The sequence below is a fragment of the Castor canadensis genome, chromosome 11 (genome assembly GCF_047511655.1).
Source record: "Castor canadensis chromosome 11, mCasCan1.hap1v2, whole genome shotgun sequence".
Lineage (NCBI taxonomy): Eukaryota > Metazoa > Chordata > Mammalia > Rodentia > Castoridae > Castor > Castor canadensis.
The window spans coordinates 23,537,173-23,681,351 of NC_133396.1; the positions used below are offsets into that span (position 1 = coordinate 23,537,173).

The 144,179-nt window shown below is 40.1% G+C and overlaps 3 protein-coding genes and 2 non-coding genes across 18 annotated transcripts in view; 3 read left to right on the forward strand and 2 right to left on the reverse strand.

Moving 5' to 3' along the window:
* Nucleotides 1-2,446: 2,446 nt before the first annotated feature.
* Cdk12 (cyclin dependent kinase 12) lies at nucleotides 2,447-82,229 on the reverse strand. 9 transcript variants are annotated; one of them, XR_012438577.1, is made up of 19 exons: nucleotides 80,595-82,228; nucleotides 73,309-74,190; nucleotides 66,707-66,883; nucleotides 65,190-65,329; nucleotides 63,851-64,021; nucleotides 58,473-58,662; nucleotides 50,426-50,482; nucleotides 49,697-49,798; nucleotides 44,454-44,531; nucleotides 42,121-42,237; nucleotides 41,414-41,545; nucleotides 38,907-39,118; nucleotides 37,173-37,625; nucleotides 32,837-33,254; nucleotides 20,662-20,771; nucleotides 16,010-16,112; nucleotides 15,076-15,171; nucleotides 10,406-10,878; nucleotides 2,447-3,371 (listed from the first exon to the last, which is right to left on the reverse strand). XR_012438577.1 is itself a non-coding variant. In XM_074045873.1 (15 exons), exons 2-15 carry the CDS (start codon nucleotides 81,635-81,637, stop codon nucleotides 32,545-32,547), a joined length of 4,464 nt encoding a protein of 1,487 aa, XP_073901974.1. In that variant the 5' UTR covers nucleotides 81,638-81,652; nucleotides 82,033-82,229; the 3' UTR covers nucleotides 30,303-32,544. The 9 variants fall into 9 exon arrangements, 4 of the variants coding, with proteins under 4 accessions (XP_073901974.1, XP_073901975.1, XP_073901972.1 ...); XR_012438578.1 differs by lacking the exon at nucleotides 2,447-3,371 and having other exon boundaries at nucleotides 7,253-10,878; nucleotides 16,018-16,112; XR_012438575.1 differs by lacking the exon at nucleotides 2,447-3,371 and having other exon boundaries at nucleotides 7,253-10,878.
* On the forward strand, nucleotides 75,801-75,907 carry LOC141414245 (U6 spliceosomal RNA). Its single transcript, XR_012439307.1, has one exon. It is a non-coding gene; the product is annotated as a U6 spliceosomal RNA (small nuclear RNA).
* A 6,822-nt stretch (nucleotides 82,230-89,051) lies between the features above and the next one.
* On the forward strand, nucleotides 89,052-117,993 carry Med1 (mediator complex subunit 1). 5 transcript variants are annotated; one of them, XM_074045876.1, is made up of 18 exons: nucleotides 89,052-89,187; nucleotides 92,422-92,528; nucleotides 96,608-96,686; nucleotides 98,028-98,082; nucleotides 98,187-98,319; nucleotides 98,990-99,018; nucleotides 101,307-101,378; nucleotides 102,134-102,208; nucleotides 103,255-103,328; nucleotides 103,787-103,876; nucleotides 104,066-104,177; nucleotides 104,807-104,931; nucleotides 105,227-105,345; nucleotides 106,333-106,534; nucleotides 109,633-109,728; nucleotides 109,839-109,944; nucleotides 111,640-111,780; nucleotides 117,100-117,993. In XM_074045876.1, exons 1-18 carry the CDS (start codon nucleotides 89,163-89,165, stop codon nucleotides 117,311-117,313), a joined length of 1,854 nt encoding a protein of 617 aa, XP_073901977.1. In that variant the 5' UTR covers nucleotides 89,052-89,162; the 3' UTR covers nucleotides 117,314-117,993. The 5 variants fall into 5 exon arrangements, with proteins under 5 accessions (XP_073901977.1, XP_020033638.1, XP_073901978.1 ...); XM_020178049.2 differs by having other exon boundaries at nucleotides 116,999-117,242; XM_074045877.1 differs by lacking the exon at nucleotides 117,100-117,993 and adding an exon at nucleotides 111,975-112,235.
* Nucleotides 117,994-119,043: 1,050 nt separating this feature from the next.
* Nucleotides 119,044-144,179, forward strand: part of Fbxl20 (F-box and leucine rich repeat protein 20) — an 89,802-nt gene continuing 64,666 nt past the window's right edge. Inside the window, exon 1 of one of the 2 annotated variants that reach the window (XM_074045878.1) lies at nucleotides 119,044-119,419. In XM_074045878.1, coding sequence (XP_073901979.1) covers nucleotides 119,372-119,419 — 48 coding nt within the window. In that variant the 5' untranslated portion in view covers nucleotides 119,044-119,371. Of the gene's footprint in view, nucleotides 119,420-119,941; nucleotides 120,256-144,179 lie in introns of those variants that run through there. The other variant, XM_074045879.1, reaches the window with a different exon arrangement.
* LOC141414390 (U7 small nuclear RNA) lies at nucleotides 130,161-130,219 on the reverse strand. Its single transcript, XR_012439429.1, has one exon. It is a non-coding gene; the product is annotated as a U7 small nuclear RNA (small nuclear RNA).

Genomic DNA, 144,179 nt, shown 5'->3' on the forward strand with positions numbered 1-144,179 from the left:
ACCAGATCAGGGCTTTTCCCTTGTGCCTGTCTTGCCCTCTCCCTGTAGGGTTATCTTCTTGGAGGGGACAGATGTTGTCTTTGATGAGGACACAAGGACTTGGCCTGCAGCCTGAATTGTCCTGCTTTATTAGGAGCCCAGAGAACAGGTGGGGTCAGAGAGAGCAACATTGTCCAGAATGGCTTCCAAATCCATGGGTGCTGAGGGGTACAATCAAGAGGACTGGGTGAGAAGTTGCTGAAAGAACTGAGAGATACTCTGGACTGGAACTTAGCTATGTCTGTGTGCTTGTACAAGTTTAGGAATGGGGAGTGGCCAGGGAGAACAAGGAGCTACTAGGCCTGGTTTAACCTCATTAACTCCCAGCAGACTTGACAATGTTGTTTGAGGTCAGACAGCAAAGGCAGTCAAAGGAATCAGATAAAACCCTGGGCTGAAGGTTGAACACCTTCTTTTTGTATAACCCCAATGGGCTTGCTGTCTTGGTGTTCCTGGATCCTGTGGTTCTTCTGCTCCAATAGCCCAGTTGGGGTTCAGCACTCAGCTCCCCAGACATTTCAAGGAGGAAGCAGCCTGTCCTGCTTCTGGTAAACTGTCTATCCTTCCTACTTGATTTAACCATCTCCTTCCCTGAATCCAAGGAAAAGAGAACAGAAGCAAACAGAGGGGTGGCAGCAGATGGTCTCTGAAGTCTCAGCAAAGGCAGAAAAGAGGGATTTTCTTCACGGCACCCATTTCTGATGGAACTTCCTTCCCTTTGAGCTCACCTGAGAGATTTCAGGCCTATACATGGGGAGAAATTACTGGGACTTTGAATTCTCTCAGACCCTGGAGAAGAAAATATCAGATAAGCAGGGTTAGGCTCTGACAGAGCAGGACCACATATCCTGGCAATAGGGTTGGTCTTATTCAGATGGCTTTTTTCACCATGAGTGAACCATGAATGAAGGTACCTGAACTCTTAGGTACCTTGTTTCTTAGTTCGCACATTGGAGTGAATCAGCTCTGGGGTGAGGGAATAGCTGAGAAGCTAAGTTTAGGTCAGAGATATGTCCCTTTATCATTTATTTACTCATTCAATAAATATTTATTAAACAACTGTTTGTTAGTCACTGTGCTGGCACTGGGAACACACTGGTGAACACAGATCAATGTGTTCACTGCCTTCATGGAACTTTCTATTCAAGTGAACAAGGGTTCACTTGTTTGGCTGCCCAAACAAGTGTGAAATAACTATGCTAAGCTCAAAAAGCAGGATATATAGTGCCATGACAGTGTGTAATTGAGGGACCTAATGAGTCTAAGGAGTAGAGTGATCTTACAAAGGAGACTGAGAAGGAGCAGCCTGAAGGTGGAAGAATTGGCAGTGCCATCAGTGCCAGAATCAAAGGGGAGGTGGTCAACTGGGCCATGATGCTCCTGAGACACTCATTTGCCCTGCCTCCTCCCCTGTTAATTGTGAGTACAGGTATGGAAAGGTTCTGGCATTGTGCCTGGCTCACAGTTGGTGCTCTGTAACGTTAACTCCCTTTCCTTTCCCCAAGCTGAGCCTCTCTCCAGGGACCTCAGGTGTCTGAACAAAGAAGCTGCACAGGCTTAGCCTCCTCTGTGAACCCAGGCCCCCAAATCCTAGCCATCTAGTCCTTAGTGAAAGGCCCCAGGCCCCTCCACATTAGTCCCATCACATGGAGCTCAACCATTTCCTAACCTACTTCCCCTCTTTGCACTGGCCTTCCATGAGGAGGGGAGGGGTTCTGAGTCTTAGAAAAAGATGCCATCTGGCTCTATTCTGGGATTGGGCCTGAGAAGAGGAGAGTTGGAATCCTCAGCAGCTCCCAGGGCTTCCTGGGGTTAATCTGAGTGTCTTAGGTAGGGAGAGGGAGTAGTGGGGATATGGGGAGGGGGGCTGCCCACCCAAGGCAGAGTAGAGCCCAGAGCCTTTTCCATTGCAGACACCCCATCTGTCTCCCACAGAAGGCTCGGGTTGGAAGAGGTTCGGAGAAGGGGGGTATGGTGGGTGGAATTGTACGACTGTGAGCTAGCATGATGGCAGTGAAGGCAATGGCCAAGGAAAGGGGTAAAAAGCCAGCTGCTGGTGGCTCACCCCTATAATCCTAGCTACTCAGGAAGCAGAGATCAGGAGGATCTTGGTTCGAAGTCAGCCCAGGCAAATAGTTCATGAGACCCTATCTCAAAAATACCCAACACAAAAAGGGCTGGCAGAGTGGCTCAAGGTGAAGGCCCTGAGCTCAAGCCCCAGTACCACAAAACAAAACAAAAAAAGAATGAAAGAAAGAAAGAGGTATAAAGAATTGGTGTGTGTGGGGGGGGGGGGTTGCCAGCGAGGCTGTTATCTTGGTCACTAAGAATTAGAGGTCTCAGGTTGGGGCTGTAGACGAGGAGAAAGACAAGGACATCACCAGATAACTCTCCTGATAGCTTCAATTTTTATTTGGATTTATAACTCCCAGCCCTATGGACCAGAGGGCAAAGAGGCATAACCCAACTGCCAACAAATAATGCAATGGAAGTTCAACAGTGGGGAGGGCTGTGGAAAAGGCTGTTTTTAAGCTGGGCTGAAGTCACAACACCTCCCTCTCCCCAGCAACCAGATCTTTTGCAGTCATTAAAAAATAATTGAGTTAAGTTGACAGTTTTCAGAGTGTTTTATTTCACATATTATTTTAATAGATCTTGCTAAAGTCCAACAAGGTAAACATTATTGCTATATTTGCTCTACAGATTCAGCAACAAGGAGTTTAGAATATTAAGTAGTTAATAACACAGAATACAGGAGTAAGAAGGGGAGAACCCAAATCCAGATCTCTGACTCTGCTAACATAGACCTTCCTTGCTCTTCACTTTTGGTGATATTGTACAGCTACCACTGCCAGATCAGTTGGGGAATTTCTGGTGGAGAGCTTGGAAGAACTCCTTCCTAGTGACCAAAAACCTTTGGGAGATACTGAGACCTTGGGGACTTCCTTCAGCATAGCCTCCCCCCATCCCCCCACCACACCAACATCTAGACACTAGGAAACTGGAGCTCTGATGGGCCTCCATCTGATGGACTGGAAGTAGTCAGGAAGTAGCATCAGGGAGGCGTGGGAAGTGGAAAGTACCAGCTTTGGAGGCAACTGTTCAGGTCCATCCACTCCAGGTCCTGGTGCTGACCCTAAGAATCCCTGTGGACACCTCCTCCCCAAATTCCATGTTTTACCACACCTTTCCCCTCTGTAACTATGCTGAAGAGAATATGGTTCTACAGATTCCCTAGATCTCCTAGTTATTCCAGTCTTCTTTCACTCTTCCCTGTTCAGAAGTTCTTCTTCAGGTGTAACCTTCTTTCGGCAGGCTGCAGCTTAATCCCTCTAAAGCAGGTGCCAAGAGAACCCAAGACAGGGCTTCAGTTATTAAATATAAATAGACAGGGGAGGGGAACTGAATATAGAGACAGATATTATATCTCTGAGTCCCTGTGAGTTATTAGGAAGAAGGCACTAGTGGTTGCTAAGCAACAGGTCTCCTCAGAGGACAAGGCACCAGAGGAAAAAGCCTCCTCTGACTGGATATTGGAGTGGAAGGCTAGGGAAAGTGGGGGTCAAAGGGCTCTGGACTGGTGGAGTGGGCTGTGGGGAATGATTTGTTCTCTAAGACCAGCACTACCCCAGGCTTTATCAAGCTCTGCCTGTACAACCTTCAGGATTGGTGGAAGGAGGAAGGCCTCAGGGCTCCTTCTTTCCTGTCAACAGGGTGTGTTGTGTGTTCCGGCGCGCGCGCAAACCTGGTTTCCATAGCAACCCAGAAACAAACCTGGCCTCGTTTTGCTTATGACTTCTTTGTAACCCCCTCTTGGAGCACCAAATATCATAGACTCCTTTCCCCGACTCCCCAATTTCAGACTGAGGGGAAGGGCTCATGGAAAGGTTAGGAAAGGGGATGCCACAGAGCTGGTCCCACTTGCTCCTAATTCGACTTATTAAGACTCCCAAGGAGGGGAGAAGTGACTTTTAGGGGAAAAAAAGAAAAAAAACAAAAAAAACTTCCAGGTGTCTTCTGACCTCTGAACCCCTTAAGGACCTACAAACCCAAATGGTGATATCAGCTGCAAATTGGACGCAGGCTTGTTTTCTACATGGCGAGAAGACTGGGGTTGAAGGTCAGAAGAGAATGAAAGGACAGGTTCTTTTGTGCCCCTTGGCCACCCAGGTTCCATCTTTCTCCACCCCAAGTCCACTATCATTAAGACTGGAGAATGGAGATATAGAACATTAACGTATGTCAAGTATAAGTGAGTGGCACCGAGGGGCATAATCTGTTTTTCTAATATGACCACAAGCAGAGTGTTAGAAGAATTAGGCCGACAGCTGCTGGTTTTTCCCCCCTTTCTCTCCCCCCTCCTCCCTTCTCCCTCTCCCTTCCTCCTCGGCGTTTGCACACACCAATGGCAGCCGAGCCCTGCTCGCGATTTCTCTTAATCTTCCTCCGCCATCCTGCGCTCTTTCCGCAGGCGGTGCTGCGAAGCCGGCACAGCTCCGCGTCACACCTTACTGCTCTCTGAGATTGCTCCACAGAGAGCTCAAGGAGATGGCAATTCAGAGCTGATGCCGGCTGGCAGCAGTTGGGAGAAAGGAAGGAGAAGAGAGGGAGGAGGGGAAGGGGGGAAAAAGTTGGCACGGATACCAAGTTTTTCCCTAGAGAGACTGGGGTGGGGGGAGAGAGAAAAAGAGAAAATGACATAGAAAAAAGGAAACAAGAAGAGAGAGAGAGAGAGAGAGAGAGAGAGAGAGAGAAAAGAAAAGGAGAAAGAAGACAGGAGGATGAAGTTCTCTCAGACATCCACATGTGGGTATGCCTAGCCCACCAGACTCATGGCCCTCTAAAGATCACACCACCCAGTCAGGGTTCCTACCTATCCACTATCTGACACACACACACACACAGAGGAAGCCAACCCTGGAAGTCAAGAGCAGCCCAAGTTATGTTGTGTGTATTGGTGTGTGTGTGTGTGTGTGTGTATGCCTGTATGTTTCTGTTTTGGATCGCAGTAGAATGCAGTATGTAAATGAGATGGTTATTACCGCAATGTTCATCAAGCTGAGCCGAGAAGACATTAATAGCCTGATGAATATGCATGTGAATTTGTTAATTAAGTTAATTATTCTGCTGAAAATGCATTCGTCTTCCAAGGACATTTTCCCAATGATTTTTACATGCTCCAGCCATTAGTCATGCTATATTTTATCAGGGAAATGAGTTTGCTTAAGTTGTAAAAGAAAAAAAAAAAAAGAATAGAAAAGAAAGAAAAATGAAAGAAAAAGGAAGATAAAAATGAGAGGAAAATGTGCTGAAGTTGAGAAGGGGAGGCATCTGAAGCTGGCCTGAAGTTGGAGGCCCAGCTGGGCTTTTGAAGCCTGCCCTCGATTTTTATGGGTACCTCACTCTACAATTTTTTGCCCTTTTTTTGATGACAAACTTTTTTTTTCCAGTGCCAAATTTCCAACACATTAATTAATTGTTGTAGCCAATTAACTGTAGTTGTGCAAATGAGTTTAGCACTAATTACCATGCAGTGCCTGTAATCACATAAAAAACTTGCTGAGAGAGAGAGAGAAGAGAAAAGAGGAATGGGAAGGGAGTGGTGCCAGGAGAGGAACAGACCTGGACTAGAAGAGCAACTAAGGAGAGAGAAGAAGAGGGGTCTTGAGATCTCCCAGTTAGGCACCATGCTGGCTCCATAGGAAGGGACTGTCTTCCTAGCCACATTCAGGACTTCAGGAAATCTGTGTGAGAAGGAGGGGGAGAAGCCAGTAGAGACTGGTCTCCCTTTGTCTAAGAACTTCCAACCAAAAGATAAAGGCTCAGAACAGATAGCTCTAGTTATTTCAGGGATGCAGTGTTGTCCCTATATATAATCCCTACAATCTCCATCCCAGGTCTCAGCCTCAATGTTTCTCTCCTCCGTGGCTGGAATGACTAGATAGGGATAAGATATGCTGTTCCCAATAAGTCAAAGGAGATATGGAAGAGTGATATGTAAACTCAGCATGATTCTGGAGCTGTAAGTAGAGAAAACTGTTATGGGTCCACAGCTACTGGAATAGGTTAAGGGAACAATGAATGGTAACATCAACTATAAAAGAGCCACCTCCAGTAGGAAGTGAGAGGTGGCAGACTTTGGCCAGACACAGCTCTCAGGAGAGAAGCCAAACCTCTCTTGTAAGTGGCATCTGCCAGCTTCAACCAGTGCCCAGAGGCTGAGGAACAGATCAAACCATTTCTTCAGCTTCTTTGAACCTAGCTGTCCATGACGTTAGTTTGGAGGGAAAGAGTAGAGGTAAAGTCAAAACTAAACATGGGTCTGGCATTTTGCTTCCATTATTTGTTCTTTCTCCACCATGACCCAGATATTGAGCCTACCCAAGGTGTAAGTGAAAATAACAAAGTGTTGTATCTCCCTTACTCCTCCAGAGTAGGGATCTCACTTGTTTTGGGCCTCCATTTCTTCAGACCTCAGAGAAACATTCAATTTCACATTTCCAAGGGGGACCTTGATTACTCATTCTGACAGACATCCAAATGCTAGATCCTCCCTTCCTCATTCTAGGTCTCAGGCCTGTGGAGAGATTATTCAAGGGCTATAATCACTTCAACCCTGTTCTTCTTTGTCAAAGGGGAAACAACTTCAGGGGCCCATGCCATGGTGTCCCTGGATTCATGACATTGCTGCTCTTTTAATCTATGAGCCAAAGTTGGCTGTGAGGACCTGAGTTGACCCAGGTTGCTCCAATGTTGTCCTTGCCTCTAACATCTCTTTGCTAATTCTGCCCCCTACACTCTTTCCAGTCAAGTACAGAAAGGCCTCCTCTAAGAAAGTCTGGTGTGGTAGAAGAGTGATTCAAGTTCTTCTTTGTCAACTAACAGCATGTGATCTTGAGAAAATGACTTATTTTGAGCCTCAATTTTCCTCATCTACAAAATGGAGATAAAAGTAATGCCATGTCCAAAGGGTTAGGAAGTTTAATAATTGTGAATATAAAACACTCAGCAAACCAAATGAAATGCACTATTTCATTCATTGCTAGTTAGTACAAAGTGAGAGGACTCTGGTGATGAGTAGGAGTAAGTCAGGACTAAACACAGGTCTGGGATTTTGCTTCCACATGTTTGTTTTTTCTCCACCATGACCCAAATACATTTAACATTATCAAGTTAATGTTAAAAAACATTTATGTGCACACAGAAATCTGTACATGACTGTTAATAGTAATTTTATTTGTAATGGCCCAAAATTAGAATCAGCCCAGATGTTCTTCAGCAGGTGAATGGTTAAACAAACTGTGACATATCCATACCATGGAACAAAATGAATGAACTATTGATGTGTACAAGAACTGAATGGATCTCCAGGAAATTACGCTGCATGAAAAAAGCCAATCTTAAAAGTTACATATTACATATTCCATTTTTGAAATGATAAAATTTTAGAAGAAGAGGACAGATTGGTGGTACTAAGTGTTAAGGAGGGGATAAGTTAGGTGGGGGGAGATAAGTGTGATTATAAAAAAATGAGGAATTCTTGTAGTGTTACAACTGTTCAGCATCTTGACTATAGTGGTAGATATACAAATTTACACAGGTAATAAAATTGTGTAACACTTAATAAGCACATACTCCTGCACAAGAATAAGTAAGCTAGAGAAAACTTTACAAGACTGGTAAATTGTATCAATGTCAGTATTCTAGTTATCATTTTTTGTGGGTGGTACTAGGGTTTTGAACTCTGGGCCTTGGGCTTTCTAGGCAGGCACTTGAGCTAGCCCTTCTTTTCTTTTTTCTTCTTTCCCTTCCTCTTTTCTGCCTTCCCTACCTCCCTTCCTTCCTTCCTTTCTATCTTCCTCTCTCTTTCTCTCTCTCTCTCTCTCTGTGGCACTGGGGTCTGAACTCAGGACCTCACACTTGCTAGGCAGGTGCTCTAATGGCTTGAGCCACTCCGCCAACTCTTTTTTTGTAATAGTTTTTTTTTGAGATAGGGTCTTGCATACTATTTTCCATGGCTGGCTTCGAACCACAATCCTCCTGATCTCTGCCTCCTGAAAAGCTAGGATTATAGGTGTGAGCCATGAGTACTCAGTTTTTAGTTATTTTTTAATTAAAGTCTTGTGTTTTTGTTTAGGCTGGCCTGTACCTTCATCTTCTTACTTATGCTTCCTGAATAACTGGCACCACCACACCCAGCTTTATTATAACACCCAGATTTTTTTTTTTTTTTTGGCAGAACTGGGGCTACTCTGGCAGTACTCAGGGTCTCACATTTGCTAGGCAGGAACTCTACCATTTGAGCCACTCTGCCAGTGCTTTTTTGTGTTGAGATAGGGTCTCATGAACTATTTGCCTGGCCTGGCTTGTTGGAATGGCAATCCTCATGCTCTCTGCCTCCTGAGTACCTAGGATTACAGGTGTGAGCCACTGGTGCCCAGCTCACACCCAATTTTATTAATGAGATGGGGGTCTCACTAACTCTTTATCCAGGCTGGCCTTGAACTGAGATCCTCCTGATCTCTGCCTCTAGAGTAGCTGGGATTACAGGAGTGAACTACCTCATCTGGCCTCTGTATTATTTCTTAAACCTGCATGTAAATCTACAATTATCTCACTTTTTTTTGACAGTATCAGGGGTTGAAATTAGAGTCTTGTATTTGCTAGGCAAGTGCTCTACTACTTTAGCCATGCCCACAGTCCAATTATCTCAATTAAAAAAAAAGAAAAGAAAAAAAAATATGGCCAGGCACCAGTGGCTCATGCCTGTAATCCTAGCTACTCAGGAGGCAGAGATCAGGAGGATTGTGGTTTGAAGCCAGCCTAGGAAAATAGTTCAAGAGACCCTAACTCAAAAAAAATCCATCACAAAAAAGGGCTGGTGGAGTGGCTCAGAGTGTAGGCCCTGAGTTTGAACCCCAGTACTACAAAAAAAAAAAAGTCAACTATGATAAAATACTAATGTCTCTACTGGGTATGAAGGAGAAGGGGCTACTCTTGTGTTTCCATTATAGAATTCCAAAGAATGAGATTAATAAATATTATTTTCATTAGGGTACATCAATAAAATGATCATAACCATGGGGGGTATTTGTATCTGTTGATCCAGTAATTCCACACCTCAAAATTTACTATAAAAATATAAGAGGCAGGTCTGGGATGGGCTCAAGTAGTAAAGCACCTGCCTAGCAAGCATGAAGCCCTGATTTCAATCCCTAGTAGCACACACACACACACACACACACACACACAAAAGGAAGAATGAATTCCCAGGCCTAGCCAAGTACCAGTGGCTCATGCCTGCAATTCTAGCTACTTGTGAAACTAAGATCAGGAGGGTCGAGGTTTAAACTCAGGCTCCAACTCCAAAATAACCAGAGCAAAAAGGACTGGAAGTATGGCTCAAGTGGTAGAATGCTTGATTTGCAAGTGCAAAGCCCTGAATTCAAACCCCAGTCGTACCAAAACAATAAGCAAACAAAAAAAACCCCCCAAACAAGGAGATGGTGTGGCTCAAGCAGTAGAGCACCTGCCTAGCAAGTACAAAAGCCCTGAGTTTAAAGCCCAGTACTGAAAAAAAAAAAAGCATGAAGTTTTATGTATTTGGATATTCATTGTGGTTTATTTATAACAGCAAAAATACCTAAATGATTAAAAATAGGGGGTGAGCCTTATAAATCACAGCACGTCTAGGTGACAAAATACTCTGTAAACTTTAAACATACTTAAAAAATATACCCAGTACAATGCCTGGTATGTAGTAGGCACTTGATAAGTGGAGTTCTTTTTTCTTTCCAGAGTTGTTCAGGGTTTCAAAAGAACTAATTCAGGCAAATGTACTTGAAGAACTGTAAAGTGCCTGGCAAATGCTAGTGGTTGCTATATTTCTAATGGCTGTTTTCCCCAGTTTGATCCTGGATAAAGCTATACTTGCAGGCAGAACAGTGGCTTAAGATGTTGTTTGGGACAGTGGCTTCTCTTCTGGCTAGAGAGATGTGGGAATGGGGGAACTGATTTCCTAGGAAGTCTGAGTTAAGAGATTAGGGCTACTTCCTTTCCAGGAAGTATTCTTCCCACATCGTGAAGAATAGTATTCTCCCCACATCGTGAAGAATAGTATTCTCCCCAGCATATGCACACACACATTTGGCAATAATCTCAGGGGAATCATGGAGTCTTTGAAGCAATGTTAGCTCTGTTGGCTCCATAAAAACAAGTATTCTACTGCATCAAGCACTGCTGAACTGAGACCCACTGAGGATCAAGCTTGACATACATTATTTCATAAAATTCTCACAGTGATAAGGGGCAGTTTATCTATTTCACAGACAAGGGAACTAGGGCTCAAAGAAGTTAAGTGACTTACCAAAGTAGCTGGTAAGTGGCAGAGCTGGTTCTGGAACGCGGGGCTGTCTGCCTCTGAAACTTACGCTCTAACCACCACACATACTACATTTCAAAGGATGAAGGATGGGTGCACTGTGTGGAAATTGTGCTGAAGCTGCCTGGAGAAAGCTTAGAAAAGTAACCATGTTCTTCCAATGTTCTTTGGGTTGACACATATTTAAATTCATTGCCAACCGAACAGTTTCTGAAAAGAAGTAGGCCCATTCTGAAGTTTTCCATCCCATGAGCAAGTTTTTCCATTTGTTTAACCTCTATCCTTTCTGGTAAAATCTAATCTCATTTCTTCTCTTCTGTTTCCACGAAGATGGTGAATAGATGACATGATACTCTTCCATAAAAGATCCCAGGTCAGAAGGGGATAAGGGGGCTTCTCTCTCCCCAGCTCTGTGAAGACCATAACTAGGATGCTCCAGTCTCTTCAGTCTCTTGGATCTGCCCCAAGATATCAAACCAAAAGTCATGCAGGAGAAAATGAACCAGGTAGAATAAGCAGAAAGCAGTAGCTCACAAAGACCAAAAAGGCCAGCTTGGAGAATGGACAGAGTCTCTCAGAACCTTAGCTGGGCTCAGGATGAAGTTAAGGTGGGCAATTTTTCCCACAGGCTAGCAGCAGGCTTCATATTTGACATATGCTCAGCTGCAGAGGTCTGGCCAGCATCTCTCATGTCAGAGCCTCTTGTTTCAGTATAACATCTCTACAGCTACATTTCTCTCAGATGGAAAGGAGGGTCAGGGGATCCTGCCACTCTGTATTTCCCTCCCATTTTAATTCTACCTCACTGTATTTGCTTAGGTCCACATAACCCAACTGGGGGCACAAAGATGCCCATAGAATAGAACAGTTTTGTCAGAAGGATGCCAGAATCCCAAGGCTAGGTCCAAAGGAGCTCCTCTGGGATCTCAAAGCCAAATCCAAAGCTCTTTCCTCTTTTCTCTCCACATGACAGCCAGGAGGGCAACTAGAGCCTGAGACTGGACACGGGTGTGTCTCATTTCTTCCTCTCTCTTCCACACATTATTCTATCATGCCAGGGTCCAAGCATGCCCACTGCTCACTTTGGCTTCCCTCAGCCCACCTATCCTATGGATAGGAGAGGGTTAAAGGCATGGTATGGGCAAGCTATAAATTTCCCATCAGTGTAGGAAGAACAGGATTGTTGGCATGGAGGGGGCTGGGTTGGAGGGGGAGGGGGAGCTGGGAAAAAGCCAGGAGGTTGTCTCTAGGTAACAATAAACACTGCAAGCAAGGAGCAGCTGTTACACTTACTCTCTCTGCATCACAATGCTGAAATAACACTAATAAACCAGTGTGCCCAATGCACAGGCATATATGCATTTAGGGCCAAGGCCCCAGTGCAGCTCTAAGGCTGCCCTCTGCTCCAGGACAGGAACCTTGATGCTAGTAGACAAATCAGTTTTGGCCTGGGTATACTTGTGGGAAGGATGAGTCCTTCCCACTCCAAAGGCATTCACAGCCTAGGAATCCTAGGTTAAGATCCTGGTGGCATTCACTGGTAGAAAGAATTCAAATGCAGTTAGCTCTCAGCTAGGAACTGGGAAGAGAGTAAGAGATTGTGAGAGAGAAAAATGCAGGGAATAAACTACTACTTTCCATGTCCTCCCAGATTAGAGGAGATGAGGTAGCCAGGAGTGGAGATGGCTAATGGAAGGTAAAAGAAAAGAGAGCAGAGAAAGGAATTTGAAGAAGAGGAGGATCAGGAGCATGTGGTATAGAGGAGTGATTCTTATTTCTCTCCTGGGGCTTAACTCCCACACCTGTCTATCCCACCGGGTGCACCCGGGTTCCCCCTTACAGTACCATTTTTATATCCAGTTCAGGTAATGCTTTGGTTTGATTTAGAACTGAACTTTAGTATGGGGTCTCTGGGCTTCTTATGCTGCCAGAGAGATGGGGGAGTCCCACCTCCCTGCATGAAGAACAGTTGGTCTGTCTCTTTCTCCAAAAAAACCATCTCTGGATCATCAGGAGTAGATAGGCAAATGAGAACTCATGATCTATCAAAGACCCTCCCCCTTAGTCCACCCTTCCTTGAGGTCAGGGTCAGGATGTTTGTTATTATGTGTCCAGACACACTGGCACCCAAGATCCCTAGCTGTTTCCCTTTGCCAGTTCTAGTTGTAGGTCCCTGAGACTATGGTCTTAGGCGTGGATGATTTTCCTGGTCTATTTTCTGGTCTCCTTTTCCTAATACAATCTCCAACACAGCATCCTATCCTCCTCTGATTCAGTAAGGCTAGAGAAGACGTATCCTGCCCATCTGGCCTGTGAAGGAGGACAGCATCAGCACTTTTGAAGATCTATGGTTCTGCACCCACTTCCCAGACTATACCAATAGCCTGTTTAGCCAACCTAAGCACCCCTAGTGTTCCTCTCTGATCCAAAGTGTCTGTTTCTAGGAGGGAGAGTAATGAGAGCAGGTGATATCCTTTCCAGTTCTGGTCTTTTAGTAGTGGATTTTGTTGGGGTTTTTTATTTATTTTGTTTTTTTAAAAGTCATTTATAGTGCCAGGTGCTGTGGTTTCATGCCTGTAATCCCAACACTCAGGAGGCTGAGGCAGAAGAATAGAATTTGATGCCAGCCTAAGGTAGAAAGGCTAGCAAGACACATCTCAAAAGAAAAAAAAAATCAATCAATCAATCAATCAATCACTCTAGCCGGGAGCCAGGTGGCTCACATTTGTAATCCTAGCTACTCAGGAGGCAGAGATTAGGAGGATCATGGTTTGAAGCCAGCCTGGGCAAATAGTTCTCAAGACCCTATCTTGAAAAATATCCATTACAAAAAAAGGTGGGTGGAGTGGCTCAAAGTGTAGGCCCTGAGTATGAACCCCAGTACCTCCAAAATAAATAAATAAATAAATACAAAATCTAAAAAGTTGAAATTTTAGGCAGGCAAGTGAGGGACTAGTTGTGTTCACCTGGAAAGCCCTTCTGGAAGAAGCCCAGGGCTCCTGGGCTGCCCAGAACATGTAGATACCCAGGAATCTCTGGGCAGCCTGTAGAGATAGTAGCCAAAGAATACCTGGCCTCTCCCACTCTTTCCTCATAGAAAATCTCTCCTGTTCTCTTCTCTCCAGTTTCCCTCTCTCTTCATAGCTGGGACTTCCACTAATCTAGGTCAGAGTCCATAGAGCACAAAGTGGGCAGAACTGGAGTAAAGAGAGCTCTAACAAGTCCTGGACCCCCTTCCCTCTGTTGTTTTCATGAGCCGCCTCCATTGCTGTGAGTCACCAGAAACTCAGGCTTTGCTGAGCTGCCAGCAGCCTTCGCCCTCCCCCTCTTCCAGCCAGGCAAATATGTACCCAATGGGCCTTAGAATCTACCACCTTCCTACCCATAGGGCCACAGCACCCTCCTTCAACCCTTGGAATCTGCAACACAGACATATTGAGATGAGTAAGTAAAGGAATGTGAAGACCCCAGCATGTGCTCTGTGCTGTGGCAGAGAGCTGGATGCCTGCACGGTGAAGCAGGATGAGAGATGGCACATTTGGGCACATATCAGCTTGTGAGAGAAGGCAAGAGAGGGTAGGGATGCTATTTCAGGGGCAGGCATCTCCACCTGGCTTCCTCCCTGGCCAGTTTCTTTTCTTTGGGTGAAAAAGAATTAATTTCTCTATGAATGTCCTTCCCTACAGTGATGTGATGGAACCATAGCACTGCTATCTCTGTCTACCCCTTTCTCTACTTTCCTTCCCCTCCTCCGTGGCTTTGGGAGCTACAGGGAGCAAAACTGAGTAATAGTCTTCCAGGTTTCAAGGTAAGATATTCAGATTTTCAGATATCCCCCCAAAACAGTGGGAAAAACTGAGGGGGAGAAGAAGGAAAAAGGTTCCATTAAAGTAAAAGCTAAACCCTAGTCCAATGCTGAGTATCTTGACTAATCCCTTTTTTCTAGAAGGTAGGGAATTCTGCAATTTGCTATCTTTACCTTCCATGTACTTCAAGCCCTCTCCCCACCAAAGGCTCTGGGTTTTTTCTGGACTCCAGAGCAGGGATGAGGCTCGGACTCCAAGCTATAGATCTGACACCCTTGTCTAAACCTTGGGAATGTGAAGCAGGCCTGGTCAGATTAGAGGGTGGGGTCTCTGTTCCTCAGTGAAACACCAGAATCCATATGCTGATCCTAAAACAGCATGCTTTAAGGGCCTTTCAGCTCCCTTTCCAATATGCCCCCAATATGTTGGAGCAGGGAAGAAACAGTAACAAAAAGTGAAAGGTTGCAGGCTTTTTAATAGAAGGTCCAGCCTCTCTCCTTCTTTGCTGTATACTCTTCTCCACTGCTCTGCATTTTAGAGTAGAAACAGCAGCTCTGTAAACAGCAGCCCCTTAGCAAATCCCTCTCAAAATACTCACCATGAATGTGTCCTGCCCTACATTCAGCAGTCAGCTCCACTGGTGGGACCACAGGTCTCAGCTCTAAAATTTCACCTCTATTTTCTCCTTGCTTGTAGGGTTCTTCCTTATCTCCCCAACAGAAGAACCTTCCTTTCCAATCCCTGGCATAGCTCCCCACTCACCAACAGTCCTGATGCCCATGGAAGCAGGCAGGGGTCCTAGAAGGATTATTTCCAGACTGACCTGGGAAGCTGTGAGGGCCTTCTCACCTTGTCTGAATGGAGAAGGCAGACAATCAGCCAGCCAAGGTCTAGGCTTCGAGGGTCTATTCTGAATAAAAGTAGATCCTATTCTTCTCCAGGGACCTGGAAGTAAAATGGGGTACTAAAATAAAGGAGAAGACAATTCTGGTATGGGGGAAAGCTGTGGGGGGCCTGGAGAATTTGACAAAATTTCCAAGGGCACTTTCTTCTAAGATCTGTGGCCCATCCTTGCCCTTATCCCAACCTAGCCTCATGAAGCACAGAACAAAGGATGTTGAATATTTTGATGAAATAGAAGGATGCCAAGAAATATCATCTTTGGCAACCAGGTGGGAAAGTCCTCTTTCCCTTCATCTTTCCCTCCTTAACTCTAGCATATGGACAGTGAAGGAAGCAAGGTGGTGGGGACAGGGATGGCTAGAAACTTACATTTTTTTCCATAATACACCAACACTGTAAGAGCCACAAGGGACCTAAGAACTCTAGGGCCAGGGCACCACACGAATTCAGGGGCATTTGTAATTTAGCTTTTAGGGCTTTGAATTTATATTCTGTCTCTGTTCTAGCCATGGAACAAGAGGCATAAGGTCACATCCCACTATATTTTTGACGTAACTTTCACTAGTGGCATATATTGCTTCAGGGAAACCTGTGATAAGATTTCAAAAAAAAAAAGTTCAACATTTAGTCATGACTGGTTAAAGAGTTGGGATAACTGGAGCATTTCCTTCTCTGTAGACCTTAGAAGTCATGGCAAAATCCCATGGGGTGGAGCTGTAGAAAATCTGTCTGCTTTGAGGCAGCACAAAGGTTAGGTCCCTCTAATAATGCCCCATAGATTACCTGACTCCCCTAAATTACTTCTAAGACTCAGGGGACAGAGATGTGAGACTTTAGGCAATAGAGGTATCCTCTTCATTTGACTTTCCTCCCTCCTTACCTACTTACTCTTCTTTTCCCTGTGATTCCAGGAACTCTCCAAATCCAGAAACACAAAGCAATTCCAGGACAGTATTCCCTTCTTTGGGGCTTGGTTTTCACATCTGTAAAATGAAGGAGTCAGGCACAATGAGCTACAAGTTCCCTTCCTTGAAAGAGTAAGGTCTATGATTCAGACCTCATTTCCATGCCATTTTGCATGTAACCTCCATAACAGCTTATTTCACATCAAAATGTACAGAAATATCTCTGAACTCTGCCCTTCTCTTCTCTCTTACCAGTCTCTGGTTCCATGATCTCTAGTTCTTATCTTCTTTCTTCATGGACCTCAAAGCTCTGTCCCTATCCTCTTTTTATAATTTTACAATACTCTGGGATAAGCCCAGCTAGACAAAATCCCAGGAGCAAGAAAACAGCTTTACCTACTATTTTGGCCATAATTGTGGGCCACAGACCTGAGTCAAACAGCATAGTTCCATCCCTTTTGTAGGTCCTGGCAGTTGGGGTGAAATCCTGGCACCTCTCCCCTGCCTCCCCCCGCCTCCTCCACCTCACTATTACCCATGCCAGTACGCAAAGTGGCCACTGATTGATGGGCCCCGGTTCCTGGTAACCGCACCCAGTGGCCCAATCCTCCTCCCTTATCCAATCCCTCCCCTGTCCCTATTCAGAGATCAGATTGTCTCATTTTGGTCCCTGAGGTCCCATTAATTAAAAATACATCCAATTAAATGGCAGGTGAAAACGTGCTATTGGAGCTCTACACCCCCCCGCCCCAGCTTGGTCCCTCCACCTCCCCCCGCCCCTTTAAGGCTCAGCTGTGCTTTGAGCTGAGAAAAAATGGGGGGGGGGTGAGAGAAAGAGGGAGAGAGTAGAGGAAGACATAGGGGTGGGGGTATGATGGGGGTGCTATTTGATCCTTTGCCAGGGTAGCATGTGCCAGCCTGGGAGGGTGGCACTGAGCCCTGGTGTCTAATTTCTGGAGGTGTGAGTAGGTTCAGTCAGCTGGGTACCCACCTCTTCTTCCCTTAAAGGGGCAGAGGGCAGTCGAGGGCATGGTTAGCTGTGCTGCCTGCTTCTGGGCTTGGTTGGTGAGGGGCAGAAATGTAAATGGCAGACAGCCTTAGAAGGGGGTGTGATATTCAGGGGTGGGGAGGGTCTGAGTTGAGACCTCAATTCTTGGCATATTTCTGCTCTTCCCCAAACTAGGAAGATAATGAGGAGCCGGCTGGGACCCAGGTGGCAGGGCATGGCAATGCTCCCAAGCCTGGCTGTGCCTACCCTGCCCACAGGAAAACTGAGAGGATAGAGAGGTAGAGGAAGGAAGGAGTCATGATTTGGATGGAAGCAGATGGGTCAGATAAGATAAATATAGAGATGAATGCTCATGTGGGCACCACGTCCCTGAGTACCTTATAGAAAGAAGGCTTAGAGGAATCTGTTCTGTTTGCCCTTTCTCCAGGCAAAAAGCAGCAGCAGTAGTGTGAAGTCATCTTGGCCTTCCTGCCTGGTAGGCTGTGTACAAGGCATCTCCCTTAATGAGCACTGACTGCTCTTACTCTCCTCCATACTTTAAGAGTCCCCAGAATTTTCCAGGTAAGGCACCTGACCCCAGTCCAAGCCCTCTGGTCCCAAGTGATACAAGGCTAATGAGCTTCGCTGTTGGAAAGGAGCTAGCAAAGATAGGGTGACTAAGGGTGGCACTCAGAATCAGATAGGAATGGGGGGCTGACCCAGGACCCCCCCTGGCCTCCTTGGCAGCCTTAGCACCTCCTCACTTCACTTTAACGCTAATTGGAGATTTTAATCTGCGCTGCTGCTCTGCTCAGGGTGCTAGGGGGAGCGCCAGCTGTGCAGTAATTCCAGCAGCACCGACTGTTTAATCAAGCTGTCCTCCTGGGGAGGGGCCCTCAGGCATGGGGGGAGGAGGACCTCTGTCATCTCTCTGAGCCTGTTCAGCCTGGAAGGGATTCATGGAGACTGAGGGTCAATTGTGGGTTCCTCAGGCTCACAGGGGTCATGTGGCCACTTGGTATCCCCACCAGAGCCTTAACACAGCATAGGGTGGGTATGAAGCTCACAGGACAAAACAGCGCTCCCCTCATCCTGCTTTCTGACACCTTTTTTTGGTTCAGAGTCCAGAGGTGTCCTGGTTGTACTCTAGCCACTTGAACTGCAAACATCCACTAGACTGTCTTGAGTTCCATAGGTTTGTGCTGGGGTAGATGATGGGGTAATTCACTTTCCTAGTCTTTAGTTCCCCTACTTTCTCACTAACACAGACACTTCTTAGAACACTTGTAAGAGGTTTTTTTCCTCTGAAAACCACAGACACTCATCCTCTGGGCTGCAAAGCAACTGTCATTGGAGGCAAGGAGACAGTGGGATGGACAGCTAGAGCTTGCCAAACCCTCAGGAAGACAGCATCTGTGCAAGGTGTTCAGTGCTTGGAGCTGGAGCTTCCAAACTCAGCTGGGAGTTCAATGATACAGCAGGACCCAAGGGCCAAATGTGTAGGGTCTCCAGCCATTTGTAAAGGAAGAACAAGTGGTACCAGTTATCCTAATGGCTTCTGTGCCTGGGCCTGCTATCTAGGAGTGTTTCTGACCCTTGTCCTCTGGAAAAGGTACCCTCAACCAAACTCAGCTAAGGGGCTTGAGTTTTAATTGGCCAGTAGTGCCCTCGTGTGGCAGGAACCAGGACTGCAGGTTCCCCAATGGTCAGGCTGATTTGAGAAAATTAGCCAACCTGGCTGGTTGACAGCCTGATGTTGGTGCTATTTGTGCTATCAAGAAACCCCATGCCTAGCACTACTTGACTACTTCCAGGGACAGTTTCTGCTTTATAACATCTGTTTTATCTTTCTTAACTTACTCTATCCCACCTGCTGCACTCCTAAACTCAAGGCATCTGCCTACCAGGGGAGCAAGCACCTTACTCAGAGAAGGCACTTACTTGGGCCTGCTGTTTGTGCTGTCTGGAATGCAACAGAGACACTGCTGAGAGAGGAGGCAAAGGTGATGGGTAAGGTGATGGTCACCTCCAGCACCCAGGAGGAAGGAAGATTCTCTGACTCCCTTTTCCCCCTAACTCTCCACAGGCCTCAGAGGAGAGCTGAGTGCTGAACTTAAGAAGAATAACATGCTAGGTATCAGTGGCTCATGTCTGTAATCCTAGCTACTCAGGCGGAAGAGATCAGGAGGATTGTGGTTTGAAGCCAGACCGGGCAAATAGTTCGTGAGACCGTATCTTGAAAAATACCTAACACAACAAGGGCTGGTGGAGTGGCTCAAGGTATGGGCCCTGAGTTCAAGCCCCAGTACCGAAATAAATAAATAAATAAATAAATAAGAAGAGTAACACCTAGTGGCTGGTTCTGCCCTACAACCAATCCTTTTCAACATCCTGGGGGAATCCGGGATCAAGTAGGGACAGACTCTCAGAGCCTAATATCCTGGTCCCAGGAAATGGATACTAGATAAAACACCTTTCTTTCAAAAGATCCCAGTAGTAAGGTGGGGATGCAGCTCAGTGGTTAAGTGTTTGGCTAGTGTGCACGAGGCCCTGGTTCAATCCACAGTACCAAAAAAAAAAAAAAAAGATCCAGGTACTCTCTTCCCAGGGTACACAAATGGGCCTTTAGACTTCCAGCTCCCAAGAGAGGGGCTGACTGTCATTAGACCCTTCCTCACCGGTATCAAAGAACATGTGTTTACTGGTCCTTTCCCATACCCATTAAATGTCTAACCTACAGAAAAAGGGATGGACATTTGACACTAGGAGAGGTTGTCTAAAGATTAGGACTTGGAAGTTACCAAGACAAAGAGGTAGTCACCAATGCCTTTCCTTTGTTGGAGATTCTGAACAACAGAAATATTCTCAGAGAAGCTGGACAGAGGCAGGTGCCCATAGTCCCAGCTACTTGGGAAATGATACAGGCAGGGTCACTTGAGCCCAGGGGTTCAGGGTCAGCCTGTGCAACATAGAAAGACCTGGTATCTAAAAAAGAAAAATAAATACTCCCAGAGAAAATATGGCCCTATATGGGACAAGGAGAGAAGCACACCTCTCCTTGGAAAGTGGGGGTGCTGGCTCTGGGTATTGGGGATGGAGGAAGCAGGCTTCAGGTCTCTACTTTTGGTGTGTCACATAGTGTTTGGACAGGTGGATCACCCACTGAACCCAGAAAGGAGGTGGGGAAGCTGATTAGAGGCAATGAGAAGAGACAGCACTGCCCTATCTTGAATTGAAGAAAGGGATAGAAAGTAGCTTTTTGGAAAATAAGTGCTTTGTGTATGAGGGGGTGGTGGGCAAGTGGGGCAGCCATCCTAGAATAGCTGAAAGTAACTGAGTAGCCATTGAGTAACCATATCAGCATCCCATTGTGGGTGAATATCCAATAACAAAGCCACCAAGAGAAAAGAATAGGAATGACTGCTAGTGCCAAGACAAGAGCTTATCCACTCTAGTTGGAAGGGAAACCTGTGAACCAGAAGGCAGGATACCAAATAAAGAATCAAATAAAAAGAAAAGGATACTTCCTGGAGATCTCTGGGGATAAGAAACTTCCCTGAGACCACGGGAGGGGTGGAGATGGGTGATTACCCCATATCAAAGCAGGCCAGTGGCCTCTGATTGGGCTTAAGTCCCTACCTGGCTTCAAGTTCTGTGGAAGAGAGTGTATTTGCCAGGCTCTAGATGCAAGATGACTGATGGACATCACCCAGTTCTTCAAGGGCCATTCCTATTGCTGCTGCTGCCACCTGCAAAGGAAAATGACAGGCTACATGAGACATGAGACAAGGGACTAGATACCAAAGAGGGTTTTTGGTCTTAACCAGAAGCACAGTGTTGGCAGGTAACAGTAATGATGGTTGCTTCTCCTCCAATTCCATCAAACCTGAATTCCTCAGAAAGTTTCAAGTGAACCGTAAGTATGTTCCCAGTTATGACTGTTTTAGATTTCTACGTTCAAGACACTAGCTCCCAGCTGGTAAATCCAAAAGCATAGTCCCTATATTTAGAGACAAATTAGGAAATTCAATAGAAGTGTGAAACCCCAAATTATAAAGGGTAACAAAGGTTATTAATAAGAGATTAATGCAAGTACTTGAAAGAGACCAACTAATTTTAAATCAGATTATGAGATTGGATTTAAGGTTCTATTGTCCATCACAGCTTCTTCAAGAAGGTCTCTGAGGCAGAAAAGGGTCCTAAATATGACACAGAAAGTTTTGCAGAACAGCAGACTTGACACAATTTGGGCAAGTAGATCTATTATACATTCTCCAGGCAGTGCTGAATTTGCATGGGGACCAACTCCACATTCCCCCTATGCTATCAATTAGGATGTGATGGACTAAATGTAAAGGATATGTACTGGTACCTATTTCTTTGACATCCACAGACAATGTTCATTTTTCAGATCCACTGCCCCCGACATAGACCTATAACTATTTCCAAGCTGTCCAGTGGTATTTTTCCCTTCAGCATTCCCCTCTCTGCTTATCACTGGCTCTCAATTTCATATGCTCAGAGAAAGCAAGAATTGGAAGAATTGGATACAGTGGGAGACCAAAGCAGGTAAGGTAGTCTCAGCAGCAGAGTAAGATGATTGACAGAACCTGTCCTGCAGGTTAGCCAATTGAGCACACTTTTGGGTTCAGGTCACTGTGGAATATTACCTTCTTTCTGCCTGGTTAAAGAGCAGCAAAACAACTCAAGAGTTTAAAAAAAAAAAGGAAAGGGGTAGAGCCCCCTCCTCTCATCATTTCTGTAATCTCAGAGAGCAATTTATTTTGCTTTGAATTCTATAATTCTATCTCTCATTCAGAGACCTCCTCTTACCTCAGCTTTCTAGCAGATGAGATGTATTTTCTTTCTCTATTACTTTTGATCCTTTTCAATAGAGCTTTATGGTAATGTAAAGGAGCCTGAATTGAGATTCAAGGTGAATTCCTCAGTTGCCTCTGAGGATCTTTTCCTGCTACCCAGCTTTCAGAGACAGTGGCTAAGTGCTTTTAGAAATTTGGAGTAAATCTGAAGGCTTCAGGATCTTTGGTTGTGGTTGCCACTTGCTTCCCAATGAAGCAGAAAAGTTTTCTATCTAAATAAAAATTATTTTTACAATTTATATGTCATCAAGATATTATTCTTAAGGGTAAAAATACACACAAAGGGTGTTTTCCTACTAATGACTTTCAAATCTACCTTTTCCCCTCAACCTCTGTCCCTCCCCTCTCAAAATCTCTCACCACTTCCTGCCTTTCGTAGGTAGCTCAGGGCTCTCAAGAATGGGTGATCTTAAAGTTGGGGGCTGTATTCATGTAGGTTAACATTCTGGCCTCTTGAATGTAGTCCTAGCTGGCTACATTAACTTGCTGAGACTATGGGTGAGGTACTTCTTTTCCCTAAGCCTCCGTTTCCTGCTTTGTAAATTGAGAGGCTAGATTACAGGACCTCTTTTCTAGCTCTTGTAGTCTATGATTCTTTAAGGGAGAGACAAAGTTAAGTGTTCTTCCATCAGGACACAATTTATTCCTGCCCTTCACCCCTCTCCAGAGCACTACAGAGAGCAGCTCTCCTCTCTTTTTCATGCAGTTTTAACTAAATGGACAAATGAGTACCTAGAGGAGGCCTTCCTTTAAGTTCCAAACCCTTCCTCTTAAGGGGAAAAGAAATTAATGCTGTATCTTGATAAAGCAGATAGGGAACTGAAGACATGTACAGGACAGGAAGGACTATGACAGGCATGTTCCCCCCTCCACCCCGCCCCACAGACTGAGCACATACTTGGCTTTGCTGTAGGGACCCCCATATTGGTGGTGGTTGGTAATCCAACACACCTGTATGTAGATGGGAAGGATGCATAAATACACCCACACTATCCACATAAATGTCCAATCAATGCCCACACACTCACTCCTGTTTTCTCCTACTTTAGGCTCATTCTTGCTCTGTGAGAAGTCCTGGTGAGAAGGGACACAGTATCCCAGCCTCCCTCCTCCCCAACCTCAGAAAGGAAGAGACAGTGAGACAGGACCTACTTGGCTTCCTATAAATTGTTTTGTCCTTCCTCACAGCTGCAATCAGAAGCTAAGGGCTCCCGCAGGCCTTGTTCTGATCTGCTGCAGGCGATGGAGGGTTTTTGAAACTGAGAGGACTTGGCTGCGGCCCCGTTTCAGCTGCTGTTGGGGCTGGCTAATGGGCTCATTCGGGAAGACCCCTGCCTGCCATACTAAAGAGTCCCCCGCCGACCCCCTCCCAGTCCCAACCCAATTAATAAATGGGGGCTCCCACTTTATGGCTCTGGGAGCAGGAACCAGAGATACAAATGACCCCCAGGGAGGGACAGAAAAAGGCCTTCCAAGAATCAAGTCAGAGAATTGTGCATTCACAGGCTCATGCTGCCACAGGCATATCCCAATTTCAAAGCATTAAAGGGGAAGAAACTGGAAAAACAATTTTTTAAAAGCTGTATTTTCTTTCCTAGATTCAGAGTGGGTTAGCATTCTTGAAGTTTACCACACACCCTAGCAAGACTCTTGCCTGGTTCTCCAACCTGAAAAAGGCAGGGTGCAAGTTACCATCTGGATGGAGGTAGAACCCCCTCCTAGACTCTGCAACACTGAACACAAACACTGCATTGACTGGTTAATAAACACTTCCTCCTTAAAAACAAAGCAGCAGCCACTTCTTACCAAACTTTCATCACCATAAGCAGCACAAATGTGTCCTGGAATCATCATATGGAGGACACCTTTTATTCCCTCCTCTCATGTACCAGCTGTGAGCAAGCCTAATTCCTATGGACCCCTTTCTTTTCTCTGATTCCCCTTATCCTGCTCTAGTGCAGACCCTTCACTGCCTCCTGTCTGGGCAAGAATAATAATATCCTAGAGAACTTCTCTGCTTCCTTGACACCGTACAGTTGTAGAAGTCCTCAGCATCATGTTCAGCTCTTCATACTCTGCTGTTACTGCTTACCAAAACAAATTCCAGTTCCTTATTCAGGCCAACAAGATTGTTTCAACTTCATATCCTAATATTCCTTTCCTGTATCATCCTAGTCAGCCAATTCCCAGCCCTTTGCATAAAACACAGTCCTCTTTCATGAGCCTCCCTCCTGTTAACCTTCCTCTCCTCTGTTCTGTGTACCTCTCCACCCCTCTTTACTTTCAAAGATTCATTTCTAATTGACTCCACCTCTTCTGCTTATCTCTTTGCTTTGGCTTCTTTTTTGTTATGGTAGTTTTATTTTATAACTTGTCCAAATGTGCTGACTTACAAATACCTACTCTCAAGTCAGGCACGGTGATTTGCACCTGTAATCTCAGCACTCAGGGGTTGAGACAAGAGGATTGTGAGTTTGAGGCCAGCCTGGGCTACGTAACAAGACCTTGTTGGAAACAAAACTACAGAAACCCCAACTTTCCCCCAGTTATAAGACTCATCTAACACAGAATGTTCCTTAAAAGTGGGACCCTCACTTAATCCTCTGCAATCCCCTCTGCTAGCAGTATTCCTGCTCCCACTGAAGCAGTCCTCATGGTATAACTCTGGGTTGTGTTCCTCAACCATGAGGAACACAATCTTAGTTCTGTCCATTATCAGATTGCCACCTGTCCCAAATTTGACACTGAGTCTTTCCAAAATCACAAATTCAGTTTCATGACTTTGAAGTGTTATCAAACAAAACTAAAACTAAAAAATTAGCAGTCACCAAAGGAATTAATTCAATTCATAATACATAAACATCATTTTCTTTAAAGACACCTTAGGATGAGAGGCCTCGTTTTGTTACCTACTTCCAAGATTACTCCTATATTCCTGGGTTATGACCTGATTTTCCAGAATGAAAATCAATCTCAGTGCCAAAAGTAATCTTGCTCCATACCAGATCTACTGCTGTTTAGGACTATAGAAAAGGAGAAGTTATTGGCCTCTTGCAACTGTCTGGTGAATACTTCTTCCCTAGATTAACCTCACTCTCAAATGCTGTTTCTTCACTTCCTCTAGGTTAGTCCTATGTGGTTAGAGAGGAAAAAAAATGGTCTACCATTCCCATTTATTTCCTACATATTGCTCAGGATAATTAAAGGGATTTGCCTTTTATTCTTTCCAACAGCCTCAAACTGCCTAAGAATCAAGATATTAAAAGTAGAACACTTAGCATAATGACTGACACACAGTACTTAACAAGGTTAGCTCCCCTTTTCTTTTCTTTCTCACATTCACATAGGTTTCTCCACCTTCGTGGTCCTATTTTTTCGCTGACCAAAGATGGCACTGAACTATACAAATGTCCTTTTGTAGCTAAAGCATTCTGCAACTCTACTTCACATATTCTGGTTTGTTTGCTCTTCTATGCACTGCCCTCATTTGGACCTAAAACAAGGGAAAGAGGAATAAAACTAGCTTCCAGGCTGATCTAAAATACACAAAATCCCTTGTAGGAGAATTTTAGAACCTGAAAAATAAATTTTTTTAAACACAATGTCACTTTTCTCTTATTCCTGAGTTACTCTTGAACTGTGTAGAAAGCACTGCTAAGCAAATTTTCATATAACTTATTTGCTTCAAATGTTGTAGAAATTAGCATCAATAAATTTTAAGATTAAGGATGTTGCATTTTGTGTTTTTAAAAATTGTAATAGAGCCAGGTGCTGGTGGCTCACAACTGTAATCCTAGCTACTCAGGAGGCAGAGATCAGGGGGGCTGTGGTTTGAAGCCAGCCAGGGCAACTAGTTTGAGACTCTGTCTTGAAAAAACCCATCACAAAAGTAGGGCTGGTGGAGTGGCTTAAGGTGTAGACCCTGAGAGTTCAAATCTCAGCACCACAAAATAAACAAAATAAAATTGTAATAGAATTGCATATTAAAAGTTAGTTGCTTAATATTTCTGTTTCTATTCTTTATATTCCCTATAGAAAATGTTTCTATATTATCCCCCAGCCTAGGGGTTGAGGCCCATCCTCCAACTCTAAAGGTATACTGTTATCAAGGGGAACTCTTTATTCACAGAGGTGCCTTAATGGGAGTCTCCCTGAAATTGTGAACCACTGAACCCTTTCATTTCACTAGCCCAACCATAATTTTCCCTTCAGTTTCATACCCCTATTTCCACTACCAGGCTACTCTAGTTTTCCCTTCTTACCTCTTGTCCATCTCTTTCTATTGCTTTATTTTATATGAGACCTTTAGTCCTCTAACAGAAATTACATATATTAGTACAAAACCAAACTCAGAAGTTCCTGAATTATTTCAAGGATCAGGTTCCCAAGCTTTTTCTAAGTTTTTTAATTCAGCCTGTTTTATCCAGGGCTGAAAACATTCAAAAATTTATTACCCTAGTATAGAGGGCTGTTTTTGTCTACAAGCTGATCTTCACCAATGGTGTCCCTCATTAGGCACTGGTGAAGTACTGAAACACAGGAGAAGTATCTCTTCCCAGAAACAGCCTATCAGATAGGCGCCTTGATAGAGAAAAAGACACCTCTAAGAGCTAAGCTTTGTTCTTCTTTTGGCTCTGACTGCTACACTGCGGCCTTTCTAAAGGTTTCTTCATTCCGTCTTCCCCAGGGATAGTTTAGCTTATATACAATGTCCTTTATTCCTTTAAAACTATCAACTCTTTACAACCATGTCAGAGTAAGCATCAAAAATCTCTTACTTACTTCACGGCTATATTCTTAGTCCAGAAAAGTATGTGAAGCTGAGGACTATACAATGAAAAAGCTTCACTAACAGTTATAATCATCTAGAAAGTATTAAAGATTATGGTACTCCACATCAGTCTCAGTCATGGATTACTAATTTTTGAGATAAAGATATTTATAATGAGAGTAATCCAGTGGTGAAAGCATTTTGGTATCCCAATGAGTAATCACCAGGGTTCAATGTAGCTCTTATCTGCTTTCTCTTGGATACCACAGCCCTCTTTCTCACCAACCTTTACTTCTCCCAGACACCATCTGCAACCGAAATTAGAAATGTCACTGGCAAAAGCAACAATCTCAGGATAAGGGAGAAGAAGATGAAGAAGTAAAGTTGAAAGAGGGAATCAGGAACACTGAAAGATGATCTCTTGCCTTTCATGGGCCCATGTATCATGAATTAAAAGCTCCTTTCAGCCAGGCTCTGGTAGCTCACTCCTGTAATCCCAGCTACTCTGGAGATGGGAGATCAGGAGGATAGAGGTTGGAGGCCAGCCTGTGCAAATAGTTCATAAGACCCTATTTCAAAAACACCCAACACAAAAAAGGGCTGGTAGAGTGGTCAAGTAGAAGAATGTCTGCCTAGCAAGCATGAGGCTCTGAGTTCAAACCCCAGTACGGGGTGGGGAGGGGGAGGGAAAAAAAAAGCTCCTTTCATTGTTCTTGGCAGTAAGAAAGTATGGTCATTTTGCTCTCTACCTCCCACCCCTTAAGTTCAACATCCAGATAGACATTTGTCTTCCGAATTGCCTCTAAAGATCCCTCAAAACCATAAAAAAGCAGTAACTCTATCCAGTAGGATTAAGCAATCAATAACTATGGTAGGCATAAAATCATCTAGTTGGATGGTGAGTGGGGAGAAAAGAAAAAAAAAAAGGGAAATGAAAGTGGGTGAGTGATAGGTGATGGAGAGACAGCTACCCATAGTGAGGACTGGTAGAGTACCATCAATGATTCCTACAGGTGTTGTAGTCTCAGAAAGTCTTCCAACTCTGGCTGGAGTAATTTCTCACTTATCTAGAGTAATCCCCAAGGCTGTAGAAACACTACAAGTGCTCCTATAGATGAGAAATACCATACCTGGACAATAAAATTAACCAAATTGTCCAGGAATGCTCACATTGCCCCTCAGGACAAACTGAGGACCTGGTAGCCCACTACTCCCTTGGAATGGTGGAGTAATTTCCTCACTGAGGAACTCCTCATTCCCATTCCACTTAGTTCTTCAGAATAACTAAATTGTGGAAGAAGTCACTTAAAAGCTAAAAAGGCAAGTTATGGGGCAATCTTTAATCACAATCAAAATACCAGTTTAGCAACAAGAACATTTAACTGTAACTTCCTTGAGGCATTAGCCTTCCCATACAGTTAAGGAAGACTGTTTGGGAGAATAATGCCTAAGAAATTTAGGTACTGAACAGTATGCCTGATACTCAGACATGGCTTTGGGTATGACAGAAAAAAATATCCAGGTTAGTTAGGTCCTCAGTCTTTAGGCTCAGAATTGAAGACAGACACTGTGAAAATACTACTCTCTAGTAGGTTAAAGTTCACACCTCTAGTCATTAACTTGCAAATATATGAAGACCTAAAACTAACTCCTTTTCTCAGAGACTAACCTGGAAAATATGATTCCAGGAACTGGAACAATCTTGAGCTCTCCATTCTCCTTCTGGGTAAAGAGGACATGATTTAGCCCACAGGCAATGGAACACCAAAGACTCTGAGGATTCAAAACCAGGCTGGCAACCCTCCTCATCAGCAGTTTTTTAATTTCTCGTTTCCCATATTCTGGTATATCTCTTAATCTGTACAACTTGCTTGCCCCATTTACAACTTCCAGACATCTATCTGCCCTCTTCCTCTTCTTTCTCCTGATGGATTTTACCTGTTTTCTGCCCACCTGTCATAATAACAACACTGCCGCACATATTAAGGGAAAGCTTAGTCTCAATGTTTTAAGCCATGAAAGGAAAGGGAAAGCAATTCTCTCTCAGGGGGAGATGGGAAAGATTTTAGAAATAATAAGACTTTTTAACCTTTAAGCAACTTTGATTCACTTCCTGGATTGGCAGTGCACCAGGAAATCTCAACAGAGCTGGGTATGCTAATCTCCATGCTGACCCTCCTCTACATCTTGGAAACCAGGGTGGGGTGGGATGGTGAGAAGCCTGGTTTGAGAGTATCCTGCGAGACTAAACATCTTCTTACCAACTCCCCTTGATGACTGTTGAGCTCACACCCACTTACCTCTCCTGTCAGGAGGAGTCAGGGTACATGAAACTCAACTCTTTTGATGGCTTCACAATACCATTATTTGTGTAACTGTTTTCTACTTTAAAAAAATATTTTATGGATTTTCTTAATTCATTTTAAAAAATTCCTAGTCTCTAGTCTAGCATTTTCAAGCACCCTGCCAATCCTTGAGAATTTTTTGTTTTGATAGTTTATTACTCTCTATAGCAATTCTGAGCTAGAGAACCCCTAAGGATAAAGTGGAGGAAAAATGTCCTTCATACCCGACTAGATATGCTTAGAGGGTACAGAAATTAGAAGTAAATGCAATGGAGCAAAAGTGGTATAGTAACAGGAAATATTTAATTTTCCAATCTCCACTTTCCATTTTTATAAACTGAAAGAAAAAATTTAATATATTACAAAATATCTGTACATAGACAAGGTACACCCGATGGAGGGCAAAAACAAGAGAGAAAGGGAATACAGTGTCAGGAACCTGTAAATCAGGGAGAATGAAGTGGCAACTGACACTTTTCTGATGCAGCATTCTCTCTTTCAAAACCTGCTGTTAACCATTTAAGCACTGAAACTATATATGCATATTATATATACACACACATACAAGTGTTTGGATGATGTCTATGGCATAAGCTAACAGAAGTCCTACTTACAAATTTGTGCAAACTGCCCTGCTTTAAACACATAGATCTGATGTTTTCAAATCTTTATCATTCCTACAGATTTAGTTGAAGAAAAAAACTAAGGAAACTGGGTCAAACAAATTTGTTTCCAAAACTAGAAAAATGATCATGGTCAAACCAGTTTTGCCTCTCATTCATGAACAGAATCAGATTTCTCATCTGTTCAAAATAATTTAATAGTATTTCCCATGGTACAACAGTTAAACCAAAACCAAAACCACTTTTCAATGGAATTAATTAGGCTTGTAATTTTCAAAGAGTCGAGTTGAAATTCAGCCAAACTTTTACTTTCATCATGTTAATAGACAACATAGCTGAAAAACTAGCAAATATTTTTTCTTCCTCCACACAGATTCCAGGATATTTAAATGTTTCCTCTGCCTTTAGAAAGTCAAAATTACAAAAAAAAAAAAAATTGTTTTTCATTTTTAAAGGTTAGACTCCCAAAATAGGGTGGGGGTGAGATGGGATCATACATACACATAAACACATTCGCACATACACCTTCCCCCTTCCCTAACAGGGATGAGGGAATGGAAGTTTACATGTATTACTTAGAATACTCAGCATAATTTAAAAAAAAGAAAAAAAGATGGTAGAGGGGAGGGAAAACATTATTGATGACTGTCGATAACCAAAATACAATGAAAATATAGAGAATTTTATTCATATTTGATGGGAAAACAATTCTTTTACACTGAACAGATACTTTTGAAAGTATCCCAGGTTCAGCTTCTTTAACCAAAAACAGGGGACTGGGGTTCAATACTTCAAATTCAAATATTTTAAAATACAAAGGCCCATGCCTGAGGACTAAGATGTCAACAGACAGAAGGTTCAGATATCTTTAATACAGTTAACTGGTAACATGCCAGTGTGCTTAGAAAATATAGTTGGACACACTGATATAAAAAGCCACCAAAACCAAAATGACTAAAAAGTTCTCTTACAAATCAATGTCTGGCCCAAGGGCAAGGCAAGACCAAAACCCAGAGTGGAAAGAAATATACACACCAATATCTACCTATTTCAATAACAGGGGAAAATAATTCTCATGTAAGTATCTGAAGAGTTCTTTCAATTCTTTAGTTTTTTAGTTAATGTACCTTTCTCTTACAAATAGATTTTATTTTTTAATATAAGAACTTGGCATTGAAACATGAAACTTCACTTGAGCTTTGAAAACTACTCTCCAAAATGCTAAAGCATGTTTGCCTTTCTTTGTAAAAGGAAGCTAACCTATGTTTCACAAAGGTCTAAGTCTGTGCAGATCAATATGACATGTATCTGTTTTAAAACACTCCATAAGCTGGTACTCTGGAAGCCAGAATGAGAAGCCTCCCAAGTTATCTTACCCTGAGAGCCTTTCTCTTTTCCACTTCCTGTTTATGATAAGGCAATGTTCTTGCCAGAATATCATACTTTAACCCTTTTTCCAAAGACAAAGCCCAAACTGAAACTACCTCTCTCTGGAGGAAAATCCCTAAAAGAATTGGCAGGATATACATGCTGGGATGTGTATATGTCAATACTGTTCTCTCTTACAGTATGCTGTTTTAAAAATTTTTTAAAAAGGTATCAGGTATTGATATAGCTTCAGAAAAATACCCATCCTAAACTAGGTTACATTTCCATGTATTTTCAGGATAATTTTTTTTTCTCTTTCACAATATCACATTGCTGTTCGAAAGGCTTTTTTTTTTTTTACATAAAAATATTATGTGTAAACAATATGCTAACTGCTCTTATTAGCTCTCTAGGCATGGAGGCATCATCTCTAACCACAGTTCAGCAGCAATATCCTAAGCTGTCCACACGTACAAGTCAACTTCCCAGCTAAACATGGTTTTAAAAAAAACAAAACATTTTAGAATTGAAGAGTTACAGAGAACAATGTAGGAGTTTGAATTTCCTTTCCTTTATTTAAAAAAAAAAAAAAAAGTAAAGAATTATTCCAGGTTCTTGGGCATCTCAAGGATTAATTTTTTTCCAAACAAATGCCTCAAAGAGGGAGGAAGGAGAGAAGAATGGGGGAGGGGAGGAGGAAGGAGAGAAAAGGGAAGAGAGAGGTTAGGGAAAGGAGGGGGAAGAAAAATAGGCAAAAAAGGAGAGAAACTGGATAAAGTCTACCTAGGTGCCCAAGAATGCCACTTTCTACAACCTGCTTTATGTGCAGGGAGAAGGGCATATTCTTTTGTCAAAAGTGGACCAAACTTTAAGGATGAGCAATTTATTTGGAAAAAAAAAAAAAAAAAAAAGGTATGTTCAAGATGCTCAACAAGGGTCAAGGGAGAGCGTTCACTTAAAAGCAAAAAATGTGAGATGGTGGAGAGGAAGAAAATATTTATTTAAATCAGCCAGGCCACTCTGTTTCCCTTCTAGCAAAAGCCTAAGAGCGGCTCAAATTTTGTGAACACTATTCTCTTTAAAGGGGTGCAGTGGGGAGGGGAGGAATCTAAATTAAAATTCAAAAGAAACCACAAAAACAAAACAAACCCCCCAAAACTTTGAAAAACAAAGCAAGCCTCTCCTGAGCCATCTCAAAATGGAAACTGTTCTCTCTCTTCTGCTCAAGAAGTGCAGGCAATAAGCTAATGCAACATTTACTTTCTAATTTAATGACCCTCTTCATATTCTATACTCTGTCTCCTAGGTAGAGTTGAAGTAAATGTTCTGGCTATAGCCCATCCAGGGGGAACTGGCGCCACCATCATTATAAGTCGCCTGCTAGTAGCAAGTGAGCAAGGAATACAACAGACAGCTTTGCAGTAGCCAAATGCAGATGATTACCTCGCTCTGGCAAGTGATTTCATTAAAGGTTCAGAGGCCTGGATGGAAAGATGGATAGGGAAGGAATCTTTCAGGACACTGAAGTCTCTGGGTTAGTAAGGAACTCCTCTCCCTCTTCCCCCTCGTGGTGGGACTCTTGCAGACCCCCGGTAGAGCTTTCCATAAGCAGAAGACTGAGCTGGGGCCCCCCAATGAAGGCTTGCTCCTGAGCTGCTGGCCCCAGTGGTTCCTGGCCCCAGCTCCCCATAGTTTTGCAATTTGGTCTCTGCATGTACCACAGAGTTGCTGCTTCCCTCAGCCTTCAGGAATGGTTGCCCAACCGAGTGTAATGCTAAGGGGACCCTGGCAAAACGGAGATCCTGGTCCCCTGGGAACTGCACTGACCCTGTGCCCTGGTAACTGCTGGATTCCCCAAGATGGCTCACAGAGCCTGAGAAGGTCCTGTTCTTCACCAGGGTCTGAACCAAAGATTCTGTCAAGGCTGGACCAGAGCTGCGTTCATCAGTGTCAGTGGCACTGAACCCTGTTTCAGGCCCATCAGTGTTTCCATAAGTCCTGTTTGGATGGGATCGGGTGGAGTACTCCATTGGTCTCAAGGCCTGGTGCTCATGTGGCAGGTGGCCAGGAGGCTCTGCTTCAGGCTGGGATAAAAGTTGCAGCAAGGCGGCTGTCACGGCGGGGTTCAACTCCTGGGGGGCGCTGGAAAGATCGCCTTCAACCAGAGGGGGTGGAGGTGGCGGCGGTGGAGGTCCGGGGGGCTCAGGGGGCCTCTTCTCTGGTGGAAGAATGTGAGGAGGACATGCTGTGGAAGGGTTACTCCTTTTAAACACCATCTTAAAAATCACATGTGATTATAAACACAAACACACACACACACACACACACACACACACACACACTCTGCCCAACATAAACAAATATCAATACAACTAATCAGATACAAAAAGAATAAAATTTTGGGATCAGGAACTTGCAATTTATAAATAAAATCAAGTGATTAAACATAAAACAGTTGCATTCTGGATCTAACAGCTGGAGTAAAAAACGATTAAATGATTGTCCTGAATTTTGTCTGAGATTTCCTCCATTTCCTTTCTTACAGAACTGTTTTAGTATGTAGACTGTTGGCAACCTCCCCATCCTTTTTTGCTGTTAGATCAAAACATTATTGAAAATAAAGCAGAAAGAAGGAAGATGAGAGAGAACAATATACATGCTGTGGTCACATTTCTAGGACATGAATCTTCTTGCATAACAGACACCTTGCATGGACTTGGTTGGCTCACACATTTACAGAATGTTTGATGATATAAAGTTAATCTGAAATACAACTTAAAAAGAATATACAGGAGATGAAATAAAAGCAAAAACTTCTCATTCCCACCATGTATAAAAATATACTTGTTTCTCCAAACTTCAGTCACCTCTCTCCTTAATCATATTCTTAAAAAAGTGACCTTAGCTGAAACACTATCATTCAGCTTCCTATGTTATGATACCTATAAACAGTGTCCTGAAGACTCGGGTTGCTGATAAACATTGGTTTATCCTGGAGACAATGTCAAGAAATTAGTATTGAAAAATGTATCAAGCTAATACTATACTAAATCTTTACAAAGATCATCTTTCTTGAATCACATTCCCACACTTTCTTTTTTGCACTGCTGTCTAAATTTGCCTAACTATGGCACACATTTGTGTGATAATGAATTCCTGCCAAAGCAGGAAAGGGGAGATGTAAAATGGCATGAGCTTGAGGACATACAAAATCAGTAAGACAGAAGTACAGTAAGAACAGTGCCTTGAGAAATGGAGTTGACCTGCTAAAGAAAAGGTTTAATGTTTTGGTTATTATCTCCCAAATGACTATTTTTTCTTCTTCCCATAGAAGCGTATTTTAAAATATCCATATAGCCATTCTTCCATTATTTGAACTAGTGATATAAAGTCACTAGACAAGCCAAAAAGTTTTTAGTTATAATTAGGTATTTTTGTAGCATGTTTACCTTGATTATATTTTTCAAAGACAATCAGGAAATAAGTTTGCATTCCCCACGCATGCAGATGAAAGCATTCTGAAAACACTACAAAATTTTGAGATTGTGCAATGTAAGAATGAAATCATAAGTTATATATAATATACAAATAGTGTAACTAGTGGCCCTAGTATTTCTGGGATTGAGAGGGTTCCCAGGTTGCCAACTTTTAGTTTTAAAACAGGACATTCCAGGGATGAAGTGGTCACCTTATATGTAGTCCCCAAGTTATTTATTGACTGGATGGTTAGCTGGATGGCAGTAGAAAATAAACTTAAGGACAAAAAATTAGCCATAGAAAAGTCACGATTTCAAAACTAGATATCCTGAAACGGATGGGATAATTAGACCATAATCATCTATGATTTCAGCGTTTTCAGCTGTCAACATTACTTTTCTCTCTATATGACATCAAAGGACCAGTCACTTAAAAGCATATTTGCAAAAATAGACAAATTTAAATTCATATTCTTTCCACTATACCTCTTTTTATATTTAAATTTTTACTTTTTATATAAATAGCCCAATTGCACTTCTTTATCCTTTTTTTTTTTCTTTTTTTTGGGCAATACTGGGGGTTGAACTCAGGGCCTAACACTTGCTAAGCAAGTGCCTACCATTTAAGCCATGACTTCAGTCTTTGGACTCAAATTCTGTCACATGTATAAAACAGAAATTGTATTCTAATGTAGCAAAGCAGATAAGAGTATAAAGAATTATTAAAGTTAATAAAATTCGTTTTTTTGTGTGGTACTGTAGTTTGAACTCAGGGCCTACACCTTGAGCCTCTCCATGAGCCCTTTTTTGTGATGGGATTTTTCAAACTATTTGCCTAGGCTGGCTTGAAACTATGATCCTCCTGATCCTGAGTAGCTAGAACTATAGGCGTTAGCACTGGTGCCAGGCTAATAAAATTCCTTAAAATAAAATATGAACTACAAATCATATGGTTCTAAGATTTAAAGTGTTAATGTTGCCAATTCTTAATAGTTATGTACTAGTGGAGGGAGGAATTAAGTAAACGTAAAAGTAATTTATAAAGCTTCTTTGACTTAATAGATTTCAACCATCACTGTTTCCCAAAAAGTACCGGATAACTAAACAGTACAGTCTACTCTCTACTAGAAGGGCAAGGAATCAGAAGAGAAACTGCCCAGGTGTGGCACATTCCTATAATCCCAGCACTAGGGAGCAGAGGCAGGAGGATTGGTGTTTGAAGCCAGCCTGGGATACGTGAAAGGGGAAACACTGTAAAAACACCAACTGGATAATCCAAGGATGACTACGATAATTGTGGCATTTTTACACTCTCCTCTGAAAAGTATATCCAGCAATTTCTGATCATAAGCCAGTACTTTAGTTCAATTTCATCGTGTGGCTGATAGTTTGTTGGCTCAATAATTGGGTGAATTTCGTTCACTATGCTATTTAAATTTGACCAAGTTCTTTCAGGAATTTTGATTAAAACTGTTTTGGCGGGGAGGGATTGAAGGAAGGAGTAAGAAACTGGGAGATGATAAGAGGCCTGCTTTAATTCTATATAGCTTCTTCTGTTACTCCATGTCCTTGAATCTCTTAAAACCAATCAGAATCATCATGACAGAGTGGCAAAGCGAATCAACAAATAAAAGTGCATTAGGTCTAGTTTTTGCCTCTGCCAATAATCAGCAGGGGGAACATAGGCAGATCTTAAACTTCCTGGGCTGTAGTTTTCCTACCCATAAAGCAAGGATTAATTTTATTATCTTTTAGTTCTAAAAATCTTCACATATTGCAAAATAGCTGATGCATTTGATCTTATACCTGTGAAAATAAAGCATTTACTTTCTGTACCAACCCATATGAAATTCGAATGCAGGACCCTAAAGTTGAAGGTTAGTGTATCTCTTCAGCCCTTGTGCCTCTTCTTATTCCCCAATTCATGGGGTCTTCCTGGACAGTGAAAATTTCCAAGGAGTTGAAAACAATTTCAGATAAGTAAGATTTTGCAAATAGACTGAATCAGAATTGATTACAAAATTTAAACTTTTTTTGGCATGCTGTGGTAATGTGAGATCAAGGTATAACATAGCCCCTCTTTTCCACATTTTTCCCTCCTTTTAATAATGCTCACTTCCTGATCTGGGATTCATTCCATTGTCTCTTTCAGGAACAGATTTAAAGGAATCATTTTTATATGTTATTATTTGTTGAAAAGGAAATGTATGATGTTAATTATCTACTTAGAACAATTCCTAAAATATTCTCAGGAAATTAAAATGATATTTTATTAGGGTTTTCTTGACTGTCTTCCAAGTAAGACTCTGGTATTCTGCATCCACTCTACTAGAGGTAAAGAAGTATAATCTGATTAATGGTTTATTTGGAAGTCAGATTTTCTAGGACTTGCTTACTTCTATACATAGTGGTTCAAGATGCATCACTAGTTATAGCTTTGGTTTCCTTCGTTAAAACCCAGGGTTTTACTTACCTACATCCTAGGAAGTGGAAAAACAATCAGTATATGAAAGATGCTTTCAGACTTAAGCTGGACAAGAAATATATCACTTGATGCTATGTTCTCCTGTAGACTAGATTACAGAAAAACTGAAACTGAGGCCACTGATGAAAAAGAAAATGTTAAGAGATTTTTAAGAGGATCAACAGCACCTGAGCTCAATGAGATTCATGACCGATCTGTTTACCTGCTGCCTCCTCCTGTGGCATTGTGGGAGTTCTTCGGGGCCCCTGTGGCCCACTATTCTTGTCACTGTTGTTTTCCTCCAGGTTGCCTGCTGGCTCCTGGGTTTTCATCAGCTGACTCAAGAGAACTGCCAACACGTTCTGCATGTCAGCTGGTGTGCTTGAAGTTTCAGGGGTTGTCTGTTCTGCTGAAGGCAGGACCACTGGTGCAGGGGGTGCCTCCTTTAAAGACTCCTCTGAGGCTATGGACTCAGAGTCATGCTGCTGGGAAGTGGCTTCTGTCAGGGCACTGATGGATTGGTTCAGGGCTTCCAGCTGCTGTTGCATCTCTGGGTTGGAGTGGATGTTAAGCAGCTGAGCCATTTGAGGGATGCTCAGGTCAGTTTGGCTCTGTAGCAAGTTCAGTAACACTGCCAATTCACTTTGATTCAGCTGCTGTGTGATGTCACCGAAGCCTGTGGGGAGACAGTGGAGCCAACATAAGAAGACAAGGCAGGGCAAGAGCCCTTTTTCTTCTTTGACAGGCAATAACAACTTATAATATCCAAAGAATGAAAATTCATTTTTGAATGTTTCATTTTTTATGCCTCAAATTGTCATATCAGTTATTTCTTACTTTTGCTTAAAATACAGACTAACTAAAATACCTCTGCATTGTATGGAAAAGTGATTGCGTTTTATCTGTATTCTTCAAGGTCAGTGATTTTCAACACTTACTATGCACTAGAATTGCTAGGAGATCTGGGAGCCAGTGACTCACACCTATTATCCTAGCTACTTGGGAGGCTAAGATCAGGAGGATTGAGGTTTAAGGTCAGCCAGGGCAAATAGTTCCTAAGATCCCCATCTCCAAAACGACCAGAGCAAAATGGACTGGAGGTGTGGCTCAAACAGTACAGCACCTCCTTTTCAAGTGTGAAGCCCTGAGTTCAAACCCCAGCAGTTCCACCAAAAAAAAAAAAAAAAATTACTGGGAGAGATTTTAAAATTCAGATGCCTCATGCCGAGAGATCTTGCAATTGATTCAGGGTATTTATTTATAAAGCTTTCTGGATTATTCTAATGTGTAATCAATGTTGAGAACAACTGTTGTAGGTGGACAAGGAAAGTAAAAAAGAAAAGATCTGTAAGTTCAGAAAAACTGGTTGGTACCACAAAGAAATATTTTGTTATAATGGTTATTATGACATGACTAGGTATATTTAGAACAAATAACAGTCTACAGAACTACCTATATTCAGCAATTGTGATTTTTTTGTTTGTATGCTTTTTTTGTTTTGTGGTACTGGGGCTTGAACTCAGGGTTTTCCCACTTGCTAGGCAGATGCTCTACTACTTGAGCTGTGCCTCTAGTCCAGCAACTGTGATTTAACCTGAAAGGATTATAAAGTCTCATCGAATCTAACATAAATGGTGCTCTAAATTATGTGCTAGAAAGCCATGGGTGAACTAATCTTAAATTTTGCTTACCTAACTCACTGATTTAAATCACACACACCTAACTGAGATACAGTATTCCTTATTTCAAGGAAGGAAAATGGTCCGTTGTAGACTTTCTGAACCATATGTACAAAATATGGCTGATCATCTTTGTCCATAAACAAAAACATCAACCTCTCTCCTAATGTATCATTGGACAAAAACTAAAATAAACATATTTACTCTTTACACCTGACTTTCGAAATCTGACAAAATGTGCTTAATAAAAAGCACAAAGGCCCCATTCCAGCACTGACCTATTGCATCCCCAGCTCCAGGCTCCACCTTGCCATGAGCAGGCTGAGGTGGTGCTGGGCTACTGTTTTTCACAGGTTCAGCAGTTGTCCCTGAGGTAGCTTCTTTTCGAGAGGCTTTGGGTGGAGGTGGCTCTTCTACCACAACACCACTTTGTCGCTGCCGTCGCCGTTTCTTACTCCACAATTCATGGCAATCTTGCCAGTGAGGGAGACTGGAAAAAGACAAAAGTAACAGAGAATGCAGTAGTTAGTAAATGGAAAGGTAAAGGGATTAAAATGGGAAAGCAAGCCAAGCTAGTGGCTCACACTTATAATCTTAAACTACTAAGGAGGCAGAGATCAAAAGGATCAAGTTTGGAAGTCAGGGGCAAATAGTTTGTGAGACCCTATCTCGAAAATACCCAACATAAAAAAGGGCTGTTGGAGTGGCTAAAGTACTACAGTGCCTGCTTAGCGAGTGTGAGGCCCTGAGTTTAAACCCTAATCCCACCAAAAATAATAATAATTACAACAATAAACGGGAAAGCAAAGAGCATGGGAAATGGAAAGAATAAGGAAAATATAAAGCTAGTAAACAGATAACAGCAGCAAAAAAAAGAATCATGGCAGATGATTCTGAAGAAATAAATGTCCAAAGGCCCAAAAGACTTATACAGTGAGATGAAGATCTTGCTAATACCAGGAACACATCTGCTACATAAACTCCTATATTCTAGTCAAATACTGTTCTTTGTTGGCGTAAAAGGAACAAAGAGAATGTTATTCGTTAACTTTCAGTTGAGAATAAACAGAAAGATGGACATGGCTGGCTTGTTAATAGCTACAAAGTCTAGGAAAAGTGGCAATTCAAATCTTGGAACCACATAAATATAAAATGATTAAATTACTTCTGTGCAAAATTAATTTATGTGTTATTTGGTCTGTGAGGACCAAAGACTGGTTCTTCCTCTTTTGTCCACTGAATTTTCATGACTGGATAGCAACTTTTTCATCTATAGTTTAGCACTATGTATCATTTGTTATATTTTTAGACTTCAGCATACTCAATAGTGCAAACAATCCAAGTAGGTCAAATCTTAACTAAAAAATTTTTATAACAGGAGTTCCCAAATTTCAGTGAAAAAGTTTATGTACTTTAAGCCATGTTCAATGTATCAAAATTCTAGTGCAACAGATGAATTTGGACATTTCTTTGGAGCAATCTCATTTCTTACTTATGACTAACATCCTTTCTTTCTTTTCTCCCTCCTTCCCTCCTTCTCTCCCTTCCTCTCTCCTCTCTCTCTCCTTTCCCTCTCTCTCCCCCTCACCCCCTGTCTTCTAACAGGGTCTCACTATGTATCCCAGGCAGGTCTCAAACTCTTCAATCCACCTGACTCAGTCCCCTGAGTGCTGGGATTATAGGCATGTACCACCACACCTGGCCAGTTTTTTTTTATTTTATTTTTTTCTGGTACTATGGATTAAACCCAGGGCCTATGCATTCTAGGGAGTCTTTTTTTCTTTTTCTTTTCTTTTTTTTTTTTTCCAGTATTGGGTTTGATCCCAAGGACTTCACCTTCAGCCACTCCACCAGCCCTATTTTTATGATGGGTTTTTTTAAGATAGGGTCTCTCGAACTATTTGCCCAGGCTGGCTTCAAACCGAGATCCTCCTGATCTCTGCCTGAGTAGCTAGGATTACAGGTGTGGGCCACCAGTGCCCAGCTAGGCAGTCTCTTTTAAGATCAGAGAATGAAAGCTGGCTGGCACCAGTGGTTCATGCCATAATCCAGCTGATCAGGTGGATCGTGGTTTGAAGCCAGCCTGGGCAAATAAAATAGTTCACCAGACCCTACCTCGAAAAAACCATCACAGGAAAGGGCTCATGGAGTGGCGCAAGGTGTACACCCTGAGTTTAAACCCCAGTACCACAAACACACACAAAAAAACCCCACCTATAATACTATCAGTGATAAATTAAAGATAAAAGACTTTTTATGTGCCAGAATGTGGGATACAAATGCATGCAGAAACTCTGGAGATCCTAGAGGATTCAGGAAGATCAAAAGATTATGAAAGAGAGACACAAAGACTGTATTTTTCACATAAAAATTCAATGACTTGACAGTTATGCAAACTATTTAAAATCAAGACTGTCCTTGCAAATGTGAAAAAAATACAGTCCCCACAGACATGGGTATTTCGAGCAGATGGAATGGTTAAGAAAAACTAGAAGGAATATTTTCAAAGAGGTTGTATAAGGCAATATGCTGGGGACCCAGAGACAAAAGAAGATTGCTTGAACAAACATCACAGCTAAATCTATTCTTTGATTAAAACAATAAAAAAAAAAAAAAAAAAAAGAAAAGAAAAACCTCCTTATGTGTCACAATATTCAAGGACATCTCTCCATTTGGGACTTACTTAGCCATTTGCAATTCTTTTGAAAAACATGTTACTTTGAGTTTCTTATCTTCTGAAGCCTGGGGAGAGATTTAGGGTCACTACAAGGCCAAGAGCACTTACTCTGGAGGAGCCATTTTGCTGAGTTCCACATCTTTAAGGAAGTCACTCTGTAGGGTCTGTTCAGCTGTGCAACGCTTGCTAGGATCTAGTGTCAGCATGTGGTCCAATAAATCAAGTGCTGCTGAAGGAATGCTGTAGAAAGGAACAAACAAATCGTGAGTTCACAATGACCCCACAGTTCTCAAACCTATAATCTTGCATCAAAAAGGTCTCTGAATTTCTACTTCAATGTAAAATTGAGAAAACAGAGTTGGAATTTGGCTAATGCAAGCAAACAGATTTGTTCCCACAGGGGATTTAAGAAATTCCATAGGGGGAGGAGGAATAAAGGAGAATAACGGAGGGGATGAATTCAACTACCATATATTGTACGAACTTTGGTAAATGTCACAATATATCCCCAGTACAATAACAACAAAGAAATACTACAATACAGGTAAAAAATATGAAGAGGGTAACAGTTCCATTCTCTTTTCCTGGGAAGATCAGTAGGACTATATGGAAATTTAGATGTTCAAAACAGAATTTTCCTATTGTCTAAAGTCTTCAAAAGAGAAAATTACAAAAGGCCTATGATAAAACTCGTAACTGTTCAAAAATAAAAAAGTTTGTGATACCAAACGGGACAACACTAACTCCCTAAATCATGAAAAAGTCAATTCCTAATGCAAGCCAGACACAGATAGGTACATTTTTGTCAAACTCACAAAGAGAATTCTTCTCGTAGGCGCCTTCTATATTGCTTCTTCGGTTTCATGGTGTTGAAATAAGGCAGCTTGATAACATCAGGCCACACAGCTGGACAAGGGCTACCACAGAGACGGCTAAAAACAAATAAAAAAATCAAGAGAAGGAAGTGAGTCAGCATCTTGAATTCTGGATGTTCTAGAAAGAGGAATTATCACCTACTGAGGTCTGGGGAATCTTTGATTATTATGTTAGAGGGTATGCAGAAAGGTAAAACATGACTTTATTGCTTTAAGGACAAAAGGAACAGGACAGAAAGAATGGCTATTGGACTTGAGGGCATAGCATAAGGGGTAGAGTGCTTGCCTAGCAAGCTTGAGGCCCTAGGTTCAATCCGGAGTATGATAGGAAAGGGGAAGGGGTTGAGGATTGGATACAAAGTAACAAGAGAAAATACTGGCGTAACAATCCAAAATGATTCACATATTTGATTACTAGTTTTGTTCTATTTAGCGAATGTTAATTTCAAAACTAGAAATTATAGGAGTTGATTTAAATCAATTCCTACAAGAAAAAGCAGAAGAGAGCCTAAGATAATTGACAAATAATGTAACAAATAATGAGTTACATATGACATTTTAAAAATGTCTACATTAGGGCCAGGCATGGTGGTACATGTCTATAATTCTAGCTACTTGGGAGGTAGAGATCAGGAGGATAGTGTTTGAGACCAGCCTGAGCAAAAAAGTAAGCGAGATTCCATCTCAACAAACAAGCAGGGAATGGTAGACCAATCCCATGGTCCCAGCTCTGTGAAGGCATAGTTAGGGAAGACTGATGTTCTAGGCCAGCCTGGGCAGAAAAATACAAGAACCTATTTGAACAGTAACTAAAGCAAAAAGGGTTTGGGTGTGGCTTAGGGTTAGAGTACCTGCCTAGCAAGTGTGAGGCCCTTAGTTCAAACCCTAGTACTACCAAAATAAAGAAAAGAAGTCTACATTTGCCTATTGTATTCTTCCCTTTTTTGTTTTGCTATATGCGGATTCAACTTAGGGCCTTGCCCTCACTAGGCAGGTGCTCTATCACTTGAGCCACTCAAGCCAGACCTTTGTGCTTTGGTTATTTATTTTTGGCAATACTAGGGTTTTAAACTTAGGCAGGGCTTTGTGCTTGCTAAGCAGGCAATCTATTGCTTGAGCTACACTGTCAGTCCTGCTTTGATTATTTTTGTGATAAGGTCTCACTTTATGCCTGGGCTGGCCTGGACCTGCCTGAACCACAATCCTATTTGTGCTTCCTTGCATAGTTGGGATCACAGACACAATCCACCACACCAGATTGTGGGCCTGGTCCTGAGCTGTGATCCTCCTAATCTCTACCTCCTGAGCAGCTAGGATTCCAGGCTCTTCCCTTTAATTTTACTGAAAAAAAAAAAAGAAAAAAAGGCTGAGTATGATGATACATACTTATAATCCCAGTGTACTTGGAGGCTAAGAGAGGAGCACTACCAGTTTGAGGCCAGCCTGGGCTACATAGGGAGACTGTGTCTCAAAAAAACCAAACGAACAAAAGAAAGGGAGATCTAAGTTCATCTTAATCCCAGGCCGTTCCCCCAAATCTTCTACTATAGGTTCTATTTTAAAACTATTCACATGCTGTATACCTTACTAAACTTTGGTGTTCTTTGCAGGCAGGGACTTATCCCTAAATTATGAAGTTTTAACAGAAATAGTAATTTATTGCATAATAAGTCCAATAAATGTTTGTTAAGTAAATTGAACTTTTCTTTTTTTTTGTGCAGGTGACTGAACCCAGGACTTCATATGTGGTATGTTCTTCTGCTCATCCACTGAATATGCCTCCAGCACCATAAATTTAGTAGTAATTTAACCTAAGAAAAAGATAACCATTCTGAAAATGGAATCCTTTTTTCTAGTTTTTTTGAGATGAAGTCTCTCTTTACTGCTTAAACTAGCCTCCAAATCCTGGGCTTAAGTGATTTTTCCTACCTCAGTCTCCCAAGTAGCACATGCCTATGCCTGGCAAAAGCATGCTTTTATATGAAGAAAAATTAATAAAAATATGGAAGGTAAGATGTATAACTCAATGGTAGAGTGCGTATGCAGCATGCATATAGCTCTGGATTTAATCCTCAGCATCAGTAAACAGAAAAAAGAAAATTAAGTTAAATATAGCTTTTTAATATAAATAGCCTATGACAAAATATATGGTAAACTTGACAAAGAGAAACTTACTGTACACTCATTTAGTAGAATGACTGAAAAGTGTTAGAAATTGGAGGATTACATTATCTAACACACCTGAGCACGCAAGAACACATGCACAGCTGTACCTGATCAGTTCTAGCTGAGCCAGTTCCAGATTGGCTTGAAAAATAGGCTTCTTTGTGAACAGTTCCCCAAGGATGCATCTAAAAAGAGTAAAATTGAGAGGTCAGAAAAGAAATTTCTGGAGCCTATTTAAATCATGTTACAATAAACTTTTATAGTACACTGGGCTATATCCAATATACTATGTTTTAAACTAGCCCAGAACTTAATGAGTTTCGTAAAAGAAAACATTTCTTGCAGTGTAAACAGACAGCATAAAGGACTTAAGTTTACTAGCAGATTAATCTTTTGCCATAGGTAAAACAGAGAAATATAAGCATAGAAAGCAAGTCAAGAATTCTTGTAAATTAAGGAAATAACTAAGGAGAATTTTATAAAGATGCTCAGCAGTTTCTATAAAGGGGTATCAGTTTCTGTCATTAATTGTTCTGTAGCAGATGTACTGTACCATAGACCTCTTGGTATTATATTCACAAAACAATTTATTTGTGATTAGCCAAGAACAGTTTCAAAAGAACTTCAGATAAATTGTTTAAATACCTTTGGAATTTTGAAATGAGTTTTCAAAACTATGAACATATTTACCATCTCAAAGCAACTTACTCATTAACTACACGAAGAAAACTAGTAACTTTTTTGTGTGTGGGGGAAAAACAACACATCAACAAAATGACCAAAATTAATATCATCACTAAAGGGAAAACAAAGTAAAGTTACAAATATGATACCTATGAGGAACACAATGCTGCTTATGAAATATTCTAGCAAAAAAATGTATAACCTGAAGAATCTATATAGTAGCTGGTCTATTTTTCAAAACTATAAATGTTATGAAAGACATAGAAATAACTGCTCCACAGTAAAGAAGATTACAAAAAGGACAACTAGTGGATGTGTCTATAGTCTTAGCTACTTGGGAGGTTGAGGGAAAGATCACTTGAGGCAATGATTTAGAGACCAGCCTGAGCAATGCAGTGGAAATTCCATTTAAAAAGAAAGGGAGGGTGGTGATGGAAGTATGGCTCAAATCCTCAGTTAAAATTCCAGTATCACAAAAAAAAAAAAAGACAAATTAAGTTTAATATGTGATTCTGAATTAAATTTTGGAGAGAGGGGTGGATACTGTTTCCCAAGAATACTAAGGTATTGATAAAATTAGAATATGGAATATTGACTAAAGTACTGTATTAAATTAAAAGTGTCCTATATACTCAGGAAGCAGAGATCAGGAGGATCAAGGTTCAAAGCCAGCAGGGGCAAATAGTTTTCAAGACCTGTCTTGAAAATACCCAAAACAAAAAAAGGACTGTAGAATGGCTCAAGAGGTAGAGTACCTGCTTAGAAAGCAAGAAGGTAAGTTCAAATACTGGTACTGCCAAAAAAAAAAAAAAAAAAGTGTATCACTGTTAAATTTCCTGAATTTGATAACTGTATGTATATAGATATAGATACAGACATAGATATAGATATAAAATATAGTTATATATTATATATAGTTATGTATAGTTATTAGGGACTACATATTACAAGAGAAAGTGGCAAGTTATATATAACTACTTTTATACAGTCCTGGAAAAAATATGGGTTTTAGATATATGAACACACATTTTATTCTATGTGTATATATCCATATTACACGATTTATATTACATATGAACAAATGTGAACAGTTAAAAATTAATGACTTTAATATGAATGAATCTTAAAATAACTTGTGCTGAGTAAAAAGCTGGGGGGAGATATATATGACTCCATTTATATACAACTCTAGACATGGGAATTATACTGACAGAAAACAAAATAGAGGGTTGCCTGGGAATGGGATGGGGTAGGTGGAAGAGAGGATAGAAGGAAACTTAAGGATTATCATTAACTTGGTCATGGTGACATTTTCACTGGTGGACACGTTACGTTAAAAATTATTAAACTGTACACTTGAAATACATGGTGTTCATTGTATATTTGAATAAAAAATTTTTAAAATGTAGTGAATCTGATAAAAGGATGAGAGGAATAATTCAAATGGTATAGCTCCTCCCTATCATGTGTGAGGCCCTGACTTCAAACCCCCTTTAATTTGAAGAAGCAAAAAAACCTAATACCTTTCTATTAGTATTTATTAATCTCAAATGACAAAAGACAAATTTTTCTTTTTTTTTGTGGTACCAGAGTTTGAACTCAGGGCTTTGTGCTTACTAGTCAGGCCCCTACTGCTTGAGCCATGCCTCCAGCCTAACAATTTTTATTTCTAATATTCTCTAAAATCTTAGTCAAAGATGGGGCTGGTAAAGTGGCTCAAGCTGTAAGAGTGCCTGTCTTAAAAAAGTAAAATTTAATCCTGTTTCCGATATTAACTGCCAAATCAAGTTCTAAAATACAGTTTTGTTATAACTGGTAAAATAAGAGACAGGTAAAAAGGAAAACTACAAAAAAGAGCAAGGTTTTCAGACTTCAAGTGTATTTGTTTTACTAGTCTTTTTTGTTTCTTCCCTCATTTGCTCACTGAAGGGCTCCACTAATTATCTGTAAAGACCATTCTGATACAAACATCTTCAGAGCTTCAGAGAAGTTCCCATCAAGTCAGATAAAATCTAAATTCATTAAAAGTCACTGGGCTTTAAAGAAATCCTAATTTTTTATAGTTTCACTTTCTAATTGTGTTTCTCTCTCTCTCTCTTTTTTTAAAGACAGTATCTTATTATGTAGCCTAGTGGCCTCAAACTCACAATCCTTCTGCTGTAATCTCCCTCCAGAGTGCTGGGTGTGTGCTACATGGCCAGTTCTGTTTTGTGTTGTTTTATTTCAGTTTCCAGTCCTTTGGTAAGGAAGACATCTTCATTATGTAATCAATACTTTGCTACTGCACTGAGGTGGCAAGTTACACAGACTGAAAAAATAGTACCAATAGCTATAAACTTCCCCCATGCATCTTAACTGGGTGTTAACTTTAGAGCCTAGTTGTGACAATTTAAATGTTAATACTGTTAAAGCAAATAGTCTAGAACACAAACACACCCAGCCTGAGTCAGTAAACTAAAGCTTCATTTGACTTGGGTAGGCTACCATAGAAATTTTTCTTTTTTCTTTTTTTTTAACTGCCTGGTTGAATTTTGAAGTAAAAATACTGATAAAAGAGGAAGGGAAGGAATGAGAACGGTGACATACTCTGTTAGGAAGTATGTAGGTCAGAGTCATAAAGCATGGAGGTCAAGGACAAAGTGTCACATCACATAAGAACAACTAACAAACCTGGCCCATTTTAAAAGTATCTATGCCCCTAACAAACAAACTAAATATTATTATCAGATAAAAGGAGCTAAAAGGAATTAAGACTTCTTAGAGAAATGGCTGATTCCAGGTCTGAGCAAGAAATGAACAGGGTAAGTCTGGAACCAGAAAATAAGGAAAGCTATTAAAGATTACTATGACTATATCAAGAGCACTCAAGAAATAACCTAAGCTCCCACTAGCCAAAGATTAGTTTGAATAAGGATAGCCACAATGGATTAAAAAACATCAAATGTTTAAATCTGTAAGTTCATAATAAAACTAAAAAAGTAAGCCAAATAAATGGTGGTACATGCTTATAATTCCAGCACTCCAGAAGCTGAGGCAGGAGGATCAGGAGTTCAAGGTCAGTCTGGGCTACACAGAAATTCTGTTTCAAAAGAACAAAAAAACAAACAAGGAAACACACACACAACACACACACACACACACACTCCCCTCCAAAACATGTCACATGTCACTGGTCCTCTTTGGAAAACAGTGGGAAATCACCTCCTTATTTTGAAAACTGGTAAACAAAATGAAGGAATTAGCTTTTCTCCTCACTTTTTATATGGTTTATACCTAAGGTTAGCCAAATAGGTAAGTTATCTTTATATAAAATATTTTAGGAAAGAATGGTATACAGAAAATATGACCATTACAAACAACATCAACAAAACCCACAAATGAATTAAGCGACATGAGCAATGATCATCAATAATTGATAACATCTCAAAAAGAGACAACTGTATATTTGTAAGTGGTGTGTATATGTAAATCTGCCATAAGAGGGATAAATATTTTATCAGGCCCCATTTAGAACTGTCTCCATAAGGCCATGATAAAATGCTATTAATTTTTAGTAGGTTGTTTTATATTTTTTAAGTTCTCCACAGATAACGAACTTATTTACTACTTGTACTCTGGAAAGATAATTTCTATTACTCTCTAGGTCCAGATCTGATTTATCATTGATTGTATAACTTCTGTTAGAAGTATTCAAAACTACCTGGTACAGTAGTTTAAGGTCATGGATGGTTGAGAATCAACCCCGAGTCCATCTATAATTTACAAAAAACAGTAAGAATAAAGATCCATACTAATGGGCAAAGGATGTAACTCAGTGGTTGAGTACTTGCCTTGAATGCTTCAGACCCTGGGTTCAATCTCCAGCAACACAAAACAATTCCCCCCACCCACCCAGTCTCACTCACTCACACACACACACACACACACACACACACACACACACACACACACACACACACACACACACACACACACACACAAAAAGGATCATGCTAAAACAACAACAAAAAAGCCCAACCAATAAGAATATAATCAGCAAAATTCAGATTGTAAGACTTACAGAGCTAATTACCAACTTCCCATAAAGGAAACTCTAAGGAAAGAAAAAAACAAACCAAGAGAGATGGAAGGGGGATGTCCAGTTAAAAGACTTAAGATAAGCTGGGTGTGGCAGTGCATATTGGCAATTCCAGCTACTTGGAAGGCTGAGGCAGAAGAAATGAAAAAAGTTTGAGGCCAACCTAGGAAATTTAGTAAGCCCCTGTTGCTAAGTTAATTTTTTTTTGTTCCGAATGAAAAGTAAAAAAAGGCTTGGGATGTTTAGCTCAGTGGTAGAGTGCTTGCCTAGTATACTGACACCCTCCTGTGTTTAATCCCTAATATGAAAAACAAAACAAACAAACAAACAAAAAAAGATAAGATAATCAACTGCAGCAGAACTTACTTGAATTTATCATTTGGATCCTAATTTAAACAAAGATTGAAAAAAAAAGACAACTGAAGTATTTTTTTAAAAAACATGTCTCTGATGTTAAGAAATGAGAACAGAAAGTTTATTCATTCTTTTGAAATTAAGAAGAACTGCAAAAAGCCAATGTAGAGAGAAAACAGTACATGTTAACAGTATGTAAGTTACAGACAAAAGAAAAGGTTAAGAGAGCCTTACCCACAGCTCCAAACATCTATGGCTGGTGTATAACGCTCCTCTCCCAGCAGCAGCTCTGGAGGTCGGTACCACAGAGTAATGACTTTGTTTGTATAAGGGCGACTGAAATGTAAAACCATCATGATGTAAATTCACAATGCCTTTTGATGAAAATACATAACTAAATGCAACTAGAAACAGCTGCCAATTAAAGATGAGATTGAGCAGGGCTCTAGTGGCTCACGCCTATAATCCTAGCTACTCAGGAGGCAGAGATCAGGAGGATCTCGGTTCAAAGCCAATCTCCTGCAAATTGTTCACGAGACCCTATCTTGAAAAAAAACCTTCACAAAAAAGGGCTGGTGGAGTGGCTTCACTGAGTTCAAACACTAGTACCACCAAAAATTATATAGAATTTAGAATTTACTGTCTAAAATCTAGGTGGTAATACATTCAGATAATTAGGGAACTCCAACAGTTCTTGAATTTGCAGAATACTAGAATATCAGAGAATTAAAAAAAAAAAAAAAAAAGATTTTGCTATCTTTATTTTTTGAGATAGGGCCTCACTATGTTACCTAGGCTTGGCCTTGCATCTTTGGGCTTAAGTGATCCTTCTCATCAGTAACTTTAAATCTTTTTTTTTTTTTTTTTGGAGAGAGGGGAAGAGGGGTGGTATGGGACTTGAACTCAGGGCATTTATCATTTGAGCCATGCATGTACCACATGTAATTTAAAAAAATGCCTTACCTTTCTTCAGAGTTATAGAGACGAGCAAGTCCAAAATCTGCGAGTTTGATTTGACCACTGTAAAACAAACAACAACAACACAAAAAAATTATTTTTATAAGTAATAGCAGCAGCCTCCAACCTATACATGGAAAGTTAAGTGTCAATCAACAAGCTAAAATAATTTTAACATTTGATCTCTTATTTCTAAAATTAATGATCACTCTTCCCCCAATGAAGCCTCTTTGTCTACTAAAGTTTACAATGCCCCAGGCTTTTGCTTTTTTTTTTTTTTTTTTTGAGGTGGGCTCTGGATATGTTACCTAGGCTGGTCTCCCATTCATGGACTCAAGCAATCCTCTTACCTTAGCCTCTGAAGAGCTGGGACTACATGCATGTGCCCCATGCCTGGCTCTAAATACTTACTTTATTTTTTTAGAAGACAACTATGCTAGAACCTGCTAGATTAAATACTAATGAGAAAAAAAGAATGGACTGTTCTAGATTAAGAGCAATTTAATTTAATTCATAATCCTTGACTGATTCTGGCTTGAACAAACTAAGCTACAAAACACATTTTTTGAGATAAGCAAAAAAATATAAAATATGTACTGGATTTAGAAGATGCTAGGAAATAATTTTGTCAGAGTATTTAGAATCAAATATAATGATGTCTGTAATTTACTTTTAAAATACTCAAGGAGAAGCTGAGTGCCAGGGGTTCATACCTGTAATCCTAGCTATTTGGGAGGCTGAGGTATAGAGGATCATAGTTCTAGGCCTGCCTGAATTAAAAAAAAAGTTTGTGAAGACCCCATCTCAATGGAAAAGAGCTGGGCATGGTGGCACATGCCTATTATTCAAGCTACAATGGGAAGCACAAAATAGAGAAGGATCACGGTCCAGGCCAACCTGGGCAAAAAGTGAGACCCTATGAACAAAATAACCAGAGCAAAACAGGTTGGAGGCATGGCTCAGGTGGTAGAGTGTCTGCCTAGCAACTGCAAAGCCCTAAGTTCAAACTTCAGTACCATCAAAAACAAATATCCAAGCAGAAAAATAAGAAGCAAATATGGTAAAATGTCCACTGTATATGTATTAATTAACTCTTATTACAATCTCAGTTTTCTTATAATTTAAGAAGTAAACTATAATACTGTAACAGAACTTTTTCAAACAGGGATTACATCTGTGACCTGACAAACTCTTTTTATAACAAATGGCGGTCCTTTCTACTAATATACTGCCATTACCTCCTATGCCACAAAGATACTATACCCCAGAGGGGTGGGAGCATGTCTCAAACTTTGACTTGGAGAGCTTGTTGAAACACTTTTCTGGATCCCATTCTCAAAGATGATGACTCAGTAGGTCATAGCTCATGAATAATATTCCCTTCCCCCCAGCTGCTTGAATCCAGGGCCTGATTCATGGTAGGCTAGTATACTAACACCTCCAGCCCTGAACTTGCATTTCTAACAAGCCCATGTATGATGCCAATACAGTTGGTCTGAGAACTATACTTTGGGTATCATTCCTTTAAAAGGATCACAGCTACCTTTCACTCTGCTGGGCACTTTTTTTTTCAAAAAAATAGTGCTGAGAACTCAGTCCAGGGCTTGTGGATGCTAAGCAAGCACTCTACCACTGAGTAATATCCCCAGTCCTCAGTATTCTCTTTGACAGGGATGTCAAGGAATATTTTAGGAAACTACAACACAAATGTTGAGAAATGATTTAAAAGCCATTTATTAACTTCGGGATTAATTATATTTGCCTAAATTCATGTAACCTATTTTAATCACATCTATAGCCTTACTACCTGTTGGGGAATGAAATGCCAACTCTTTTTTGCAGGGGGGTGGTGGTATCTCAGCTCAGATCAGGCAGAAAAATGATAAAATAAGAGAGAAGACGCTATACTAGGAGGTGTTCCTCAAAGTATGAGCAATGAGATCAAATATTAAAATATCTACCACAACAAAATTTTACATTAAGTCAATCCTATCATTCTTAGTAAAAATTATGTACCTTTTATCTACTTGCCCCAAATATCATTACATTTTTAAGCAAATCCTGAGAAGAAAAAAGAATAGTTAACTTATAGTGAGACAAAGGGTTCCTCAATTTTCTTTTTCTTTTTTTCTTTTTTTGAAGAAAGGCAGACTGCCACGTGCAGCGCCTCATTTGGATGTGTCTGGAGTCTTGGAAGCTTGACTACCCTACGTTCTCCTACAAATGGACCTTGAGAGCTTGTTTGGAGGTTCTAGCAGGGGAGCGCAGCTACTCATATACCCTTGACCGAAGAACGGTCCTCCTCTATTGGGGATGGTCATCCTCTTCGACCCAGGGCGCAGCTTCGGGAGGGATGCACATGGAACAGTGAGGGAGGAAGGGGACACCCGCCTAGCCAGCCAGATCAGCTGAGTCAACCCTGGCAATCAATGGGGTGACAGATGTTGCAGCCAGATCACCCTCACATCCTCAAATTTCTTGACATGCTTATTATTCTGAGGCCTGAGACTCAAGGCATACAGTAGGACTGAAAGTTAACAGAAACTAAGCTAGACCTAAGTATCACCAGCACCTAGCATGTTTCCTGCTTGGCTCATACTAGGCACTAAATGAATAATTTATTTGGTGTTTTTTTTTTGGTGGAACTGGGGTTTGAACACAGGGCTTCGGCTTGTAAAGCAGGTGCTCCACCACTTGAAACACTTCCAGTCCATTTTACTCTGGTTACTATGGAGATGGGGTCTTGTGAACTATTAGCTCAGGATGGCCTCTAACTGCAACCCCTCCCTAGTAGGTAGGATTACAGGCATGAGCCTGGTTTTTTTTTTTAAAGACAGAGTTTTCTATATAGTCCAAGCTGGCCTCCTTCAACTCAAAATCCTGCCTCAGCCTTTTAAGTGCTTATAAGCATGTACCACCATGCCTGGATCAAGTAAATGATTTTGTGCCATGTATGCGTTTGTCTGTCTGTGTGGTGCTGGGGATTGAACCTAGGGCCTTGAACCTGCTAGGTGAGTACTCTACCACTTGAGCCACACACCCATTCTTAAATAATTAGTCTGTCACAGAACAAATATCCTGGTAGTACTTTTACTTTCACTCTTTCCTTCCAACTGAGCTATCATGGTGAAATAAGTGTGGTAATAATCTTTGGTAAAGTAAGAGAGAACAGAAATACTATCAAGTTGTTTGTCATCCTAAATGACAGGAGCAAAATATATATAGGGATATGCAGGGAATTCCTTCTAAACCATGTTTGTTTTTTTTTTAATGTGGCACTGGGGCTTGAACTCAGGGCCTAAACCGTGAGCCACCAATGCTGGCTTGAACCATGGTTTTAAATTGCCTTTTGACAAGACCCTCTAGTGCTTGATGCTGTACTTCCTCTTAATTTATCCATCACTCACACTGTATTTCCTTCCCTAACCAGGCTGGACCCATTCATCAATTACTCAAACTACTGTCTTTATCATTCACTTCACATATATTCTTTTGATAGATCTAATTCACAAACTCCTTTTTTTGGCAATACTGGGCTTGAACTCAGGGCCTACACCTTGAGCCACTCCACCAGCCCTTTTTTGTGATAAGTTTTTTTGAGATAGGGTCTCGAGAACTATTTGCCTGGGCTGGCTTCGAACCGCAGTCCTCCTGATCTTCATCTCCTGTGTAGCTAGGATTACAGGCATGAGCCACTGGCACCAAGCCACAAATTCTTAATTTTGAATCAATAGAAAATTTGCCTTTTCTGCTCTGCCTAGTGAATTGAACACAATCTTAAGGAACAAAAGTCATACAAGCATTATCACTTTTTAGTGCTACTCCAAAATGTATAGTTTCTTCTCTCAGTTAAGTCCTGAATGCTGCTGATTAGTCCTTTTATTTCTCTTTAGTCAGAAACCTATTCTGCTTGGCTACCATTATAAACGTTTGGTGTTCTTAGGGCTGGGACTGTGGCTCAAGCGGTAGAGTACTTGCCTTAGCAAGTACAAGACTCTGAATTCAAACACCAGAAAAACAAAAACCTTTGGCATTCTCCTCTTCTCTCTCCTATCTCTTTTTTTTTTTTTTTTTTTTCCTGATCTGAGTTATCAGGTGCCTGGCACAGCACCAGCCCCCTGGAAAAGAACAACTCTCGAATCCATTCCCTATCCTCTCACACTCAACAAATGACCTTCAGTGGAAAAAGAAAATTCAAGGCTGGAGGCATGGCTCAAGTAGTACAGCACTTGCCCTGCAAGTGCAAAGGCTTGAGTTTAAATTCCAGTACTGCTAAAAACAAGTCGTCAAGTGAGGGCTCCTGTTATTTCACCTTTTACCTATAAATTTATTTGCATTTACAACTTTACTTTCCTCTTTCCCTTTATTTACTGCAAACGTATGTTAACCTCTTTGCTTATCCAAGGATAATCAACCCCTTCAATTGTGGCCATGATCCTATCTCCTCTAGAACTTTGCTCCTCTAAAATTATTTTGGTTCTTTCCTGAATCTTCAACTCTTCCTTTCCCCTTAGCACTTAAATGTTCAAATCTTCACCATTCTTCAAATAAAAAATTAGGGGGCTAGGAATGTAGCTCTGTGGTAGAGTGCTTGCATATATACAATACCCTGAAATCATTTTCCAGAACCATAAAAAAGTATTAATTAAAAAAAATTAAAGACACACCTATTTCCTTCCATTAATTGTACTACACATTCTCTTAGCACTCATCCTACAGGAATGTCACCTCTGACATTTTAATTGGCACACTCTCTTTCTTAAGTGTTATAATTTGTCTGCCATCACTTGACATTTAAGATCACTCCCTTCTTATGGTTCATTATACTGCATGAAGAGCACATTCTTTATTTTTTTCCCTATCTCTCAGAGTTCTACTTCCGACATCTTTTCTACGCTTTTTAGCTTCCAAATATACATTGGTAGTTTGGTGTTCCCACATGACCATATGCCTAGTAGATACTATTACCCTGCATACACAACAGAATCCAAATGAGATTCACTTTTCACCCTACCCACCCTGTTCTTCTGTACTCTTTAAAAATAATTGATGTTTGCCACCCATCTAGCTAGTTTCTCAAGTCATAAATTTGTGAATTATCTTTTTTTGGGCAATACTGGGGTTTGAACTCAAGAGCCTCATGTTTGCTAGGCAGGCAGGCGCTTTTTGAGCTACTCCGCCAGGCCAAGTTTATCTTATTCTTATTCATTCTGTAGCATTCAGTCACTCACCAAAGTCTACTCATCTACTAAGTCCATCCTGTCCACCATTCCTATTTAGCAAGGCCTGGGTTAGTTCAAGCACTGATTTTATTTTTTTCAGTGCTGGCAATTGAACCCAGGGTCTCACATATACCAGAGCAAGCACTTTACCACTGAGCTATGTCCCCAGTCCCCCCTACAGTGTTCTTAATAGGTCTTCCTGCCTCTAGTCTATATGACCATTAGTGCCCCTTCTAAAACAAAAGAGTAGGTCTCTCCTCTATCTAAAGATTTGGCCTCATTTACATTCGTTTATCTTGTCAAACTGTTTTCTTTCTTCCCCTACTGACAATCCTTTACTATTTTCTTTGTTCCATTTCACACAGAGGCAACTGACCAGACAGAACAAAGTGAGAGGTCAGATGGATCAAGCTAGTTCCTGCTTATCAACCTGAAGAAGGAGTTCAATTTAGTCTGGAACCTCATCTGTGTCTAGACTATGGGAAACTGGACTGGAAGAGGGTCTCACCAGAAAGGATATCAAACAAAACTGCAATTATTCCTTGCTCTGAGATATTTTTCCATGAAGGAGCAAAGTGAATAGGAAAAAGTGTATTAATACTACAGGCCAAAAAGCTGCAAGGTGATAGCCATCAACAGTAAATTATTACTATTATTTTTTTAATAAAAATAAAAAAATAATGTGGAAATCAAACCCAGGGCCTCATAAATGTTAGGCAAGCACTCTACCATTATGTCACACCTCTAGTCCTCACTAAGTGTTGTGTCCCCATTCTCCATCCTGTTGTCATGTATCGTCCATCCCCTCGCCCCCCTCATGCTTGAGTGTGTGTGCACGTGTACACACACACACACACACACACACACACACAAACACACACACACGGGCCTCAAACATGCTAAGCAAGTACTCTGCCACTTGAGCTACACCCCAAACTCTTTTGTTTTGTATTTTATTTTTGTGACACTAACTTTTGTCCAGGCTGGCCTGGAACTCAAGATCCTCCTGACTCCACCTCCCAAGTAGATGGGATTTCAGGTGTGCACCACCACACCTGTCTGCCTCATTCACGTTTTGATCAACTATTTACCATGCAGAGTGTAGAGTGACCAAACTTCAACTGTAAAACGAATTGTGAGTCACAAAGACAACAACAGACAGGACTAAATTTTTTTTTTTTTTGAGACTGGGTCTCACTATGTTGCCCAGGTTGGCTTCAACTCCTAATAGAGTAGCTGGGATTATAGGTGTTATGCCACTTTATATGGCTTAAACACTAGTCTTTTAGCATCATGTTTTGCCTCTTAAGTTATTTAAGTACAATTTAAAATAATGCATTACGCACATAATATAAAAAAAAAAAAAACCAGAATCTTTCAATGGCCCCTTTTCAACTACAGATAAAGGTTAAGCTTCATAGTAGGGTATACAAAATCCTTAAATTGGCTTTCAGTAACCATTCCGCTTCATCTCTTGCTATCATGTGTTTTACTCCTGTTACTCTAGCAATACTGACCTATATACAGTTTTCCAGACACAGTATGTTGTTTTTATGTTTAGGTGCTTCTGTTTAGAAATTCGATCCCCATTGTCAATCTTTCTGATAAATCCCTATTCATTCCTCAAGGCTGTATCTTTCCAGGTGCTCCCAAATGCAAGGGCAGAAAATGGACTTAATAAATAATGAATCGAGCAATTTTTTGTTTAGTTCCTGTACTAAATTCTGAGCCCCACAGTGATCAACCACCTCATATGGGACTTATTTTAATGCTAAAACCAGGACAATCCCAGTTAACACCAACTAAATGGTTATTCTACTCCATAAACACAGGAAATGCATTACAATCAGTCTATATTCCTACCTAGACAATATTTTCGATAAAGAAGCAAAAAGAACAATGAATAATTCAGACAAAGATGTAAATAATTACCAAAAGAACCAAATACCTGATTTCAGTGGTAACAGATTTGTTCTTTATCCAACATCAGGTAGGGAATAGTTACAAAGGCCAGTGTGCATAATGTATCTGATATCAGCAATGAAGGATAGGTAAATTATCAGAAGGAAGAAAGCAGATAATAAAACCTTCTGAAGAATTAATACACATTCCATCATCAGACTCCTGATTGTTTACACTATAAAACCTGAGGGTAAGTATTGCACAGAAAAGCCAATCACCAAATACATCTGTGTTTACTCTGAAAGGCAGTAATTGAGAAAGGCTCAAGGGTAGCTAAAGAAGAAAGCCTTTTCTTCCCAACTAAACAATGGAATTATCAGTAAGAATCCAATGAATATTTGAACTTGCTTAGAGTCACAATACTACTTACTATGACAAGAGTTCTCTGATTATTCCTGTAGGATTGAGTGATTCTTTAGAATGCCTGAAATTAAAAAGTCTTTATAATCCTACTTCTGTTAATTCCTTACCAACACTGAGTCTGGAGTATCTGCTATCAGAGTACCATTATCATTAAGTTGTTACTTGCTGGGTGCCGGTAGCTCACGCCTATAATCCTAGCTACTTAGGAGGCAGAGATCAGGAGGATTATGGTTCGAAGCCAGACCGGGCAAATAGTTCCACAAGACCATATCTTGAAAAACCCTTCACAAAATAGGGCTGGTGGAATGGCTCAAGGTGAAGGCCCTGAGTTTAAACCGAAGTACCGCAAAAAAAAAAAAAAAAAAAAGAAAAGTTGTTCCTAAGGCATAAACATCAGATGCAAGTAATGAAAAAAACTACACCATTGAGTCTATTTATCCCAATTAACTACCTGAAACTAAGAGGAGAGGGAGAAAGTGCTTAACCTTATTTGGCTACTATGTTACCTGTTGTTCAGCAAAATGTTAGAGCACTTAATATCCCGATGCAGGAAATTCTTTTTGTGACAGTAATCCAATCCTTCCATTAGCTGTTTCATGAATGACTTGATATGGTCCTCAGAAAAGTGCACCAAACCAGATTCTAGCAGTCCCATTAAGTCATGGTCCATATACTCAAATACAAGGTAAAAGGCACCTATATAACATGAAAAATTGAAAATAAAAAAAAGAATGCTGAAATAATAACACCTCAAATTTTAATAAAATTTTGGAGTTAACCATAGGGTCTCTGGAACAATCCCTCAGTTCTATAGATGAAACTGAAACTAGGACAAACTGAGTAACTTGCCATTTCTAAAAACAAGTAACAGAATTACTATTTGAATTATACCTTTTGATTCTTAGTCCAGCACAATTTGAACTACTTACCTTTTGAGGGGACAAATGCATGATCAGGTTGTATTACTAAACTTTTTATGATCTAACTTTGCTAACTTAGTTAGCAAATTATAGACCCTGAGTCAAATCCAGTCTGCTGCCTGTGGTTGTAAATAAAGTTTTATTTGTAAGAAAATCATATTGTCTAGGACAACTTTTGTAAAGGTCTTTACCTTAGTTAACAGGACTCCCATAATATGCCAGGGATAGCATATGTGGCACAAATTATTAATGAAATTCAAAGTTATTTAAAAATTTAAAGGTGAATTATCTAATTCAATCTCCTAAATTCAGAAGTGGATAAAAGGAGTGAAAAGTATACAAACAGACTAGCTATAAACAATTCAAAATCTACACTATCTTTTCTCAGGTACATGATAGAGGCAAATACTGTAACATAAAATATGCTAGACCTAAGCCAGAACACCTGTAATCCCAGCACTCAGAAGGCTGAGGAAGGAGGATCTCAAGGTTGAGACAAGCCTAGGCTACATAGCAAGAGCCAGTTCTCCAACTCCCCTCCCTCTACCCAATCAAAAGAAAACTACTAGACCTAGTAAGATGATCTATCCAGTTTAAATTTTTGGGCTGGCAGAGTGGCTCAAAAAGAAAAAAAAAAATCTCAACACACATTTTAAATTTTTATTTATTAGTAGCATAAAAGCAATAATTCTTTTTTTTTTTTTTTGGCAATACAGGAGTTTGAACTCAGGGCCCATACTTGCTAGGCAGGCAGTCTATTACTTGAGCCACTCCACCAGCTCCTCCCCCTTCCCACCTTTTTAAAAACCTGAACACAGGGTATTGACCTTGTAGCTCATGGCCTAGAACTTGTTATGTAGCCCAGGCTAGGCTTGAACTTGAAATCCTCCTGCCTTACCCTACCAAGTGTGAACGCTGGGATTACAGGTATTTACCACCACACCCACAATGGGCTGGGGATGGAACCCAAAGTCTTGAGCATGCTAGGCAAGACCTCTGTCACTGAGTTACATTCTGAGCCCAATGCAGGGATTCTCAATCTAGGGGACTGGCATCAAGTACTCTTTGAACTTTCTGAAATAGTATGCGACATTTTAAATGTGCATTTTTTTGACAACTGAGTTCACAGCTTTCCTAACATTCAAAGAGGTTTATGATCACATTGCATTAAAGGAACATCTTTGAGAGATTTTACTAACACCTCATACAACATAGTTAAAAAAAAAACAACAACACTAAAATCAGGTCTGGCCCAGTGGCTCATGCCTATAATTCCAACTACTCAGGGACAGAAATCAGGAGGATCACAGTTCAAGGTCACCCCAGACAAAAAGTTAGTGAGAACCCCATCTCAATCAATAAGCCAGGCATAGTGGTGCACACCTATGATCCCAGCTATGCAGAAGGCCTTATGTAAGAGGATTGTGGTCTGAGGCTGCACAAAAACCTGAGAGCCTACCTGAAAAATAACTAAAGCAGGCCTGGGCTGTGGCTCAAGCCTATAATCCTAGTTACTTGGGAGGTAGAGATTGGGAGGATCATGGTTTGAGTTCAGCACAGCCAAAAAGTTCATGAGACTGCATCTCAACCAATGGCTGGGCACAGTGGCATGTACCTGTCATCCCCAGCTAGCTGGAGAAACATTAATAGAAGGATCACGGCCTAGGCCAGCCAGCACAAAGCAAAACCCTACCTTGAAAATAATCAGTACAAAAAGGGCTGGCAGCATGGCTCAAGTGGTACAGTGCCTGCCTAGCAACTTGCAAGCACAAGGCCCTGAGTTCAACCCCAGTAGCCACCCCAACCCTAGCAAAAAAACAAAGGGCTGAGAGTGTGGTTCTATTAGTAGATTAGCTGCTTAGCAAGTGTGAAGTTGGGATGACAATTTTTTTTTGGTGGGAACAAACCCAAGGCCTTGGGCATGCTAGGAAAATGCTGTATCACTGAGCGACATCCCCAGTCCTACTAGATAATAATTTTAAAAAGGGTGTATAATGATGTGTCCCCGTGACTCAGAATGGGAGTGCATTCTGAGAAATGCAGACAATTCCACTTTTGTGTGACCATCATAGAGTGGACTTACACAAACACAGATGGGATACCCTATTATACTCCTAGGCTAGATGGCATATACTTCTGTGTATGTGGTCCATTACTGACCAAAACATTGTTATATAGTGCATGACTGCTCAAAGTTGGAGAGGATACATTGAAATGAGCAATATTATGGGACTTAAAGTCTTACTATATTTTTAAAAATCAATCTAACATTAACTATGAACCCCTGTGACTAAGTAATTCTATGTCTAAGAAGCTATATTAAGAACATAAATCAGGCCAGGGGTATAGCTCAGAGGTAGAGTACATTTTACCTCATATGTGGCCCTGGGTTCAATCCCCAGCACCTAACTAACTAACAAAATAAGTAACTAAATAAACAAGTAAATCATAGTGTAAAGACTTATGTACAAAGTGCTCAAGTGCTGCTACTGCCAAGCACGGTGGTAAATGCCTGTAATCCCAGCTACTTGGGAGGCTAAGGCAGGAGGATTGAGAGTTTCAGGCCAACATAGTAAAACCTGTCCCCCACCACCCAAAAAGAAAATGCTATTTTATATATATATGTGTGTGTTTTTTAAGAGAGACTGAGTATTGGGGGGTTTTCTGTATTGCCCAGGCTGGTCTTGAATTCCTGGGTTCAAGCAATCATCCTCCCTCAGCCTTCTCAGTAGCTGGCATTACAGGCTTTTAAAAATTGGCAACTAAATGATCAACAGGGATTGGGGTTGGGGGAGAAGTAAATTTGGTTTCATATATCTTCATGCCATCAAGACTTTTTTTATATTACTGAGGTTTGAACTCAGAGCCTCATGCTCATTAGGCAGGGGCTCTACCACTGAAGCTACCTTCCCAGCTCAAAGGTATTTTAATAATGAGAAATTGCTTATAATGTTATATTAACACTACATATTCTTGGATCTTAATTATGTTAAAATAAATATTTCAATGTAATATATTCTGTATTTTCAACTTTTTCTTAATCAACTTTTCCATAATCACATATTTTATTTGTTTTGGGGATTTTTTTCTTTCTTTTCAAGGCAGGGTCTATTATCTACATAGCCCATGCTGGCCTAGAACTTGCTATGTAGCCTGAGCTAACCTTCATCCGTTATCTTCCTAGATTTATGTACTTCAATCATCTTTTAACATTCCAAACTATATTCACATTTCTTCAACTTGACCCAAAGCTCTATATTCAACTGTCCATCTCTAAAGCTTCTTCAGATTTGTATTAAGAAAAATAACAATGTGGGAGGTGGAGACAAGAGGGTTGTAGTTTAATATCAACCTGGGTAAAAAAGTTAGCAGAGACCTTATCTCAAAAACAAGCTAAATGAGGTGGTTCATGCTTGTAATCCTAGCTACTCAGGAGGGAAGATCTCAATCTGAGGCTAGCCTGGGCAAAATCATGAAACCCTATATGAAAAAGAAGTTAAAAGGAAAAGTATAACTTCAGCATAAGTATGGGAACAACCAATAATTTTCTCTCTGAGTCCAAAGTTGCAACTCCAGGAAATCAACATACTGTGTGACCTAATGAAAATACCTTTTAGGAATAACTGCATTGCCTGGCGCTGGTGGCTCACACCTATAATCCTAGCTACTCAGGAGGCAGAGATCAGGAGGATCACAGTTCCAAAAGAGTCCAGGCAAACAGTTCTTGAGACCTATGTCAAAAATGCCCAACACACTGGCAAAAGTGGCTCAAGTGGTAGAACACCTGCCTAGCAAATGTGAGGCCCTGAGTTCAAACCCAAAAGACATAATGTAAAAATGGAAGTAAATAACTATCATTATTTTTTGGGTAGAACAAGGTGTTGAATTCAGGGCCTCATGCTTAACTAACCAGGCCCTCTATCACTTGAGCCACTCCACCAGTCCTTTTTGCTTTGGTTATTTTTGAGATAGGGTCTTGCTGTATTCCTGGCCAGTCTTAATCACAATCCTCCTGAATGTGCTTCTCTGTGTAGCTGGGGATGACAGGCAAGCACCACAGCATACAGTCATTGATTGAGTTGGGGTCTCATGAACTTTTTGTCTGGCTGGTCTCCTGATCTCCACCTCTCAAGTACCTAGTATTATGGACTTGAGCCACTACACATTAACATTTTGGGTTTTTTTTTGGGGGGGGTGATACTGGGGTTTGAACTCAGGGCCTCATCCTTGCTAGGTAGCTGCCCTACCACTTGAGCAACACTTCCAGCCAAGTGGCAAAATGTCTGGCTAATAATTGCAAAGTTCTGAGCTCCCAGTACTTCTAAAAAAAAAAAAAACTCAAAAACTGGGATGCAGTGGAGGAGGCCTGTGGATTTAGCTTAGTGATAGAGCATGTGCTTAGCATGCATAAGGCACTGGGATAGATCTCCAGCACCATGAAAAAAAAATAAACAAAAACAAACCAAAAAAACGTAAGGAATAGCTGGTTTAATTATATTGTTTATCTGCCTGCTTTATTAGGAGTTATATCAGACCTTACTTAATGCATACTTACTAATTAACAATGACTTTAAAAGTATTAAGTATTCATTTGTCAAGAATGAACATTTTAGAAAGTAAGCACTGTTTAGTACCAAAGCAATATACCAACATTTTTGTTTTGATTTTGGCTTTTGACACAGGGACACATTTTGGCTTTTTGATAAAGGGAGGCCTAGGTTGGCCTCAAACTCACTTTATAGCCCAGGTTGGCCTTGAGCACTCAATTCTCCTGCCTCAGCCTCCTGAGGTTTGGGATTACAGGAATTTACCACTACTCCCAGCTGCATCTGCCAACATCTGGTTTGGATTAGAAGCTAGACTTTAGCACAACCTATTTAAAAAAATTCACTCAGGCAACAACTTAGAAAGGAAAATAAAATGGTACCAATCTATCCTACAGAAATGTAACTGCTTGCCAGTACCTTTGTCTTTCTTGAAATCCAGTGCATCTTGTTTATCTGTGACAATTTCCTTCATATTAACAACACTCCGATGGATTAACTGACGAAGGATTTTGATCTCACGAATTGCTGTAATTGGGAAGCCCTCTTTCTCATTGTCCAGTCTCACCTTCTTCAGAGCTACTAATTCTCCTGCCAAAACAAATTCAAGTCATTATTATTTCCAAATAGCATTTTTCAGCCACTGACCCTTGCTCTGTAAGGCAGACTTTTTCCCCTTTCCTAACAATAACAAGGTACAAGTTTTATTTTTATCATCTTAAAATTTGTGGCAAGCTATAAAATGTTTGGAATGGACAAGAAAAAGGCTGTGATTGAAAACTAGGTGGTAACATGCTTTACAAGCATGGGGCCCTGGGTCTGATCCCTAGCACCACAAAAACAAAAAGCCAAACCAAACAAACAAACAAAAAATAGCCAGAATGGAAAATAAAGGATTTTTTTTCCTTCCCTTGTGGTATTCGAGATTGAACACAGAGACTTATAGAGTCTAGGCAAGTGCTCTACTACTTCGTAACATCCCTGGCCCAAGAGAAGGGTTTTAATATAATAATAATAATAATATATAGTCGTGCCAGGGCTGGCAGAGTGGCTCAAGTGGTAGAGTACCTGCTTAGCAAGTGCAAGAACCTGAGTTCAAACCCCAACATCACCATTAAAAAATAACAACAACAAAAAAAACCAGTCATCCCTTTATATTCACAGTTCCAACTATCTATGGATTAAATATATTTGAGGGGGCTGGTGGAGTGGCTCAAGTCTTAAGAGCACCAGACTAGCAAGCATGAGGCCCTGAGTTCAAACCCCAGGGCTGCCAAAAGAAAAAAAAAAAAATTGATGGGTAGGGGGTATTGTATCTATACTGAACATGTGCAGTTGTCTCTATGACAACTATTTACATAGAATTTACCTTGTATTATTTAGGTACTACAAGTATTCCAGAGATGATATATAGGAGTATGTGTAGGTTATATGGGAATACATCATCATTTTATGAAGGAGCTTGAGCATTTGCCAATAGTGTCCTGGAACCAATCTCCAATAGACACTAGGGGATGAGTACTATTCTTTTGGAACTTTTTAGTCTATTTAATAACTTTAACAATTAGAACACAAGATTTACTTTTACTAAGTCTACTGAAGACATCAGCATTGATAAACTGTTAACCTTCTGACATAAAAAATTTTGTGGCAATAGACAGGGGCATGGCTCAGGTGATAGAGCCCTTGCCTAGCAAATATAAGGCTCTGAATTCAAACTGCAGTATTGCCAAAAAAAAAAGTTCATGGCAACATGTACCTGTGTCTTTGTCCTTGGCTTTATATACTTGGCCATAGGTTCCCTCTCCAATAATCCCAATAATATCAAACTTGTCCACACAGCGTTTTCCCCAATCACTTTCTGTTTGTCTTCTTTCTCCATAACGAGGACAACAAATTCTAAAAATAAAAAGAGCAAAATAAGTTATTTTTTATGATGATTTCACTGGCTCCCCTTCTTAAATTTTTTACTGAAAAGGAAGAAATCAAATGATATATAAAATTGAGCCCGGCACCAGTGGCTCATGCTTAGAATCCTAGATATGTGGGAGGCAGAGATCAGGAGGATTGCGGTTTGAAGCCAACCCGGGCCAATAGTTCTCCAGACCCTGTTTGAGAATACCCGATACAAAAGGGCTGGCAGAGTGGCTCACGTGTTAAGATTCATACCTAGTAAGCGTGAGGCCCTGAGTTCAAACCCCACTATTGTCCAAAAAAAAAAAAAAGTTTAAATACCCCTTCAAAGTATTTAACAGGCAAACAAAGGATCAAATAGTAATATATCTTACTTTCTGACCTCTCTTGAGTAGTGGTAGCATCAACTGTAAAATGGAAAAGAACCTATCCCTACATCTGTGGCTAAGGATGTAAAGTGCTTGCCTAGCATGCTCAAGCCCCTGGGTTGAGTCCCCAGCAGCAACACAAAAAAAAAAAGAAAGAAAAAAAGCCTACATACAAGACATACAAGGCCCACTATGAAAATAAAATATAGTACTTTGGCAATAATACATGTTCAATAAATGGTAATTATTTTTATTATTAAGAGAAGAATGCTAACAACCAGAAGATCAGACCCAGTATATATTTGTGGTGCAGCAATTTATGATTAAGAAAATATCCCACTTATGGGGATGGGGGAGAAATGACTCAAACATTGTATTAAAAAAAAAAATCCCACTTAATTTTGTATTAATGTGTACATGGATGACATACACTGAATTAAGGATTTTTACCTTTTTTAATACTCACGGATTATAAAATCAAAAGACACAATGGGATAGATCAATGTTCACTATATATCTGGATTTTGGAATTTATTGCTTTACTAAAAACAGTACTAAATATTTGTGGGCACAGATGAGCAGCCTTTCTAGGAAGGCTTTTGTCCATAAAAATAAAGGTATACTTTAGAACCAAATATCTATGAGCTTACTGATGTGGGCTGTGGAAGAAAATGCAAGATTTAGGCCCAAAGCAAGGAAGAAAGATGAAATTAAGAGTAGAACCCTCCAGCTGGGTCCCGGTGGCTCACACTTTTAATCCTAGCTACTTGGGAGGCTGAGGTCAGGAGGATCAAGGCTCTAGGCTTGCCCAAGCAAATAATTTGGGAGACCTCATCTCCAAAATAACCATAGCAAAAAAACAGACTGAAGGTGTGGCTCAAGCAGTATACAGCACCTGCTTTGCAAGCACCAAACCCTAGTTTCACACACACACACACACACACACACACACACAAGAAAAAAAAAAAAAGGGTAGATTGCTCTGAAAACTTACTTTGGTCTCTTTTTATATGGTTGTTGGGGTGGTGTAATTGCCTTTCGCTCTGGAGAGTCTGGGGGAGATGGATCCCCACCAGGAAGCTCAGGAGGAAGAGGGAGGTCTGTGAGTAAGTGACGTGTTCTCTGTTCTCTCTCCTTCTTTGCAGGTTTTGAAGGAAGTGTTTCTTTTGGACTAAACAATAGAGGGGAAAGTGAAGAAAAATGATTACTTAAAAGATATGCAAATAAACTTTAAGAAAAGATAAAAGCTTAGCTAGTAAAACAAAGTTTTTTTTCTTGAGCATGAAGATTTTAATTTTAAGGAAATAATAACTTTTTTTTTTTTTTTTGCAGTACTGGGGTTTGAACTTGCTAGGCAGGCGTTCTATCACTTGAGTCACTCTGCCAGCCCAAAATCTTTAATATAAACATAAAAATTTTAGCTGGGCCTGGTAGAGCATATATGAAATTCTAGCACTTGGGAAGTTGAGGCAGGAGGATCAAGAGTTCAAAGCCCAGCTGGGCACCAGTGGTTCACACCTATAATCCTAGCTATTTAAGAGGCTGAGATTGGATCAAAGTTCAAGGCCAGCCCATGCAAATAGTTCAAGAGATCCCATTTCCAAAATAACCAGAGCAAAATGGACTAGAGACATGGCTCAAGCATTAGAGCACATGCTTTGTAAGCACAAAGCCCTGAGTTCAAACTGCAGCCCAAATAAAAAATAAAATAGAAGAGCTTCAGGCCAGCCTGGGCCATATAGCAAGATCCTATCAAAAACAAAACAAATGATCAACCACAATGAGAAATTCAGGATATTACTTTTAATTCCTTTATCAAACTTTTTCTTTAATGTCTTTCCTAAGATTCCTAGATTTTCATTAAGATGAAATAAAATTCAGGAAGTAATCTCTGAAACTCACAAAGTATCACTGCAACTCAGAATTCATGAAAACTACAACAATTTAAATAATGAGAGCTCAGTAATTTAACAGTACTCTATTACTAAAGATGTGGAAAGAACTTAGGAAAAGGAAATAATAGTGTTTCATAAGAAACACTGCCAATCATTCTTGTTCTCACTCTAGAAATAACCCGCTTTCAGTCTTTTGAAAGTGCATTCCTTTCCTAATAAACTTTACTACTGCTTTCAGACAAAAAAAAGAAATAAGTTGAAGACCAAAACTAGTGAGAAATATACTGAATTATACTATTTGTTTAGAAGTAAAATGCAACTATCTCTAACCAGACAAAACAAACCAAGTAACTCTCAAACTAAAAATCTTGTTGTATGCACATATGAATTAAAAAGAAAAAAAAAAACCCTAAAAATCTAAGGAGAAACCATCCAAACAACTACTTCAGAATCATTAAGACAACTGGTAGCAGAAGGTCTCACATAATAACCTACAAATTATAATAATCAGTGTGGGGGTGGAGGGGACTTTTCCTGGAATAGATTGGAAAAGTTAATTTTTGGATTAAATTTTTTTTAACCCTCTCAATTTATTTATGAGTAAAAGATGGATTCTGTGCCATATACAACTTCAAAAATAAACATCTGTAGTGTAGCATGCTAATTCATACCTACAAATAAACTGGCTTATCTATTCATTCATGTTGCTAGAAGATTGACAGGAATCTGAGAATTTTAAAACTCCTTCAGCATCATCCATTTTTATACTTTTTCTTAGTATCGCCAGAATTTGAACTCAGGGCTTCGAGCTTGCAAAACAGGTGCTCTAATGCTTGAGCCATGTCTCTAGTCCCTTTTGCTCTGGTTATTTTGAAAATGGGATCTCTTGAACTATTTGCACGGGCTGGCCTTGAACTTTGATCCAATCTCAGCCTCTCAAATAGCTAGGATTAAAGGTATGAGCCACTGGCGCCCTGCTAATATCCTCCATTTAAAAAAAAATAGATGCTCTGCATGAACACTTCCTAGAACCATGAGGAATAATAAGGGAATAATAGCCCTTATAATACATTTTTAAAGAAAAACTACTGCCTAGAACGTCTGCCTTGCAAGTGTGCAAGGCCCCAAGTTCAAACCCCAGCACCACCAAACCAACCAAACAAACAAAAAACCAAAACCTGCTATTCTTTGTGTGTAAAATTATCTTTTCAACAAAAGAATGCCATTTTCTCAAAATACAAGAACACAACCAAGAATTATTACTTTTTATTAATTTTTATCATTCTAATCCCTTGTAAATGAGACTAAACAATGGAATCTAGGTTAGTTGTATTCCATCAATCATAATTGAGGTAAGTCAGTGAAATACAAAACAATCACCTAAAACTTCCTGTTGAATTACTGGTCCAGGTGAACACACATCATAATCTGTACTCTGATTTTTTCTACCCTGGGAAGAAAGCCTATTAGCAGAAAACTCTTGAGCCAGGATGTAATATAGACACACAAAATTTTCCAATTTTTAACATATTCAGGAAAGGAAAATTAATAATTTCTCAACTACTGTCAGAATATTCTTTATCATTTAAGTTCAGTCTATATTTTATATTTAGGTTTTGTTTTTACCAAGATTTATTTTATAGCTTCAAGTAGAGTTTGCTGTATGAAAGAAAGTACACTCCTTCTGAAAAAGTATACTTTTAGGAAGTTAATTTCCAAGAAGGAATGTCTGATAGGATATGTAACATCAGTTCAGGACACATAATTTGAACAGAGGTCAAATTCTATTTCAATAAATTCAAGCACACTAAAAGCCTTGAAAATTTAATAATAGCTCTTAAAACTACAATGTTTAACAACATTATGGCTGTTAGCCTTTACTGTAAGATACTAAATAACATATAGCTCTATAAATGCTGAGGACATGTGGTAGACAGATAGGTTAGGTCTAACATAGTACAGGAAATGTCAAAGTCAAAACCATTATTTGAAGATTCAGTACCAAGAAATGCTGATGTACACCTTATCAAAATCAGTAGCTACAGGTTTCCCATTTACACTTGTACATAGGTTCACATGAAGTGATTAAGTTGCATATTTGTGTATTTAAGAAAAAAAGTAGAAGCAATGATAAGAGCTTTTGAAATATTATTAACTAAGTTCACTTCTGCATTTGATAGCTGGATTAATATACTCCTACGCAAAATAAATGTTTGAAAGAAAAGCCTTATTCTTCCAAAAAGACTCTGAGTTAAAGACAACAAATGAACTTTCTAATGTAAGCCTTCTGTTATCTATGTATCAACTGTTTTAACTACATGTCCAGCGTCTTGACTCAGGCACTTTCAGAAGTTTTACTTATTCCTTTATTCAAATAATCAGTATCTATTGATTGTATTATATGCTTTATGTTAAGGTACTTTAGGCAATAATAAAAATGTATAAGTCACATTCTCATCATTTAAGATGCTGCAGTCTTAAGTAAGAAGATAAGGTTGAAAGAACATAAGTGAATTCCCTATCCAAGATGTCTTTTGGCAAAGGTTTCTTTTACATAAAAATTATTTTTCATGTCCAACTGGCATGATAAAGTAGCATCAAAAAAAACCTTTTTTCTTTTTTTCTGGTACTGGGGTTTGATTCAGGGCCTACACCTTGAAGCACTCCACCAGCAGAGTGATGGGTTTTTTTTGAGATAGGGTCTCATGAACTGTTTGCCCAGGGCCAGCTTCGAACCATGATCCTCCTGATCTCTGCCTTTCTGAGTAACTAGGATTACAAGTGTGAGCCACCAGTGCCTTGCCAAATAAATAAATAAATCTTGAATTTAAAATGAAAAGCAAAAGCCAGGCACCAGTGGCTCATGCCTGTAATCCTAGCTACTCAGGAGACTGAAATTCAAGGCTAGCCCAAATACTTCCAGAGACCCTATCCCAAAAATACCCACACAAAGAATAAATAAATAAATAAATAAAACCAAAAATACCCAACACAAAACAGGGTTGGCGGATCTGCTCAAGTGGTAAAGCACCTGTTTAGCAAGTGTGTGGTCCTGAGTTCAAACTCCAGTACCACAAAAAAAAAAAAAAAAAAACTGATAATGGAAGAAATCTTCATTTCCCTTATACTACCTTTAATAATTTACATACATAACGAAAACAACTATAATCAAATTCAAAATAATTATGTTGAATTAGAAATAATACATTTACAGAATCAGAATCAAGATATAGTAAAAACAGGGACTTGGACGTGTGGCTCAAGCAATGGAGTGCCCCTGCGTCGCAAGCATGAAGCCTTGATTTTAAAACACCAGTACCACAAAAACAAAAAAAAGATGTAACAAAAGCAGTTTTCTACTTCATTCTCTGTGATACGTATTCAAGATAGACACTCCTACCATACACACACAGATGATGGTCTTACTTTACCCACTTTACCCTTCGTCTCCCCAAATATTAAAGACAGAAATCCCTATGTGCTTTCTGTCCAATCATTCCACCTCCAGAAGTCTGCATTCTGTGACACAACAGGTTTGATAGGTTCCATAGTTACATGTAGACTTAAATCTATGAGAAAAATATTATGTACCTCAAATTTTTGTACATACAAAAAGTTCTGTTCTGCTGGGTGTCAGTGGCTCACGCTTGCAATCCTACAAGGGAGGCTGAGATCAGGAGACTCTCAGTTCCAAGGCCAGCCCCAGCAAATAGTTGGAGAAACTCCATCTCCAAAATAACCAGAGCAAAATGGACTGGAGGAGTGGCTCAAGCTGTAGAGCACCTGCTTTGCAAGCCTGAAGTCCTGAGTTCAAACTCTAGTCCCAGAAAAAGAAAAAAAAAGTTCTGTCCTTCTTTGTAATCCTCAGGATGTAACAGAATTAATAAATACCTATTTACATCAGAAAGAGCATGTGGAACTTTTTTAAAATATCAGATTGGCCACTATGACTAGTAATGGAGTCATTCTTTACAACACTCTAAAGCTGGGCATGGTGATGCGTGCCTATAGTGTCTGAGGTACTCACAAGGCTGAGGAAGAAGGAACACTTATACCCAGAAATTCAAGCCCAGCCTGGGCAACAAAGTGACACTTTTCAAAGAACATAACCAAAAAAAAAAAAATCCCTGTTTCTTTCTTTCCATTTACTGCACTTGTACCTTCTTAAAAGGCACAGAGAGTAATTATGAAAGAACATAGATCATAAGATCTAAATGTATAATCATTACTGATATCATAAAGTAATAAAGGCTTGGAAATTGGTCTAGGATGCAAAGATCTGTGGTACTTATTTCTGTGCTTATAATGAAAAAGTTGTTGCAGTAAATGCAACTCATACCCTAGAGAATAAGAGGGCAGGATCTCAATAGAAAAACCAGTAACATACACATTGCCTTAGCATATGTTCCTGCTAAAGCACGTCTGTTTGGTGGTCTTGCCTAGCTAGCCCTGCCAATAAATATCTTTCTTAAAGCTTTCCATAAAATCAGATTCACACTACAGAATCATTTCAGTTCTCGATACTCAAAGGACTCATTAAAATTAAAGCTCTTCCTATTATTCCATTGTTAATTATATTCTAACTAGCAAAGATTCTACATATTGTTTCTTTGCTTCTTACAGGATAATTTAAAAAATAAATGCCCCTTTTCAGCTGGGGATGTAGCTCAGTGGCTGAGTGTTTGCTTAGCATGCACAAGGCTCTTGGTTTAATCCCTAGTACAAGAGAAAAAAAAAAGCCCAAATACGAAAGACATTTTGGAGACTACTGAGGTTACTTAAATATCACTAATGTTTATTGATATTGTCAATGCTAAATTTTTCAGGGTGGCAAAGGTATTGTATATAGGAATATATAGGTATATAGGAAAACAGTATGAGGACAGACAAGGTGAAGTACTCAGAAGTGTCATATCTACAGTTAAATTTGGCAAAATGTTAACATTTGCTGAAAGTAATGAAAAGTGCAGAGGTATCAATGATATTCTATTAATTTTTCATATAGATATTGAATTATCAATTTTTCCATACAGTAAAATTTCCAAAATAAAAATACAAGGGGAAAACTGTAAATATTAAAAATTTTTTAATCAAAATCAGCCTTATCAGCTGGGCGTTGGTGGCTCACGCCTGTTATTCTAGCTACTCAGGAGGCACAGATCAGGAGGATTATGGTTCAAAGCCAGCCCAGGCAAATAGTTCCACGAGCTCCTATCGCAAAAAACCCTTCACAAAAATAAGGCTAGTGGAATGGCTCAAGGTGAAAGCCCCGAGTCACGCCCCAGTACCGCAAAAAAAAAAAAAAAATTAGCCTTATCAATAAATAAACTTATAAGAAAACAGGCTTAGTAGGCTTCAAGTTCTACGCTCTTCCCAACTAATAATGTCATGACTTTTCCACTGAAAACCAAACATCAAAGGCATTTCTTATTTATAAAAGCATCTTAAATAGCCATGCATTAGTTTTGACAAGGTTTAAAACAGAAAATTAAGACAAGTTAAAAACAGAAAATATGGCCAGGCATATATGGTGTATATCTGTAATCCCAATCCTCAGGAGGATAAGCCAGGAGGATCTTGAGTTTGAAGCTAGCCTAGGCTAGATAGCAAGACCCTGTCTCAAACCAAACCAACTAACCCAGAAAATATATTACACTTAGATCAAGAGGGTTAGTTTTCCCCAGTTAACTCTGGAACTTACCTATCCATGTCATCATCTCCAGGTAACAAGGGTGGGAGGGGCAGAGGAGGCAATGTTGAAGTTTTCAGGTGTGGAATAGCAGCTGTTACAGATACTTGAGTCTTCACAGAAACCTGTACAGGGGGCTGAGAATTTGCCTGAGAGGACAGAGTACATGTCCTTGTGTGAGTAGAAGGGAGCAAAGTTGAAGTACTGGAAACAGAAATCTGACTAAATACTGGTTGGGGAGGAGGCAGAGGTGGTTGCTGTGGAATAGCTGGTAATGGAGGCAAAGGAGGCAAGGGCGGTGTCTGAGGTGGAGGGGTAGTGGTTGGTAAAGGGGGTGGAGAAGAAATTGTGGGGAGAGGTGGAAAGGTCTCCTTTTCTGATGTCTCTGTCTCCTTTGGAGTAACAATCTCCTCTTTCAATGCTAAAGGTTTAGAGTCTCTTGTTCCCTGTGCTTTCAAATCCTTAACAGGATGCTTCTCAGAGTTCTCATCCAACTTTACTTTCCCTGTATCTAAAGAATTTTTGACCTCTGTGTTTGGATGCGTTACATTCATCAGTTCAGTATCTAGGGCAGATTTTTCCAATTTTACACCTCTGGGTAACTTTTTAGACTCCAAGCCCGAATCTTTAGCCTCTACTGAACTGTTCTCTTTTTTAGGCAAAATTATAGGTGAACCTTTTGATTCCTTTCCATCCATTTTTGCTGCAGCAGCAGCTGCTGCTCTTTCCTTCTTTTTTCTACTGAGTTCAGCTCCCAGACTGGAATTCAATGGAAGCCTGACAGGTGAGATACTGGAATGACGACTGCGTGATCCCGATCTCTTCTTTTTACTATGAGAAGATGAGTGTCTTGAATATGCAGGACTTCTACTTCTGGACTTCATGGATTTTCTACTGGAAAAAGAAAAAGGCAGTTTAAAATGGACAAACTACAGTAATATATGGAATAAAACAGACTGGAGAAACAAACTGGAGAACTGTAACTTTAAACCCATTCTGAGTAATTTATTAATCTAAAAATAGATCAGGTACACCAAGTCAGAGAAACTACCCCAACCTAAAGGAACCTACAGAGTAGTCATGACAACTAAATGTCTTGCAGTATCCTATCATGGATGGGATTGTGGAACAGAAAATAAGTATTAGGTAAAGGTCAATAATCTGAAAAAAATTACTAGACTTCAGTTAATAATTATATATCAGTATTGGTTGCTTAGTTTTAACAAATGTACCACATTAATGTAAGATGTTAGCAATAGGGAAAACTGGGTACAGGGATATATAAGAACTCTTTGTACTATTTTTCATAATTTTTCCGTAAATCTAAAACTATCCTAAGACATAAAAGCTCACTTAAAAAAATAGAAAGAACTAAATCTTACATGAAAACATATTTGAATCATGTAACACTAAAAATTAGAAGAGTATTTTTTCCCAAATAGGCAAACAACCATATTCACAATTTTGGTTTTAATCTTATCTTCCCTAACTCCCACTCCTCTCTAGTTTCAATCTTTGATAGTGAAAACATGATAAAGAAGCCATATTTTAAGAGTTACAGCATGGTTCAAGTGGTAGAGCGCTTGCCTAGCAAGGGAAGGGAGATATCCAAGAAAATATGTTGCTCCTGTAGCCTGTTTTATAATAAAGTTGTGCCCATAGGAAACAAACCCCCAACATACAAAAGTTAACATTGCCAACAACCAAATTGGAGAAACTAGTTCACCAAAATAATTAGAAGTTTTAAAAAATATGGCAGTTCCTAAAACTTTACTTTTATTTTTTGTGTTTTTAAGACATAGTCTTTTTATGTAGCCCAGGCCGGCCTTAAACTTGAGATCCAACTGCCTCAGCCTCCTGAGTACTAAGATTATATGTCCTGGTACTTTTAAAAATTGGAAACTTTATTTCCAATTAAGTTTTTGAACTCATAAGGCAAGGTATGACTGCATTTTTCAAATAATTTTCTTTTTTAGGGGGCAGGACTGAGATTTGAACTTAGGGCTTCCTGCTTGCTAGGCAGGTACTCTACCACTTTAGCCTAGCTCCTTGCTCTTTTTGCAGTAATTATTTTTGGACAGGGTGTCATGTGTTTTGTCCCAGATGGCTGGTCTTGGACTGTGATCCTACCACCTATAGCCTCCCTTATAGCTGGGATTACAGGCATGCACCATCACAGCTAGCTTTTTGGGGTCTTGTTAGCTTTTAACCTGGCCTGCCTCAAACCATACTCTTCTCTCATCTCCACCTCCTAAATTCAATTAATTTTCTTTCTTTCTTTTTTTGATTTTTGGTGTTTTTGTTTTGTTTCATGGGGTTTGAACTCAGGGCCTTCACTTTGAGCCACTCTACCAGCACCTTTTTGTGATGGGTTTCTTTCAAAATAGGGTCTCATGAACTATTTGCCTGGCATTGGCTTTGAACCTTGATCCTCCTGATCAGCTGGATTACAGGCATAAACCACTGACGCCCAGCTTTAATTTTCTTCATAAGGAAAGACTGGGGTGCTCGCTTCGGCAGCACATATACTAAAATTGGAACGATACAGAGAAGATTAGCATGGCCCCTGCGCAAGGATGACACGCAAATTCGTGAAGCATTCCATATTTTAAAAAAAAAAAAAAGGAAAGACTGGGAAATAAAATCTAGAAATCTATGAGGCAGATTATTCTAAATTAAAACCCACTTCTCATTAATTCCCTTTTTTTTTTTAACGCCCTGCTCAAGCTTCAATGTGAGGGAAAAAAAAAAAAAAAACACCCACTAAATGTGCTGTGACTGGACCAAAAAGTGATCTGATAAAACAGTTTGCCCATCAGTCTAAAACAAATTTCCCATTCCAAATCATTAATATTTCCCTTTATTTTTGATCACTGGTAAGACTGATATAAATCAAAATGGTTCAAAACAGCATATATGTGTTAGGGAAACAACTCATATGATGGCATCGAGGTTTTTTTTGTTTGTTTTTAATCTATGTTGCTTTTCAGAAGTTTACTCAAAAAATTAGTTAAGAATCAGGCACTAGTGGCTCACGTCTGTAATCCTAGCTACTCAGAAGGCAGAGATCAAGAGGATCATAGTTCAAAGGCAGTGCAGGCAAACAGTTTGGGAGAACCTTATCTTGAAAAAAAAACCATCACAAAAAAGGGCTGCAGAGTGGCTAAAGCTGTAAGAGTACCTGCATAGCAAGCATGAGGCCCTGAGTTCAAACCCCAGTGCTGCCCAAAAATATATATATACTGGAAGCTGGGCATGGTGTTACATGTCTATAATCCCAGCTACTAAAGAAACAGATGGAGAATAATCACAAGTTTGATGTTAGTCTCAGCAAAGTCAGCTAGATTCTATCTCAAAAAAAAAAAAAGACATGGCTCAAGTGGTACAGTGCTTCACTAGCATGGGCTAGGCCTTGGGTTTAACTCCCGACACCATACACAAAAAAAAGTAAACAGACAGATAGACACACACATATAAACTAGAATCAGTATTAAAAGCAACAGTAACAGCACATAAGGATATAAAATATTGAAAGTAGTTCAACAGATTTACCAAATATCTTTTCATCCTTAAGAAAACTAATACTCACCCTGAAATACTTGGCCGAACATGTTCTCAGCTTGAATGGTAGCTGAAATAAAAGTTCTATCCCAGAGAAAATGTCTAAAACCCTAAATGCTAAATAATGATAGCTACCATGTACTACAAACTATTGCTTCTTTAGTTGTTCAAATGACCAGTTCTTCCTGAAGAACTCAGCTACAAACCCTTCAATTTCTAAACAGAGGCCTATTGTTACTAAGACATTTGAATGGATATCTACTTGTGGCATTTTTAGTGATACAAATGCTATATTTGAGTTCCAGATCTACTCAAAGAAAAAAGAGAGGACAATAGGTAAAAAAAAAAAAAAAAAAAAGTAAAATAAATCAGCAAGTAATGGACCTATAAAAATAAGCACAGTCCTTGCTTAGCATGTGCAAGGTCTTCAGTTCAATCCCTAGCACCACCATCACCACAGCAAAAAAGTACTTTTTCCCCTAAAAAAGTTCATTTCTATCCATCCATTTGAAATGAAGTTGCTTTTTTTTTTTTTTTTTTTGGCAGTACTGGGGTTTGAATTCAGGGCCTCATGCTTGCTAGGCAGGTGCTCTTACCACTTGAGCCACTCTGACAGCCCTTTATTTTTTACTTATTTATTTTTTAACAGGGGCTTGAACTCAGGGCCTATACCTTGAGCCCCTCCACCAGTCCTTTTTTTTGTGAAGGGGTTTTTTGAGATAGGGTCCCAGAAACTATTTGCCTGGGACTGGCTTTGAACCTAGATCCTTGTTATCTCTGCCTCCTAATTAGCTAGGGTTACAGGAGTGAGCCACTGCAACTGGCGAAATTGCTACTATTAATCACTGTTAATTTGGTGTATGCAAAGACAGCAACTAGTTTGCAAGACCCTATTTCAGAAAAAAACATCACATAAAAAGGGCTGGTGAAGTGGCTCAAGGTGTAGGCCCTGAGTTCAAACCCCAGTATCGCAAAAAATAAATAACAATGTTGCTTGTTTGACTGTGTCTCCCAAGGGAAAAATAGAGAATAACATAGAAGGGTAACATACCTTACAAAAAAATTTTTTTTCTTGCCATCATCTGTACAAAAATTTTTTTTTCATTAGGTGCTGGTGGCTCATGTCTATAATCCTCCTAGCTACTCAGGAGGCAGAAATCAGAAGGATCAAAGCTCCAAACCAATGCAGGCAAACGGTTTTCAAGACCCATCACAAAAAAGGGATGGTGGAGTGGCTTAAGGTATAGGCCCTGAGTTCAAGCCCCAGAACTGGAAAAAAAAAAAAATTAAAAAAAAAAAAATTTTTTTTTTGTTTTTTGTTTTTGAAGAGATTCTCCCCCATGTAGCCCAGGTTGGCCTGAAACTTGTAATCCTTCTCCCTCAGCCTCCTAAATGCTATGATTACAGCTGTGTATCACCATGCTGGTTTCTACTCTATAAAATTTTTGCACTTACTGTTGAAAATTCCAGTGAATGAAGAAAAATATGTAATAAATACATACATACACATAATGCTCTCTCTCTCTCTCTCTCTCTGCAAAGCAACAAAAAAATGTGCCTATGTTTCCAGGAATACTATAAGAATGTTTATGCTTGCATCCTCTGCTACCATATTGTGTCTAGATTTTTTGCTATTACTGCACTAGTTTTAATTGGTGAGCAGTTTCCTCTACTTACTTAAGAGGACTTGAGATATGCTGTTTTCTCAAAGAATCTAAAAGGAATCATTGTGAAAAAGCTCTCACTTAAACTCGTTTTAATGTTTTAGGCTTCTGTATTTCCAAATCCTGTAACAGTAAAAATTCTTCAGATAGCCTTAATACCCTCTCAAGAAAACAAATATTCTAGCTGGGCGTGGTGGTGCACACATGTAACTCCAGGTATTCTCAAGGATGAGATAGGGGCTAGGAGAATGGCTCAAGTGGTAGAGCACCTACCTAGTAAGCATGATGCCCTCATTTCAAAACCCATTACCTACCAAAAAAAAAAAAAACAACTGAAACAGAAGATCATGAGATGAGTTTGAGGCTAGTCTGGGATACACAGCAAGACTCTGTCTCAGAAAAAAAAAAAAAAAGATGAAAATAAAATTCTAAGAATACTTCCTAAGCTTCCTTTAAAAATTATGTAATTTTACAAATGGTACACTTAAAATTTATGCACTTCACTATATATAAATCTAACCCTTCGTCCTCCAAAAAAATACTGCAACTGCAGGAAATGGTATGAATGCTAAAGTGTTTAGAGGGAATTATACTAATACCTGTAACTTTGAGATGAATCAAAGCAAGAGATGGATTGATAGGGAAATGGGTATGTGATCGAATATACGGCAAATATTAACTATAGAATCTAGGTTTTAGATACAAAGGTGTTCACTGTAATTCTTTCAACCTGTGTTTGAAACTTTTAATAATAAATGAGAACAGGGCTGGTGGAGTGGCTCAAGGCAAGTGTGAGGCTCAAGTAGAAACCCCAGTGCTGCCAAAGAAAAAAAAATGAGAACATACTATGAAACTCAGCCCTTGATAAGAACTCTGCAGTTTGACAATTTTCACACTACCTTTTGAATAACTGTAATTTTAAGTCAGCAAAAACTCTACTGACATATAAAACAAATGCATGGATTTTTTTTCCAAATGAGCAGTTTTTTACCAATGTTAACATTATCATCACTTATAGAGTGAAGCTCTGTGAGTGTACAAGGCACTGTGCTACGCACTTCATGTTTATTAATATAATCCTCACAATGACCCTAGCAGTTGGTGATTATTATTTTCATTTTACACATGAAGAAACTCAGGTATGGAGAAATTAAATCATTTGCCAAAGGTCACAAAGAAATATTAGAATTCAACTCAGATCCAGCTAAAGTTCATGTTCTGTTTTTGTGGGCAGAGGTGAGTCCACAAAAGAGATACATTTCATTACCTAGAAATGAGAACAAAATTTTCCACAGATAATTCACTCTCAACACTAAAATTTCAAAATGACATGAATTTCTTGCAAAAAAAAAATATTATGGTAAAGGCAGTGCTACCATATTCTTAAAGGAAAGTTTTGAAACTGCCAGGGGTCACATAGGAGGTCAATAGTGATGCTGTAAAGAAAACCAAATTGTCTTTGGAACCAATTTCTGCTAGGCCATACAATATCAAAAGGAAAAGGCCTAATCAGCTGAACTTCTACCAAAACATCAGTTAAAAGAGGACTCTTCAGTTAGTTAAAACAGTGACAATTAGGCAATGAAGAAACTTACAGGTTTGGCGATCCAGTAGACAGCACAACTGATAGGATAACCTAGGCAAATAGCCTCAATATAACACAAACAGACATTTGTAATCTCTCAAATCTCCACTCAGTTCCAATAAAGCTTGAGCACTAATACCGAGGTGATTTTTAAAAATTCAAGGCAAAGTCATAAATAGCTGAACAAGCTCTGGGAACTCCTATCAATACTATGCACTCATTAGTACGCAAAAACCTACGACTTTTGTCCAAAAGATGCTTAGGACAGAAGACCTCACTACTGAGAAGTACTTACCTTTACAGCTGAAGGCATGTGTAATCTTTACTTCTCAAATTCTGGGTTAAGGGGAGACTAGATTCACCTCCTTAGTTAATTCACCAACTCACCTAATCAATGACTACACAACCTAGTCAATGATGAACACTAGGGGTCTGCCTGATCCTCACCCTCTCCCGCCCCCCACCCCCACCCCTTAGGGAAGACTCACCTGGGGAGTGGACTCCGACTCAGAGAACGCTTGCTCAAGAAAGGGCTGCTGGATCGCCTTCGCCCGTAGGGGCTGGGTGATCTCCCGCTGTAAGAGCCACTCCTTTCGTAGCTGGACGACCGTCTGCGGCTATAGGGACTCACAGACCTCTGTCGCCTGCTGTAGGGACTGGGTGAGCGGGTACCGGACTGATACGCAGAAGGCTCTTTGTAAGGTGGGCTGATGGACTGCCTTCTTGAGGTACTTCCAGGACTCTTCTTGTAGGAATCATAATTGCTAGAAGTATGAGATCTTGGGGGGCTAAGGTCGTAGTCTGGGCCGTAAGAAGCTCCTGAGGGGCTGTCATCTTGTTTGGAGCTGTCAGACCATTTCCTGTGGGGACTCCTGGATCTCCGTTTGGGGCTATCCACTGTTTTGTAACTTTTGGGTGTTTCCCTTTTCCGATGACTTTTACTTCGGTCTTTGTGTCCAGACTTCAACTCGCGTTCTTTCCGGGTCTTCTCCTTATGGAGTTTGGATGACCTGGATTCCTTGATGCTGCTTTTGGCTACCTGTGCCTTCCCATGTTCATCATTCTCTTCATTTGAGCGCTTGGAACTTCCTGATATTCGGTCCTTCGTCGATCCCGACTTGTTGGAGACTTCCTGGTTTTTTTCTTTTTCGGTCTGTTTAGTTTTCAATAAGTCTCGGGAACGTCTGTGCTGGTGGTGACGATGTTTGTGCAGGCGGTCACTCCGATCCGTTCCACGACGTTCATCATTCTCTCTCCTGTCTAATTTGAAGGCCATGTCATCAGAGAAGGTGTCCGAATCCGAGCTGATGTCATCATACTCCACCAAAGGTTTGATAATTGTACCCAGGGATGCTGCTTCAGGGGCCACCAACCCCATGTCTTTGGAGTGCTTGGACTTATGCCGCTTGTGCTTCGAAACCAAGCGGTGACGCTCTCTGCTGTTCGAGCTGCCACCTCCCGATTGCTGCAAAGTTCCAGAAGCTCCTCCACTCCCGTCCTTCTTGCCCCCATGTCTCTCTGAATTGGGCATTCCCTTTCCCCTGGCCTGAAGAGGGGGAAAATGTTCCCCTGTACTCCAAAGTAACCCCCACCCTCCCCCCAACCCCAATTCCACGCCCACCAAAGCGCTCCTAAAAGGGGGTGGGGAGGGAAGGGACGGTAGGCCAGGCTCCTCCTCCCTCGCGACTCCTCAGCACCCTCCTACATGAGGTGGGGGGTGAAGGAGCGAGAGAAGAAACGAGAGTTCTTCAGCAGTGGAGTTACGAGACAACGGGTAGCTGCTCGAAGTCTGCCCCCACCCTCCAGCCAAGCCAATCCTCAGGCCCAGGCGCCCGGGAGGTCGAGGAAGTAGGAAGCCGACGGCCCGGGTGTGGGGCCGACTCCGGCTCTGGGGCCCTGTGAGGACTGCGCGGGCCCTTCCCCTACCCGGTAGCCCGGCTCGGGACGGCTTCCTGTTGCCGGGTCCCGCGGCCTAGGTGCCTCACTCCCCTTTTGTCCCTTGCTCCTGAGGGAGCCCCTTTTCTAGCCTCCGCCTCACCTCAGTACCTCACACACACACACACTCGCTCCCTCACACAGACTCAGTCACACACTAGCTTAAACCGAAACGGCACTTGGAGGAGGGGGAGGGGCAAGCTCAGAAATTATCGCGAGAGTCAAATGTGCTCTCGCGATACTTCGTGCTCCTTTCACCTCTACCTACTATTTAATCAGACAACGCGAGAACAGGACCCGAGCAACAGACGCGTCCCGTTAGACTCTCGCGATAAGTTTAGATCTCCCATTTGAGAAAAGCTGTATTGATACCGAGCTAGCAAAATTTTAAAACCTGAACTCACTGAACAAACATTCCCAGGTTCCAGTACAAACGCATCTTAGCATATTTCACAACAATCGTCTTTTAACTATCAAGAATATTTCTAGCAAGGCAGAGGACGAATATGGAGACATTGCAACCCAAGTACCTTAAGTGTTTAAACAGTGCTTCCCATTTTTATGATGTATACTAACGTGCCAGACATTTTACGTACGTTTTCTGTAATTCTCACAAGTACCCTGTAGGACACAATATCCCCCTGCCTATTATATAGATAAGGAATCCCAGACTCGGAACTGTTAAAACAGTTTAGGGTAGTAAAGCTTGTCCTGCAAGTGCCGCAGCAGATTCAAACTCATGTCTGTCTGATGCTAAAGCACAAGTTTTTCTATTGGGTGGCATTACCTCTCTCCACTCTCTTCAAATCTAAGAACCTGAAAACTTTTGAAATACTCCCATGGCTCTCAGGGCATAACTTTACCATCACCCAAAAGATTACAGCAGGACATTGGTGGCTCATGACTGTAATCACTGCTACTCAGGAGACAGATCAAGAGGATCGTGGTTCAAAGAAAATAGTTCGCGAGACCCTATCTCTCAATAACCCATCACAAAAAAAGGGTTGGTGAAGTGGCTTAAGGTGTAGGCCTTGAGTTCAACCCCAGTACCGCAAAAAAATAAATAAATAAATAAATATATATGAGAAGACACCTTACACTGGCCTCTCATTTTTTACTTTTCAGAACTCCACATATGTTAACCCATGACATTTCACAATTCTCTGAAATAGAGTTGTATAAGAGAAAATGAAGGCACAGAAAAGGAATTTTCTCAAGTTTCCTCACTTTTTTCCTTCAACATATTTGTATGTAAAGGGCTGGGAATATAGTCTAGAGGTAGGGGACTTGTCTAGCAAACATGGCCTCTTGGTTTGAGTCCCAGCATCATAAGAAAAAAAAAAATCAGTATGTGAGATTTCAAGGCCCTCTTCTGTGTAATAGTTCCCACACTTAAATAGGCCTGCAAATAAAATGTAGATAGTACATTCATACGACAAGATATACGACATTAAGAGTCTGGGTGTGGTGATGCACACCTGCAATCCCAGAACTGGAGAAATTGAGGCAGGAGGATCATGAGTTTGGGGACAGCCTGGGCTACATAGTACCAGGTCAGCCCGGGGAACTTAGCAAAACTGTCTCAAAAATTAAAAAGCAGGGCTGGGAATGTAGTTCAGTGATAGAGCATTTGCCAAGCACACAAAAATGCTGAGTTCAATCCCCAGTATTGCAAAAACAAACAAAGGATAGAATTAAGTACTGGAATTCAGATATGATAACTGGTTATTTACTGCTGCAGGGGGGCCTAGATATAAAAGGTCCTCCCCAATGTTTTAGATGATAAGCAGATGACAATATGAGACATACTTGGGCTCATTAAAAGATGGATTTGACCATGTTAACACTAAGTCTCATAAATGCCAAGAGCAGGCACAGCTCACTTTTTTTTTTTTTTTTTGGCAGTACTGGGGCTTCAACTCAGGGCCTACACCTTGAGCCACTCCACCAGCTCTTGTTTGTGAAGGGTATTTTTGAGATAGGGTCTTGCGAACTGTTTGCCCAGGTTGGCTTTGAACTGTGATTCTCCTGATCTGTGCCTCCTGAGTAGCTAGGATTACATCATAGCTCACTTCTTACTCCTAAACCAGCAGTTTTTCTATCTCACCACACTTCCTCTTTTTTGGTAGATGAAATTCTATTCTAGGAAATCTGATGTTGTGTCCAATTTTTTTTTCTTTTTTTATGACAGGTTGGCCTTAGTCTCCTCAGTGCTGGTATTACAGGTATGCACCACCACACTGGCTCTCAATTTTTTAAATAAAAATCTCTAAACTGCTTAATTTCACCCAATAACTGGTCAAAATAGTAGTTTTGTAAAATAAAGATTGCTTCACTTCACAGAAAAACTTTGAACTTAGTAATTCCAGGCTGCTCTATTTGCTTTACTTGTATAACCTTGAGGGGCAGGGAGTTGGGACAACTGTGATAGCTATACTTTCACTGTAACCCCCCCAAATAGGCAAAGAAAATATTTAAAGTTATAATAGCTACTCCAAAAGCAATTTGTTAATTGAGATACTAGGTTTAATAGTTCTCTGGAGGACTGGTGCCATGGCTCCTGCCTATAATCCTATCTACTTCGGAAGCTGAGATCAGGAAGTTTGAGGCCACCTCAAATAGTTCATGAGACCCCCATCTCCAAAATAACCATAGCAAAATGGACTGAAGGTGTGGCTCAAGCAGTGAGTGCCTACCTGCTTTGCAAGCACCCAAGTCTGAGTTCAAACTTCAGCCTCACTAAAAAAAAAAAAAAAAAAAGCCAGGCACTAGTGGCTCATGCCTGCAATCCTAGCTACTCAGGAGGCAGAGATCAGGAGGATTTTAGTTTGAAGCCAGCCCAGGCAAACAGTTCATGAGACCCTATCTCAAAAGCATCCAACACAAAAAAGGGGCTGGTGGAGTGGTTCAAGGTGTAGGCCCTGAGTTCAAATCCCAGCACCACAAAAAAAAAAAAGAGAGAGGAGAGGGGGAGGAGGAAAGGAGGGAGGGAAGGAGAGAGAGATTCTGGAGAACTAGACATGTTGGTTAGTGGTAGAGTGCTTGCCTAGCATGTGCAAGATCCTGGGTTCAATACCCAGCCCACTGGAGGGAGCTTCTGAGCCTCCTCAAAGCTCAGCCATTTACAATTTACTCGTTATCCACATTTTGCCATATACGAACACAGTTTTTTTTTTTTTGGGGGGGAGTACCATTTCAAAAGCTTTCACGTTCTTAGATTTGAAGAGAGTGGAGAAGAGTGGAGAGAAGTAGTGCCACACAGTTCTTATGTCTTTTATATACCTTGAATACTTTTCTTGTCTAGTGACACTTGTCTCCTGTCTTTCCTTCTTTAGAGCAATTTTTTCAAGATCATCTGCATTTTCTTTTCTTTTTAAGTTTTTGAGACAGAGGCTCTAAATACCACCCAGACTGGCCTTGAACTCATGATCTTCCTTAGACTTCCCAGTGCTGGGATTATAGGCATTCAACACCATGCTTGTCTCTCATCTGTATTTTCTTTCTTTCTTTTTTTGCAGTACTGGGGCTTGAACTCAGGGCCTACACCTTGAGCCACTCCACCAGCCCTTTTTGTATTAGGTATTTCCAAGATAGGGTCTCACAAACTATTTGCCTAGACTGGCTTCAAACCGCAATTCTCCTGCCCTCTTCCTCCTGAGTAGCTAGGACTACAGGCATGAGCCACTGTTGCCTGGCTTCTCATCTGCATTTCCAATGACCAATAACTTCTCATTCTATTCCAGAACCAAAATTTGCTTCAGTTTGCTCTATGTACAAGCTTTGTAAGATTTACATTTTTGTAGTTACATTTAGTACAGACATTATTAATTGTATAGTTTCAATGTGAAAGTACAGCTGGGCATCTAAGTGACATTGGTACTTGGAGCATGATAATTAACAAAAAATTTTTTGAATGCCTGTGATTATAGTGATCAGTCATTTTCAGAACTCTGTATCAAGTGAGTCCATAAATTGTTAAGGTTTGTTTTCATGTTTATATTACCTGCCAACACACACATATTAGGAATAAAGGTGCTTAGTGAATAAAAAGCATTTGACAATAGGAAAGGTCACAGTATTTTAAATATGAATCATCTTTGAAAATTTCTATTTGGATAAATGCTGTCTGTACTTCAATTTCAGGAGTTACCAGATTTATATTTCTTGATTTGTTTTGGTTTTTTTTTTGGCGGGGGGGAGGAGTGTGAGCTTGTGAGACAGGATCCTGCTATGTAACCAAGGCTTGCATGGAACTTGTAATCTGGCCTCAACATCCAGAGTTGTGAGATTACAAGCATATAACACCATGCCTGTCAAGATTTATATAATATTTATGTACATAACATCAGAGACATACTAGTCTATTAAAAATATTAAATTATCTGAAATTCAAATTTAAGTTAGTTTTCTGTATTTTATCTAGGAACCCTGTCAGTTTATCTCAACTATATACATTGAATTCCTGACACATGTCAGGAGCTGTGGCTAGGCACTGAAGAGAGCTGTGAAGAGATCTAATGCAACCTTCCTGATAGTCCAGAAGGGAAGACAGGCATTGGACAAATCACTAAACACTTAATTTTGACAAAGTCCTATTCAGAAGTCTGATGGGCTGGAGGTGTGGCTCAAGCGGTAGAGCATCTGCCTCACAAATATGGACATATGTATATTTTTTTCAGTGCTGGAGATTGAACAAGGGGTCTTGTGCATGCAAGGCAAGCACTCTACCACTGTGCTACATCCCCAGCCCAAGAAATCTCAATTAAATAGAAAATTTCAAGTTAGGAGTCAGAGAAGTTTTGCTTCTTTTTCTAGAGAAGGGATATCTAAGTTGAGTTGAAATCTGAATAAAATAGCCTGGCTGGCTGGGGATGTAGTTCATTGGGTGGGGAGAGGGAGGAAGGGAGGGGAAAGGGGGCGGGGGCGGAAAAAAAGAGAGGGAGGGTGGGGGGGGAAGAGAGAGAAAGAGAGAGAGAGCAAGGAATGCATGGATTTTCTCAAATGAGGTTGGGGAGTGGCAAACGGAGAACAGTTGGGTCTAACAAGGTAGGTAAGCTCAGTAAAGGATTCGTTTACCAGGTTCATGTACAGTGCTATATACTGGGGATTGAGAAACAAAAAGCAATTCTTGCCCCCAAGTAACTCACTACAGTGCATCTAAGGAATGAGGATAAGTTAGACAACAAATAAAGTTTACATCCTACTTTCAAGGGACATGCTATAGATACCCTTGTGACAGTAAACATATTCCCAGATATTTCCAAAGATTTGTTTTTACTAAGATTATACTGCCACTCCTGCTCGCTTAAACTGCAGTATCTGCTAGGATGGCTTTGGAGAATCTTTGGATAATGTTTGAATAGCGTTTTTTGAAATGTGGGGAAAATCTGAGCCAGTAGAAATCTGCTTAAAATTCTTGCAACAAACCGAGTTAAATCCAACTTTTCAGCAATAATTATTTCCAAGGATGTGTAGGAAAAAGAACACTAAAAAAAAAAAAAAAAAAAAAAAAAAAGCAGGCTTGCCAGCCTTATAGGTGGTTTATACCTGTAATCCTAGCTACTTGGGAGGATGAGTTCGGGAGGATTGTGGTTGGCCAGCCTGGACAAATATTTTACAAGTTCCCATCTCCAAAATAACTAGAGTAAAATAGACTGGAGATGTGGCTCAGGCCATAGAGCACCTGTTTTGCAATGAAAAAACAAAAAACAAAAACCTATCCTAACTTATATAAGTTTAACTATACTAAGAACTTTCACCCATAGCTATCACTGTTGCATTTTAGTCTGGCTCTTTGTTTCCAGAGGCCATGAACATCTCAGCATTACTCTGAATTTCTTTTTGTGACGATTTATTGACACAAGATATAGCGACTACATGTTTTCGTGATTTACAGTGTGCAGAACAAGTTAAGCTGCTTGTTTTCACTAGGAAAACAAAAAAAGGGATACAAATCGATAAACAATAAATATAACAGCATCAGATGCATTGACTGCTGCAAATTTACCTTAATCTACAAGTTTCCCAAATTTTCAAAATTATAATTGCTCAAGAAGTAGTTACAAAAATTAAAAAAAGCGAAACAACTAGAAGTTGGCGGAGTGGCTCAAATGGTAGCGCGCCTGCCTAGCAAGTGCGAAGCCGAGTTTATACCCCAGAACCGCAAGAAAAAAAATTAAACTATAAAATGGAAATTGTGTTAGGCTCGTTTCGAATGTCGTGTTACAAAGCACCAGTATCTTTTTATGATATAACTACTGCCTTTGGTATCTCAGAGAAACTTTTTTTTTGCGGTACTGAGGTTTTGAACTCAGGGACTACATACCTTGAGCCACTTCACCAGCCCTTTTTTGTGCTAGGTCTTTTCGAGAGAGGGTCTCACAAACTATTTGCCTGGGCTGGCTTCGCTGGCGCCCGGCCCTTTTTTTTTTTTTTGCGCCGCCGGGTAGCAAACCCAGGTCCATAGCTCTTGCTAACCGCGCGTTCTACCAGTGAGCTACAGCTCACCGAAAAGGTTCTATCTTATATCTTGAATAAAACATTACTGATTATCAATATTATTTGAAAAGCTGCCCTGGGTGCTAGAAGTTTTAATTTGCAAAATGTTTAACTGTCAAAATGAAAATTTCGGCTTCCCGGGTCGGCGGAGTGGCTCAAGCAGTAAGAACGCCTACTCTAGGTTCAAACCCCAGTGCCGCCCAAAAAAAACAAAAAGACAATTCCTGTTTTTGCAGACGCCGAACTCTACCAACTCACAACTTCAATACCCAGTGATAGGAATTCTAACAAGCAGTAGTGAAGGGCAGGGTAGGTTGGAAAAAACCTCGCGGGAAGCACACACTAACCAATTTTCGCGAGATTTTGATGTCTAGTTCTCTTCCTATGTCTCGCAGGATCACGGTTACTCTCGCGATCTTTAGGAAGTTCCGTTGGGGAAGATGGCGGCGGCCGCGAGCACCCTTCTCTTCTTGCCGCCGGAGACTTCAGACTGAACCTTCCCCAGAATAGTGGGGACTGCTGGTTCCCTGCGTCCCGGGAGCTCAAGCCAAGTTGGTTCCCCTGACAGTGGTGGGGAAAGGTTTATCCTCTTGTGGCGGACCCAGGCCATCACCGCCGTCAGGATGAAGGCTCAGGGGGAAACCGAGGGTGAGTGGCTGAGGGGGAAAGGAGCGTGCGGGACACAGCTGGGGGGGAACCAGTCTGTGAGAGGAGTTGGGGGCCGGTGCCGGATGAGGACCACTTTCCAGAGAGCATAGAGTCCGGGAGGCGCAATGTGTGTTTTAGATTCTGACCGTGCCTTCTTTAGTGATGATAGAGCCCCGACTCTGAGGTGATGGATGGGGCCTTCCAACTTCTCTGAAGGTTTCACTGCACGACTGGTGACAATTAGTTGAGCCTCAGAGCACTTTTGAGCCTGGAGTGGTGGGAGACCAGGTGAGTGTATCTAAAACCTGCTTCCACTCGATTCGGAAGAGACGTCTGGATTATGACATAGAAACAAGAACAGAATAGTGTAAAAGTACTGGTGGGTGTTTTGCCGTAAGTGACATCATTTAGTTCCTTACAATATTAAAAGCTGACAACTTCCTAGAATGTCATATTGTTCAGATCCTGTGCTATTGTATATTTTTTTAAACCGTGGAGATTTCATCCTTTCCATAGTCTAACTAACTCAGAACTGCTGCAAAACTATTCTTCTGAGGAACTTATTCAGATTCTCTAAATTCCCACACTTCTGTTAAATGCTTCCTGAGAATTTTGGGTATGCTTCTATTAATAGAGCTTATTTTATTGTTATGTTTCTAGTTTACTCAGAGCCTCGCAGATCACGGACCCTGCCTTACTCAGCTGTATATAGTCTTTGACATATAATAGTTGCTCAGAAAAAGTTTGATTAGAGCATAAAAGTGAAAGTATTTTTCATCAGGCTTCTCAAGAAAAAGTGTGTGACTGGGTGCTGGTGGCTCATGCTTGTAAATCCTAGATACTTGGGAGGCTGAGATTGGGAGGATTGCGGTTTGAGGCCAGCCTAGAAAAATAGTTGTTGAGACCCCATTTCCAAAATTACCAGAGCAAAAGGAACTGGAGGTTTGGTTCAGGGATTTGCAAGCGCAAATCCCTGAGTTCACACCACAGTCCCACCAAAGGGGGAAAAAAAAAAAAGGAGTGTGTTTCAAAGGACATAAAGAAAAGAGGTGTATGCCTTGGGTGCAAGGGGATCACAAGGTTTAAAAAGCAAACCTTGCAAGGTTGTTTTTGTCTAGTTTGCTACAACTGTGCTTGAATGAGTGACTTTAAAGTGAGTACTGGCAGAAATGTGTGCAGAACTATAAACTGGCTAAAATAGGCCCCAAACCAGTTTTCCCAATGGTTGAGAGCACAGATAATCATCTCAAGTATATTTATTCATCTCTAGTGGTCTATAGCACAGGTCTACTCATATTAGGCAGTTTAAGAATTATAGGAACTTTGGTGGGTTTTGGAGATTCATTTATATGCTTGCTTACTCTAGGATCCAGTCTATTCTGCCTTTCTCTTTCTCTTTCTCTCTCTCTCTCTCTCTCTCTCTCTTTCTCTCATGTTTTTTTTTTTTTTTTTTTCCTGTACTTGGGTTTGAACACAGGGCCTACACCTTGAGGGACTACAAGAGCCATTTTTTTGTGATGAACTTTTTTGAGATAGGGTCTCATGAACTATTTGCCCAGGCTGGCTTTGACCTGCAGTCCTACTTATCTCTGCCTCCTAAGTAGGTTGGATTACAAGCGTGAGCCACCAAAGCTCCAGCTCTGCCTTTCTCTTTTTTTGGAGGGTGTGCGGGGTGTTGGGCGGGGGAGTGGACAGCAGTTGGGTTTGAACTCAATTTGCTTACTAGGCAAGTGCTCTACCATTTGAACCATGTCCCATCATCCCTTCTGCCTTTCTCTTAACCTCTGCTAGAAACTCATCCTTTGGTTATTGATCTCTTTCCTGTCCAGATAATTTTAATTAGAATTAAATAGGAACAATCTAAACCTCAAATAGACCTAACTCCCTCCTGTCCCCCTCCTTTTCATTCCTTTTTTTCTTTTCTTCTCCCTGTATTCTTTCCCTTTCTTTTCCCCTTCCTTCCCTCCCTCCCTCCCTCCTTTTCTTTCTCTCTCTCTCTTTTTTCTTCTTTTTGTTTTGAGTCAGGGTTTCACTAGATAGCTCACACTAGTCTCAAACTCACTGTGTAGCCCAGGCTGGCCTGGAATGCTCAGTCCTGCTGCAGCCTCCCAAGTGCTGGGATTACAGGTGTTTACCACCATACTGGAGACCTGTTTTCTTCATCATACTTATAAATTGATCTCTTAAAATTATGACAAAAAAACTAAGGAAGGCAGTATTTTTATTTTTTGTTTGTCCTTTTTTGTTGTCTTTTTTCCTTTTTTTTTTTTTTTCTTTAAGAAAATAAGTATTTTCATACCGAAAACTAACTAAAAAAACTGGGCATAGTGGCACACTGGAGGCTGAGTCAAGATGGAGAGTTCTAGGGCAGCCTGGGCTACATAGTGAGACCTGGTCTTATGTTCAAACATATACTCAAAATATAACATACAAAGAATTTCATGTATAGCAACATGGTTAGGGATGATTTTATTTTTGTTCCTATTAAAAGTTTGAATGGAAAAACAATTCTGTTGGTGGTGTTCCTATAATGTATGTGTCTTTTTGCCATTAAAAGTATCTTCTAAGCCTGACATAGTGACATACACCTGTAATACAAGCACTTGTGAGGCTGGGGCAGGAGAATTCAAGTTCTAGGCCAGTTGGAGCTACGTGGTGAGACCCTGTTTCCAAAAACAAGAACAACAGCAAAATGTGTGTGTCTTTTTTTTTTTTCCTAAGCTGGTATGATAGTAGTAGTATCATATCTATAGTCCCAGCTACTCGGGAAGCTGAGGCAAAAGAAATGTTGGAACACAGATCAAGGCCAGCCTAGGCAACAAAGCAAGACCCAGTGTCTTAGGTAAATAAAAAGTAAGGCTGGTAGAGTGGCTCAAGCCCTAGAACACTGGCCTAGTGGTCCAGAGTTTGAGACCCAGGACCACCTAAATGGAAAAAAAATAATAAAAATATCTTCACATTATTTTTGTTTTGTTTTTGAGTCACTGTCTCCTGGTGTAGCCCAGGTTGGCCTCAAAGTCACAGTCCTTTGGCCTCCGCCTACTAAGTGCTGGATTTACAGGCATTTGCCACCATGCCTGGCCTAGCTTTATATGTTTTGAAGTAAATGATACAGAAAAGTATTTTAACTGAATTCCTAGTGAGATGAAAGTTGGGAGTTTCTTGTACAAGTAAAATTGTGGAAGGTCTTAATATAAAAAAGTTTCTAATAATGTTTTCTGATTTATATTGTAGAGTCGGAAAAGCTGAATAAGATGAGTTCCCTCTTGGAACGGCTCCATGCAAAATTTAACCAAAATAGACCTTGGAGTGAAACTATTAAGCTTGTGCGTCAAATCATGGTGAGGAGTATGGTGAAGTGGGTAAATTGTTGTGCTTAGATAATTATTTAATAAGCTAAACTCTTGGTAGAGTGCCTATCTGGCAAGCACAAGGCCCTGAATTTAGAACCCAGTACTGCCCTCCCCCCGCTCAGGAAAAAAAATAAACTAAGTTCTCTATGTGGACTTGTTCAAACTAGTTATAATAATGTGTCTTGAGGGTTTTTCTTTTTCTTTTTTTTTTTTTTTGTTGTACTGGGGCTTGAACTCTGGGCTTATAAGTTGAGCCTCTCCACCGGCCCTTTTTTTTTTTTTTTTTTTTTTGAGGTAGGGTCTGGCAAACTATTTGCTTGGGCTGGCTTCTAACTACGATCCTCCTGATCTCTACCTCCTGAGTAGCTAGGATTACAAGTGTTTGTTGTCTTCAGTTTTTTCGTCATAAAACACCTGAATGTCTGGTGGCTATCAGTTTTAGGGATCTGCCTAGAAAGGAGGTATACTTTTGTTCGTCTATATTCATGGCATCCAAAATCCATGGATACTCAGGTCCCTTTATATAACGTGGCATCCTATTTTGCGTCTCTCATTACTTATAAAACTTACTGTGATATAAATGGCATATAAATATTTGATATGCTTACATTGTTTAGAGAATAATGACAAGAAAAAAAAATCTGTTCAGTACAGAGCCATTTTTTTCCCTAAGTATTTTTGAACCATGATTGGTGGAATCTAAGGATGTAGAATCCAAGGATTTGGAGGGCCATGTATATTTATAAAATGGTGTTAAAGCACATTGGGATCTTCACAGGACGTTGCCAATAAATACACCTACAGGGGAGACATTGATAGCTATCAAGCGCCTTCACTCTAATGTGATACTCCTTTTATGTATCTATACAGTATTAATAGTAGAATTTTCAATTCTTTCTTTTCTGTTTTTTGTGAGACAGGGTCTTGCTATGTAACCTTGGTTGCCCTCCAACTCTTGACACTCCTTCTATAGCCTCTCAGGTGCTGGGATTATAGTTATGTACCACCACAGTCTGTATGATTCATTCTTTTTTTTTTCTTCCCTGTACTGGGGATTGAATCCAGGGCCTTGCACATGCTAGGCACTTTTTTTGTTTATTTTGAGGCAAGGTCTCACTATGTAGCATAGGCTGGCCTCAAACTCGTGATCCTCCTGTCTTTTGAATGCTGGGATTATAGGCATAAGTCATAATGCTTGGCCATGATTATTCATTATTATTTTTTTAATATATCCATTATGGGGTTTAAACTTAGGTCCTTGAGCTTACTAGGCAAGTGCTCTATCACTTGAGCCACATCCCCACTCTATAATCTATTCTTAAGAAGATAAATTTTGGGTTTGTACTTGTTCACTGTTAACCTCTTTCTCTGTAGTACTGCTTTTTCTTGAGTCATTCACCAGTATGGAGACATATTAGCTAGTTAAGTGGAAGACAGCAGTTGATTGTGGGGAGAGCATGGCCATTTCAAAAGCTGGATGCTCAAAGTTCATTCGTTTGATTCCAGTGATAGTCAAATGACATAGGAAACTTTACTCCATTTTTTAACTTAGGCAGTGATTATATAGGTATGTTTACTTTGTGATCATTTTACTTAGGATTTGTTAACCTTTTTATATATATGTTGTACTTTAATGAGAATATTCCCTCTTCCCCACCAAATTTTACTTTAGTTCCAGAATAAGTCCAATTCTATAGATTTATTAGGGTTTAAAATAACCATATCAACATAGCACTAGCAGAATTGCTAAATTCAAAGTCAGAAGACCTGTACTTTAAGGACTGGGGAATGTAGCTCACTGGTAGAATAATTGCCTAGCTGTGTGAGGCCCCAGGTTTGTTCCCTGCCACCTCTAGAAAAAAAACCAAACCAAACCCAAACAAAAGCTTGACTTCAGTACTTACCAACTATGTGACTTTGTACAAATTATGTCATTTCTCTGAGTGTTTCCTTATCAGGGAAATGGAAGCTTATACTGCTAGTTTGCTTTTCTATACAGTTTTGTTGTAAGGATCAAATGAGATGACCAAAATGCAATACTATTGGTAAAAGTTTTCTATAATTATAAATACTATAAATGCACGTGTACGTTCTTGCTCAGGTTTGTGTATAAAGAAAACTTTGTTTTTTTGGCGGTACTGGGTGTTACTGGAGTTTGAACTCAGGGCTTTGCACTTGGGAGGCAGTGCTCTACCCCTAGAGCCACTTCTCCAGCCCATTTTTGCTCAAGTTATTTCAGAGATGGTCTCAGTTTTTGCCCAGGAGGATCTACCTGTGTTTCCCATTTTGTTGTTGAGATGTCAGGCATGTGTTAACTTGCCCAGCTGAATATTTTTAAGTGTCAAATGAATGGAAAATGTTCCATTCTAGAAATTCTGGAGTATAATTTAATCCTTTAAGGCAACCATATTCTAGTTTGAAATACATTTTTTTTTTCCTTTTTGACAATACTGGGGGTTGAACTCAGGGCCTCATGCTTACTAGGCAAGTGTTCTACCACTGAACCACTCCTCCAGCCTTGAAATATTGTATTAATGATATTGTTGTTATAGATACTGTAAGTGAGAAGAATTCTAGGTAGCTATTAAGACCCTCCCTTTCTTGGGATACTATTTTCTTGGTTTGGTTACCATGCCTTCCTGGTATACTTGCCAGTTTTATAGATTCATGAACCTAAATTTGGGCCTGGAACATGTACAAGCCTCTTTGTTCAATCTCCAGCATTATGCCTCTCTCTCACATACACACATACACACACACACACAAGCACACAACAAACAAAAGAAATAAGAAACCTAATTTTGTTGGTAGATTGACTTTAAAAAGTTTTCAACAACTGGAACACTAATGAGCATGTAAATCAGAGTATCTATTTTTTTTGGCAGTACTGGAGTTTGAACTCAGGGCTTCATTCTTGCTAGGTGGGTGCTCTACCTCTTGAGTCATACTCCAAGCTCAGAATGTCTGTTTATTAATTTGTAACACAGGGTTCATCTTTCTATTTCCCAAAACATTGGAATTCATTGCCAGAGCACCCCTTTCTCTACTCAAGGCATAAAGGAAGACAGATTATTAAGAAATCACATTTGATTTGTGAGGGTAGAATTAAAGAGAGATTTATTTAGGGTGAAAATCCTTTTACTATAAAACTGTTCACATTTCTGGGTACCCGGAATGTTTTGCAGAGAGGGATTTCTCTATATAGGGTTAGAAAACTACTGAATTTTTTCTCCTTGAGAGTTTCTTTTCTGAACTACATATTTTATTTCTTAGAGTCAATCTAGTTTCACTAAGATTTGGTTGTGTTTCTTCTAAGCCACCTCATTTAGCTGTCTAAGTCTTATGATGTTGTCAGTCAGTTCTATCGGAGGTAGAGCTCAGCTATTCCTTTTTTTTGGTAGTACTGCAGGTTGAACTCAAGGCCTTGTGCTTACTAGGTAGATACTCTACCACTTCAGCCACACCAGCAAGCCCTTTTTGCTTTATTTTTCAAAGAGGGTCTCACTTTTATGCCTGGGTTGGCCTGGACTGGCCTGGACCTTGACCTTCCTATTTAGCTTCTCACAAAGCTGCTATGACAGGTGTGTACCACCATGCCCAGTTTTATTGGTTGAGATGGGGTCTCACTAACTGCTGGGTGACCTCAAACCACAATTCTCCTGATCACTTCCCAAGTAGCTAGGACTATAATCATGAGCCACCATGCCCAGCTCATCTATGACATTTTGAAGGTTATCTTATTTTAGATGTGGGAATACCTTTTTCTACTGTCATATATATTAATAGGGATGTACCCATCCTTATGAAATTTTCTTCCTTTGGGTAGATGGACAGAGTTAATAGTTAAGAGTCGGTACACTGTAAGGGGTTGGGGGGGGCGATGGTGGCACAAACAATGTATACACATGTAAGTAAATGTAAAAATGATAAAAGAAAAAAAAGAGTCTGTACACTGAATAGTGTTTAGAGGCTATCCTGAAGTATTACCACTAGATAATATGTATATTTACCTGAAACATTGTTGACTTGGTTGATTTTTACTTCAAATGTTTTCCCACTTTACACAGGAGAAGAGGGTTGTGATGAGTTCTGGAGGGCATCAACATTTGGTCACCTGTCTGGAGACATTGCAGAAGGCTCTCAAAGGTTTGTAAACACCTTTGAAATATGCTGTTTAAGGAGGTCTACTTTATATTTATGCTAGAAATATAAATTGAGGTAGATGTTACTCTTGCTTTCATTTATAGAGTTGAAAAGTTGTTTCCTGAACTTTTTTTTTTTTTTTTTTGACAGTACTGGAGTTTGAACTCAGGGCCTCGCACTTGCTAGGCAGGCACTCTACCACTTGAGCCACTCTGCCAGCCCTTTTTGTGTTGGGTATTTTCGAGATAGTGTATCTCAAACTATTTGCCCAAGCTGACTTTGAACCATGTCTCTGCCTCTTGAGTAGCTAGTACAGGCATGAGCCACCAGTGGCTGGCTTTCCTGAACTTTTGAAACATTTATTTATTGGTGGTACTGGGGTTTGAACTCATTACCTTATGCTTGCTAAGCAGACACTTTACTGTTTGAGCCACACCACCACACCCCCAGCTCTTTTTTGCTTCAATTATTTTTCAAGTAGGATTTTGTGTTTTCACAAGGTCACAGTCTGTGATCCTCCTACCTACAGCCTCCCCTGTAGCTGCTGTCACAGGCACATACTACCATTCCTGGCTTACTGGTTGAGATGTGGTCTCACTAAGTCTTTTGCTTAGGCTGGCCTTGAACCATGAGTCTCCTAATTTCTGTCTCCCAAGTAACTTGGATTACAGTCTTGAGCTACTGCACCTAGAAAGAAATACAGTGTTTGCACACATGGATTAGTATACATAGCCTTTTTTTTCTTTTTTGGTGGTACTGGGGCTTGAACTCAGGGACCTTCTGCACCACTTGTGGTGCCCCTAACCCCTATTGTATCCTTTTGAGATAGGGTCTTAGCTAGGTTTGATATACTCCTGCCTCAGCCTCCTGGGTGCTGGTTAATTAAAAAGGAAAAAGGGAAAGGTCCAGTAATTATTCAAATAGATCTTATTTTATGCTTATTACTAGGCTGTAGCTAAGCCTTAACAATGAACTTTGTGCAGAGTATAAGCATTGGAACTATTGAATATGTTTATGGCTTTGGAAGGACAGATTTTTTTTTTTTTTTTTTTGGTAGCACTGGAGTTTGAACTCAGGCCCTCATGCTTGCTAGGCAGGCACTCTTACTGCTTGAGCCATTCCACCAGCACTTTTTTTGTGTTGGATATTTTCAAGACAGGGTCTTGAGAACTATTTTGCCCAGGCTGGCTTCAAACCATGATCCTTCTCATTTGTATCTTTTGAGAAGCTAGGGTTACAGGAGTGAGCCACTGGCACCCGTCTCAGATATACTTAGCACATGTCTGCCTTAGAGAATATTTATTTGGAAAATCTTTTGTGATTTTTTTTTTTTTTTTCCATCAGTAACATCTTTACCAGCAATGACTGATCGTTTGGAGTCAATAGCAAGACAAAATGGGTATGTAGTTTTATATATCGGTAGAAATGTTTACTTAGTGTTAACTTTGGGTGGCTTTATTTATGTGTCTTCTATTAATTTTTGTTTTGATTTGTTCCTGCTAGACTGGGCTCTCATCTCAGTGCCAGTGGCACTGAATGTTACATCACGTCAGATATGTTCTATGTGGAAGTGCAGTTAGATCCTGCAGGACAGCTTTGTGATGTAAAAGTGGCTCACCATGGGGAGAATCCTGTGGTATGTGTTGTTGATATTTCACTGGAATCTATGGGATTTTCTTAGGAACATTAATTTAAAAATGAATTGTTGGGGTTTAAATAGCTTGGGTTTAGGTTTTTTTCATGAGCCACTGTAGATGATGTGATGGGCTACATCAATAGCTGTAGAATGATAGAGTAATGTGGGTCCATCTCTTGACATCATCCAAGGGCTTTGACAAGTGGAAACACCAAAGGAACCCTTTTCATATCAACAAACATGAGCCGCAGTTGAACAGTAGGTGGTAGGGATACAGAAATCAGTCTTACAGTTCCCCTCCTCAAAAACATGATAATCAAGATGCAAAGATAATCTGAAAAATCTTATAATAGATAATGAATGTGAAATGTGGATAATAATTAATTTGATAAGGATTCTAGGGATGGCATTGGACAGAGTTCCTAATATTTCAAGCAAATTGCTAAAAGTTGATGATTTCTTTATAAACTATTTCACGTATTTTGATTTTTAATATCGTGCCCCAAACCCAAGTTCACCAAATAGAAAGAAGATGCTTTTGATATCTTACATTAGGGACTTCTGTAGCTCAAATGCTTTTGTTATAAAGTATGTGCTATTAATAAAAAAACTTTTGATGTCTTCAAAGGTGTTAATATATAATGTTTTAACATAATTTCTTTGATTTCAGAGCTGTCCAGAGCTTGTACAGCAGTTAAGGTGAGAAAATAACATTTATATTCCTGGTTATTGACAGGCATTCTGTTTGTTTTGTGAGACAGGATCTCACTATGTAGCTCAGGCTGGTCTCCAACTGGAGATCCTCCTGCTCCTGCCTCAGCCTCCTGAGTGCTGGGATTATAGGTGTGTACTTGCATGCCCTGCTTCTTCTGTTTTTGAGATAGGGTCTTGTTATGTTGCACAAGCTAGTCTTGAACTCCTGGGCTCAGGCTCATGGTATCCTCTTGTCTCAACTTTCTATGCAGCTAGGACTACAGGCATATGCCAATCCTGTCCCATCCCCCATCCCCCTACCCCCCACCCCCATGTACTGGAGTTTGAACTCAGGATCTTACACTTTCTAGGCAGGTGCTGTACCTCTTGAGCCATGTCCCCGCCCAATGCTGTTATTTATTGGTCAGAAGTTATTCTCCTGAGATACAAATTTATTTTCTTGGCCATCCTTTTTCAGTCTTCTGTACCTGTTCAGTTTCAGAATTGAATTAGCAGGGATTTTAACCATACTTAACGTATCACAGGGTTTCTCAACCATATATTATTGACAATTTGGATTGGAAAATTCTTTGCTCGAGGGGGCTACCTAATGCATTGTAGGATGTTTAGGTATCTCTCTTCTAGATGCCAGTAAGTATCTCCTCAGTTGTGACAATCAAAATATCCCCAAGGGAGCCGGACACTGGTGGCTCTCACCTATAAATCCTAGCTACTCAGGAGGCAGAGATCAGGAGGATCATGGTTTGAAGCCAGCCCTGGCAAATAGATCATGAGACCCTATCTCAAAAAACTCATCACAAAAAAAGTGCTGGTGGATTGGCTCAAGGTGTGGGCCCTAAATTCAAGCCCCAGTGGAAAACAAAAAACAAAACAAACAATACCCCCAAGGGGTGGAGATGTAGCACAGTGGTGCAGTACTTGCCTGGCATGTATAAGGCCCTGGGCTAAATACAAAGCAGTGCAAAACAAAACAGTGTGGAGACACTGTCAGATGTCCTGGGGTAAGAACTACCGATCTAGTCTTAAGAATTCTATGCGGAATAAAAATAAATAGAATATAAACTATTGGAGCACAAAAGGTCTAAGAACATTGAGTCTATACCATGAAAACAATTTTTTCACTTCAATTTTGAGAAAAATTGCATTATATGTCTTATAATCTTCTCATTTTACTCCTTTTACTCGTGGTAAAAGTAGTAGGTGTGAAGACGCTATACTTGTTTTTATTTCCCCACTAACTTGTCTTTTGCTTTTGAATTGAGTGGGAATTATCATGCTTAAATTTAAAACCAGATTTAAGACTTTTGGGAATTTTTTTTTCCTTTGGCAGTACTGGGGTTTGAACTCAGGGCCTACACCTTGAGCTACTCCACTAGACCTTTTTTTTTTTTTTTTTGTGATGGGTTTTTTTCAAGATAAGGTTTTGCGAATGAAGTGTTTGCCCAGGCTGGCTTCAAACAGAGATCCTCCTGATCTCTGCCTCCTGAGTAACTAGGAATATAGGCATGAACTGCTCTGGCTCCTGGATTGTAAGCCTGTTGTTAAGTGGGAGTCTCAAATGAATGTTAACCTTTACCTGATATTTTTATGGTCACTTAGAATAGATGGTAATATTAAGATAGTATCTTACATTGTTATGGCTTGCCAGAGGCCTTTTTTTATTCCCCTGTAAGTTTGAAAAAAGTTTGAATTGTTGAAATGTGTTGGATTTCTAAACCTATCTGCAGATTCTCATTTGAGTAAAAGTTCAAGCCTGAATGTTGGGTCCTAGAAAGCCAGATGTCATGATGGTAGTTTCTTTTTCCTTATGCTAATCTAGTCATAGAACTATTTGGCAGAAAAGCTAGAGCTCATTTTTATGGGGGAGGTGGGCTTGAACTCAGGGCCTACACCTTGAGCCACTCCATCAGCCCTATTTTTGTGATGGTTATTTTCTAGAGTCTTAGGAACTCTTTCCCTGGGCTGACTTTGAACCAGAAATCTTCCTGACGTCTACCTCCTGAGTAGCTAGGATTATAGGCATGAGCCACTGGCTTGACTTTTATGCTGCTTATTAGTGCCTTCTCTAATAAAATAGGTCAGAAAGAGAAAGGAAAAATTTCCTTTTATTTTGCTATCCTTGTTTGACCCCAAAAAACTTTCAGGGGTGGTGGGAAATTAAAGCAGATTATTAAAATATCATAGCCATGACATTTGGCACTTTTTTTGTAGGATTGAGTAGTAATTGTATGTTGTATTCTCCTCTTTCCCCTCTTTTCTTGAACTCCCTATAGGGAAAAAAATTTTGATGAATTTTCTAAGCATCTTAAAGGCCTCGTTAATCTGTATAACCTTCCAGGAGACAAGTAAGTATTTTTGTTTATTCATTAAATTTTTGTCTTTTGGAAAAGTCAGTATTAAGTCTGTAAGCCATTTTGTGGTGAGAAATTTGCTTATTCTTCTGCCATATGCTATTCCTGATTTTTACTCATACAGCAATCTATAGCTCAGCTTGTGACTTTATGTCTTATAAATGTTTGTTTATGTTCTCCTTACCCTCCCACAAGGTATTTTAATTTAAATGGGTGGTATGTGCATTACTGGGTTATATTGTCAGAAAACAGAGTATAATCCTTGAGTTGAGATGTCTTCAACATGTTTTTCAGGATGAAAGGAATGATACAACTGGCTTGTCATTTTTGTTTTTAACCTAACTGGGGTTCCATTAACCTGCTTGGCCCTTTTAAACAGAAATCAAGTTAAGCTTTGATAGTGCTGAAAATAAGCTGTGAAAGTGATAAAAAAGCACTTTTTTTAGTGCTTTGAGCTTGCTAGGCAGGTGTTCTGCTGCTTGAGCTGTACTTTCAGCCTTTTTTCCTCTGGATGAAAGGTGGTGTGTCATCATGCCCAGCTTTTTGTGCTGAGATGGTATCTTGCAAACTTTTTTTTTTTAACCTGCCATCAGCCACCCAAGTGATTAGGATTATAGGTGTGAGCCACCAGTGTCCAGCTCCCTTGAGGCTTTCTATATTAATGTTTGTGTGTGTGTGTGTGTGTGTGTGTGTGTGTATACATATATTTTTCAACTGTTTAACTCATTTTCTCCTCATCTGCTCTCCAGCAAACTGAAGACTAAAATGTACTTGGCTCTCCAATCCTTAGAACAAGATCTGTCAAAAATGGCAATTATGTACTGGTAAGATTGACTTAGAGTTAATTCTATGTGACTCTTGGCTTTTCAGCCATGGTATTATTATGATCCTATTTTATGCATGTGTACAATAGATATATATTATATATCCATATCACATATTTATATGTCCATATTATACATCTCCACTATCTCCTTTCCCCTTCCAAATGAAAATTACCTTCTATCTCATAAGTATCAGTATCACTGTTAGTTCGTATTCCATAGCTTTTATTTGAAAAAATTTTCAAACATGGATTCCCATTTGATAAATAGTAGTTAAGGATTAGGGGTGTAGTTCAAATGGTAGGGCACTTACCTAGTATTCACAAATCCTTGGTTCAGTCCCTAGCCCCACCAAAATAAAATAGTCATCTAGTTATAAATTATTATTATTATTATTATTATTACTTACTTACTTACTTGGCAGTACCAGGGTTTGAACTCAGGGTCATGCACTTGCTAGACAGGCACTCTACCATGTGAGCCATGCCTCCACCCCTTTTTATTGTTCAAATAGGGACTTACTTTTTGCCTGGGCTGGCCTGGACCACAATCCTAATTAAGCTTCTCATCCCATGTTGGGATGGCATTCATCACAGCACCTTGCTTTTTAATTGGTTGAGGTGGTGTCTTGAACTGTAGTCCTCCTGACTTTAGCCTCCCTAGTAGCTAGGATTAAAGTTATAGGCATGAGTCACCATGTCAGGCTAAATTTATTTACTTGAGACAAGATCCCACTGTGTATTCCAGGCTGGCCTTGAACTCAGGATCCTCCTGCCTTATCCTCCCGAATACTGGAATTACAGGTACATGCCATCACACCTGGTTTAGTTGTAATTTTTATTCACCATTTTAATACTAATGTGTACTGGGGAATAATCCCTTTATTTCCAGGTGAAATATACTTGTTATATATCCAATTACAGAATAGAGTCATTATAAAACAGGAGAATATTATAAAACAAAAAAAGAGCTTAACTCAGTATCATACTGTACACTAAGACCTTCAAGACCTAAATATAAGCAAACGTAGATCATTTGTCTTATAGGAAAGCAACTAATGCTGGCCCCTTGGATAAAATTCTTCATGGAAGTGTTGGTTATCTCACTCCACGGAGTGGAGGTATGTTATCCTATTTTGATTATTTAGAAAAATGTCTAATTTTAGTGGAGAGGTCATTGCTTTTAATGTCATTTTGGCATCATAAAGATGGAAAAAATTATCATTTACATATTTTGTAATGATTTCTGCAATGTCAATACCTGCCCTCTCCCTTTTTTTAAAATTTTTGTTTTTGCAGGGCTAGGGATCAAACCCAATGTCTTGCACATTCTAGGCAAGTGCTCTGTTACTGAGCTACATCCCCAGCCCTTCTCCCATTTTTTTCCCCGCTTCAGCTGTATGAAGTAAACTGTTGCCCCTAGAATCAATAATCTTTTGTCATGTTTTATAAGCTGCTTTGGAACATGACTCCTCATATTGTGAAACTGTTTTCTTGTATATAGGTTTATAGAAATGTAAATGCTTTTTAAAATTTATAATTTATCAATAAATATGCAGTAATGTTTTATTTTTCATAGGTCATTTAATGAATATAAAGTACTATGCCTCTCCTTCTGATCTGCTGGATGATAAGACTGTATCACCTATCATTTTGCATGAGAATAATGGTATGTCTTTAACTATATTGCAGCTGAAGACTTTGTCCAGTGTTTTTAAAATATTTGTAAAATTTGAATACCCAGCCTTCCTATAATTTCTGATTTGGTGCTCCTTACTATGGATACACCTAAATTTTATTTTAATGTTGTGAGTCCCATAATTTGTGTTTCTTTGAAGATACCCTTTTTCTTTTCCAGTTCCTCGATCCTTGGGCATGAATGTATCAGTGACAATTGAAGGAACATCTGCTATGTATAAACTTCCAATTGCACCATTAATTATGGGGTCACATCCAGTTGACAACAAATGGTAAGTTAAACGTAATTTTGGAGTAGCAAAGTCAATTTTTTCACCTTCAAGCCCAGTATGAAACAAGCATTTCACTTGGTCCTTCCACTATTTGAATTTTTAAAGAGGATGTCCTTTTGCTTTTTTCCATTAAGTTTCTGTTTTACTCAGAATCTACTTGAATGTTTCTCTTTTGAGATCTGCTCATAGAACATATTTTTTTGCCCTTAATAATATGCTGGGGTTTTTTTGGCATTTGGGATTGAATTCAGGGCCTTGTGTATGCTAAGCATGTGCCTACCACTTAGCTACACTTTGAGCCCCATATAAAAGTTTGATTAAGTACTTCAGCATTAACAAAATAATGTGATTTGGAATTCTGAGCTGGGCTCTGGTGGCTTATGGGTATAATCCTAGTTACTCAGGAGGCAGAGATCAGGAGGATAGTGGTTCAAAAGCCAGCTCAGGCAAATAGTTCGTGAGACACTGTTGTGAAAAAAACCCATCACAAAAAAGAGGTGATGGAGTGACTTAAGGTGTAGGCCCTGAGTTCAAGCCCCAGCACTGCAAAAAATAAAAAGAATAGGTGTTTGGAGTTTTCATTTTCATATCAAGTAAAATCTATCCTTCCTCTTCTTTTTTTTTTGAAGGACCCCTTCCTTCTCCTCAATCACCAGTGCCAACAGTGTTGATCTTCCTGCCTGTTTCTTCTTGAAATTTCCCCAGCCAATCCCAGTATCTAGAGCATTTGTTCAGAAATTACAGAACTGCACAGGTAAGTTTTAATTTTTGTTTTTTTAAAATGTTGGCGAAATGTAATACAGGTAACTTTTGAACATCAGGATCAAATACTTAGTTCAGTTGTGTACAGGAAACTTAAGATTATCCTAAACAACTTAGTCTTGTAGGCTTCAAAAATGTATTGAAAAGTATAGATGTTAGTAGTGTGTTTTGTATTAGTAAATGCTTAGTAAGTACTCTTAATAAATGAGTGAATGAATATAAAAATCATGAAAGGAAAATCAGCCTATTGGTGTTCTCATTGTAATCATTAGTACTTCTGTTTCTAGGAATTCCATTGTTTGAAACTCAACCAACTTATGTACCCCTTTATGAACTGATCACACAATTTGAGCTGACAAAGGATCCTGACCCCGTACCTTTGAATCACAATATGCGATTTTATGCTGTAAGTATGCACTGTTAAGCTAGAATGTTGTAGGTTATGTTTGGATCTAAGATGAAAATCTTCCTTTATAGCATTATTGAGGTCTCACAACTTTGTTTTGTACCACTTGATCATGGTCTGTTTCCTCAGTCAGGCACGAACTTAAAAAAAAAAAAACAAAACTCTGAAACATACTGAAGAAAAAGGAAAACAAACTTCTGAGTCATGAAACAGTATATATTTTGTTGAAATTTCTCTACGAGCTGTGTGTGATGGTGCACAGCTGTAATACCAGCATTCAGGAGGTGAAGGCAGGAGTCCACTGTGGGCTATGTAGTGAAACCCTGTCTTAAATGCCAAGGTCCAGGGTTGTAGCTCAGTGGTAGAATGCTTTGAGTAACATCTCAAGCACCACAAAAAGAAAAAAAAAAATTTCCAAACCAAAGAAAGTCTCAATAGCATTCTGAACCTTTACAAATCTATAAGATGTTAAGAATTGTTGTTTAATTATTTTAAGTGCCGTGAGGTTATAATCAGAAAGGTCCTTTAAGTACATACAGATAACAGAATAGGGGATGAATAAATTATGAAAAGTTACAAAGTCTCACATGAGGGTTTGAAGTTATTTGAATGTTTGATGATTATTTTAACATAGGAGGTCACAAATTCTGGCTGCATTATAACTATAGGATGGTTTATTAAAATTACAGATTTTTGCACTTGTGGTTTAGAAACCTCTTTAATAGAAATTTCTGATACAATTTTTATGTTACCCAACTTAGGAACCCATCAGCATAGTTACTAAAAAGGTTTCTTTTCAGCCAAATAAGTAACTGGTTGGCATTTATAATATCAGCTAGTCAAAGAATTCAGAATAAAATTGGGGTTCTATTACTTTCCAAAACTTTGCTGTGCTTTTTTGAGGATAAGGTTTTTTCCGGGATAGTTGGTGGTTGAAGTACAGTGGGTAAGTAAATAGCATTCATTTACTTTGTTCTTTTTGCCCAGGCTCTTCCAGGTCAGCAGCACTGCTATTTCCTCAACAAGGATGCTCCTCTTCCAGATGGCCGCAGTTTACAGGGAACACTAGTTAGCAAAGTCACCTTTCAGCACCCTGGCCGAGTTCCTCTTATCCTGAATATGATCAGACACCAAGTGGCCTATAACACCCTAATTGGAAGCTGTGTCAAAAGAACTATTTTGAAAGAAGGTACTCACTTTCTTTTTGATATACTTACTGGAAGGTGGGCACTGATTACTCCGGTGGTTCTTTAATTTGGTAACTCAGGCCAAGTGTGGTGGTGTACACCTGTAAATCCCAGCACACTGGAGGCAGAAACAGGGGGATCTTGAGTTTGAGATTAGGCTGAGTTACATAGTGAGACTTTGTCTTAAAAAACCAAGGGGCTAGGTGGATGGTTCAACGCCTGTAATCCAAGCTACTTGGGAGGCTGAGATCAGGGGGATCATGGTTCAAGACTATCCTGGGCAAATAGTTCACAAGGCCCCATCTCTAAAGTAACCAGAGCAAAATGAACTGGAGGTGTGGCTCAAAGTGCTTAATTTACTTTCAAAACAAAAAACCAAGGATTGGGAATGTAGCTTTTGGTAGAATGCTTGCCTAGTATTTCCAAGACCCTGGATTTATTCCCCAGTACCAGAGAAAAACAAAAACCTAATAATACCAATAATTTGGTGACCTATTGAAACCCCTGTGGGTCTTTAAAAACTACAGGTGCTTGATTTCCACGTCCAGGTGAACTGATTAGAATGTTGATGCAATAAGTTGGATATCAACCATCACAAATGGTTTTTATGGAACTACCCTGTTCTAATTGGCATTTGGAAACCACTGTTTTTTTGTTTTGTTTTGTTTTGTTTTTGGTGGTACTAGGGTTTGGACTCAGGACCTCACAGTTGCTAGGCAGGTACTCTACTACTTGAGCCACTCCAGCAGTCCTGTTTTGTGTTGGGTATTTTTTAAACACACCCGCCCTCCCACCTCCTTGGGCTGGGCTTGAACTGCATCCTCCTGACCTCTGTCTCCTGAGTATCTAGAATTACATGCATGAGCCACCAGGGCCTGGCTAGAAACCATGGGCTTTTTTTTTTTGCAATGGACTTAACTCATTCTAAACATAGTAATTTACTTGGGTATTTTAGGGTGTGTACCTTGCAGCCGGTACCTAGGTATAGTGAGGTGATTTCTTGATATCTAAGTTTTGTGTTAGGATAGTGTTTTCTAGCTCTAATCCTTAGTATACTTTATCTCCCCATTTATTGGAGAATGTAATCATACATCTTTAAGAAGGTGAAACTTACACACTTTTCTTTTTCTCTCAGGATTCTGGAAGGCTGATGTTTTTCAAATTGTTGGCTATTAGAAGCTTTGATGCAGATTTTGGCTGCTGTAGCTAATCACAGCTAATTTTTTACCTTAATCATATGGCATTCCAGTTATAGCTAGTATCAATGCAAATGGGAGGAAAGAAGGAACAGGGAATATAAGTCAGAAGATACTTTCATGGAGCTAAGAATTGTTTTAGGGTTGATGGAGTGGCTTAAGTGGTAGAATGCCTGCTTAGTAAGTGTGAGTCCCTGTGTTCAAACCCTAGTACCCTAAAAAAAAAAAAAAAAAAATTGCCTTAGAAATGAGAAATTTTCAAGAGTTGGAGTAACGACATAGAGCATATGCAAGCAAACTTGTGATCTTTTTATTTCATGTGTTTGAATCCTAGAAGAGTTCTCCAAATAGCTCAGGACATCTAAAAATTAGTTGTCATCAGGTAGCTGTGGTGCTTACTCTATAGAACTGCATGATTTTTTTTCAAAGAAAGTATGTGATCCTTGTGCTGGGCTGCCAGAATGTTTGGCTTAAGAACTGGGGCTGGAGGTGTAGTCAGTCATAGCACACTAGCCAGTCGTTATTGCACATGTCTCTCATCCCAGCACTTGGGAAGCTGAGGCAGGAGAAGCGTTCAAGGCCATCTTGGGATACACAACAAGACCTTGCCTCAAAAAAAACAAAACAAACAAAAAAAACCCAAAACAAAGGGAAGAAAAACCTGGGATGGGGGTATAGGTCCGTGGTAGACACTTGCCTAACCAAGTGTGAGCCCCTGGGTTCAGTCACTAGTACTGCAACAATTAAAAAAAAAAAACTATGACGACAGTTAAATGTTTGTGTATTTGGCATAAATCTATAATTTTAGATTATAGCCTTTACATCTCTTTTTACCAAACTGTAGGCTGCACAGCTAACAGCTTCAAAACACTAGAAAGCAGAGTTTATGGTAGTGGTCTGAATGGCTGCTTAGCAAACAAGATGAAAAACTTTTTGAGAGCTAGGTGTGGTATTGCATGCCTATAATCTTAACACTCTGGAGACTGAGGCTGGAGGATTGCAAGTTCGAGGCCAACCTAGGCTACATAGCAAGACCCTATCTCCAAAAACAAAAACAAAATACAAAATACAAACAAACCCTCTAGAACCGTTGGCCACTTTTATTTTTAGAATTTACTTTCAAGGCAGTGGGTTGTTTTAGAGAGAGAGACTTGCTATATAGCCCAGGCTGTCCTACAACTTGTAATCCTCCTGCCTCTGCCTCCCCAGTGCTGGTATTACAAGTCAGCATGTGTGTAACAACATGCCCCACTAAAGCAGTGTGTTTGTCTCCTAAGTTTTTTTTTGTTTGTTTGTTTTTTTGGGGGTGTGTGTGGGAGGCAGTACTGAGGTTTGAACTCAGGGCCTCAAGCTTGGTAGGTAGGTACTCTTTAGCACTTGAGCCACAACTCCAACCACCATTCTCTACCTCCCCTCTATTTTTAGGTGAACTGGGGTTTGAAATTAGGGTCTACACCTTGAGCCACTTCATGTGGCTCACATGAAAAGTGATGGGTTTTTTCAAGATAGGGTCTCAACCTATTTGCCCCGGCTGCCCTTGAACTGCGATCCTCCTAATCGTTAACCTCTTGAGTAGCTAGGATTACAGGTGTAAGCCACCAGCACCCAGCTCAAATTATCTTTATTTTAGAAAATTGAAAGTTACTTTTTTGTTCTGGAGGAACTTATAATAAACTGGCAATTTATTAAAATGTGATTCCTTCTATTTGTGTATGATTTTGGAGGGTTTTTTTGTTTGTTTTTTGTTTTTCTGGCATGATAAAAAGCATTGAATTTATTTCCAATAAGGCAAGAAGAGTTTCGGTTTGTGTTTCACTTTGTATGTTTAAGGTTCATTATTTTTCTGTCTCATGTCTTTTATTTGGTTCTTCATTTTATGGTCTTTTTCTTTCTTTGCCTTTTAGATTCTCCTGGGCTCCTCCAGTTTGAAGTATGTCCCCTCTCAGAATCCCGTTTCAGTGTATCTTTTCAGCATCCTGTGAATGACTCTCTAGTGTGTGGTGAGTTATTTGGGTGGCTAACACTTCTCTTGGGAGTAGTTTGGTCTCTGTATCTTTTTTGGAAGGTCAGAAACACCTTCCAAATAGCTCCTGTCTATTTTGTCTTGCAGTGGTAATGGATGTGCAGGACTCAACACATGTGAGCTGTAAACTCTACAAGGGGCTGTCAGATGCACTCATCTGCACAGATGACTTCATTGCCAAAGTTGTTCAAAGGTAGCACTGGCCCTTTTCCATCAGAGTGCCACTAAGATATGTATAAAGTATGCTGCTTTCAGTGTTAGAATGAATTATAAATAAGGAGAAAAGCATGACTACTCTTCTGCTTTTGGATCAAATGCGACCTGAGCTTTGTTTTGTTTGTTTTTTGGTGGGATTGAGATTTGAAACTCAGGACTTTGCACTCACAAAGCAGGCACAGTACCACTTGAGCCACACCTCCAGTCCATTTTACTTTGGTTAACTTGGAGATGGGGGTCTCATGAACTGTTTGCCTCGGCTGGCCTCAGATCATAATCCTCCTGATTTCAGCTTCCCAAGTTTCTAGGATTACAGGTGCCACCCGTGCCCAGCTTTTTTTCTTTTCTTTTTTTTTTTTTTAAATATCACTACAAGAGTAATAGGAAATAAAGTAGGTAACATCAGGCCTAGTATTAGAGTATTGTAAGAGGAGGAGACAGCTAAAATAAGATGCAGAGGTTTTGTTTGTTTTGAATCTATCCTCTTTTGCCACTTTTTAACAGGTGAATCCTGTTAAATGGCAGAGGTACTTAAAGCAGTCAGTTTAATGTGAAACATTAACATGTAATTTTGAAATTTTTTTTTCTAAAGCTGGAATTGGCAGCCTAGCTTGGTACATAAATTTTACTAAAATACAACTGTTCATTTTTACATATCTATGGCGGCTTTCAAGTTCAAATGGCAGAGTAGTTGGACAGAGCACCTATTATCTATAAGGCCAAAAATATTGTCTGGCTCAATAAGAAAAAGTTTGCTGACTTACGTTTCACAGCAAAATGTTTTCAAGTATATGTTTATAAGTATTAAATTTATCTGGGAGATAAAAAGTACTTTGCTTTAAAATAAACAGGATTTCATAACCAGTAGTATGAAAACTTTAATACTTCCCCAAAAGAGTAGCTTTAGAATGATTTAAGCCATTACAATTTAGAACTTGATGGATCAAGAGTTAGTGGGCTGATGGAGTGGTTCAAGTGGTAGAGTGCCTGCCTAGGAAGCACCAAGCCCTGAGTTCAACTCCCAGTACTGCCAAAAAGAAAAATAAAAAGAATTTTAGTGTTTCATTAGCTAAATTATATATCCAACTAATTACCTTGTGAATCCCCAAAAGGGAAGTATTTTCTTACTGAGTTACATTATTACAGTTCTTTCCTTTCCCTTCCTTTTTTTTTTGTGGGCCTGGGGCTTGAATCCAGGGCCTCATGCTCACAAAGCAGGCACTTTATTGCTTGAACCATGCCTCCAGTCCTTTTTTTGTTTGTTTGTTTTAAAGACAATGTCTAGCTATATATCCCAGGCTGACCTTGAACCCTCAATCCTTCTGCCTCAGCCTCCTTGAGAACTGGGATTATAGGCATGCCCCATTTTCCTTTTAGTTTAATATGAAATTTAATTACATGGAGTCTGTGGTTTGTTTTTGGTTGTATTTCATAAGAGGTTAACAATTGCCTACTGATTAGATTCTTTTTTGAATAAACAAAGCCAGAGCTTTGGCATTTGGTAAAATGACTCTTGTTTTGCCACGTACGTGTCCTACCTGAAAACTGCTACAAATTTGTGATGGCTTCTCTAAATCTCAGGCAGAATTGTATTGTATTTTTCCAAATGAAAAGTTGGTTTCATTCAGCACCTAGTGCAGTGTTAACTTGTTTTTTCCATCTTCTCTTACAGATGTATGTCCATCCCTGTGACGATGAGGGCTATTCGGAGGAAGGCTGAAACCATTCAGGCTGACACCCCAGCACTGTCCCTCATTGCAGAGACAGTTGAAGACATGGTGAAAAAGAACCTGCCCCCGGCTAGCAGCCCAGGGTATGGCATGACCACAGGCAACAACCCAATGAGTGGTACCACTACACCAACCAACACCTTTCCGGGGGGTCCCATTACCACCTTGTTTAATATGAGCATGAGCATCAAAGATCGGCATGAGTCGGTGGGCCATGGGGAGGACTTCAGCAAGGTGTCTCAGAACCCAATTCTTACCAGTTTGTTGCAAATCACAGGGAACGGGGGGTCTACCATTGGCTCGAGTCCGACCCCTCCTCATCACACGCCGCCACCTGTCTCTTCGATGGCCGGCAACACCAAGAACCACCCGATGCTCATGAACCTTCTTAAAGATAATCCTGCCCAGGATTTCTCAACCCTTTATGGAAGCAGCCCTTTAGAAAGGCAGAACTCCTCTTCCGGCTCACCCCGGATGGAAATGTGCTCGGGAAGCAACAAGACCAAGAAGAAGAAGTCATCAAGATTACCACCTGACAAACCCAAGCACCAGACTGAAGATGATTTTCAGAGAGAGTTATTTTCAATGGATGTTGACTCACAGAACCCAATCTTTGATGTCAACATGACAGCTGATACGCTGGATACGCCACACATCACTCCAGCTCCAAGCCAGTGTAGTACTCCCCCAACAACTTACCCACAACCAGTACCTCACCCCCCACCCAGTATTCAAAGGATGGTCCGACTATCCAGTTCAGACAGCATTGGCCCAGATGTAACTGATATCCTTTCAGACATTGCAGAAGAAGCTTCTAAGCTTCCCAGCACTAGTGATGATTGCCCACCCATTGGCACCCCTGTTCGTGATTCTTCAAGTTCTGGGCATTCTCAGAGTGCCCTCTTTGACTCTGATGTCTTTCAAACTAATAATAATGAAAATCCATACACTGATCCAGCTGACCTTATTGCAGATGCTGCTGGAAGCCCCAGTAGTGACTCTCCTACCAATCATTTTTTTCCTGATGGAGTAGATTTCAACCCTGATTTATTGAACAGCCAGAGCCAAAGTGGTTTTGGAGAAGAATATTTTGATGAAAGCAGCCAAAGTGGGGATAATGATGATTTCAAAGGATTTGCATCTCAGGCACTAAATACTTTGGGGATGCCAATGCTTGGAGGTGATAATGGGGAGACAAAGTTTAAAGGTAATAGCCAAGCTGACACAGTTGATTTCAGTATTATATCCGTAGGTGGTAAGGCTTTGGGTCCTGCAGATCTTATGGAGCATCACAGTGGTAGCCAGAGTCCTTTACTGACCACTGGGGACTTAGGGAAAGAAAAGACACAAAAGAGGGTAAAGGAAGGAAATGGCACCAGTAACAGTAGCCTGTCATGTCCAGGATTAGACAGCAAACCAGGGAAGCGCAGCCGAACCCCTTCTAATGATGGGAAAAGCAAAGATAAGCCTCCAAAGCGGAAGAAGGCAGACACTGAGGGAAAGTCTCCATCTCACAGTTCTTCTAATCGTCCCTTTACCCCACCTACCAGTACAGGTGGGTCTAAATCTCCAGGCAGTTCAGGAAGATCTCAGACTCCCCCAGGTGTTGCCACACCACCCATTCCCAAAATCACTATTCAAATTCCTAAGGGTACAGTGATGGTTGGCAAGCCCTCTTCTCACAGTCAGTACGCCAGCAGTGGTTCTGTGTCTTCCTCAGGCAGCAAAAGCCACCATAGCCATTCTTCCTCTTCCTGTTCCTCATCTTCTGCTTCCACCTCAGGCAAGATGAAAAGCAGTAAATCAGAAGGCTCATCAAGTTCTAAGTTAAGTAGCAGTATGTATTCTAGCCAAGGGTCTTCTGGATCTAGTCAGTCCAAAAATTCATCCCAGTCTGGGGGGAAGCCAGGCTCCTCTCCCATTACCAAGCATGGACTGAGCAGTGGCTCTGGTAGCAGCAAAATGAAACCTCAAGGCAAGCCATCATCACTTATGAATCCTTCTATAAGTAAACCAAACATATCCCCTTCTCATTCAAGGCCTCCTGGAGGCTCTGATAAGCTTGCCTCTCCAATGAAGCCTGTTCCTGGGACTCCCCCATCTTCTAAAGCCAAGTCCCCTATCAGTTCAGGTTCTGGTGGTTCTCATATGTCGGGAACTAGTTCAAGCTGTGGCATGAAATCGTCTTCAGGGTTAGGATCCTCAGGCTCATTGTCCCAGAAAACTCCCCCGTCATCTAATTCTTGTACAGCATCTTCCTCCTCATTTTCCTCAAGTGGCTCATCCATGTCATCCTCTCAGAACCAGCATGGGAGTTCCAAAGGGAAATCTCCCAGCAGAAATAAGAAGCCGTCCTTGACAGCTGTTATAGATAAACTGAAGCATGGGGTTGTCACCAGTGGTCCTGGGGGTGAAGATCCAATGGATGGTCAGATGGGGGTGAGTGCAAATTCTTCTAGCCATCCCATATCCTCCAAACATAATATGTCAGGAGGAGAGTTCCAGAGCAAGCGTGAAAAAAGTGATAAAGACAAATCAAAGGTTTCTACCTCTGGGGGTTCCATGGATTCTTCTAAGAAGACCTCAGAGTCTAAAACTGTGGGGAGCACGGGTGTGGCAAAAATAATCATCAGCAAACATGATGGAGGTTCCCCCAGCATTAAAGCCAAAGTGACTTTGCAGAAACCTGGGGAAAGTAGTGGAGAAGGGCTCAGGCCACAGATGGCCTCTTCCAAAAACTATGGCTCTCCATTGATCAGTGGTTCCACTCCAAAGCATGAACGTGGTTCTCCCAGTCATAGTAAGTCACCAGCATATACCCCCCAGAATATGGACAGTGAAAGCGAGTCAGGCTCCTCCATTGCAGAGAAGTCTTACCAGAACAGCCCCAGCTCAGATGATGGCATCCGACCACTTCCAGAATACAGCACAGAGAAGCATAAGAAGCACAAAAAGGAAAAGAAGAAAGTAAAAGACAAAGATAGAGACCGGGATCGGGACAAAGACCGAGACAAGAAAAAATCTCATAGCATCAAGCCAGAGAGTTGGTCTAAATCACCCATCTCTTCAGACCAGACCTTGTCTATGACAAGCAACACAATCTTATCTGCAGACAGGCCTTCAAGGCTCAGCCCTGATTTTATGATTGGGGATGAAGATGATGATCTTATGGATGTGGCCCTGATTGGCAATTAGGAACCTTATTTTTTAAATAGACATGGCCAGAGAAGAAATTAATGATAAGTTTAAATGTAAACTAATATAAGGGGTGAGTCAGATAGGTCTGATTTATTAATGAATTCTAAAAGGCAAGGTTTTGACACTAAGCTGGGTAAATTTAGAAAGGTATATCCAGACCCTATTAAAGAGACCACAGGGTTTGATTCTATTTACCAACAGAACGTGAACAAAAGAACATGTTAAAAATAAGAAAGGGATGGGTGGGAAGGGTTTAAGAAGAGGGAAGGGTGGGAAAACAGTTTTATGGGAAATATTCATATATATTTTTTTCCTCCCTTTTTCCATTTTTAGGCCATTTTAAGATCATTTTAATGCATGTATTTAAAGGGCTGGGCAGAAAATGAAAAAGCAATACATTCCTTGATGCATTTGCATGAAGGTTGTTCACCTTTGGGTAGTTGTCCATTTGAGGCATGGGCACGTGAAGGACTTTGGTCATATTGGACACTTAAGCAATGTTTGGTGTCTGTGTCTTAGGAATGATTAGGGGAGTGAAGATGATTTTAGCTATTTATTTGTAATATTTTAACCCTTTATGTTTGTTTTTATACAATGTTTCTAAACATACGAGGCTTAGAGCTCAAAATGATGGGAGGCGGAATAGCAGTGCTTATTTGGTGGGGGGCTTGTAGTTTGTGCTGATACTACAGCATCAAGTCCAAGCGTATTAAGTCAGAGCCCACCTTTGGAATTAAATAGAAAAACCAAAATGATTATTTTAGGAGGTTTTCGTAGGGTTCAGACATCATAGAAATATTAGAAGTTACCTCCCTGTGGAGGTATTGATTTATAATCTTTTTCCTTTAAGAAAAAAAAAAAGGTAGTGTAGCTTTTTGGGATGTAAACATGTTTTCGGATGCAGTAAGGTATGATGCAGGACAGCCTTCCTGAACCAGTGGCATGAAAACCATTACAGAATTAATAGTTCTCCTATTTCCACAATGTGCCAAAAGTCCACATCCCAGCATTTTGTTTGCGGGAGAACTGATGCCATTCCTAAGAGCTGGGCTCTTTGTTTCTCTTCATCACAAGAAGGAGTTCAGACTTTAATCACTCCACTGTATGCTCCCTGAGATAAAACAGTAAAAAAAAAAAATTGCAGCCATAGTTCACTTAAAACAATTTCAAGCTCACTTGAAATAATGGGGGCCTGGAATGCTAGGTGAGCATGAAGATAAACCCTTGCTACTATGTAGCAACACAATTGGACCTTTTTGGAGAAACAGGTCTGAGTCTGGATTCTGGGGGACATCAATAAGAAGCCCTTCTCATAAACATAGAACTCCAGGAGACCATTTGAGTGCAACAGAATTTCTCAGTATTTGGAGAGTCCTCTCAAAATTCTGCGGCCTTACTTTGATTTTGACACCTGCACTGTGCCATTCCTGATTATTCCATTCAGGATCTGTATCAGCGGGGTGGGGCATAAACCCAGCACAACTCTTCTGGATTAAAAAAAAAAAAAAAGCCAGGTGGTTTGTGTGTGTATGCGTCCTAAGTGGAGTGACTTCATCAGATATGGAAGATTTCTATAATCACCTTTTTCTGCAGGTTGGAGTTAGTGTAGAGTTGGAAAATCCACTTTGGCTTTCTTTCCTGACTGTGTCTCATTTCCTCTAGTGTTCTCCCTTTTCTGGTCATCAGCTTGCAACAACTCTGCCACTTTTGTGTCCCAAGGTAATAAGTAGGTAACAAAACATTGCAAAGTGGAGCAAGAAAAGTTCTCATTTACTGTATCAGAGTCAAATGTCTTGGGTAACACTAAGGAGGACACGGGCAAAGTGATACCAGAGTGCTTTATCTTGTGGTGATGATACAGTAGTCTCTGTATACAACCAGGTTGTATTTCTTATGAGTTTGTCACCTAGTTTTGAATCTTATCTATTGGTTTATGCAGGCAAATTAAAAAGTTACATGGCTTTTAAGTTTGTTCTGGGTGGGGGAAAATATTGTGGGGAATGTACTGTGTAGTTTCAGGGGCTCAGCTCCCCCAAGCAGAGCCAACAAATGCCAAAATGAGTAAACTGGGAAGCTTTTTCTCTCTTTCTGTCTTCATCCCAGATCAAAGAATCCCGAGTTAGGATCTGGATGAAGGATAAGCCCCCTGAATTGTCGATGGGCACACCCCACACACTGACCCAGCATCTGAACTTGCTTAACAGGGAGCCGGGGCTAAACTGCTTCACCCTGCCTGAGAACCAGGGAGCACTGCATTTCTCCACAGGGTGGAGGAGAAGAGGCAGAATAAACCAAGCCTGGGACACCTCCCTCCTGTCTAGGTGTACTCATTCTCCTGTTTCAAAAGACGGCAAGGACATGAAGTCAACTTCTACCTGTCTTCTGCTGTTGGTGTCGTGTATTCTTAGTTTGATCTGATTATTGTCTTTTGGCTTCCTATTAGGGATTCTTTGTCAAAATCTGCTCTGATGTACATGAAGATTTCAGATTCAAATTCAATGTGTCTTAAGTATTTTCAAGGGTGGGTGGGAAATGAAGTGCAGGATACAGTTGCCAAAACCAGGCTTGAGGTTGTTAACCCTTGAAAAGGATTTTCTATCTTTAGGCCAAGGTCTGAAAAATCTAGTGCAGCAATATCATGAATCTTCAGGAGAAACCCTTTCAGGGAGCCAGTGATTCATACAGTATCCACAGTTGAGTCACAGCAGATGTCAGTATAGGAAACCTTACTAACAATCCCTGGGCAATCTTATTTTCTTTATTTCTGTCCCTGCACACACCCCATTTATTTCTATCCTTAAGTTAGTTTTTGGAGGGACAACAAGTATTTAAGATCTCAGAAGCTAGGTTGGGAAACATGTTCAACTGTAAGAGCTGAGCTTTAAATTGAATTGTAAAATGTACATCAGAAGCAGTGGAGAGGGTCTTTTCTAAAAAAAAAAAAATCTTTCGAATTTGATTTTCTGTATGACCGTTCTGTAAATACTTTGGGGTTTTTCATTTTTTTGAAAGTAGACAAAATCTGTGGGAATTTTTTCCCAAAACATTACAAAAACCCGTTTATTTACATGCAAATAAATTTCTTTGATAAAAAGTAATATGTGTCTAATGAAATTTTAACCTTTGAGTATGTTTATTCATTTGTTCAACTTTTCAAAAATCCAAGTAAACTAACATCTTCCCTCAGCATTACGTTGAATGGGTTCACGGGAATGGATAACTGGTAGAGCTATGAAACAGGTTTGTTTTTCCGTTTGATTTGATATATCTCAGTGTGCCATTTTTTTTCTACCTTTTGCAGTTGTTAGCAAATTCATTAGTACTTGCTGGAAGAAAACAGCTCATAGATACGACTAAACATAAAGGCGGTTTTATTCCATTGCCTCATGTAAAGTAAACAAAAGTGTTTGGGACCAGAGGAGAATGTAACATGGACCTGAGAAGTGAGTTTTCTGAAGCTAAGTTCCTTGCTTAGGAAGCCCTCTCTAGAATACAAAATAAAGGTTATTAAATGCTTCCAGAGTTGGGTAATAAACCAGCTAAAGTACACTCCATACTTAGACCATACCTAGGTCTACATCACTTGTTGCTTTGGGGTAATAAGCAAGCTAAAATATGCCTGTTAAAAGTCTGCAGCGCTTGTTGATCTCAAATGGTCACTTCTTAGTCGAATTTATAACAAGCCAGTTACTAAAACGACTAGTTAAAAGCGGGGGGGCGGGGGGTGTGTGGCAACAAACTCATAACAGCTTCAGGAGATACTAAGAATAGTACTGCTGGGATTTAATGGTTTCTAATACTTCATGTTTAGGACATTTTGTAGTTTCCCTTTGAAGCGCCAATTCTCTTGTTAATTCGTGGAAAGTCAAATTCCTGATCTTGAAGGTTGGAGTTGTTAAAATGTAATAGTACCAGGATACTGACCAGGTCCCACATACAAGAACCAGATTCCAAGGAAAGTTTCTACAAGGCAAAAGCCCCCGCCTACTCGCTCTCACGCTTGTTTCTCCCGCCAAAGTGGCGTCAGGTTCAGGCTCTCACCATCCAGCGCCCCGATTGGAGGGCGGGTAGGAACTGCAGCCCATTGGGCGCCAGCGGCGCTGGAGGGGCGGGGAAGCCAAAGGCTCTGCTGCTTCGCCCGCCCCCACCCTACGGGCTCGTACCCCTCCCCCAGCCGAAGGAAAGGTTGCCCGGCTCTGGCACTGTACCCCCTGACCCCCCTGGCTAGGTGTAGCTGGCCTAGCCACCACGACCTGGGGTAGTGCGCTCGACCACCCCTCAGCGCAACTAGCCCTGCCTTCCTGAGCCATGCACGGGGAAACACCCGCCCCGCAAAGGCTCCCCAGGCCTCCCTGCAGCTCCCCGTAATGCAATCCACCGGGGCGGGGGAGGCGGCGGCGGCAGCGGCGGCAGCTACGGCAGCGGCGGCGGCGGCAGCACTGCCCCAACCTAGAGGCATCCAGAAAGAGGAGGAAAATGGCTCCGAGCAGGGACCGCCTGCTGCATTTTGGGTTCAAGGCGACAGTGAGTGATAGGGGAAGGGAGCTGGGTGGCCAGGAAGGATGTGTGTGCCAGCCCAGGTTCCTGGGGAAGAAGTGACAAGACTAGGGGATCGGGGACACTAGGCAGAGAGCTCGGGTTCTTTGTGGGTTGGTGTGTGCCTCTTTGCCTTGGGAGGGACGGAGAGGGGGACAGACGACGAGCTCCCGTGTCGTCGGCTGTCCTCCAGCTTTCCTCTCCCTCGCCCGTCCGCGAGCACGCGCGCACTGGCACCCGCCCTACAGCCCCCTCCCCCCTACACAAACACACAGACACTTAGGCACTTCCCTGCCTCGCCTTCTCCCGGTGAGCTCGCCTGCCTCGGAGGCGGAAGGGGGCTCGCCCCGCTGCCGCCCCGCGCTCCGGCTGCTCGCGGGCGCACAGTCCGGGACTGCGCCCGGGTGGGGGATGGGTGGGCTCGCGCCGCCGCCGCTGCCGCGGAGCGCTCCTCCCCTCCCCCTGCGTTCCGTGGCCCGGGCGGCTCTGCCCAATGAGGAGCGGCGTTGCTGGCAGGTGGGGAGTGTTTTTGTTTTGGGTTGAAGTTGAGGCTGAGGAGAGAGAGCTGAGCTAGCGACGAGCAGTCGCCGCGGCCGCGGGCGCCGCGGGAGGTGGTGGAGGCCCGAGAAGAGCCAAGAGGTCTCTCCTCACCGTCCGACGGTCCTGGCCCTGCCCAGTCGCTGCCGTTTCCCCGTCCCGGAACTCCCGGGCCTGCCCTAGGCCCCCCTGTGTTTGCACTCCGCACGCCGCAGCGCCCTGCCCGGGCCGCACCCGCCGGCCCCATGAGGAGGGACATGAACGGAGTGACCAAGAGCAGGTTTGAGGTGTGAGCTCGGGGGGCTCGGGCAGCGAGGAAGGCCTGTCCTGCTCTCTTACCCCGAATCAGTCGTTCCGCTCCGAGCCTCCTCCCTCTCCCGGGCGCCGCCACCCACCACCAGCGGTGCCTGCCAACCTTCTCTCCCGTTCTCGCGTCCCGAAAGCCCAGCGCAGGCTCGCCTCGCCTGCTGCTCTTGCCCACCGGCGGGCCCCGGCAAGAGATTAGCTCGGTCGTCCTAATTCTCCCCTCCCCCTATATCACTCAGCTTCCCATTCTCTACACAACCCTTGGCTAGCCTCCTTCCACCTGGCAGAAAAAGCATCACGGGCCCGAACGGCCCGAGCAGGCTTCTTTTTCTCCCTGCTTGTCGTCTTCACAGCGAGGAATCGATGGGCTCGGGGCTATTTTTCCAAGTTTTTGAGACCTTGATTAAGCTAGGGACGGGGGGGGGGTGGTAGACGGTGTTGGTAGAGGGGACCACGGGTCTTCGGTGCTGTGTTTGGTTTGGGTATTGTTCTAATACTTCCTCTTCTTTCCCGTTTAGTCTGTACTTTTGTGGCTCTTTGTTTCTGGGATCCCTTAGATGTCTGCATGCTTTGAAATGGGGACGAAGGTCTGAGAAACTTCACAAAAATCCATTCCCGTCTGTTTGTCTCTTAGAAACTTTTCCTCCTCCGACGGAGGTTTATTATAGTCATGAGAAATGAACTTCTGAAAGTGTTCGATAGTCACCGAATGGGAAAGGGATTCCTTTGGGAAATGAAGTATTGTAGTTGATTAATTACAGTAGTATAATGTGCAGGAAGAGGATAAGAGAGAAAGAAACTTAACAAGAAGAGTAAATGTTACCTGGCCTTTTCTGGCAGAGAATCAGGCTGACCTCGGATCACTCAGGGCTCGGTGTACATCTCACTTCTTTTTCTTCATCTCTATTTGAAAGATGAAAGTGTAAGACAAAAGTTTCAAGAAAATCACTAGAGTTTTCATATGTAACTTAATCATGTGAAGAAAGTATTGTAGTAGATATTATTTGGTGTTATTTTAACAAGACATTGTGTTGCCCTAATGTAACAGGCCCAGTAGTTTTTTTTTGTTATTTGTTTTTAAGATACTGGGTATTGAACTCAGGGCCTCCTACTTTCTAGGCAGACGCTCTGCACTTTAGCCATGCCACTAGCCCTTACAGTGGTTCAGTAATTTCAGTAATTTATAGTGGTTTCAGATTGAGTACTATAAAAGTCCAAAATGTCATTAAAATTACTGAATAGACATATAGCAGTTAAGGGGAATCAAAAGGGAATCTCAGATTCTGAAGATTGAGTCAGGGATAGTTTTTCCTGTTGCAATTAGCTCTTTATCATTTTACTATTCACTTTAGGTTCTTTACTAATTGTTCGGAAGACTTATGTTACATGTGCTTTAAAACAGCATTGCTGTTTCCTATTGTTTTCTGTTTAATTTGTAGTGTATGTCTAGTGCTGACATACTAAACAAAATTTATTGCTTTATTAAGTGTATTTATCTCAATTGTGATGTAGCTGACAACTAAAGTAGCTTTTTTATTTTTTGGCAATACTGGGGTCTGAACTCAAGGCCTCACATTTGGCTAGGCAGGTGCTCTACCCCTTGAGCCAGTCCTCCAGCCCTAAAGCTTTCTAAATACCATATCAGAAGGTTTTAAAAAAAAAAAAACAGGTGTAATGGTACACACCTGTAATCCTAGCACTTAGGAGCCTGGGGAAGGAGGATCGTAAGTATGGGCCAAGTTGGGCTACAGAGCTGAATTTGAGGCCATCCTGGGCCTTATAGCAAGATACTGCCTGAAAAAAATAAGGGAGAAAAAAACTTTGTATAGCCCAGAGCCAGTGATTGGCGCCTATAATTCTAGCGACTCAGGAGGATTGAGGTTTGAAGCCAGCAGGGCAAATAGGTCGGGAGACACTATATCAAAAATACCCCAAACAAACTGGGGTTGATGGAGTGGCTCAAGTAATAGAGTGCCTGCCTAGCAAGGATGAGGCCCTGAGTTCAAACCCCAGTATCACCAGAAAAAAAATAAAATAGATACCTCATTGTATACTTTCATGACTAAAGTGTTAATAAACCAAAAGCTTTTTTTAGTATGATATGAAGAATCCATGCTAGAGTACAAATGGACATGTCTAGAAGTGATCAATGCTAATGGGTTTCATTTTCTTAGTGTTTAAAACAGTTTACCTCTTTATTGATTTAATATTTAAGTAGTAAAACAATAAGTGAGTTGTTTGACTTGTTATGAAATAATCATTGCTAATTTATTGAAAATATTTTAAAATTTACTTTCAGTTAAAGAGGTATATGTTTAAAACAGGCTTTTCTAAAATATTATTTTTCTCTTCAGAATTAGAGGATGCTTTTTAGAAAGCTGATAATTTTGTGATTGTAAGCAGATAGTTGATCTCTGGGAATTTTTGTGAGTGTAGGAAACCTTTATGACAAATAATTGCTAATTTCAAATTGTGGTTATGACTGATATATAAAGTGAAAAATTTTTTTCCTGGTAAAGATAACAGAAACTTAAGATCTTTGTGTAGTTAATTCATTCTAATCCTTTTATAGGAAATGTGTTCTTTAATATGCTTTTGGATGTTGTTATATGCTTTTAATCTCATACCCAAGGAGAGAGATGTAGAAAAAACTTCAACTTAAAAACAAGTGATAGAGCAGCTGCTTTGTTAGCATGAAGCCCTAAGTTCAAACCCCAGTCCTACCAAAAAAAAAAAAAAAGTTTACAGAAATGTTTTCAAATCCCTGTCCCACAAAAACGAAAACAAGAAAGAATACCTGTAAGTCAGGTATGTAGCATCCTATAGAAGTGCCAAAGTAGATGACTTGGATAAAGAATTAATGATATTTAATGATGTAAAACTTCATATTATTCCTTGTTCTATCACCTTGGCATTAAAATAATAATTATTATAGTTAATGTAGTCTGTGTTGAATTGTGTTAGTCACTTAATTAAAATTCATCAAACACTTATGCTATTATTTATAGTAAACTTTGCTTTTTTGCCAGTTTTGGTAATTTCCTTTCAAATTTAGTGATGGTTATTGGATGCTTCTTGCATGCCAGGCGCTGAGCTAGATATATTACTTCAGTTAATACATCTCTGATTCACAGTTTTATTTTACAGTTGAGGAAGGTGAAGGCCTGAGAGATAAAAGTGTTCAAGTTGCACATCTAGAAAGTGAGGGAGCCAAGTTTCCGGTCTGCATTTTTTTAATTCCTATTGTGTCATCCTGCTCTGCTTTGAGCATAACTCACCAAAAAGCCCATAAAATGTGTGGAATAGTGCTTTCCCAAAGCTCATCCAGTGCATATTTATTTCGTATTTGCCATCAAGAGAATGAATCTATCCTTCATTTTAAGCATGTTGACCACATTACTTTAGCACTCAGATTAATGACAGACACAATTAAATATCTAGGCTAGCCCTTGAATCCAAGTTTAGATTTTTTTCAGTTAAGCCTTTCCACTTTGTCATACTGTTTTTGTTTTTTTTTTTTCCCCGGTGCTGGGGTTTGAACTCGAACTACACCTTGAGCCACTCCACCAACACTTTTTTGTGAAGGGCTTTTTAGAGATAGGGTCTCCTGAGCTGGCTTCAAACCGAGATCCTCCTGCTCTCTGCATCCTGAGTAGCTAAGATTACAGGCATGAGCCACCAGCACCTGGCCACTTTGTCATACTCTTAATATTAAAGCTCCATTAGCGCTGTTAGAGGGTATAGTACTATTGGGGGGGGAAGTTCTACGTTATTTGGGGTTATGAAAAAGTAACATTAAAAAAGTGATAGTGGTAACATTAGCTGACATTCAGATTTCATTTTACAATTTAATTAGTGCCTGGACATGAAGGCTCATGTAAGTTGGGAAATGATATGCTCCAAGTTGGGCTTTTTTTTTGGGGGGGGGTTATGGGGTTTGAACTGAGGGCCTTCACCTTGAGCCTCTCCATCAGCACTTTTTTGTGTGTGTGTGAAGAGTTTTTTTGAGATACGATCTCGCAAGCTATTTGACCAGGCTGGTTTCTTACAACAATCTTCCTGATTTCTGCCTCCTGAGTAGCTAGGATTACAGGCTTGAGCCACCAGTGCCTGGCCAAATTGGGCATTTTGAACCATGTTTGTTGTACCTCATTGCCTTTCTCATAAATCTGTAGTATTACATACATCTGTAACACTAGGTTGTAGTATTTTTCTGCTTGCTTCATTTTGTCAGTTCATTTCGTCCAAAATAACAAAAATCATAAAATGTCACATGCCAAAAGAACATACATCAGAAGTTAAGAGATCTGGATATTAATCTTTGTTCTTTGTCACAAAATAACTAACTTCGGTAATTTTTCTTCTTTTTTTTTTTTTTTTTTGGGACTGGGGTTTGAACTCAGGACTTTGTATTTGCAAAGCTGGAGCTCTACCACTTGAGCAACTTATCTAAGTCATTTTGCTCTGGTTATTTTTGGAGATGAAGTCTTGTGAACTGTTTTGTCTGGACTGGATTCAAACTGTGATTCTCCTGATCTCAGCTTTTCAAGTAGCTGGGATTACAGGTTTGAGCTACAGTACCTGGTCTAACTTTGGTTATATCTTTTCACTTGTCTGGCTTGGTGATTTCCCACTCTGCAAAACAAGGGAATTACAATCAGTTACTCATATACCTTTTGCTCCAGGATAAAATAAAAATACAAGGCCGTATTTCCTTGGATGATGTGTCTTCTGCAACAGTCACTGAAATATTTTGTTAAAGTTTGCAGACTGAAGTTGGGCTGGTAGTACATGACTGTAGTCTCAGCTGCTTGGAATGCTGAGATGGGAGGATCACTTGACCGTATGAGTTGGAGACCAGCCTAGCCAACATGGTGAGATCTAATGTTCAAAACAAATAAACAAACAAAAAGTTTCAGGCAGTCTTACACTACTGTAAAGACTGTGATAAAAATTGGTTTTATTCCTTAAGGTCTTAGTCCCTAAATAACTTTCTCCATAATAACTGTATATTTAAAATCAGTACATGTGAAGAATACTATATTTTTCCAGTGGGTGACAGTCATTTGTTTCAGTTTTTGAAATGTGGGTCTTGCTGTGTTGTAGAGGTTGGTCTTAAACTCCCAGGCCCAATTGTTCCGCCTCCCTCAGCCTCCATAGTAGCTGGGACCACAGGCCCCATGAGCACACCAGACTTGTTCTACTCTTTGAAAAACTTTGCAGGATGACTTTTTTTTTTTTTTGCAGGGGGAAGTTTGCAGGATCAGGGAGAATGATGGAGGGGGTGAATCTAATTAAGATAGATATTGTAAACACATATGTAAATACCACAATGTATCCCCCTGTACAACTACTATATGCCAATAATAATAAAAGAAAAGCCTTGCAATGGGAAAGAGTACTAATAAAACTAAAGAATTTTGTCTTTAACACTCTAGAGATTGATTTAAAAGCAATTACCTAATTTACTGGGCAAAAACTTTACAAAATGTACTTTTTTTTTTTTTGGCGGTACCGGGGTTTGAACTCAGGGCTACACACTTGCTAGGCAGATACTCTACCACTTGAGCCACTCCACCAGCCCTTTTTTTGTGTGTGTGTTAGGTTTTTCTGAGATAGGGTCTCACAAACTATTTGCCCAGGCTGGCATCAAACTGAGATCCTCTTGATTTCTGCCTCCCAAGTAGATAGGATTGCAGATGTGAGCCACTGGTGCCATCTACAAAATGTACTATTGATATTTAAGTTCTACATTAGGTATAATCTGGTTTTATATTGAAGATTTTCACTCATTAAGTCAATATTTCTGTTAGAAGTAGTCACACTTTTTAAGTCTTAGATTCTGGTTAGGTCTACAATCCAGTTAGTAGAGAAGCATATATCAGGAAGATCACAATTTGAGGCCAACCCAGGCAAAAAGTTAGCAAGACCCTATTTCAACAAAAGCCAGGTGTGGTGACTCATGCCTCTGGTCCCAGCTACTTTGGAGGGAGGCATAGGCATAGGAGGATTACAGTCCAAAGCCCCAGAGAAAAAGTAGGAGATCTTACCTGGAAAATAACTGAAGCAAAAAAGGGCTGGGGGTGTGGCTCAAGGGATAGAGTACCTGCTTTGCAAGTATGAGACCCTAGAGTTCAAGTCCCAGGACCTCCAAAAAAATTAAAAAATAACAAAAAGGTTGTATTCTTATGTTAGGTTACTTGTCAATTTTAACTGGTAGTGTGGTGATGCTTTTTAATCTTAATTTTTAAAATTCTCTGATTTTAGTCCCCTAAATTGTCTCATTTCAGGTCTTGGAAAATCTCATTTAAAATTTCCTTGCAAACTAATAGGTACTTTTATTATAAACCAGGGATTACATTCCTGACCCTTAGAGTACTGTGACAGGTTGGAAAAACTAAATAGAAAATTTCAATAATGTTAACTAGTACCATAGTGTGGCTTGGGGAGAGTATTTTTAGATGTTCAAAATAATGGGCTGGTGGGGTGGCTCAAGTGGTAGGGCACCTGCCTAGCAAGCATGAGACCCTGAGTTCAAGCCCCAGTACCACCACCAAAGAAAAAGACAGCATTATCAAAATATTCCGTGACATGAAGAAAATCCAATGGAAGAAGGGAAAATAATGCCTTCAGATTAATCAGAGTTTGCTGATTATTTCACAATAATTTCCAAGTGAAAATTTGAGCTAAAGGTGTGGCTCAAGTGGTAGATAGAGTATTTGCCTACAAAGTGCAAAGCCGAGTTCAAACCCCACTACCACCAAAAAAACCAACCAACCAACCAAACAAACAAAAACAATCAACTGAAAACTGGAAAAGCATTCTCAGTTTGCAATACTGAAATGCCACAGGTATAGCTTATTCTGGGCTGTCTGTGTTTGCAGATGAGGGATTTTATGAGGTAGGAGGAAAAAAGAAAGTTAAGATTGCTAGATTAAGGAAGGGTTTTTTTGTTTGTGGGACTGGGATTTGAACTCAGGACTTAGTTCTTGCAAAGCAGCCACTGTACCTCTTGAGCCACACTTCTAGTGCTAGGGCAGGTTTTTAAATGTAGAGTACCTGTTCTTATTCATCTGTGATCCTTTGTTGACAGGCCCAACAAAAGTTATCACCAACTCACTGTATCCTGACTAGCTGTTAACAAAGAAAAACTAGTTTTACTTTGTTTTCTTTTGAAGCTGGTGGCAGAAAAAGGGAGAAAGGATTCACAGTTCCTAGCAAATGAACAATTCAAATGTTACCTATAAGCATTTCTAGGTATCTATGTTAGTATAGGAAGGAGTAGGCTAGTAAGTTTTATAATGTTAAGTAATTGACCAGGAGTGGTGGTATGCATTGTAATCCCAGCACTCAGGAGGCTGAGGCAGGACAAGGGTTAAGAGTTTGAGACTAGCCTGGGCTACAATTGTGAGATGCTGTGTCAAAAGTAAAAAAAGAGAGAAATGTTATTCTTTTATCTTTTTTTTGAACTAGTGTATCTATATCATTTACTATTATAATTTTTAAATTAATTGCAATAAGATTGAATGTGTTAGCCAGGCAATGCCTATAATCCTAGTTACTCAGGAGGAAGAGATCAGGAGGATCGAAGTTCAAAGAAACCCTATCTCAAAAATACTCAACACCAAAAAGGGCTGGCAGAGTGGCTCAGGTGGTAGAGTGCCTGCCTAACAAGTATGAGACCCTGAGTTCAAACAGCAGAACCACCTAAAAAAGCAAAAAGAAAAGTACTCTAGTCAGGTGTAGTTCACACTTGTAATCCCAGCATTCAGAGGCAGAGAATCCAGCCTGGGGTACATAGCAAGACCCTGTCTCAATTAAAAAGAAGAGAGAGAGAGAGAAAAGAACTGTGCTTGTCTGGTTCACAATCCACCTATAGATTAAAAAGTACAGTACTCTTGCTGGCAGAGTGGTTCAGGTGGTACAGTGCCTACCTAGCAAGTGTGAGGCCCTGAGTTCAAACCTTAGTACTGCCAAAAAAAAAAAAAAAAAGAAGCTCAGCCTCCCAAGTAGTTGGAATTTTTAGGTACACACCATCATACCAAGCTTAAAAAGCATTCTTATATATACATTTATATGTTTCTATGCAATGCATTGTTCATTTTCTAGTTGATCTTGGGTAAGTTACCCCTCTGGACTTACATCATCTTGAACCCTAAAATTCCTTCTATGGAAATTCTGTGACTCTGTAAAAAAGATAAGTTGGTTAATTTATTGCCAAGCTTCTTAAATTTCTTTGTGTACAACTCCTAGTAAAAGCCAATTAACCTTTATAATCTTATTCTATATACTGGTTGCATTCCTTCTTGTTTCTACCCAGAATTCAGATTTAAAAAACTGGAGACTGACAATGAGGAGGAAGGTCTGCAATATTATTTATTGGACCAAATAAACACCTTTGCCAAGGGGGCGAGAAATGTATGTAATAATTGTGTGATATCCTGGAGTTTGGTGGCTGTGATTCGAATTTGTTATTCTTTATTGAATTTGGTTTTCATAAATAGAACCTATTTCAGAGCATTAATTTTGAATTCTGAGTTGAGTTTGAATTTTGACTTTGTAGCTTACCATCTATGTGACCTTGACAAAAATTTAATTTCTGTCTCAAATTTTCAGTCTCTAAAACGGGTATAATACCTACTGTACTGGATTGTGAGGATTAAATTCTATAATGTTGGTATAGTATTTAACAAGTTGTTTACTGTTCAGTAAGGGCCCAATAAATGATGTCTGTTGTTATATTACTTTATAGAGTACAAATGTTCTTAATAATGTTTATTTGGCAATTTGGACTTAGGACCTTGCACTTTTTAGGCAAGTGTTCTTGAGCCACACCACCAGCTTTGCAATTCAATATTTTATGGGACTGGGGCTTGAATTCAGGGCTTACTTGCAAAGCAGGTGCTCTACTGCTTGAGCCATACCTCCAGTCCCTTTTGATGTGGTTGTTTTTGGAGGTGGGGAGTCTCTTAAACTGTTTCCCAGGCTGACCTCAAGCCTTGATCCTCCTGATTTCAGCCTCCCAAAGTAGCTGGGATTACAGACATGAGCCACCGGCAGCTAGGCTATCAGTATTTTTAAATGCTTTAAAAGAACTTGCTATTTACAGGGGAGATTCTGTTGCAAAGGGGAGAATGCAACTGATCTTCTTTTTATTCAGTTGATTCAGTTTTATATTTAGGTTTATTAAACAGAAACACCTATGAATTTTAATCAAGCTAATTGAACAGTAATAATTTAGCAGCATTTCAGTCTGGAGTGTATATTGAAGCCATTCTAGTATTCATTATTAGGCAAATGAGGGTAAATATCTTTTTAGATGAGAATCTGGAACCAAATTGTAAGTTGACATTTTAAAACACTGGATCAGTCAGCTTTTATTCCCAACTGGTCATTCTTCCTTCTCTGATTTGTAGAAAATAAAGCTAAGATATAAATTGAATGGAAGCAAGAAGAAATGGGTTTATTTTGGAAAAGAGCACTATGTTTCAGTTAATTCTCTAACACTTAGCTTTTTGAAAATCGTATACATATTCTTTGTATAAAGAAGCTCGTGAAAAAAATCACGTCCACAACTTATTTCTGTAACATTTTTGAAGAAAAGAAAACTGATATTTTGAATTCATCTTGGATAAATTAGAACATTTATTTAATGCCATAACTTTCTAGCTCATTTGAATTGTAACTGCAGGAAGATAAGAGTTCCATTAGTATTCTGTATTAGTCACAGCTGACTCGAATTATATGAAACAAAAGAGCTGCTCAAATCGAGAGCTAATTTTTTAAAGCACAGCAGCAAAAGTGCTGCTCTACTAAGGTCAGTACATTGAATATTTTATGTATTTATTTATTTATTGAATATTTTATGTATTTATTTTCAGGGGGCGGAGTTCCAGCACAAGCCAGAAAATCTGCTAGATAAATTATAAAAGAGTTGTAACTTTTTGTTGTTTGGCAGTACTGGAGTTTGAACTCAGGGCTGTGAGCTGCTAGACAGGTGCTCCACTACTTAAGTCATGCCCCCTAGCCCTATTTTGTTTATTTACTTTAGAAAGTTTTTTCCAGTGCTGGAGAGCTCATCCGGGGCTTCATCATAACATGCAAGCACTCTACCACTGGAGTTGCATCTACCAGTTCGGAATAATTGTATTTATATTTTATTTATTTTTAGACAGAGTCTCACTATATATCCCTGGCTGGCCTTGAACTCTCCATCTTCCTCTTTCAGTCTCCCAATCCTCCTGTCTCAGCCTCTCAAGTGCTGGGATTACAGGCATGTACCACTACACTGACTTTAGATTATTTTTTTCTCACAAGGTAGATTATAAGCCCTAAATGATATAAATTTCATCAGCGTTTATCATTCTCTGGTTCAGATAGAAAAACATGGTCTAAATGTAGGAATCAAGATTTCATGAGACCTAATCTTGGTATTGCTGTGAACTCACATTTAGCCCTGCAGAAAGCACTTAACCTTTGTCTTTATAACTTTAAAATAAGATTCCAGTATCTGTTTCCCTATCGTAATAAGAACTGAATTAATATTAGTTAAAAATTAAACTCCAAAATCTTTTTTTTGTTTTTTTTTTTTGTTTTTTTTGGCTTTGAACTTAGGACCTCATGCTTGTTATTCAGGTGTGCTCTACTGCTTAAACCACTCCACCAGCCCCTTCAACTGCCAGATCTTGATTTTTTTTTTTTGGTGGAACTGGGATTTGAACTCAGGACTTCACACTCAAAAAGCAGGTGCTCTATTTGAGCCACACCGCCAGTCTGTTTTACTCTAGTTATTTTGGAGATGAGCATCTTGTGAACTGTTTGCCCAGGCTGGCCTTGAATCTTGATCCTCCCGATCTCAGCCTCAAGTAGCTAGGATTATAGGTGTGAGCCTTATGTACCCGGCTAAGACTGTAATTTCATCATGTAAAGAAAATGAGGGCCATGCCTAGCTAGTGGTTGAGATGGAGTCTTGTGAACTTTTTGCCCAGGCCTGGCCTGGAACTACTATGATCCTCCTGATCTCAGCCTTCCAAGTAGCTAGGACTACAGGCGTACAAGAATGAGCTACTGGCACCCTGCTCAAAAATCTTTCAACAGATAAAAATAAGTCTTGAAAATAAAATGTAATATAAGTAAATGTAATGCAAGTAAAGTGAAAGCAATTTCCTACAATTATAGTAAAAAGATAAAGTAATGGAAATAGGATCTAAAAATGTAAAGCCAAGTGTGGTGGTGCACTTCTTTAATCCCAGCACTCTGTGAGCCTGAGGCAGGAGGATCACAAATTCAAGGCTAGCCTGGGCCATATTGTGAGAGCCTGTCTTGAAAAATAAAACCAAAAACTCTGAAAGATAGATCAAGAGGTTCAATGTATGACTAATAAAAGTTCCAGAATGAGAGAACAAAGAAAATAGAGATGATCCAAAAATATTTCCAAGGCATTTTCCAGACAGAATTACATAGACTTTTAAATTGATAGATTTTCAAGTTGAAAGAACTGATTAAACAAAGACTATGGCCAAGAGGCTGAATTGGAAATTTCAACTTAACTGGGGATAAAGGTAACATACTAAAAGTATCCAAAAGAGTAACTAGTGGTGTCATTCAAAGGACCCAAAATCAAAATGGCATTACATATCACAACAGTAACATTAGAAGTTAGAAATGCATCAAAGCAGTATTTTCAGATGTCTTTGGTGGAAAGGATTTCAATTCTCATTTTATTTCCAGCCAGATTATCAGTCAAATATGTCTAGAATAAAGATTTTTAAATAAGCAAGAGACTCAAAGAAATTCACTTCTCATGAGCTCGCTTTTCATAAATCCTTAAAACACAAGGGTTGGTGATAATGGGGGTCCAGAAAGCAGAATTCAGTAAAAGAGCCATCAGAGAGTTGAAGGTGACAGCTTTTTAGCCAATATAAAGAGTCCCCTGGAGTGTTGCAGAAGGATTCTGGGAAGGTTCAGCTCCAGGGAAAAATATTGTCTGTTATATTTAAGCATATGGAAAATATTGATAGATGTTGGAGCATTTGAAGAAAGTGTTAGGATAGATAGAAAAAAAATGAGATAGTCATTTAGTTTGAGTGAAGGAGTCCATAGTCCTGTTCCATTTTGCTCATCTCTTTTTTTTCTTTTTTGCAGTATCAGGGTTTGAACTCAGGGCCTACATCTTGAGCCACTCTGCCAGCCATATTATTTTTGTGGTGTTTTTTTTTTTTTTTCAAGATAGGGTCTTGTGAACTATTTGATTAGGCTGGCTTTGAACCTCAATCCTCCTGATCACTGCTTCCTGAGTAGCCAGGATTACAGGCGTGAGCCACCAGCTCATCTCTGAGTAGTATTTATTAACTTTTTTTGGGAGAGAGGTATGGGAGCAGTACTGAGATTTGAACTCAGGGCCTTGAACTTGTTAGGCAGATGCTCTACTATTTGATCCATGCTCCTAGCCCTCACACTGACTCTTAAACAAAAAAATGCGATAAAAAACAAAAATTTTGATAAAATTAAATTGAGTGTAGAGGTAGAGGTTGAAGTTAAATACTTACCTTCCATGATAGGATGTAAATGTATCTAAAATTGATAAGTTAAGCATATTTAGGAAATATACAAAAATACCAGATACTCCCAAGAATCCATAGAGTGTAGTAATTTAGAGAACCCTGCTGTTTTTTTAAAATCTTGTGTCTTACTGACTTTCTCTATAAAAATTTGGCTGAGTTCCATGGTATATTCTAGAGTCTGCCTTGCTCATGAATACCAGCCAAACACCTAGTTATATCATCCATTTTTTATGTTTTGTCATAATAGTATCATTGTCTTGTTCATATGGCCTAAGAGATCTAGTAAATTTCCTTGGACTATTAATTTGATGTCACTTTCCTTTTAAGTTTCCTTCCTTCCTTCTTCTTTAAAGAATCTTTGTTCTTGGGATGGCAGAGTGGCTGAAGCAGTAAGAGTGCCTGCCTAGCAAACATAAGGCCCTGAGTTCAAATCCCAGTGCTACAAAAAAAAAAACCCTTTGTTCTTATTTAACATTGTTTCTTTGGTTCTTTTATGAATTTAAGTTGTTAATTTCTGGCATGAATTTAGGAAATCTAGGATAGTATATACTTGATTCTTATTTAAGATGGAATGCTTTTTCTGCAAATAATAACATCAATATATGAAAATAATTTTGCTTTGAAAATATTTCCATAGCAGTAAGATGACTTAGAATATGTGTTTGTGAGTGAAATGTAAAATTACTGTGTGACATATGTCTTGGAAAATTCCACAGATTCTGCCAGTTTTCAATTTCTGGCACATGTACTAAAACTTGCACACTAAGAAATCAAACTACTTTCCCTTGATTTACCAGCCCTTGTGGCATTTGGAATCTGGGAGTGAATTCAGTGTTTGCTAATCCTGAGTCAAATCCTATTGTCTTGCACTATCTATTTCTTAGTTGTTTTGTTTGTATGTAGGTGGGGTAGAACTAGGAAAAGTGGAGGAGAGATGGACATGAAACTATATTTCCGCTTTGAATTTTCAGTTCTTTCACTTCATAACTTCAAAAGTTTTCAGTAGGACATGAAGATTTCCAAGATTGAGCAGTACCAGTTCAACATGAAACCCAGTCATATCCAGTTCTTGAAAGTTCATGAAGGCCTTAGGGCCCAAGAATGTTGCTGAGGATAGTTAAAGCCAAATAAGTAGAAGAAATACTCAACAGAAAATAGAATAAAAGTGTATAGATACTTTAGTCTGTGATCAAAGAATTGGTAGTGTACATAGATTTTTGGTTAAGTGAACAAAATATAGGTCAGTATAAAAGAAAACTTGGAATACTGACTTAGCTATTAGAAGGTGTCCAAGGCAGAAAGTTTGGCCTGTTATGTAATGGATCTGGTTTGTTTGTTTGTTTTTTAGGTCCAGGAGAAAGGGGGTGGGTTGGAGACAGGGTCTTGCTATAGAGCCCAGGCTGGCTTTGAATTTGTGATCCTCCTGCCTCAGCCTTCCACAGTGCTGGGAATACAGACTTGTGCCACCATGCCTGATTTAATAGGTTTTCTAAATGTATTTCTTCTGTGGTGTTTTCATCTAGAGATGCCTTTGTTAGAGAAAATTTACTCACGATACGGTAATGCACTGGCAATAGTTTGCTTCTAAAAAGCAGTTACATTTCTACTACAGACAAGATGTTGGGTGAAAAATTATAAGCTTATTTTCTTTTAGATTTATTTAGCTATCCAAAAAATTTTTTTTCCTTTTGGATTCTGGCAAGAAAATCAGCCAATTGGAAAAACATCTGGTGTTGGTTGAGTGAAGGAATGGCATAATCAGTAAAAACTACTTATAGAAAAGAATATTTCTAAAAAAAACCTATATAGCTTCAACTGTAGATTTCTTTATGAGAATTCTTTCTTAATCTTTGCCTAAAATTTTCCTGCCATCAAAAGATTTGACCCTTGTCAGGCTACCTTTGTATGTTGCAAATTTTGTTCAAATCTGTGAAATTAAGCCCAGCACCGGTGGCTCACACCTGTAGTCCTAGCTACCCAGGAGGCAGAGATGAGGAGGATCGAAGTTCAAAGCCAGCCCAGGGCCCAGGCAAGGTGAAGGCCCTGAGTTCAACCTCCAGTACTGCCAAGAAAAAAAAAAAAAAAAACTGTGAAATTAAGATGATGAGTCATAAGATTTTTCAACACAGAACTATTTTTGTAGCATTTGCTCTCCAATAATCCTTTCATTTTAAATTAAGCCCAGTAATTTAGTAGTTTAAAACAATTATTCAGCCTGGCAGTTCTGCTTCTCTTTCCAAACGGTCACTCATGAGGCTGCAGTCATCTGGTGACTTGACTGTTGCTCAAGAGTCTTAAGAGAGCCTTTTTTACAGTCTGAGACCTTGGTGTGGCCATCAACTGATTCTTTTTCTCCACATGATCTTTCATCATTCGAAGTTTAACCTAGGCTTCCATACATGGCAGTAGGAATAATCAGGAAAGTAAAGTTTCAGTATTTAAGGCCATGCCTTGGAAATCACTAGTCTCACTTCTCCCACATTCTTTTAGTCTGGTCAAGTCATAATGTCAATCTAGATTCAAGGGGTGGGAAAATAGACCCTCACCCTTTTAAAGGGAGGACCAGCAAAATCACATGCAAAGGAGCATTATGTAATATGATTTATTGTAGGCTATTTTATTTTTTGTAGGTAAATACATAGTTTAATTTGTAAATACTTACAAAGAGTGAAAAAGGACATTTAGTACTGATCTGGTTATCTATAAATAGAGTAAGTTTTTCATTAAGAAAAGTTTGCTAGAGCCGTTTTTTAAATAATGGAATTAGAAGCCAGGTATGGTATTGAATGCCAGCCTTCCTAGGTACTTGAGAAACATAGGTAGGAGGATCATGGTCTGAGGCCAGCCTGGGCAAAAATCAAGATACCCAATGTACCCCAGTACAATTAAAAAAAAAGAAAAAAAAAGATACACTTTCTGAAAAATAACTAATGCAAAAAGAGCTGAGGAGTGCTGGCGGAGTGGCTCAAGTAGTAGAACGCCTGTCTCCTAAGTATGAGGACCTGAGTTTGACTCCCAATACAGCAAAAAAAAAAAAAAAAAAAAAAAAAAAAAGTTGAGTGCATGGCTTAAGTGGTAGAGCACAAGACCCCAAGTTCAAGCTCTGGTATCACACCCTCCCCACACAAAACCTAAAAAAAAAAAACTAGATTTTTAATTTCTTTTTTACTGGCATTAATGATTTTTACTTTGCTAAAGCATAATTTCCAAAGTTATGATCTGATAGATAAGTTTTGTAGGAAAATAAACCTCCTTTCCTCTATTCCCACACCACAACATTCAACACAGAAGATTTCTGTGACCTCAGAGGTGTGGGGATTTCTGCCCACCAGCAAGTAATCAATTCTGCAGTGATACCAATGAGTATTCTCCAATTCAGTTGAATACTGATACTGTCTTCCTGAAGAGAATGTCAGATTCCATAGGTTGAGGGCTCAGCCCCAAGATTGTTCTCACACTCTTCAGATGCCAAATGCAAGCCACAGGTTGCTTTACCTGTTTTTCTGAGTGACTGTATAAACCCCACAACCCTCTCTTCCAGTTCAGTTAATTTACGTGAGCAGCTCACAAAACTCAGGGAAACACTTAGTTACATTTACCAATTAATTAGAATATTACAAAGGATACAGATGAAGGGATGCACTAGGTATAGAAGAAGGAGCAGGGAGCGTCCATGCCCTTACTGGCTATGCAACCCTTCAGAAACCTCTCTTATGTTCAGCTGTCTAGAAGCTGTCCAAGCCCTGTCCTTTTTTTTTTATGAAGGCTTCGTTATATCTATGTATGAGAAAGTATTTTGCCAGTGGTGATCAACATAACTTTTATTCCTTCTTACCTCCCCAGAGCTTGGGGTGTGGGGTTGAAAGTTCCAACCCTCTAATTCACCCTTAGGGGCTGGTGGGGTGGCTCAAGTGGGAGAGCCCCTGCCTAGGAAGCATGAAGCTCAGAGTTCAAACCCCAGTACCACCAAAAAGAAAAAAAAAAATACTGGAAGTTTGGCAAGGTGGTACATGCTTATAATCCCAGCTAGTAAAGTGACAGAGGGAGTAGAATCACAAGTTCAATGTGATCTTCCTGCCTCAGCCTTCTGAGTGTTAGAATGTTAAATACATTCATTTATTTATTTTCTTTTGTGGTGTTAGGGATGGAACCCACGGCCTTATGCATGCAAGCAAGTGCTCTATCACTGAGCCACATCCTCAGTTCTTTAAAATAGTAAATTTTATGATATATATATATACTTTGCCACAATAAAAAATGATTTTAAAAGCTTAGTAGAGGGGCTGGCAGAGTGGCTCAAGTGGTAGAGTGCCTGCCTAGCAAGTGCAAGACCCTGAGTTCAATCCCTATACCACCAAAAAAATAAATACATACATTCTCAAATTTTAAATTTTTCAATATTTAAAGTTTTTCTATGGTGGACTGTACTGAGTCAGTCTGGTTAGGCTTGAAATAATGTTTCCCAGAAATCTCCTCTGTATAATTTGAAATGAGTTGGACAAAAAAGGAACAAGATGTGGAAGGCAGTGATGAACTGGTCATGATGTTTTCATACTCAGAGATACAGAGAATGCCTGTAAGAAGTTTTGTCCTTTGCTCTATGTCTAGCTTTCTTTCTGTGTATTGGCCCTACTGAACAACAGTAGTCCCAAACCACTGCTGATTGAGGATCAAAGACAGCAGCTACACTACAACTAAACAGCCTTCCATAGACCTCTCCTCAAACACTCCCTCTCCCCCGACCCACAAATTCAGAGGCTACTGTGGTTTGGGGATGGTTTAAGTGTGTCTCCAAAGGTACATATGGTTGTAGCTTGGTCCCCAATCTGATGGTATCAAGGTGGTAGGAGCTTTCATGAAGAGTGGAGGAAGGTGATTCAGTTATGATTGCCCATGTAAAGAGATTAATTCTGGTCTCTTGGAATGGGTCTGGTCTTGCAGGAGAGGAGTTGGTAGTTAAAGAAGACTGAGCTTAGCCAGGTGCCAGTGCCTCATACCCGTAATCCTCGCTACTCGGGAGGAAGAGATCAGGAAGATCAAGGTTCAAGGCCAGCCAGGACAAATAGTTCATGAGACCTATCTAAAAAATACTCAGTGACAACAAAAACAACAAAAGGGCTGGTGGAGTGGCTCAAGCAGTAGAGCACCTTCTTTGCAAGCATGAAACCTTGCGTTCAAACCCCAGTCTCCCCCCCACCACACACACACAAAGGCTGAGGCAGGAGAATCAAGAGGCTATCCTGAGCTACACAGTGAAACCCTTTCTCAAAAAAAAAAAAAAAAATTGAGCTCAGCATAAAGTAAAAACTGGACAGATTTATCAACTGCTTGCACTTCGGATGCATTTGCAACCCACTCATAGTGGCAAAAAAATGAAACCTTTACCGGCTCTAGATGTTTGAGCACAAACACTGAGCAATGTTAACTCAAGGGGCAGCCCCTAAGAAACCAGGACGAGAAGTAAACACAAGAACAACAATTAAAAAAAATTGACCTGAAATATCACCAGCTACACACTGGCATGGAGACAGGAGTGTCAATAAGCATACAAATCAACAACCAAAAATGTTAACAGCAATCCTGGGTGGGAGGCAAATCAGAATACATACAGTTTTATTATTTAAAATGGAAAGTTTTCAACACCAAAATTATGAAACATGAAAAGAAGCAAATGCGATTCATAATTAAGAAAAAAAACAATTGGTCTAGGAGTATAGCTTAGTGGTAAAGCACTTACCTCACATGTGTGAGGTCCTGGACTTTGACCCCAACACCACAAAGGGAAAAAGAAAAAAATAGTAGACACCATCTCTAAGAGGGGCTCTGATTATGGACTTAACAAAGATTTCAAAGCAGCTATTTTAAACATATTTTTAAGACTAAAGGAAAATAGGTTTAAATAATTAAAGGAAAGTATGATGACAGTGACCTATCATAGACAATATTAATAAAGAGACATTATGGAATAAGCCATATGTGGTGGCTCACATCTCTCATCTCAGCTACTTGTGAGGCAGAAATTGAGAAAATTGTGTTTTGAGACCAGCCCAGGCAAAAAGTTAACAAGATCCCATCTCATCAAAAGCTGGGCACACCTGTCATCCTAGCTACATGAGAGACCTTAGGGAGGCCTTAGGTAGAAGAATCATATCTGAGACCCCATCTGAAAAATAACCTAAAGGCAAAAAGGTCTTGGTGATATGTCTCAAGTGGTAAAATGCTTGCTTAGCAAGCATGAGGCCCTGAGTTCAAACTCCAATACCACCAAAAAAAAAGGCTAGGGATGTAACCTAATGGTAGAACGTGTGCTTAGCAAGTATGAAGAAGTCCTAGATTTAATCTCCAGTTCTCCTCCCACCCCAAAAGAAAGAAAAAAAAATTGACATTCTGAAAACAAAAACTTACTGAAAGTACAGCTCAGTAGTGTATTGAAGATTGCAGGGCGAGAATCTGTTAACTTGAGGATAGATTTTTTTTTTTGAAAGAAAATGAATAAATCCTCGTATCCGTGGGTAATCACCACTTGTACCATCATACATGTAATGAGGTATCAGAAGGAGAGGGAAGAGGAAAAGAATTATTTGAGGAAACAATAGCTGAAATTTGGCAAATGTGATGAAAAACAATGATCTATACTTCTGGATATTTTAATGACCTTCAAAAATAGGATAAATACAAAGTGGGGTGTGATAGTACACAGATCTGTAATCCCAGCTACTCTGGAGGCTGAGGCAGGAAGATTAAGCATTTGAGGCCAGGCTGGGCTACATAGTGAGAACTCGTCTCAAAAAAAAAAAAAAAAAAAAAAATTCTAGCCAGGCTGCTGGAGTGGCTCAATGGATTGCTAGAGTGCCTGCCTAGCAACCACAAACCCTGAGTTCAAACTCCAGTATCACCAAAAAAGAAAAAAAAAAAAAAGTTTTAGCCAGGTGTGGTGCCATATGCATGTAGGCCCAGCTACTTGGGAGGCTGAGGTGGAAGGATCACTTGAGCTCGTGAGTTTGAGACCAGCTGGGGTAACATAGACCTTGTCTCAAAAAAAAAAAAAAAGAAAAAAAAGCTGTATCCATATATTAACTGACACCCTGAAGGTGAATAGACAACCTAAAAAAAAAAAAAGTATTAAAAAATTTATTTAATAAGGGTCTACTATCCAGAATATATAAAGAGCTCTTACAAGCCAGTAAAACTCAATTTTAAGAGTAAATGAAAAGGATTTAAATAGGGGTAGGGATGTAGCTCAGTGGTAGAGCACTTGCCTAGAATGCATGAGGCCCTGGGTTCCATCCCCAAAATAAAGAGAATCTTAAGATATTTTTCCAGAGAAGATACACAGATGATCAACTAGCATATGAAAAGATGTTCAGCACTACTAGTCATTAGGAAAATGCAAATCAAAACCACAGTAAGATACCATATCACAACCACTAGGATGGCTATAATTTAACAAAGGGGTAAAAAAGCCAGAAATAGCAAGTGTTGGCAAGGATATGGAGAAATATGAACTCCAGTGTGTTGCTGATGGGAATATAGAATGGTATAGCCACCATGGAAAAGTTTGGCAATTTCTTAAAAATTACAGAGTATGAACTGGGAGTATGACTCATGTTAGAGTGCCTAGGAAGCACAGAGACCTGAGTTCAATGCCCTACACTGCCCCCCACCCCCCAAAAAGTTACAGAAGTACCACATGACCATAAGTCAACTCCTAGATCTATTCTGAAAGAATTAGCAGGTATTTACATAGATAGATGTATAGGAATGTTTATAGCAGCAATATTCAAAATAGCTCAGAGGACTGTGAACAACCTAGGTATACATTGACATATGATTAGATAAACAAAATATAATATTCATACAGTGAAATACTATTCAACCATAAAATGATTGAAGTACTGAAACCAGTACAATGTAAATAAACCTCAGAAACATTATTTAAAAAGAGATCATCCAGGCTAAATGGTTATAAAATGACTCCATTTATATGAAATTCAGAGTAAGGAAATTCATATACAGAAAGCAGATTAGTGGTTATCCTGGAACATGAAGGAAAGGGTTCAGGAGTGGTTACTTAGTGTGTACAGGGTGTTCTGAGGAAATAAGAAAGTTTTGAAACTAGAGAGAGGTAGTAGTTGCACAACAACATGAATGTACTAAATGTCTCTGAATTATGTACTTCACATTTTATTTTACATCTTTCCTTGAGACTTAAGGTAAGGCATCCCTGTTCTCCCTTGAACATCAAACTTCCTGGACCTTTGGACTTAGACTGAATGACACCAGCTTTCTGTGAGTCAATTCCCAGAATAATTTCTTGAAATATAGATTAGATAAATAAATGTAGACATATCTATACATAAGCACATACATAATCTCCTATTGGTTCTGTTTCTCTGGAGAACCCTAATTACACTGTTACTAAAAAATTGAGGCTGAGTGCTGGTGGCTCACACCTGTAATCCTGGCTACTTGGGAAGCTGAGATCAGGAGGGTCATGGTTTTGAGGTCAACCTGGGCAAATAGTTCGAGAGACCCTGTCTCTAAAATAACCAGACCAAAATGGGTTGGAAGCGTGGCTCAAGAAGTTGAGTACCTGCTTTGCAAGCTCGAAACAAGAACGAAGCCCTGGATTCAAATGCCAGACCCACAAAAAAAAAATTTGAGGCAAGCTGGAGGTACAACTTGGCGGTAGAGCATTTGCCTAGCATGTGTGAGGTACCTGGGTTCTGTCCCAGCACCAAAAGGAAAAAAAAAAATTTGAGGCAAAACAAAAAATATTTCCAATAAGCACTGAGACTATTTGTTGTTAGCAGATCTGCCTTACATGAACTATTAAACGTTTTTCAAACTGTGAAAGGGTATGGTACCAGATAGTAACTTGAAGAAAAAAATACTGTAAATGTTTTTTAACTATAAAAGCCTATAAATAAATTGTTCTTTTATTATTTTAACTGAATTAAATGATACTTGCATAAGATAATTAAAAATTGTAATATTGGGTTATGAGATAAATATGTAATATACAATAATAAAAAGGGAAGGGAAATAGAGTTCTATTGGAGCTTGGTTTTTGTATTTTACAGGAAATAAATTACTAGTAATCTAAAGTAGATTGTGGCTAGTTAAGATATATATTGTGATTGCTAGAGCAACCACTAAGAAAATAACTTGAAAAATGCGGTATCTATACACAATGGAATTTTATGCAGCCATGAAGAAGAACGAAATGTTATCATTCGCTGGTAAATGGATGGAATTGGAGAACATTCTGAGTAAGGTTAGCCTGGCCCAAAAGACCAAAAATTGTATGTTCTCCCTCATATGTGGACATTAGATCAAGGGTAAACACAACAAGGGGATTGGACTATGAGCACATGATAAAAGTGAGAGCACACAAGGGAGGGGTGAGGATAGGTAAGACACCTAAAAAATTAGCTAGCATTTGTTGCCCTCAACGCAGAGAAACTAAAGCAGATACCTTAAAAGCAACTGAGGCCAATAGGAAAAGGGGAACAGGTACTAGAGAAAAGGTTAGTTCAGAAGAATTAACCTAGAAGGTAACACCCACGCACAGGAAATCAATGTGAGTCAATGCCCTGTATAGCTATCCTTATCTCAACCAGCAAAAACCCTTGTTCCTTCCTATTATTGCTTATACTCTCTCTACAACAAAATTAGAAATAAGGGCAAAATAGTTTCTGCTGGGTATTGGGGGGGGAGAGGGAGGGGGTGGACTGGGTGGTAAGGGAGGGGATGGGGGCAGGGGGGAGAAATGACCCAAGCCTTGTATGCACATATGAATAATAAAAGAAAAAGGAAAAAAAAAATAAAAAGAAACGGACAGAAAAAAAAAAAAGAAAATAACTTGAAGGAAATACATTAAAAAAAAATGAAGGAGTTATAATGGCACATTTGAAAATACTTACTTAAAACACAAGAAAGCAAGTAAAAAAAGAAACAATTTAAAAAGATATGACATAGAAAACATAGAAGGAGAGACATGTCTAGCCAATTGTAAATGGCTAAATACTTCCGTCAAAAGTTATAGATTGTCAGACTAGATAAATATCAAAATTGAGGGATCTGGGCTTGGGCATGGCTTAAGTGGTAGAGGTAAAATTTCAGTAATGCAAAGAAAAAAAAAAGATTGAACTTTATGCTGTATAGAAGAGATACACTTTAAATTCAAAGGTGCAAATAGATTGAAAGTAAAAAGATGGAAAGTTGATACATTATGTATACTAGAATGGAACAGTCCTGAATGAAATTACTCCTTAATTTCATTCACAATAGCATCAAAAAGAATAAAAATATTTAGGGGCTGAGAATATAGCACAGAGGTAAAGTACTTGCATAGCATACACGAGGCCTTGTTTGTTTTTTGTTTTGTTTTTTGAGACAGGGTCTTACTATGTAGCCCACACTGGCCTCAAACTCATGATTCTCCTGCCTCAGCCTCCATAGTGTCACCACATCTGACTACAAGAACCTGGATTCCTTAGCACTGGAAAAAAAAAAAAAGGTTTTTAAAAAAAGAATATAATATTTAGAAATGAATGTAACAAAAAAACTTGTGTGCTGAAAAACTATCAAAATTTGCTGGGAGAAGTTAAGTAAAACCTAAATAAATAGATATTCCATATTAATAGCTTGAAAAACTCAGTAATTGTAAGATGACAGTTTTCTCCTAGTCTATAGAGTCAGTGCAATTTCTATCAAAATCTGAGCATTTTCTATAGGAATTCATAAACTGGTTCTAAAATTTGTATGGAAATTCAAAGTTCCAGAATAGCCCAAATGATTTTGAAAAATAACAAAGAGCACTTTACAGGTCTTGATTTCAAAACTTAACTGTAAAGCTACAATAATCAAGGCAATGAATTATTGACATCAAGATCTACATGTTGAGTAAAGGAATAGTGTTGAAAATCCAGAAATAATGCTTGCACTCTTTGGTTGAGTGATTTTTTTTTTTTATTTTTTGAGAAAATGTCTCTTGTAGCCCAAGCTGGCCTTCAGATCTCTATCCTTCTGCCTTAGCCTCTTGAGTGTTGGTATATCAGATGTGTACTATTGTGCCTGAAAGTCAAGTGATTTTGATAAAGGTACAAGATAGTTGAATGGGAAAAGAATAGCTTCTCAAACAAATGGTGAAACAATTTGTATCTGTATGCAAGAAGATGAATTTGGGTTCTCATCTCACTTCATAACCATATATAGAAATTAACTCAAAGCAAACCATAGACCTAAATGTAAGAGCTAAAACTATAAAACTTAAAGAATAACATATAGGAGAAAAATCTTTATGAATTTGGAGTAGGCTAAGAGTTCTTGTATTCACA

Bases quoted from the DNA above. Each gene is read 5' to 3' on its own strand.
- Cdk12 (XM_074045873.1), bottom strand. From the start codon at position 81,637: ATGCCCAATTCAGAGAGACATGGGGGCAAGAAGGACGGGAGTGGAGGA. The intron at 49,799-50,425 runs GTAAGGCATTTT...TTTACATTTCAG, and splicing joins CTCTATAACTCTGAAGAAAG to TCGCCCTTATACAAACAAAG. The intron at 37,626-38,906 runs GTCAGTGCTGGA...GTCTCCCCACAG, and splicing joins TGGAGCTGGGGATGCAATAG to GCTTCGGTGACATCACACAG.
- Med1 (XM_020178048.2), top strand. From the start codon at position 89,163: ATGAAGGCTCAGGGGGAAACCGAGG. The intron at 103,877-104,065 runs GTATGTCTTTAA...TTTCTTTTCCAG, and splicing joins CATTTTGCATGAGAATAATG to TTCCTCGATCCTTGGGCATG. The intron at 105,346-106,332 runs GTAAGTATGCAC...CTTTTTGCCCAG, and splicing joins ACAATATGCGATTTTATGCT to GCTCTTCCAGGTCAGCAGCA.